At 41.1% G+C, this 144,179-nt stretch overlaps 5 protein-coding genes across 8 annotated transcripts in view; 1 reads left to right on the plus strand and 4 right to left on the minus strand.

Moving 5' to 3' along the window:
* Positions 1 to 6,438: 6,438 nt before the first annotated feature.
* LOC140225676 (uncharacterized) lies at positions 6,439 to 13,680 on the minus strand. The gene is made up of 3 exons (XM_072305310.1): positions 13,664 to 13,680; positions 10,104 to 10,235; positions 6,439 to 7,933 (listed from the first exon to the last, which is right to left on the minus strand). The coding sequence occupies exons 1-3, from the start codon at positions 13,678 to 13,680 to the stop codon at positions 6,439 to 6,441; spliced, it is 1,644 nt and encodes a 547-aa protein (XP_072161411.1).
* A 1,001-nt stretch (positions 13,681 to 14,681) lies between these two features.
* On the plus strand, positions 14,682 to 91,005 carry LOC109029876 (UDP-glycosyltransferase UGT4). 3 transcript variants are annotated; one of them, XM_072305429.1, is made up of 8 exons: positions 14,683 to 14,845; positions 16,034 to 16,239; positions 24,752 to 24,942; positions 30,973 to 31,450; positions 65,882 to 66,134; positions 66,862 to 67,084; positions 89,253 to 89,409; positions 90,355 to 91,005. In XM_072305429.1, the coding sequence occupies exons 2-7, from the start codon at positions 16,063 to 16,065 to the stop codon at positions 89,254 to 89,256; spliced, it is 1,326 nt and encodes a 441-aa protein (XP_072161530.1). In that variant the 5' UTR covers positions 14,683 to 14,845; positions 16,034 to 16,062; the 3' UTR covers positions 89,257 to 89,409; positions 90,355 to 91,005. The 3 variants fall into 3 exon arrangements, with proteins under 3 accessions (XP_072161529.1, XP_072161530.1, XP_072161528.1); XM_072305428.1 differs by lacking the exon at positions 89,253 to 89,409 and having other exon boundaries at positions 14,682 to 14,845; XM_072305427.1 differs by lacking the exons at positions 89,253 to 89,409; positions 90,355 to 91,005 and adding an exon at positions 69,228 to 69,548.
* Positions 91,006 to 97,156: 6,151 nt separating this feature from the next.
* Positions 97,157 to 114,131, minus strand: LOC109029893 (putative serine protease F56F10.1). Of its 2 annotated transcripts, none has more exons than XM_072305053.1 (6): positions 113,275 to 113,454; positions 109,934 to 110,155; positions 108,745 to 108,926; positions 106,753 to 106,985; positions 102,626 to 102,761; positions 97,157 to 98,038 (listed from the first exon to the last, which is right to left on the minus strand). In XM_072305053.1, exons 1-6 carry the CDS (start codon positions 113,437 to 113,439, stop codon positions 97,915 to 97,917), a joined length of 1,062 nt encoding a protein of 353 aa, XP_072161154.1. In that variant the 5' UTR covers positions 113,440 to 113,454; the 3' UTR covers positions 97,157 to 97,914. The 2 variants fall into 2 exon arrangements, with proteins under 2 accessions (XP_072161154.1, XP_072161155.1); XM_072305054.1 differs by lacking the exon at positions 113,275 to 113,454 and adding an exon at positions 113,955 to 114,131 and having other exon boundaries at positions 97,159 to 98,038.
* Positions 114,132 to 114,543: 412 nt separating this feature from the next.
* LOC140225637 (uncharacterized) lies at positions 114,544 to 119,312 on the minus strand. Its single transcript, XM_072305199.1, has 2 exons — positions 118,378 to 119,312; positions 114,544 to 117,136 (listed from the first exon to the last, which is right to left on the minus strand). Exons 1-2 carry the CDS (start codon positions 118,624 to 118,626, stop codon positions 116,900 to 116,902), a joined length of 486 nt encoding a protein of 161 aa, XP_072161300.1. The 5' UTR covers positions 118,627 to 119,312; the 3' UTR covers positions 114,544 to 116,899.
* Positions 119,313 to 138,998: 19,686 nt separating this feature from the next.
* LOC140225677 (putative serine protease F56F10.1) overlaps positions 138,999 to 144,179 on the minus strand; it is a 51,697-nt gene continuing 46,516 nt past the window's right edge. The window contains exons 9-11 of the mRNA XM_072305313.1: positions 141,021 to 141,135; positions 139,846 to 139,981; positions 138,999 to 139,011 (exon numbers count right to left, since the gene is read on the minus strand). Coding sequence (XP_072161414.1) covers positions 138,999 to 139,011; positions 139,846 to 139,981; positions 141,021 to 141,135 — 264 coding nt within the window. The remainder of the gene's footprint in view (positions 139,012 to 139,845; positions 139,982 to 141,020; positions 141,136 to 144,179) is intronic.

The following is a 144,179-nucleotide window of genomic DNA, read 5'->3' on the forward strand; positions in this document are numbered from 1 at the left end:
ATATATTTTGAAGTTAATGATTCCCTCATCAGTAAATTTTTATCATCATCTCCTTTCTTCTCACGATTTTGTCGTTTTTTCATATTTCTTCTTTTCATTTCATACTTTTTTCTTGAATTTTTGCCTCTCTTCCTAGTCACTGCCTTGCCTGAAAATGAAGTATTGGCCGTATTCTTGTTTAAATCTTCCTCGTAGGAGGACCAGTCTACAGCAGGCTGCAAGGGAATGCCGGAAGCATATTCCCAAACCCCGCGTGGATTGTGAAAAATCTAGCCTGTCCTCAAAATCGTTAGCCGCTGCCTTCTGAGCCCTGCCGCGGTCGGCATGGGCCTCTTCAGCAAGTGGCCTTGGGCACTGCGGCCATCCTCTCTCCTTTCTCCTTTCTCCCGTCTCGCGTCTCGCCGCCCCGTCTGATTGTCTCTTCAACCCTTCGGAATGAATGGGGGTGACCTCGCGGTCCACTCTTTTTGTTTTCCGGAAAATATCTTCTTCCTCCTCAAAACAAGCCCTTCGCAGAGTTGTCACATGTTGAGTGCATTTTGAAATGCACCATTGACAGTATTTTTAGGTTTCTGCCTTCATTCATTATGTTCAGTCTCTCAAACAACGTAGTTGAATGATGAACTTTTTTTGGGGAACATTTATTTTTCATAAAAATTTCTATTCCTATTTAATGGGGTTTTAATAGCTCTCCTATTGATTCGGGTGAGACACCAAGTGCATATTCATCCTCGCAAATGCAGAGACTTTTTTTTATAACTTTTCTTCACCACCAGGTTTACTGTTTATCCTTTCAAGCAAGGTGATAGGTTCTGCGCAGAACTATATAAGTAAAAGAAAGGAAATAATTGAAAAAAGAAAAAAAAAAATTACTTGAATTTTTCGTCAAGAATACTGCTCTTGAATCAAGAATAAGGTCACTGGAATAAGGCCGAATCCTGCTCGATATGAGCGGCAGCGGCTTTTTTCTCAAAGTAGGTACGCATTTTGCAGCTTAAGCCAAGAGAAATCTCCTCCTAGCGGCAAATTCAAGAATATTAATTCTTACGTAATCATTTTTTTCCAGTACAAAAGCTCCGCAAATTCCACTAATCAAAGAGGCTTGTGAGATGCATATGCATTGCGCTGCTCTAAAAATGTTCCGAGAGTTATTTTCCATCAAAAATGTTTTTTACAAAGAACATAACGGTAGGCATAGCCAATAGACAAGTTTATTGATCATGCGATCAACGAAGGTGACGTCATGACTTTGCATTGCGAAATTTTCGGCATTAAAAAATATTTCCACTGCACGTAATTTAGGCATTTTTCGGTGAAAGGGCGTACGAGACGTCCATTTCTGCTAAGATTGTGCAACGTAGTTCTCTATCCGACTGTTTTGCTGTTTATTTTTCGTTGAATCTGCTCAGAGTTTTTCCTGGCGATTTAAAGGACATAAATCGACTGTGAATGAATTTCATTTGCCGCGAACGGTAAGAAAACTGCGCAATCGCAACAGCATGGCAAGCTCCATTCGCCCTTTTACCGAAAAAGTCCTCAAATTCTGCTGTTTCAAAAGATTCAACTGAATAAATAAATATTACATCGATTAATTCGTGGCCAAAACTGTTGAGAAGAAATCAGAGGAAGGGCATGAAGGTTGGACGGAGATGAGAGACTACCTGAGCCGAGCCGGTGCGGAGGAGTCTCGGACCCGCACAAGGGGCTTCGGTTGGGGTCTAAACGGGATTTCACAATCCACGCGGGGTTTGGGAATATGCGTCCCGGAAGGTGGAGCCTTCCCCGATGCAAGCCCAAAGGTGCAAGCCCGCCACCATTTGTTGGATGGCTTCCACCCGGACTGATGGATCGGGGGGCAGCTCCACAACTACCGCTTTCTCCCTACAAAGGTCCGTACCGACCATAGTGAGTTTTTGTATAGGATGTTGAAAATTTTTCCATTTAGTTTATGAATGGCTCGGTTGACATTGTCGCTGTCTTGCGTGTTGAACCGCTTTGCACGGAAAAAACGAGCTTAGGGTTGGGAACTACATGTTAGTGCTGGACACTAACGAGGGTTAGGTCAAATGGAGCCACCAAGTCAGAGTAGTGCTGGGCACTAAACAGCTCGAGGCTGGGTCACTAAGGAAGAAGTAGTGTCAAGCCCTAAAGTGACTTTGGAGCGAGCGTAAAATATGAAACGCCTCCACCTGCACTGAGAAAAAACTATGGCTTATAAACCTATTAGAGGTAAATATGGAACACCACTAATAGTAGTACCTCTACATATAATAATAGCACATATACCTTAGTTATGGTACCTGTACCTCAATTAGGTACAGAGACCTTAGTATGGTTCACAGACCGAGAATCATTAGTTTATTTACGACTATTATAGGTGTTCCATATTTACCTCTAATAGGTTTATAAACCATAGTTTTTTCTCAGTGTGGGATCGAACTCGGATTGCGCCGGTGGAAGACCAGCGCGTTACCACCAGGCTATGGTGACTCCGCCGACTCATGGGTGAATTTACACCTGTTAAGCGCAACTACGTCTCGCGGCATCTGATTAGCACTACTCATGTTCAGTGCCCACCTGTACTGCCTTCCGGTTTTGAGCTGTACAGCGCTTAGACGCCAGCCCTCAACTACTCCCCACTAAACGGCCAGTAGTGCTCAACACTAGTCTTGTTTTTTCCGTGTGGAATTTCTACAGAAATGATTTTTCTATTTGAATTTTTTAATTCTGCTGAAGTCTAATTAGAGCCCCACGTCCAGGAACGACGGCCCGCGAACGAACCGCCGCCCCAGAGCGGGAGGCGCCCGGATCGCCTAACTAGCAGGACGGGGTCTCGTTCGTTATCGGAATTAACACGGAAAAAACAAGACTAGTGTTGAGCACTACTGGCCGTTTAGTGGGGAGTAGTTGAGGGCTGGCGTCTAAGCGCTGTACAGCTCAACACCGGAAGGCAGTTCAGGTGGGCACTGAACATGAGTAGTGCTAATCAGATGCCGCGAGACGTAGTTGCGCTTAACAGGTGTAAATTCACCCATGAGATGTCGGAGTCACGATAGCCTGGTGGTAACGCGCTGGTCTTCCACCGGCGCAACCCGAGTTCGATCCTAGGCGGAGGCGTTTCATATTTTACGCTCGCTCCAAAGTCACTTTAGGGCTTGACACTACTTCTTCCTTAGTGACCCAGCCTCGAGCTGTTTAGTGCCCAGCACTCCTCTGACTTGCTGGCTCCATTTGATCTAACCCTCGTTAGTGCCCAGCACTAACATGTAGGTCCCAACCCTAAGCTCGTTTTTTCCGTGAACCAGACAAATCACTCCACCAACTAAGAACGGCCATGCACCACCACCCACCGAATCGAGAAAGAACTCTCAATCTGTCAATCCTTCCGGTGTCCGGGCCTGGTGAGGTTTCCCGTGTTGAGTCAAATTAAGCCGCAGGCTCCACTCCTGGTGGTGCCCTTCCGTCAATTCCTTTAAGTTCCAGTTTTGCAACCATACTTCCCCCGGGACTCTTGGTTTTCTGCTTCATTTGAGAGGCTTCAGGTGTTGTTCGATCCTGCAATGAGAATTAAGATGGCGTTTCCGTTGATATTTCCCAGATCCATCACCTGCTCATGCACAGCGTTGGGTTTGAATATTGCGTCAACTTAATATCCCAAGGCTAAAAATTTGTCTATTAAATATCTTCCGTGGCTGTCTGCCCCAGTAGCGATTTGTGGCATTCTATAAGGGAAAAAGGAGAGACACAAAAATTCAGATCGAGAATTTTCCTTCATTTCTGGGGTGGCATGTTACTTGGGATATGGTTAGTTTTGCTTTTGATTGGTTTCTCATTGGAGGGACAGGTTTTAATCTAGATACGTGAATAATTTCTTTGGACATAGCTAAAGCCCGAACTGGATCCAAATCGATCCAGTCTACCGGATCTGAATCCCAGGAGTCCCAGTTATGGATCATGAGATGGAAGATATGATCTCGTAACCTGAGACCCCTGTTATGCAGGATCCGGTACACCTCTAGCCGGCTTTGGAGACGCTCTTGTTGATTAGCGATCTTTTCTCTAAGGAAACCGTTTAATCCTAAGGGGTGTATTATTATTCCTTCACAAACGGTTATTACGTAACGCACTCTACAGTTAATTTTCTAAGAACGCATGATTTCTTTGGCAGTTCTACCGACGTGGAAACATGAAGAGGAATTTTAGTTCTATTTAATTATGATATGTATTACTATAAAAAGAAAATTATTTGTCAAGTGAACCGATTATTTAATAACAGTAAACATTTGTTCCACCTGAACGCCCCCTTTCGAAAGTTATACGAATTATAATCGGCGCGGAAGTTCTGCGATAGGGTGGGAATCCTTTTTGCATCGACGTCTGCGGTCCTTGTAAACGGACCAGCAGACACCTTGCTCACAACCCCTCACAGAAACTTACTATCAAACCGCATTGTGTGTAACCTTACTTCCATCACTAAATTCCTGGTACTATCCTGTCCCGTAGGTTTATGGTACCAAATGCAATGTGGAATTAAAATATGTGTAATTTCAAAAAACAACTGTATGCGTGATAATGAACCGCCGTACAGCCAGTGCATGAACAAGTCTTGGCTCCACTTTATTTTAATCCTTGTCAAAGCACCGGAGGAGGCTAGCTACGCCCTTATGCTAGCCAAGCGACGACTTGTTTGTTGAAGGTGTTTTCCCACATGCACGCACACGCACGGGTGTTCCTTTCGCTATTAGTACCCGGTCGAACAGAATGCATCATGACGCTCTGTCAAGTCGCGTGCTACGTGTTTCCGTTCAAGAGTCTCTTAGTTTCACTCCTATCAACCGTTTATCTCAAGTGCGATCTTCCCTTTTCACGTTTGAAACTGTCATGGCAGCAGAATATGCCTCCGGAACCACTGCGTATTCCAAGAAGCAGTCCACTAATTAAATGGAAGAAAACCTTTTTTCAACTAATGTAATTAATATCAGTTTCATCCATGCTTTTCCAGGCTCATCCTAATGAGTAGTTACGCCCTGATGTCAGCCAAGTGACGATTTAATTAAAAGTAGTTTCAATCAAGACCCACTTCGTATCCGGGAGTTTCTCGGCACGAGAAAAACGAATCTTCCATCGGATTTTTGTGATTCTGAATAATTTTAAAATGGCGCCCGGAGAAATGGAGAAAACTCGGTATTACGGACGCTTCCGGTTAGGTTCGCATGAACTTGGCCGCTATTTTGATAGTATACAACATTTCTAACATGTTATGCGAGAAAGTCATTTTTGTTTCAACCAGAAACCTTACTGGACCCCGGGTTCCAGGTTTCGCCTCAATCCGTCAACAAAAACGGAGTTGTCGAATCACCATTTTGTTGAACTTTGACCGGCCGCTATTTTGTCAAAAATTAAGAATTCGACCTGTGGTTTGCGCCAAGAAATCTTCTTGTGCCAAAAAGTTTTTTTTCTTCATCTTCTTTCGATCGATGTGTCATAAAGGGGGGGGGGCAGAAGTAGCTAATGTTGATCCACGAAAATCCCTGAAGTTTCGTCTCAACATATTTGTCAGGTAAAATATCAGTCCGCATCAGAAGGCATTATACTTGTGCCAACCAATTTCCGAAGTTCCCTTCGCCTATACTGGTCGCAGCGGAAGGAATGGCCCATCTACGAATCTACCAAGACAATTTTCTTCCTTCTTCGTTCCGTAGAGCATGCTTAATTGTTGGGTCGCGTCGCAATGTACGTGGTTGTCACTAACAAACCTATTATTAACCGTTAGAATCGCTATGCTCTGAGCGGGCAGCCAATTTTTGAATCTGGGACACCCTGTATGTCCGTAAAATTACAATGGACCACTATACAAGGTACGAATTTAAGCAATCTGATACGTGTTTCTTATCCAGAATTTCACGTAGAACACGATTAGCGCAATGGATATTACTGAAATTAACTCCTAACGAAGATATCAACGTTTTTATTTCACATTGGGCACGAGGAATTTGAACTGCCCGTTCCCAAGAAACTCAAAGCTCTACGTGAGTCAAGTCGCGCACTAAACGGTTTCAGCAAGCTTCTCAATCGAGCAATGTTCATTTCCCTTCATGTGTTGTTCAAACTAGAAGCAATGTGCTATAGCTGAGCCAAAGCGTCAAAACTGAGGTTGCCAGATTTTTAAATCCAATGATGACTGTAATGATAACGTTTAGCGCGTGATGTGTATCACGTGGATCATTGAGTTTTCATGAGCGGGTAGTTTGAATTTACGCATCAAGAATCATTGAATATCTTCGTAAGAAGTTGATTTCAGTAATTTTCGTTGTGCGCATCATGTTCTACGTAAAATTTGGGTTAAGAAACATGAATCAGAATGCTGAAATTCGTACCTTGTCTAGTGGTCCATTGTCATAAACACGAAAGTTGTTTGTCGCATGTTAATGTATGAAATCACAGAACTTGGTGCCTAAAAAAGTTTCGTCTCTTTGAAACGAGTTCGGTTGTTCCGTTATCGGCACATTTTTCGGCACATTCGTTGCCGTGATAGGGCGACGCGTTCACCTTGTAGATGAGGTTCCTATCTACGCATGTAAATACGGCTGCTGTCAAATCGGCGTCGTTACCGATAGGCGACACTTCCACGCACGTGTAGACGGGCCGGTTTTCTCTTTTATTTCTGGGCGGCATCGATGCATCGTTGGAAGTATTGGCTTCTGGTGGATTTATAAACCTCGACGAACGACCGGTCGACGTCGTGGGATCGAACGAGTGCATCGGTGCGCTATCGATAACTCGGTGCCGATCGTCTATCAGATGTTCCATTTCCCGGCCGCTGAAAGGTTCGAGACGCATTCCAATACTTGGCGCCAGCGGGGCACCGGCATCCCCGCAAGCGCCCTTTACTCGTTCCCACATCAAGCCTTCTACGTGTGACGATGATTGAACAGTAGGGGCGCACACTCCTACGTTACCCCGCCCCCCTCGAGGATCAACAATCGTGGGTGCTGCGGGCTGTTCATTCACCGTCGGGCGTGGAGGACGGAAACAAGGGATTCTCCACTGATCAATGGCGCACTCAGAAATGGAGACGTCGCTCGGTGTTCGAGAAGTTGGATGGCACAACGCTTTGATACATCTGATAGGCGATGGGTTCCCGGATACGAAGCGCATTATCCGATGCGGCTCTTGAACTTTCGAGCACAATGGCAACCGGAAGTTTTGTCGGGATTTATAAACCGAAATGTCCAGAATACATTTTCCATTAGGGAACAATGCCTTCGAAATTGTACCCGAGGTGTCGCTTCCTCTCCGAGACTCGAGTTGGGTGTAAAATCCAGTAACGCACTTCCTTATTGCAGGCATGTTTAAGAAGTACACCTTCTTTAAGGATATAATGTGGAACGAAATTTTACACCCCCCCTCAACTATCGTCGATTCCACGGGAGCATTATGGGATTCTAAATACTCAAAATCAGCCACCTCGTGTACAAGAGAGGGACATAATTCCTTAATGTAGTCGTTCCAACATTGCATCAATAACGTCACAGAAGCAAAAGCCATATCCTTAAAGGTCACTTCCGTAGCCGACCATTCTACGTCAAAGTACAATTTTACCGATTTGACAGCCGTCGTAATACACTCGTAATAGGCGTAGAAACGATTTCTCGGGATATCAGATATGATATCCGCGAAAAATCTATCCTTACGCTCAATTACGCGGAAAACGCGCTTCCTAGTACTAATCTCCACAGAAATGAGCATGCATGCCCATCGGCGACCCAGGGGGGTTAATCGCAACACCTCCGCTTCAACGATAGCCCACTTCTCGTAGGAATGGTTAAAAATGGAACGGGACAACGTGGCTGTGCCTCTAACGTCACGGATAAGGAGGGGAGTTCTTAGATTTGAGGCTGGTGGGGCAACGAACACACACCTTGAAGTTTCCCTGAAAGGAAAAAAAAAAACCAAAAATAAATACCAAATAAGGGTTGGGGTAAAAAGGTTACCACCTTCACTGAAAAAAAGGTTTGTGGTCACAAACCAGAATTCTGGTTGTATTTCGGAACCAGATTTTCTGGTTGATTTAACCAGAATTACAGTTGACTCAAACAGACGGTTAGTAGAATCAACCAGAAGTCTGGTTGTGACAACTGTAATTCTGGTTGCATCAACCAGATAATCTGGTTCCGAAATACAACCAGAATTCTGGTTTGTGAGAACAGAACTTTTTTTCAGTGTTTTTCCGCCAGCCTATACAAATATTCACCCGAGAAAGTTCCTCAAATGTCAGAAGAAAAAGGATGCTGTAATATTTGAACTTAGTCGGGCGTCTCTCTTATGGTAATATCGTATCTGCTGACGGAAAAAGACGTAGCCCCCCTTAATTTTTTCACGTCGACAGATATTTGTAGCCGGCGCAAGAGAACCAGTGTCGTAATTAAGATGAGGCAACTCTGAACTGTTCTCCCTGCTAAAGCTCCAAACTTCTGTAGACGGTGAAGGGACAGCTCTGTAACGGACGCATCTATAATACCCGCTAGAACCTTGGCCAATAACACAAAACTTCGCATATAAGGGTGAGGCGACCTCTGTATTTCCCTAACGAGCCCTTTCACAATTTCCTCGTCCGAGAATGGAAACGGGTCACGTTGCGAGAAATTCTCCTTGCAGGCGACGCAATTGTGACACCGAGTTCTCACGAAGTCACGAACCAGCACATCGCTGGGACGCCAAGTGAAGTAGGCATATATTAAATAATGAAGGCATCCGAAATTTTGATTCCAAAAACCAAAATTTAGAGATACTTCATTATTGGATATAATCGATTTCATGTCGTAGTATTTCAGCGATGTGCAGATTTGAAAATAATCGTGAATGCCACTCGTTATCAAGATTGCATCACCCCCCAGGATCCGCCCCCCCCTTCCGCATCTACCAACTTCCTGCACATACTCCATAAAGGAAGCTGCCGCTCTATACCCAAGATGAATTACAAAAGAAAGCCGGGGATTATTAATGCCGAGGCTCAAAGCAGACGTGCTTATCATGAGGGGGGGGTTCCCCTCATTCCACGCACAAACTCGTTGTTTTTTTTGTGCGGGTGATAAACGGGAATGGAAAAACGAGCAAGGAATCCCCCTTCGTGATAATTCCGCCGCTAGCTTTTCGACCCCCTCCCTGTTGTTTACAAAAATAATCCCAACTCTCCCGTGCAATTCTTTGGATAGGAAATTTTTTTTGATGTACCGAGCGAGGCTCCCGGGCATGTGCTGGATGCACGTAAGAGACGTAGGGGCGAGGGTTACTGGGTGGAAGGCTGTTTGATACGTAGAGATAGAAATTGCAGTTCTCAACACTGTGAAATCGAGGATTTTGTATATCCGAACGTTAAGCATCAATTGGACAGGGCCTAGCATGTAGGAAGGAAACGTCGCGGTACAGAGCACATAAGTCATATTTGGAATCCCCTCGAGATTCCCTGCGAAGCGCAAGTAGGATTTTCGAAAATCCAACCCCCACGTTACGGCCGTATGAATCTCGTCGAAAACGAGAAGAGTATCACTACTAGCTAATAATAATGCTTGTAAAAAGTGCGATACTCTGCTATTGTAAAAAAATTTTTCTGGGGTTCCCACGAGAATAACAGGAAGGGTGTGTCTTTTCAGGACGGTTAGAGCAGTGTCCAGAGATGGCATCTCGTCAACATCATCCCTGGCGTTGATAACGAAAAAACTCGCCTCTAAGAACAACCTTACCTGCTCCTCTATAAGAGACACCAGGGGGGATATCAAAATAACTAAACTACGTTTACATAATGGGGGAATTAGGAATGTTAAAGTTTTCCCCCATCCTGTGGGAGCTAGGAGTAGGAGATTTTCCTGCCGCGTACACATTAAAAAATCGACTACTTGGCGCTGGTCGTTGCGTAGGCGTTTCTTTATGAGACATTCCGCTTCTTCCACTGTCCTATTCATTTCAGGAACAAACAAACAAGAAACATATTGTAAATAAGTAGTCGTAGATCGCTATGAACCCCGTAAGTTCATTATTCTATTTAACACACAAATCAAAGTTCTGCGGTATTAGTATTTTTTGAGTTCAGTGTCTCTACTTACATTTGGGACGATGCCGATTCGTTGACATTAAGAAATATTTCATCATCAGATGAATGGGAAACAATACGCGAATAAGAATCAGAGGCCTGTTGTGGTGGGGTGGGAACTCCGGATCCGGATGGTGGGTTGCTCCTAAAAAAAAAAAAAAACATTTCTTAATAATGCTATCAGGGTGCACTTCTAATCTAAAGGGTGTTCTCCTTATGGAACTAGTAAATAAACGCCTGCATCTATTACTTAAAAAAGGTGACATTTTCGTAATTTTTAGAAAGAGCGGTTTCGCTATTTACAATGGTCAGAAAAGACATCTGCATTCAGCTCCTCGTTGATACAAAAAACCCCCAGTCCCAACCGGTTTTGCTTACGTGGGAAAGTATGTACTCGAAAAGACGTCTCAAATAGTCGTCTGTGTTACAAAAGATAAGTTTACACAATAAAAATTATATTTTTACAATGACCATGTTCTCAAAAAGGAACAGAAAAAACCATAAAGGGGGGGGGGGTTTTCAGATTAGAGTTTTTGACACACTGAAAAAAAATTCTCGGCATATTTACCAAGGTCCATTGGTAAGTTTACCATCTCACTATTTTCATCAATTATTGGTAATGTTACGAAGATAGACTGGTAAACTTACCTAAAAACTGGCATTTTTACTGGTTTTTTTCAGGTAAGAATACCACTTTTATTGGTAATCAATTCCCGGTAACTTTACAATTTTATCTCGGTAATTCTACCACAGTCGATACAAATCTTGGCGTTTTTACAAAAGTCCATCGGTAAATTTGCCTTATGACCAATTATTTTTACCGAGCTTTCTCGGTAAAATTACCAATACCATAAATGGTAATTTTACCAAGAAGAAACAGGGATCAAATAGAGCCCTGAATTCTTGGTAATTTTACCCTTTCCTTGGTAAATACACCGAGATTTTTTTTCAGTGCAATTCATTTTCGACCGAAGACACGAATATCACAGCCTCCCCATTATCCCAGGGAGTATAATGTTTGAAGTTAGGAATTTTGCCTTGCAGAAAATAATATTACTAAGAGATGACATTTTGGAATTATTGACGACAATAAATTTTTCATTTCATATTACAGAACCAACTCTCTCTCTCTTATAATTGGGAGCCGTGTGACATTCGTGCCTTCGATTAAATGAACTTATTTTTCAGGGGAGTCGGAATGTGGCGGAATCTCTACCATCACCGACACAGTAACTTGATGAGGAGCCGAAGTTGAAATTGGAGGGGGGGTAGCAGTCCCCACGAGGAGTGGACCCCTCGGCAGATCAGTAGGACGAGGAGGGGGCTGTTGATTACGAGGTCTTAGGCGCATAGCACGCGTTGTTACTGTAGGAGGGGGTGGGACTCTCACTATGTCGTCGCCACGGCGACCTCTTCGCCTTGTGCGCGGGGGGGGGATGATAGGGGCCGCGACACCGACAACAGAAATGACTGGGCCCGCGACTGGAGGAAGAGAGGTGCCCGAGGGCTCGACAGGGGGGGCCATTCTAGATCGTAATCGGGTCGTGACGGGAGACAGGTTGGATAAAATATTTCGCCCCCTTCGGCGACGAGAAGGCGGGGCTACTGGAGACGTAACGTTTTCCCTCGAAAATACCTCTTCCATACCTAGAATCGCAGCAGCCCTCGTCTCCCCGTCAACGTCGGGGTCGACAGCGTCCTCCGCATCGCTACCCGGGTCGGAAAAGACTGGCTCCCCTGTCGAATCCTCGTCGTCTTCCGGGAGCTGTGAGATAGCTGGTGCAGAATCGGAAGGGTTCTCGGCAACAGAGACATTATCCCCTTCCTCGCGAAGCGAGGAAGAGGACGATCCAGACCCTGCATTTCCCTCGTCACGAGAAGCAGCGTTGAGTTCGGGGTCTTGTTCTAGGGGGGGTGAGGTGGTGGGTGGCTCGCTAGAGGGAGGGAGCCTTGTCCTCACCCTGGTCACGATAGGAGAACGAGGGGGTGACACGTTCCTCCCTCGCAAGCGACGAGGAGATGGAGGTGTTGGATAAGCAGAGGCTGCAGCTGACAGAACCTCTCCTAGAACTGAGAGTACAACGGCCCTCGTCTCCTCGTCAATTGCGAGGGGGATTCCTCCTCCGCAATTAATATTATAGGGACGAAAAGAAAATAAAAGCCATGAAAGAGCTGGAAACGCCCACAACAGTAAAAGACGTGTGTTCAGTCTTGGCGATGGCGGGATTTTACCGAAATCACATACCAAAACTGGCGGAAATAAGCAGTCCACTCATCAACATAACCAGAAAAACGTGAAATTCGAATTCGATCGGGAGTGCAAACTCGCGTTTGAAAAAATCATAACATTGTTGGCGTCAGCACCTTTATTAGCACATTATGATCCAGAAAATACAACCTTGGAATTACATTCTGACGCATCAAATCTGGCGATCTCAAGTGTCCTGAATCAAAGGTACAAAAACGGCGACTTAAGACCTCTAGGATACATGTCGAGAGTCTTAAGCTCCCCAGAAAAATCTTGGAGCGTGCCCGAACGAGAACTTTTGGCCATCACTTATGGATTAGACAAATTTCGGCCTTTCTTATGGAATACGAAGTTTAAAATCATCACTGACAGTCAAGGGCTAGTATGTGTCAACAAGATGGAAGTGCCATCCATGAAAATATCGAAACTAGCACTGAAACTATCCGAATTTCAGTTTGACGTGATCCACAAGAAAGGAAAATACAACGTCGTTCCAGATTACTTATGCAGATACACAGTCAACAACGTACACAGCACAAACAAAAGCGCAGATGTCTCAAAACCGGAAGAAATTAACCCAACAATTAACTTCTCTGAGGAACAGAAAAAGGACAAACAGTTGGTTTAACCCTGATTATTTTCAGCAGAACACGACTAGTTTCCGAAATTTTATTCAGGGAGGTGCGTACTACTTGTTTACTGATACTTAATGATACTTAAAATGTTTTGGAATAAAGTTAGACATACGTAATGATACCTAAAATGTTTGGAATCAAGTTAGACACACTGATAAATTGTATTCAAGGAGGTACGTACTACTTGTTAACTGATATTTAATGATACCAAAAATGTTTAGGAATCAAGTTAGACACACTGATAAATTGTATTCAAGGAGGTACGTACTACTTGTTAACTGATATTTAATGATACCAAAAATGTTTAGGAATTAAGTTAGACATACTTAATGATACCTAAAATGTTTTGGATTAAAGTTAGACACACTGATACTGCGTCCGTAGGGGTGGACCAGGTTTAATGGACTCAACTCGATCGCTTAGATTTTCCCAATAATCTCCAATATTCTCTCTGTCCCCTAAGAACTTTTTTTCCTATTTGGAAAATGCATTCGCGCTCTCCATGCCTGTCTGAATTATGGCACGTAACTTCGAAGAGCAGTGTTCTACTGAGTCGCCCCACTGCTATCCATGCTATTTTCGCCAAAAGTGGCAGCCAACTTTCGGCTTCACTTCCAACGTGTAAAACGAACAACATTTTGGTTGAAAGCAACTGAAAATCCTATCTTTCGGAGCTTTAAGTAAGCTCACTTTGTGTCGAAGTCCATCTTGCAGGGTGGCTATCGACCGGGAAAAGTCAGGGAATGCAAATCGACCAGGGAAAGTCGGGGAATGCAAATCGACCGGGAAAGTCGGGGAATGCAACTCGACCGGGAAGAGTCGGGGAATACTACTCGACCGGGAAGAAACAGGGAGTTTAACTCGACCGGGAAAAATCAGGGAATGCAACTCGGCCGGGAAAAGTCAGGGAATGATACTCGACCGGGAAAATTCAGGGAATGCAACTCGATCGGGAAAAGTCGGGGAGTTAAACTGGACCGGGAAAAGTCAGGGAATGCAAGTCGACCTGGGAAAATCTGGGTAAAGTCAAGGGATTTTTCCTGGAGCTGTGTTCCATGTACAAAGAGGCTCCGCGACAGGACAGCCGATCGCGTTGTTCCGCCGAACGTGCCAACCGGGTGGCGCTCTCAAGCGGTATTTCCGATGACTATAGGTCATGAAATTTCATTAGAAGTCGAGGATAAGTCAAGGAACGCCAAAAAAAATGATAAAGTTTGCGAGCCACCCTGATCTTGCCTATCGGTGTAAACTAAATTCTCCGTGGATGCCGCGAACTTTACAATTTTCTCCTCAAACGCGAAGTTAAGAATGGCAGAGTTTGGAGATCAGGGTTGCCACAGGGAAAACCGGGAAATGTCAGGGAAAATTTGTTAAATCACCTTTACTTGCTTTCTGGAATGGGTTTGAGGTTTCGAATACACATTTTGCCTGAAAACTATTTTCAATCATGCCCTCGTCACATCTTCAATTTTCAAGGAATTCCACCAAAATGTGTTAGGGAAATGTCAGGGATTTTCATTTTCTAATTTCTGTGGCAACCCTGGGAGATGTCATCATCAGTTATTTGTATTCATCGAGTGAGGGCAATCAGAGCTTTTGAAGTTTGAAGTGTTCCCAGTGTTTTTTAATAGATGGCGGAACCTCGCGCTGAGATAATCTCAAGTGGACACTTCAAACGTTAGAAACATGATGATACTGATCGTGAAGATATTTTGGAAGCTGAAACTGAATGAATTTAGTATTCATCGATCACCGAGCCCGTAAACATGTTAGGTTTAACCAGTTATTATTAAAACGACTTGTTAACGAAAATTGTGGAGAACCGCTTTGCAAAATTCTGGCTGTTCCTCCGGACTCTTATTTGCGTGAAAGGTTAGACTTCAGTTTTACTTCCTATATACCTTACCTGCCTATCCTTTTAAGGGAGAGCAAAGTTAGGCCTCATCCCTCTTGCAAAACATGAAGGATCTTTTCACCTTGGGTTATTGCATTTACACTTCTTTGTATCTAGAAACGGATGCGTTATGCGGTGTTTGCTATTTAAATCCGTAATCATGCAATAATGGGATGTCTCAATCCTTCTGTGGTTATTTTAATATTATTTGTTGTTACTCGTCTGGAATAAACTGAAACTTCCGTTTACATACGCACGTTCTTGCTTTTAATTAACTGGGTAAATGCACAATTTGGATCTCAATTTAATCATCTGTACCGATCACCGTGAAACAAACTTGATGAAGCAACGTATTACAGCGAAAAGTACTTTAACGATGTACGTTAGTTGAAAATTCGCCTAAATTTGCACAATAAGCCGCACTATATGTAAAAAGTTGAATTGCGCAAGTGAAGTCTGCAATTGCTGATGTGGTTTTCTGCTTTACGCGGTCGAATTTTGGCCTGGCGCTTTTAATAGAATTGAATCGGGTATATACACATGCTGGCAAGCATGTATCGATTTTCTGATAGATATGAAAAGTATAAATCTTCCTTAGAACTTTTCAAGAGCGCTGGCATACCCAGGTCTCTGACGGTTAGTCGAAAAAATTCCGGAGTCATCCCTCCCCAGGCTCGCTCTGTAGCATTAATAGAGCTGCACACATGCCGAAAAACATGGATTACATTTTGCAAGAAGGAACCAAGAGCATGCCAGTGTCGCTAATGTTGTGCAACTTCCTTTATCATACAAATATAAACTGAGCATCTAAACAAGTTCTATCTTTACTCTGAATAAACAATAAATTCAAGACGAAAATTATCTTCATAGATCTGATCATTTACATTATCTTAGTAACTTTATCGCAAAGAATGTAAGTTGCTTAATCTTAGCAACATTGGAGTTATCTTAGTTCCTTTTTGCATAATGCAATCCATGTGTCGGTTCTCTGGGAGTGTCTTGATATCAAGGGGAAAAAATCCTGGTCCCACAGGACCTTCAAATATCGATGACATACTCATGTCTCCTATGAATGTCATTCCCTCAAGATCAACACCTCTTTCTCTTTCTCCATTCGTATGAATTTTATGTGATAAATCACTAGCTGTTTTTCGTGTAATTTTCAGACTCACGATCACTATTGCAACCCTATAAGATGGCGAACCTTTTAGTGATTCTAATACCCTGTTTCCTCACGATGGTTTCCGCCCACAAGATATTGATTTTTCAGCCGACTCCATCCATTAGTCATCAGCAACCAGCGATGGGTTTAACAGAAGCTCTAGTGACGAAAGGCCACGACGTTTATGTCCTTAGCCCAAATGCTGTCCCGGTAAAAATGCCTCTGATTACTCTGAATGTGTTGAAATTATATTCTCGTTGCCAACGTGCGTTAAATGTCTTTGAAAAATTCGTCGTCTTGGACATGAAGGAGCGTAACTCAATTCTTATGTCGTCGAATTTTCTCAAACAATTAATTTATTCGACGAATTTCACCGGAGTAATTTTTATCAAAAGTTTTTCTGATTTTTTCGTGTGATCTTATCGGTGACATAATGCCAATGACTCTTCTAGTTAATATACAATAAACCATTAGACAAGGTACGAATTTAAGCATTCCACTACATGTTTATTAACCAGAATTTCACGTAAAACACGGTTCGCGCAACGAAAATTACTGAAATAAACTTCTAACGAAGATATTAACGTTTTAATTTCACATCGGTCACGAGGAATCTGAACTGCCCGCTCACAAGAAACCCAAAGCTCTAGGTCTTTGAGTCCAATCGCGCACTACAACGGTTTCAGCAAGCTTCTCAATCGAGCAGTGTTTATTTCCCACCATGTGTGGTTCAAACCATGAGCAATTTGTTATAGCTGAGCCAAAGCGTCAAGATTGAGGTTTTCAGATTTTTATATTGCAGAGACTGTCATGATAAACGTTTAGCGCGCGATGTGAATCACGTAAAGTATTGAGTCTTCATGAGCGGGTGGTTTGAATTCACGCATCAAGAATCATTAAATATCTTCGTAAGGAGTTGATTTCGGTAATTTTCGCCGTGCGTATTGTGTTCTACGTGAAATTTTGGTTAAGAAACATGTATCAGAATTCTGAAATTTGTATCTTGTCTAGTAGTTTATTCTTATATGTCGTTAGATTTTCTCAAACCATTAATTTATTCGACTAATTTCACCGGTGTAATTTTTATCAAAAGTTTTTCTGATTTTCTTGTGTAATCTGAAGAAATATCGGTGAAATTTGTATTCAGGAATGCCAAAGACTCTTCTGGTTAATATACAATTAGCGAGGGGAGACTTGGCAACATTGAAATTAAATACGTTCTTTCGCGAGCTAAACGTCGAATAGTTCGCGCGAATCAACAGCCGTAGGATAGCGAGAAGCGAAGATTTTGACTGCTTCCAGGAGGTGTCGCGTATGTGATATACACCCCCTGGAAAAATTGGCAGTAGAATCTGTGTTCCAAAATACCATAGACCTACGGCCGGCTGTAAGACTTCCGATAGCTTCTATAGCCGGCTCACAATTTCTCAGAGAGTACTTTAACATTCTCAAACACATGGAACTTTAAGGCACACTGGAACTAAGTGCTATACAATTGCTGCCCTTATAAGGCATACTTGATACAATTACAATTGTTTGTTGAGTGACTCCCTACAGTTAACAAAGGATTTGAGAATATAAGGCATGAAGCGGACGGACAAACAAGGTCAGTCGCTTTTCTAGGAATTGACATTAAAATATTCACACGAAATGGGAACATAACAATATACAAATTGAGAATGACAAGAATACAAAGGAATGCATAGAATATCGTGACAAGAATGTCTAGTTTCTGAGGAATGAGGTTTTGGCCGTACGCTTGGTTCTGGTGACAGGCTTTGGACCGGTTGCTTTGCGCTTGTGGGCAACCTTGCTTGTTGCGCCTCCAGAAGAGCCGCTTGGTGGTTGGTCGTCGTCCATGTCATCTCCATCACTCGATTCCTCGTCGTCAGCGAGGGGCTCCTTTCGGTCCCCCCCTAGAGAAAATCCTTTTTTATCTTTTCGATTGTTTCGGCTGTTGCCACGGTGCTCTCGTTGAACACCTTCTTCAAGGTTTCTCCGGCTCCAGCAGCTGCAGAGGCCTTAAATTGGATTAATGTGTTGTTCCACTGTGGGTCGTAGTCAGGGTAAGACTCGACTTTGGCGGGTGTCAAATGTGGCGACTGTGCGAGAGTGCTTTTGGGCATCATAGCCAATATGAACGTTCCAATCCGCCCTAACATATCCTCAGCAACCGAGCCTATCCATATCCTCTGCTGTCCCGTCCGTCCGTCCTATGTTCTCCTGTCCATATTGCGTTGACATACAAATTAAAAAGAAGATGAGAGAAGAAGATGAAGAGAAACGCAAAAGAAGAAAATAATAAACAAACACAGAAGAAGAAGACATATTCAAATTTAAATTCCTGTATCTCTAAACCGTCTACAATAACGAGCAGAGCAGAGAGCACTTTAACATTCTCGAACACATGGAAGCTTCCACTCACACTGCAACAATTTCATTTGCCCAGGAATGATTATTCAAGAAGAATAAAAAATCATCACCTGTGATCGCTTACACAAATCAAATGATCAGAGTATAATTTAATTGAATGCTGCACCCTTTTGAGCGACTCTTTTACTCTAGAGCATAAACATTTGAAGTCTAATGTGAAAATCAATCATTAACTTCAAACAATCTCTTGGTGAACTTGAGACAACTTGAGACTGAGGTTGAGACAACAACTTGGCTAAAAATTCCATTCTGTGATCTATTTGATCTCCGTGGGCTAAATATTCCTTGCAGTGATCTATTTGATCTCCGTGCGGGCTAATAGTTCCATACAGAGATAGTTTTGATCTCTGTGGGACTAAATCAGTTCTGAAACAATAATGGACTGTTCAACTGCAGGGGACGCCCGTAAGACAATGACATTTCAACTGCAGGGGACGCCCGTAAGACAATGACATTTCAACTGCAGGGGACGCCCGTAAGACAATGACATTTCAACTGCAGGGGACGCCCGTAAGACAGTGACATTTCAACTGCAATGGACGCCTGTAAGACAGAGGCATTGTATGCATGTAGCAGCAGTATTTATTAGTCTTCCACGGTCCTTCAGCTCTAAATTTAATCTTTAAATGTCTCTACTTTTCTCACAACGAATTTCTCAAGTCTTTCATCTCTATCCAAGAGGATTATTAAAAGTATAAATACATCATACATTTTGGATGATTTCCTTCCGCACCAAAAAGAAAATCCCAAATTTTTGGAAGGTTGATTTCCAATTAGAGCGCTATTAAATCGGTTTTTATGTATGCCTTGATAATTTACTGAGGAATTATAAATTTCGCATTATTTTCACCATGTGTTAATATAGTTCATAATAAGTAATCCGCAACGATGATAAATTAGGATTAGTTAAATCCACATATGTTAAATTTTCTTCATTCTCCATTATGCTCGATCTTAAAACTCATGCTCACAATTAGTCTCTGATCATAATCTCATTAACATCCTCTGCTCGCTTATGTCATACTTTTTCTTCTCATTCAGATTTATACTCTTTTTTCGCATTTAAGTTATTTCCTCTTACTCAAAATGCTTTTTTCTTTTTCTCACTCAGGTTGTAAATTGGAGTCAAGCTTTCTTTGTGAGACGACTGTCTTTCGACGTTGTTGCTTATACCTGCTTCGTTAGGTCTTCATTGCTTAAATAGGCTTAATATTCGCTTAGATAGGCTTAGATGTGATTTTGTAGCAAATGTTGCAACTTACTTGGCAACAATGCCAACCTAAATTAACGTTATACACTCGTTGAACATAGTTCAATAATACTTAACTCGTACGATGATTTGACTATAAAGCATATACAACTGAAATAATTTTAATAGTAGTTTTTCATACCATTTTCGGAAAGGTTAAGGTATAATATCATCAATTTTCAGGAGTTTCTGAACGAGTTCATACTATGTCATAATTCCCTTCGGTGGTCTTTCGGTTGAGCTTCTTTCGGTCCTTTTAAATGCACGTTTAAGATGATAAAATTTCGCGATTGTCGAAAAATGGCTTGGCTTGAAAAGCCTCTGGAGTTTTTAATTTGGTTTTTTGATTGTTGTTAGAAGCATAATTCTTTATATATTTGTCAGGTTCTTGTCTCTTCTCTTCCATTAGTATCTTTAGACTTTTATCATTGTTTCGTAGAATCTTGTTTCAAATTCACTCAACTCAATTGGATTTATGTGTGGTTCGAACATTTAAAGTTCAAAATTTGCTTGGGAAAATTGGGTAAATTTCTGCTTTGCTTCCTCCTAACGAATGTTCAAGTTCGTCATGTATCGTTTCTTGTGCTACGAAGTTCTCAAGGCCTGACAGCCGAATTACTGCCTGATATTGCCAAATTGAATCGTAGAAATCGGTCGATTACTGCACGATATTTAATAACTTAAGTATGTGGAGATCAATCGATCTTTGCTCATACTTGGTATCGACACGGAGATCGAGCGATCCCTGCATGTCACTACCACGAGATGATAATTATCTTTTCATTCCGGCCGCATATTCCACTTTTGTGAACATTTTTAATTTTCGTTGACGTCTTCCAAATTGCACAGATGAAGATCACGTCGGGGTCCCCATGTTTTTCTTAGTTTTTAATAAGATAAATATACAGGGTTATTCAAAAGTTACGCACCACTGGCCATAACTTTAGTTCTAATTATGCTATCGATTTGCGGTTTGTGGCGTCCTTCCTCATATCGAGAGGGAAACTTTTTGAGGTACTTTGTAGTTCTTCACCCCCCCAGGAGGAGGGGGGGCGGGGGGCAACTCAAAAATTTCAAATGGCAACCCCCATCATGTGATACATCGTTAGAAAGAGCATGAAAAAAGAAAATTTTTGGCGCAAACCGGAAGTCGATCTGACCCCCCTGTCAAAAGTTAGGGGGGTCCAAAGGTTATTTAGGGGGTCCGTACCTTCATTTTTTAGAGTAGCTTCGGCGGCTCTTGGACATACCGTTTCTCTTTTCAAAGAGTCCTCGAATACTCCAAGTCTGATACCGAAGTCTTTATACTGCCCCCGGGTCACCACAGCCCCCCCGTAGGGGGGGATGGGCCTGTTACAATGAAACATTGCATTAAAATGCGGGAAGTCACAGAAGAGCTTCAAACTTAGCATCAAAACCGAGTGGAACTTCTTGCCAATGTTAACGCAAACGCAGCCTGCGACTTTGAAGTGAGTTTTCAAAACTCTTAGCCCCCTGCCCCCCTCATTTTTGGTTGCAGAGCGGGTAAAAACCGGGAAATTCACTACAAATAATGCCCGAAACTATTGTCCAACTTAAGGAGGACCCTTGAAACGTTGCGATCAGTCGGAGAATTGAAATACAAGGACTGTCACCCCCTTAAAGTACGGAAACATCCAAAACACCCCCGCTGCCCCCCTCATTTTTCGTTGCGGAGCGGGTAAAAACCGGGAAAATCGCCAGAAATGATGCCCCGGTTCTTACCAGCTCTGCAACGAAAAAAGAGGGGGGCAGCGTGGGTTTTATGGATGTTTCCGTCCTTAAAGTGGGCGGCAGTTCCTGTGTTGCAGTTCTCCGACTGAGCGCAACGTTTCAAGGGTCCGCGTCAAGTTCTACAGTGGTTTCGGGCATCATTTCTGGCGATTTTCCCGGTTTTTACCCGCTCCGCAACGAAAAATGAGGGGGGCAGCGGGGGTGTTTTGGATGTTTCCGTACTTTAAGGGGGTGGCAGTCCTTGTATTTCAATGCTCCGACTGATCGCAACGTTTCAAGGGTCCTCCTTAAGTTGGACAATAGTTTCGGGCATTATTTGTAGTGAATTTCCCGGTTTTTACCCGCTCTGCAACCAAAAATGAGGGGGGCAGGGGGCTAAGAGTTTTGAAAACTCACTTTAAAGTCGCAGGCTGCGTTTGCGTTAACATTGGCAAGAAGTTCCACTCGGATTTGATGCTAAGTTTGAAGCTCTTCTGTGACTTTCCGCATTTTAATGCAATGTTTCATTGTAACAGGCCCATCCCCCCCTACGGGGGGGCTGTGGTGGCCCGGGGGCAATATGAAGACTTCGGTATCAGACTTGGAGTATTCGAGGACTCTTTGAAAAGAGAAACGGTATGTCCAAGAGCCGCCGAAGCTACGCTAAAAAATGAAGGTACGGGCCCCCTAAATAACCTTTGGACCCCCCTAACTTTTGACAGGGGGGTCAGATCGACTTCGGGTTTGCGCCAAAAATTTTCTTTTTTCATGCTCTTTCTAACGATGTATCACATGATGGGGGTTGCCATTTGAAATTTTTGAGTTGCCCCCCGCCCCCCTCCCCCTGGGGGGGTGAAGAACTGGAAAGTACCTCAAAAAGTTTCCCCCTCGATATGAGGAAGGACGCCACAAACCGCAAATCGATATCATAATTAGAACTAAAGTTATGGCCAGTGGTGCGTAACTTTTGAATAACCCTGTATAATTACGTAGTAATTATAGCCGATGGCGATTAAGCAACTCACAGCCAGGCGATAAAGTGTATGCTAATCGACTCTAATTACGGATGCCAGGACTTGGTGAGTTTTTGGACCACTGCTCTCTTTTAGGGCCGTAGTATCTTGATTTATTTTGCGAGGAAAGCTCCGTACTTTTGATGGGTGCCTGCCATTCCTAATACATTAGAGCGCCCTCAGTTTCGTATGATACTGTGCAATACCTCTGGTGTGAAAGAGTTGCTTCAAGCGCCGTGGCACGCTGCGGTACGGCAGGCGGGCAGCCAGCGCGGAACACGCATTGGCGCCTACAAACCTAACGGGGATACTTCACGCGTTGCGAAATGCGTGAAGTATCCTTGTTAGGTTTGTAGGCGTCAGTGCGTCGCCGCTCCGCTTTTTGTTAGGCTCTAATATTTAATCTGGCGGAGTCAGCGTTATTCAACTCATGATTTTGAAATGTTTGCACATCCTGTATGGATTATTCTCGTTTTAATTGATGAAAAAAAATATGTATTAAAGGAAAATAAAACGTGTGTTTTGTAAATATTAAGGTGGTTCCGTATGAAACTTAATGATTTCCAAAGCATACGAATTTCTACACAATTTCTTATAGCCTTTTATAATCGATGGCGAAAAAACAACAGCCAGGCGATAAAGTGTAAAGCCCGGCGATAGGAACTTTAGCCGGGCTGCATACTTTTTTATCGCTTCGTGTAGCCGGGCTCTATGATTTTCTCCGCATTCTACATCCAGCTATATAATTTTCTGTAGCCTTCTTTAGCCGGCTATGAGAATCCCTATGGTATTTTGAAACGCAGCTCTTATCGCCAATTTTTACCAGGGCCGCACGCTCAACGGATGCAGTGAACTTGATTCCATGATGCAGTTATTGACGGAACCGTACTTGAGTGTTTCCGGACACTTGAACAGGCAGTATCCTTGAACTAGTCATCTCTGAAAAATAGGATCAATATTTTATTCTAACTTAAGTGTAACTTAATGCATACGTATTAATTGTTACATCTCTAGTAAGCTTTTTCATGATTTCACTCACCTCGTTACATAGACATCCCAAAAAGCGCAGATAACAATTATTTCGTTAAAGGAACTGAAAAGTTTAAACAGGAGTCTTAAGACCACTCACCTGCATCTCCGTTTACTTCACTGAAAGGACGTTTTCGCTTGCCTCCTTCCATAATTGTGGCGATTTTTCTATACAACTGTATTACTCCCGTAATCGAAGGAAGACCTATTTCATAACATGCTTTAACTGAATTTCACATTCAGCTATGAATAATAGGATAAATATTTTATGCTAACTTAAGGGTTAACACGAAGGAGATACTAATTGGTTCTAGTCGTCGTAGTTACATCTTTGTTTACATACGTATTAATTTTTCCTTCTCTACTAAGTTTATTCATGATTTCACTCACCTCGTTACATAAACACCTCAAACCTCAATACGCGCAGTAACCTAACAAGTGAACGCAGAGCACATGCCCTTATCTCGGGGGCGATACGGAAGATTAAGACCAATTCACACAAGCAAATCATTGCGCATCTCTTATAGATCCATTCCCCGCTTGGTCATAACGAGGTGGAGAAATAGCGCTGGGTCCACACCATCTCGCGGGGAATCAAAGCCAAGAATTACCAAAAATCAAAATTAGAGTCAAAAATAATCAAATTTTTTGTATTTAGTTGATTTTTGGTAATTCTTTGCTTTGTTTCCCCGCGAAATGGTGTGGACCCAGCACTATTTCTCCACCTTGTTACATATAGTTCGGGCCACTTCTTAGAGTTTAATTTTTTCACTTGGTCATAACTCGGCGCCATCCAATGCTACGTCACATTCGGTCCCCCCATAGCCTCAACGCATCATGATAAAATTATAACTCGAGCCCTTAATGCATACCGTAACTGTGCAGAGAAACTTGACATGTTCCTTTTTTGCGGTTATTCAGGGATTGGAAAAAAATTACACGCACTTTGACTTTTCATGGCTGCTCGCAGGCGCTCAAGAAAACGCCATCAATCAAGGTGTTAACTTGCAACAAGATTTTACCAGCGTGTTCAAGTGGATTCATTTTGGGAAGTGTGGACCCAGCACTATTTCTCCCCCTCGTTACATACAGTTCGGGCTGCTTCTTAGTGTTTAATTTTTTCGCTTGTTATAACTCGGCGCCATCCATTGCTACGTCACATTCGGTACCCCCATAGCCTCAATCATCATAATAAATTTATAACTTGGGCCCTTAATGCGTGACTGTGCAGAGAAACTTCACATGTTCCTTTTTTGCGGTTATTCAGGGATTGGAAAAAAATTATACGCACTTTGACTTTTCATGGCTGCTCGCAGGCGCTCAAGAAAACGCCACGAATCAAGGTGTCAATTTGCAACAAGAATTTACCAGCGTGTTCAAGTGGATTCCGTTTTGGGAAGTGTATGCCGGAATGGTGCGGCACATGTTCGGCAGCGATACGATGAAACATTTTTTCAAGTGAGTGATACCTAACAATTCATTTCTGCTAATCAATCCAATATAATTACCTTATGATGATTTTTTCGTTTCGGTTTTGGTCTATGTTCATTTCTAACATTTTATCTCATCTTCTAAATCTTCACGGCGAGCTTGTAGTCCCATGTCTTGTCCCGGCTGCTCAATCCGACCGCGCATTCAGAGTTCACAGTGGCGATGGGTAACTATTTTATGGAACGTCCGTTTAGCAAAACGGAATCTACGGGCCGATGATTGAAATTGAGACATTATTTGTAGAGGCGCCGTATGAAGGAATTTTACGTTTCGGGAAAATGGATCGTGGCACCCCTGGTGAACAGTACCCTTTTCGATGTCGATGTCGAAGAAAATATTAGCACCCTTTTCGATGTCGATGTCGAAGAAAGTATGGTTGGATTTATGTATTGCTTTTCTGATGACATATAATTTTCCCGCTGTGAACTCAATTTTCGAAAGCGTATGTTTTTGAAACCAATGCTCCAATTTCAGAAACCTGAAGTTTTTTAACAAGAGCTAAAAGGCCGAATTGAAATTGAGACATTATTTGTAGAAGCGCCGTATAAAGGAATTCTAAGTTTCGGATAAAGGATCGTGGCACCCCTGGTCCCTGGTGAATAGCACCCTTTTCGATGTCGATGTCGAAGAAAATATGGTTGGATTTATGTACTGCTTTTCTGATGACACTTAATTTTCCCGTTGTGAACTCAATTTTCGAAAGCGTTTGTTTTTGGAACCAATGCTCCGATTTCAGAAACCTTAAGTTTTTAGGAAGAGCAAACTATTGCAAATCATCGTGGAACATTTCAGAGGGCTGGTGCGCAAGCGGCGGCCTCAAGGCGATGATGACTCACGGCGGATTTTTGAAGGCGCTGTGATTTTTCGGGCGGAGACATTTTTCCTCGGTGGAGCTGCTGTCCATTTTTTGCTCTTGACCTCAGATGCCGGGAGGTGGTCGTGTGGGTCAGCCGATCGTCGCCTAGGTTGTTTTGCCGGTTTCAGTGGAATCGGCTCGATCAGTTGTGCCAACCTAGTTGGTCTAGTTTGGGTTCTAGTAGTAAAGTTGTCTGGGAGCTCCTTGGCGGGGTCGAAGTCCAACAGAATTGGTTGGATTCCGATGGGATCACCACACAACCCTCCTGCTGGTCCATTACCTCTCTCGAAAGAGTTGAATAAGTTTTCCAGTAGATTTTTGGGAAAGTTTACGGGGTGATCAAAATACTTTTCGGGGGTAATGATCCCATCGGAGTAGGCGACGGGGGCGTGTGCTAAGGACACCGATATTGCCGCTACTTGTGAGGGAGTCAATTCTGACCAAAAACTGTCATCGAATGGTTATGTTCCATTAATCGATACCGAATCAGGATACTTCACCTCTTTTAGTTCCTTGTCAACTATGGTGCAGGGGAGAGCATCTAGAAACATGACAGGGAAGTGCTCTCCTGTCAGAGATCGGCTCCGTGTGTTTTTAACACAAGTTACAGCATGATAATTCAATTCTGTTAGATGATCACCGGCCTCGAGAGCTAGTTCCAATACGAAATCCGATGTTGGGGTAATATATTCATTATATGGGATTTCGATATACAAAGATTAAAGTTTCCCAGCGGAATCAAAGGTTACAGGTGATGGACATTATGATCCGCGACGTCCCGCTGTTATAGGGAAATTTTTTGCGCGCGTAAAATCTTTCAAATCATACGTCACTTCTTCAGTGATCGATTAATTATTCTCGTACCTACATTCTGTTTAAAATGAAATATCTGAAATCGTTGGAAGCAGGAAGAAAAAAATTCTAATGGCTTTTAGTCTACCTTATATTCGTTGAAAAAAAGGAAGAACAAACTTCATTTTCGTCAAGCTCCTCGCTTCCTCAGTCACTAGTGTTTTCCGCTGGTGCAGACCTCTCGAAGACGTCTTCCAACCGAGCTCGCGGTCCATCATCAATGATTTCAAATTAACTGGGGGCGTCTGTTGCTTCAGCTTAAGCCTATTAGAAGCTTTTAGAATCATTTTATCAAGCTTTAGAAGCTAGAATTAAGCATAATTCGTGTTAAACCCTACTTTCAAAGCAATTAAGTAATTTTTCCTGCAAGGACTCTTGCTCGTTTTCCTCCCATGCCAAGTATTCCACGGATTTTGCATGCACTGAAATAATCTCCTCTCTTCTGCCCGGTCTTTCGTTCAGGTCCGCGTTTAACCTGCACAGGTCGCGGATGAACGCCTCTTCATCTACGCTCTCGGATAAGCGTTGAAAATCTATGATTCCGAAGCTAAGCACGCTTCATTGAAATACCATTTAGAACAACAATCACATTTGCCCCATCCATTGTTTTCTTCTTTCGTCGCGTTCTTGAAGCACGCTACGCAAACACAATTGAGCCTCTTTGAATGATTCAACATTTTCATTGAGAGATACCGACGGTACTCTTCCAGATTTATCGTCATTCCGTTTCCTCTTGGTTTGAGGAAGCATTGCACAAAGTATATGACAGACACATCGCAATTACAGTTGTCATAAGTCTATTGAAATGATATATCTTACAACAATAATCGCATTGGACCCATCCATTGTTTTCTTCTTTCATCGCGTTCTTGAAGCAGGATACTCATACACAATTGAGCCCCTTTGAATGATTGTCATTGAGAGATAACGACGGTATTCGTCCAGATTTACCGTTATTGCAGTAGTGCATGATAAACTTATCGCAATTTTAGTTGTCTCAAGTTTATTGATATGATACCATTCACAAATATACTCGCATCGGACCCTTCCATTGTTTTCCTATTTTATCGCGTTCTTGTAGCATGATACGCATTCATAATTGAGCCCCTTTGAAAAATGCATCACTGTCATCGAGATTGACAGCACTCCACCAAGCAGTACCAGGCCTCCACGCAGCCAGGAGCAGTGGAACTGTGCCCAGGCTGCGCTGCCAGTGGTTCAACGTAGCCGGTAGCAGTTGACTACTCATCGGATTTATTCCTAGGTCTCATTTTCGGGTCTGCTTGGTCCAGGCTTTCCAAGATCGCTGTCATTGTCGTTTGCACTGGAAAATAAGTAGCTTGAAACAAATCAAAATCAGCTTAAAGCAAGCTGGAAAAAATCTTAAATTTGCCGCCAAGAAACGTATAGCTTGAAATAAGCATGACCGTGCTGCTCGAAATTAGCTACCCGGCGGAATCTTAATCATTTTTCGTTTAATCCTCGGATCCAATTCCAAAAATTGAAAGTTTTATTCATTTTTCATAAAATTCCGTATCGTAAGGATAGAACGTTACTGATTCTTCCACATGGATCATGTTGAAGTCGTCGTGCGTTGCCGCGGGTTTTGTTCTCGGTTTGAAGCACTATGTTAAAATGCGCGGCTTTTGGAGATCTCCTAGAACGACTTGAGAATGTAGGAATGTATTACTTAATACCCATGTCGAAAATGAAGGCGGAGTGGTAACAATCCAATGGAAACTTGATTCAAGAAGTTGGCTGCCAACTTAATTTAAGTCTAATTTTTTCAACTATTTCCAAGATTCGTGTCATGCTTGAAACCAGGAGTCTTGAATCGAGTATACATCATCTTTAATCAAGAAACAACTTCTGAGAATTAGCAGCCATGTTGGCTTGATGTAAGACTCAGCAAGTTTGACTCAAGATTTTTGTGCTGCTTAAATCAAGCTAGCAGGTGATCCAAGCTACGAGGGGCATTCGTAAAGTAAGTATATATCTTTATTTTCTCCGAAACTAATGAAGATAAATTAAATCGGTAAAAATTGTTTTTACCGCCGTACTCTCAGCTTTTCAAAAAGCCTTCGTTTTTTAAATTTGGTTTACCGGTTCGCGAGTGACGTCATTATTCCCGCGCCCATCTCTCGTCACTACGTGTCCAAAATATTTGAGCGCGGTGGTGGCGGTGCTCCTCAGACGAGTACATGTTTTCACCGTAAAGAAGGTTGTAACACAGTTAATTGGTTAAATATGTGAAAGTTTCAGGCTTTGAATTGTCTTACCTTACTTTTCAACATAATCTCCACCCAGTTGAACACATTTCTAATACCGTGTTAGCAGTTTGCGGATTCCATCTTCAAAAAATTGCGCATCCTGGAACCATTTTTTTACAGCTTCTTACAACTCTGCGTCGGTGGAGAACTTTTGGCCACCCAAGCTCTTCTTTAACGCAAGAAAAAGATGAAAATCGCTTTAAGGAAGGCCCGTGAGTACGGTGGATGAGGAAAAGGTCCCATTTGAATGAGGCGAACAAGTCTTGAGTCACATGAGCCACAATGAGGCCTAGCGTTGTCTTGAAGGACCAAAACTTGACGAGACAAAAGACCGGGTCGTTTTCGCTTGATCGCTGACTTAATTTTTTTCAAAACTTCACAATGTCTTGCGGCATCGATCGTTTTTCCTCTCTCCAAGAAATCGATCAGTAATATTCCTTGAGCGTCCCAAAGCACCGTAGCATGTACTCGTCTGAGGAGCTCCACCGCACTCGAATATTTTGGACACGCAGTGACGAGAGATGGGCGCGGGAAAAATGACGTCACTCGCGAACCGGTAAACCAAATTTAAAAAACGAAGGCTTTTTGAAAAGCTGAGAGTATGGCGGTAAAAACGATTTTTACCGATTTAATTTATCTTCATTAGTTTCGGAGAAAATAAATATATATACTTACTTTACGAATGCCCCTCGTATAAGGTAGCTGCAATTAAGAATCTCGAATCTTGAATTTAGCAATAAATTGCTTGTTTTAAGATAAAAATTCTTGAATCAAGCTGATTTTTTCTCAAGATTCCAAGACGGCTTGACCGTAGCAGACTTTTTTTTTCCAGTGTAGCAGGGTCTATATCAGCGTCCAAGCCCCCAGAGCAATATTGTGCAAAGAAAACATAATCTTTCTGCACAAACATTTTCTTGGCAGCAAGGTACTGCTTACCAATTTTGGCGATGATCGAGTTTCTCACTTGTTTGTTCCTGATGCGTTTTGTTGCAGTAACTGCAGCTGCCATAGCAACAGAGCACTAAGAGTTAGGTAAATACTGCCCTCCTGATTGGCAACTAGAATTGAGAAGCTTAATCATCTCTGAGACAGGAGTATTTGCCCCCTTTGCCATATCTGTTAAGTCATTCTTTGAAAATATTGCTCCAGTCAATGGAGTCAAGATATATACAGGGGGGTTCAAAGCAGTTAAAACTGGGGATATCTTATCTAGTATGTGTACGGCAATCAAACTCGCTTGTTTAATTGACAATACTACAGATCATTGGTAGCTTTCCCTAAGAACGAGGAATTTGGATTCTCGAATGTTCCTACAAAACACCTGTTAATTGCTACTTGTATGGGGGCATTAGCAGGTTGATCATTACCTCTTGGGACCTCGACAACAAAATTCATCTGCCAAACCTTATCAGCTTGGCTTGATTTCACTTTCCTACTATTAGGCCCAATGTCAAACAGGATTTTGCCACAGAAATAAATACACTTGTATTTAGCATCTATGTCAAACATTTCTGTATTGACATCCTGGCAAACAGCAAGCCTGACTCAAGCAATGCTTCCATATCCAAAGCCTGTCCAGCATGAGCATCTTTGAACTAAGTAAATAAGTATAGTAGTAAATAAGTAATATTAAAAAGAATATGTGTATATAAATTCAAATGAAATATCGACTTACCAAAAAATCAGCAATGGAATACGATTTATTTAATCTTTTTGGTTTTTTATATGGTCGAGGCACATAAACCATTGAAAAATCGATCTCAGCCTCCTCTTCAGAAGTGATAGCCGTATCATTCAACTGGTAATCGTCGAAAATCGGGGGTCCTCGGATCGCCGGATTGAAGAGTCTGGACTCATGTTTCAAGCGGATTTTGAATTGAATCAATGCAAAATCCGCTTGAAACAAGGGTTCAAAACTCTTTATATCCGGCGACAAGAAACTGCACTCTTAAGTCAATGCACCGCGGCATTGGTCCAAGAGGTTTTTTTTTACCAATGCGGTCTCATTGTGATTTTCAGACGGGTCCAAGATGACAAGCTATCGTTCGATGTCGTCATCGTGGAGTCCTTCCTCATCCCGTACGGCGTCGCCCTCGCCCGCCTCGTCGCCGTCAACAAACCCGTCATCTCCCTGGCCTCCATGACGGGCGGCGACTTCTACGACGAGGACGCCATCGGGAACATCAAGCACCTCTCCTTCTCCCCGTCGATGCTCAGCCCCTACACCGACCGGATGAGCGTGTGGCAGCGCTTGGAGAACTGGGTCGTGCACCACTACATCTCGCGGAGGCTCCGGGACATCGTCGAAAGCTCGGCCAGGGATTATTTCCGGGAGACGCGCGGGCCTGACGGGGAGGCCCTCGTGGAGGGTTGCTGGAGGAACATCAGTCTCGCCCTGATCTCGTCCAACGCCCTCTATTACTACCCCAGGCCCGTTTCGCCCAACGTTGTGGAAGTCGGACCCCTCCACATCAAGGCGCCCTCCAAGTTACCCAAGGTATGCGTAACGCTAGGCCTTGTCTCCACGGGCCTTTTCACGAGATTTGTCCTAGAGAAAAGTCCCACGTAGGCCCTGTCCACACGAGCCTGGTTCGAGGAGCACTGGTTAAAAACAACCTCTTGGACCAATGCCGCATTGCATTGACTTACGAGTGCAGTTTCTTGTCGCCGGATTTAAGAGTCTTGAACTCTTGTTTCAAGCGGATTTTTCATTGATTCAAGGGGATTCTGCATTGATTCAAGCGGATTTTGCACGGAGTCCAGACTCTTAAATCCGGCGACAAGAAACTGCACTCTTGAACCAAGAGGTTTTTTTTACCAGTGAAGTTACTCGACGAACTGTTCAGTTCCCGGAACTTGTTCCTTGGAAGGAGGGATGCTGTACACAGTGCGGCGGCGGGTCAATTCACCTACGACGTCTAACGACAATCGTGGATGAATTGATCCGTCAAACTCTCGCTCAAAAACCGAGAACTCCGCACCGGCACTTTTCAGCGCCGTTCGTAGCTTCGTGGATTTGAGCGAGGGCTGCCTAAAATGATTGATGGGGACGATGAAGGATGAAAGAAGAACGTGAAATTTAGCTTCACTAGAAACAAACGAGCATCAAATAAACTCTCTCAAATAAGCTCTCGTCCAAATCGTCGGGAGGTCGTTACCGGACTGCCTGACCACTGTCCGGTCGCGCGCTGGTTGCCCGAGAGCGTAACTAGCGGCCCCCTCCCGATCGCCGCTCGACACCGCGCATGTGCGCCGTTCGGTGCTTCTCCTCTCTAGCGGCAGCGGGGAGTATCACAACAGCTATCAGTTCGCCCAAACTGGAACTGGAACTTCAATAAAACTATAGGCACAATTATTGCAAGCCAATAGATTATTACGGCCGCCAAAGTAACAAAAATAAATGTCAGGACTTGTAAAGGACGTAAAAAACAAAAATGAACACCCAAACTGGAACTGGAACTTCAATAAAACTATAGGCACAATTATTGCAAGCCAGTAGATTATTACGGCCGCCAAAGTAACAAAAATAAATGTCAGGACTTGTAAAGGACGTTAAAAACAAAGACGAACAAATTCACACCGAATGTAAAGGACGTAAGAAACAAAAACAAACAAATTCACACCGAATGAAACATATATAGTAGCTCGGAGTACGGGGAAAGTTCCGGGTTTAGGAGGAATAAGTTTTCAGCCCAGCTAAAACTTGTTCCGGGAACAGGTTCCTCGAAATAAGTTCCGCGAACCGAGTTCGTGTGGACAAGGCTTACGAAGTTGGGAAAAATATTGAGTTAATCAATATTTTTCCCAGTACCAAGAATGGTCCTTTTACTCCTAGGACCCACTGAGAGGGAAAGAAGAAGTGTAAACGTATTGTGCGACATTTTGTTGAATACTCCATTGTTCAGGTTTGTTTAGTTGAAATAATGTGTCCAATTGTCAATTGAGTGCAATTATTATTTTAATCCCGGTTAAATACTCGACTTAATCTAATTTATCTTCCCGCGCAAACTAGTCGCAGGACCGTATGAGCCTGGTCCCGTGGAGACGGTAACTGGGAGAAATCCCAGAAGTTTAACTCCTGCGATTCGAACTTGGGACAAATCCCATGAAAACGCCCAGTGGAGACAAGGCCAAACACGGAAAAAGGAGTGTCAGGAGTGATGCCCAAATTAGTTGGATGATCTGGACCTTTCCAATTGATTTTGGTAGCTCCGCAACTCAAAGTGGAGTAGTACCGCAACATGGGTTAGTACACTGGAAAAAAAAATATTTCGGATCTAGAGTCCAGACTCTTAAAAACATTGACAAGGAAAAATACTCTTGATTTAATCAGATTTAAGCCAAATCAAAAGGAAATGCGCTCCAATTGAGTGGCTTTGTACCTGATTTAAGTAAAAATCCGATTGAATTAAGAGTATTTTTTCTTATCGATGTTTTTAAGAGTCTGGACTCAAGATCCAATGTGTTTTCTCTCCCAGTGTAACCTAATTTATCGGGATACTATACCACAATTAATGGAGGTGTTGCATGTGTGAGGGATTTGCGATTTGACCATTGACTCTTACGTAAAAGTTCGCGAGAGAAAAGATGATGCCACTGGTTTTCTCTAAAATCAACTCCCAAGCTCAAAAAAGCTCTCAAGTTGACGCCCTAATGGAGGGGATATCCCTCGCTATCCTCAGAGTCCACCTCTACATCAAGACAAACTCTCCATGCAAAGATAAAGAGCAAATACATTAACAGGGCTGCCACTTTATTTGGGGACTCTAAAACTGAAAACACAGCTACCCTGCTAATGTATTTGATCCCTATCTTCCCATGGAGAGTTTGTCTTGTCTTCATGTAGAGGTGGACTCTCAGGACATAGCCGACCAATCACGCTTCGCCTTTTAGCCTATGTCATCTACGATCGCCTGACAAACACTAAATTTCAATAATGGGCCCGCTGACAAAAACAAAATACTCTGCCAGATACATCTTTGATGTAATATCTATATTATGTGGTTGTTGTGGTTAACGCCACTTATAATCATAATCTTCAGAAAAAAACTTGCATAAGTGCGAAACTTCCCCATTCTGTGCCGATTGAGTAGTATCTCTGACTGAGAGGAAGACTTTGGGCACTCCATGCCCAAAGTCTTCCTTACCACTTCACGACTACAACCCTGTGGCTACATGTAATAACTCTATGATCGAAAGTACTTACTTCATTCAGCAGGACATGCTTGTAACGTCTCATCTTCCGTCTTCACTTCAATAACTTAACCCTTTGTTGCATGAGCTACTCGTTGATTTTGGAGGGAAAATCCACATTGTACAGTATGTTTTCGACACTAGAGTCGGTTAGAATCGATTTTTATGGGTTTTTTTAAAGTAAAGAGATCAGACTTAAAATGTTCCTCAAAACTCATTTCTTGCTTCGATTCAATTTATTACTTCAGCACAGAAATAAAGCTGAAAACCATTTGTTGCTTTCATGCAACGCTATACAATTAAGGGTTAAAGCACCTGAAGTACTTGAATCACTTCAATCACTCAATCACAGTTCACAATAGGTATCACAATCGTCAAACTTTAACCTGTTAACCTGTTCACCCTCGATTTCGTCGTTGATTCCCCCTAAATTTTCCTCGAACAGTTTCGCCCACCTGATCATAATTATTCAAGGTACGGCAACGTTCTACACAGGAAGAAAAATCAATAATGTCAGCATTTTTTATCCCTGAAATTAAATTTTAAACCCACATTATAATGAGTCAAGGGAAAAGAGTCAAGAAATTTGCCATTCTTAAAGTTCAAAAATTCTGAATTTTACATTCCTCGTATTTTCAACCGTGCGAAAAGAGCAGAACTGGCGCCGTTCAAAACAAAATTGCACAAGCCTGTCCTCACTATCAAAATACTGCATCAAAATATATCGAACTCAAGTGTTGTGATTGGCTTATTCGATGCCTTGGACCAATCACTTAACCGTGATATTTTGATAGAGTATTTTGATTTATAGTGTGCCACAGGCTACATACATAACCTGCTACCCATACCTGGTACCATTCTATTCTCAACTTCCAAACTTCACCGACAATTCCGTTGGGCGACTGAAATTGAAAGAAAGTTCCCCATTTTTTGTTTATTCCTGAATAAAATTGTATTCTTGTTTGTTTTCTCAGTTTTAAAACTTACTCGCGTTTATTTCTCCGTTGATATTCGATACTTGCAGGATACTTCTTAGAACTTTAGCCTTCCGTTTCATAAGTCGGATGTGTTCTCTTTGTGCCAACACGAAGACCATTTAATGAGTTCCAAGAGCCAAAGGCTTTTTCGATAAATCGAGCTATCACCTCTTTATGGTCAGCCTCTGTTGGCCAAGTAAGTAGCATTTATTTCTAAGGAATCTCATAACTTGTCAAATTTCTTGCGCAGGAACAGGTCTATCAGTCGAGTGTTGAACTCCTAAGAAGTACCATGTTTGCGTAAAGAAAGTGTAAACGTATGAGATAGCATCCGTCCAACAGTCACTTCCTGGCTGATTCACAAATCAAGAAATCTTGTTGTGCAGATCCAGGAGTTTTGAATAAATTTCATATCCTGTTATCTTCATACACCAAACCATTTTCTTAGTTGTATTATTGCTTGAAGAAACCATGTTGTACTCATAAATGTAGGATACGTCTTACAACTTTTGCCTCTGCTAATTTCTCTCGAATTTCTTGCGCTACACAGTTTCATCATCAGTTGAGTTCTGAACTCCTTGTAATTACCTAGTTTGCGTAAGGGAAGTTACCTAACATCTGTGAAATATCCACTTTTTGGCCAAATCACAAATTGAGAAATCTTCTCTTTGTGTACATCCAGGAGTTTTGAATACATTTCATAATCTGAAACTTCCGTGCACCAAGCCTTTTGCTTAGTTGACTTCTTGATTTCAAGAAGCACTATGTACTAATAAATGTAGAATATGTCTTACCACTTTTGCCTCCATTTCACAAATCCTGTTCTCTTTGTGATACTACGGAAGCTATTTTATTCTTTCCGAGACCTCCAGGCCTTGTCAATAAATCGAGCTACCATCTCTTTATTGTCAGGCTAGTGGCCTAATAAGTACATTTTATCTCTTAGGAAACTCGCATCACATCCAATTCCTTACGTTACCCAGTTGTACCAGCCGAGTTTTGAATTCCTGGTAATTATCATGTTTGCGTAAGCAATGTGGACGAGTAAAAATCTGACAAACATCCACTTCCTGGCTAGGATGCAAATGGAGAAATCTTCTCTTTGACCCCTGAAAGGTGTTCTGAAGAAATATGATACTCTGTTATAAATTTGCCTATAGGAATTTGATACAGGGATTTGGATTTTCTCAGGATAGTGTGGGATATCCTCTCCATTTTGGTTTCACTTAGAGAGCTTTTTTGAGCTTGGGAGATGATTTCAGAGAAAACCAGTGGCACCATCGTGTTTCTCGCGAACTTTCACGTTAGAATCAGTAGTCAAATCTCAAATTCCTCATACATGCAACATCTCCATTGGGAATGTCCATAACATCCAACTGTTCGGACTCGACTCCTACCTCCTCTCTTCCGTGTAACAATAAACATAGTCTGTAAAATGGTTAATTCGGGCTTAAATAACAGCAATGCATCAGTTGCGCTGGTCACAGAATCGTGTTTTGACGCATGATCGTTGCAGGTTCGCTTAATATAATAATATCGGTCCTAACAGCGACTTTCTACGTTCAATTATTAACCGAGATATTGATCGCCCCTTGAAAAATTCTGTTCATGACGTCATTCACCGTGGTAGTAATTATTAACCGAGATATTGATAGCCCTTTGAAAAATTCTGTTCATGACGTCATTCACCGTGGCAGTAACACCCTCGGTTTCCTACTCCTTGCTTACATCCAAGTTTCACGTTGAGTAACCGGTGCAAATGTGCGTCACACTGACGGATGAAATCAAGGTGGAAGAAACCAAGGGTATCTCTACCGCGGTGGATGACGTCAGAAACTCGACTGTTCATAGGGCGGTATCTCGGTTAATATTGAACGTAGAAAGTTGCTGTTCGGACGGATCTTTTTATTTTTAGCTGACCTACAAAACCCAAGCATCAAAACACGATTCTGTGACCAGCGAAACTGGCCAATTGTATTTACTAACGACGTGACATAGAAACTGTAGATCGGTGGTAGCCTACGGAAAAACGTGCCACGCATGGAGCGGTCATTCGATAGACGGGCGGGGAGTGGAAATGGCCAATTTCTATCTTCGTCACAACCTCAAACGGAATCTTACGGGAGTTTTTACATCAAAGCCGACTACACACACAGCAAATGGGGACCTGCAAGTGGCCTTTGCCTTTGCACTTGCAATTTAAATCAACGAGTAGCTCATGCAACAAAGGGTTAAGTTATTGAAGTGAAGACGGAAGATGAGACGTTACAAGCATGTCCTGCTGAATGAAGTAAGTACTTTCGATCATAGAGTTATTACATGTAGCCACAGGGTTGTAGTCGTGAAGTGGTAAGGAAGACTTTGGGCATGGAGTGCCCAAAGTCCTCCTCTCACATTTCGCGGCGGAACAAAAAAAATTCGTGAGTGTACAAAAACTGGCAGTGCAGGAAATACAGTGTATATTCCTACTATGAGATTATTTCAGGAAATGTTCTATCTTGCAGGACATGTAGAGTCGAGAAGAACTGAAGAAAATTTTTTGGCAGATGGATTGAACAATAATGATGCATCTTCGCAGAGTTGATACGACAAGAGGTTGCGCTTGTGGCACTTGGCAATTGATACTGTAAAGAACTATATATATCGTGGGAGTAGGTTGACATCATAAATACGTATATAATAGTCATATTTAAAATACATTATTTACATTTCCAAAATATCTGAAAGGACAGTTATCCTATCCACTAGTAAGTATTCTTCAATTACTTTAAAAATATTCAAAACAATGTTCACTGCTAATCAGAAACATATAATTTAAATATTTCCGATATCCCAATCGATGTAGGTCATCATATCGAACGCCTGTCCGTAATCCTCATCTCGCCATCCCGCTTACTTCACCCCTCCCCTTCCTCGACTTCACCTTCCGTTCCCTCCCCTTCCCGGTTCAGAATACACAAGTCTCTTTACTTACAAAACGCCCTCTCCTCCTTCGGGTGCCTGAAGAAGAGGGTCGCGGCTCCGAAGGTGAGCCTCCTGCTGTTGGGACGTTTATCCGAGCTGTGGATGTTCCCCACCTCGACCTCCACTCTCAGGTCTCCGGCCATCTCTCGCCCGTACGTGCAGATGAGATCGTCGTAGTCATCCGTCCTCACTCTTAAAACATCCGTCATCTGTTGACGAGGCTTTCCTTCTTCCTCTTCTTCGGACTCCTCCGGCTGGGTCACACCCTCCTCGTTCATCTTGGCCTTTTTGGGCGTCGACGCCGCCGCCGGCGGCTTTTCGGGCTCGGATAAACTGAAACAGGAAAATCCACCGTCAACTCCCTTAGTAAGCACCTTAATGAATGGTCCACAATAGTCTTGTATATGTTACTCGAATTTAATACGACCATTAACATTTTAACAATTCGTAACGATTTCCGACATCGGAAATACAAACTTATTACGTGACTCCCCTCATAGGAAATTAAAGAAATTAATCCGTTTTTTTCAACACCCGATTCAACATAATACCTATCGTACGGGTGCAGCCCGGAAACCGGCAGTGACCCCTTTCTGAAAATTCCACCCCTATCCGAGGAACCGAGCGGAGCGAGGGGCCGATACACTCCGCATCCGAGCGGAGCGAGCGAGAAAGAAAAAAAAAATCTCCAACTGAACGCCCGGCTCCTCCGAGGAACGGATATACCTGCAATCAAAACATTCAAAGACACAACACAAGAAATAATCTCTTACGTAATAATCTTATATTATCACGGAGATCGGTAGATCTCCCCGCCAAGCTAAAAATATAAATATAAGGTAAGGAGAACAACCAAATAAAACCTCCCAGAGTAAGACCGGAAAACGCCTTCAAACGACTCTGCAGCAACCACACACACGCGGGGCGATAACCCGATAACCGTCGGTCGACGGTATACATTACAGAAAATATTAGGAATTGCCGATTTTCGCTGCTTTTTAACTTTTATCACCCCGTAGCAAAAAAACTACTCAAAGGATCATGTTTAAATTTGGCATGATGATTCCTCACGATTCAAAGGCCATACCTTTTGGTGTCTGATGTTTCAAAACTTATTATTAACGGAGATATGACGTTTTAAAGATTATAAAACGCCACCGGACTTCCCTCGTTAATTGCCGTTTTTAGCTGCTTTTTAACTTTTATCACCCCGTAGCGAAAAAACTACTCAAAGGATCATGTTGAAATTTGGCATGATGATTCTTCAAGATTCAAAGGTCACAATTTTTGGTGTCTGATGTTTCAAAACTTATTATTAACGAAGATATGACGTTTTAAAGATTATAAAACGCTACCGGACTTCCTTCGTTTTCTAGAACTCCTGGCCTGGTTATAGCTGCCGATTCTCATTGTTAGCGCGCTTTTTTTATCAAATCAAAACAAAAACACTTGAATAAACTCATTCAGTGTCAATAAAAGAACAATTTGGGAATTTATTCGGAATATATTAAAGTTTAGCGGCTTCTTTCATAAGTTCCCGGGTGGTAAGTTATTTCTGACGCTAGAGTTTGCATGCCATTACGGCACGGCGCACTATGGTCCACAGACCCTATTTAACGGAACTTTAGTCAAATTTTGAGGGTGGAAAAAATTTAAGTTTGGCACTACAGTTTTATAGTACATACTCTCATGGATCGTCACCTAAGTTTTCATCGACTAATAATGATTTATAAGATTGTGACGGACCCTAACAACAGAGCGCGCGACAGGTCTTCATTAGCTGATTGTGAGCCGCATTCGGTGGTGCGTTACAAGGTGTTTATTTTACCGTGTTACGCCTCATCTATGTAAATTTTTGGGCAACATGGATCCACCTGATGGCAAGTGACTTCCTTTTCACCCCGTTTCATTAATTTTGAACCGAAATTTGTATGCTTTTGAACGCTCCAAACATACGCCAAAAAATGCTAGAAATAAGTGAAATTCGTAATTTTTAGGAAGCTCTAACTTTTTTTTAATTCTAGTTAATGCTTTGCGGATTGAGAAATCTTGTTCAATATATCCTTAAGTTTAAAATGATGCCAATTTAAATTGCGCCTTTTTGCGCCTAACGGTCGAAATCAATTTTTTCGGAGTGCACCTCCGTACATCAAAATGTGGAATATTCCATGCATTTTTGGCGTTTTTGCGACTGTCAAATTTTTTCTAGGTACAAAATAAAAGTATTCCGATATATTTTGATCTACTGAGTCCGAAAATGACCTTTGTTATTTCTTATCACCTCTCTTTTTTCCGAAAAAGCGACTTTTTCCCGGGAAAATTAGCAATTTTGACGTATTTTTGTCATAATTGCAATTCATGTTGATAAATTATACTGGACCCGTGATAAAGAAATTCTGTCATGTATATTAAGCTGCTAAATCCGAATATGACATAGGTTTTGGTTTATCACCCTCCACTTCTCCGATAATGCCGATTTTTCCGCGCCTTTTGGGTAAAACCTTTCCCGGACTCTAAGTGTGTTAAAAATACGGTTTAAAATTGATTTCGATGTTTGATATATCGATTCTTATGTATTTTGACTTGCTAAACCCGAATATGACCTTAGATTTTTCCTATCACCCCTCTTTATCCCGGAAAATTCAATTTTCCTCGGAGAACGAGCTTTTTTGGTATTTTTGCGACGATTTTCCGTATTCTGAGGAAAACGGGGGGTTGTAAGAGGCAAGTTGAGGTTGAACTCCGGTTGAATATTTCTTAAGACGTCAGAGAACACCTAAAGAGGAACTTGGAAAATCGCTACAACTCCATACAATAGGAAAATTGGCGCAAAAATACCGAAAAAGCTCGTTCTCCGAGGAAAATTGAATTTTCCGGGATAATGAGGGGTGATAGGAAAAATCTAATGTCATATTTGGGTTTAGCAAGTCAAAATACATAAGAATCGATATATCAAACATAGGAATCAATTTTAAACCGTATTTTTAACACATGAGTCCGGGAAAGGTTTTACTCAAAAGGCGCGGAAAAATCGGCATTATCGGAGAACTGGAGGGTGATAAACCAAAACCTTTGTCATATTCGGATTTAGCAGCTTAATATACTTGACAGAATCGATTTACCACGGGTCCAGTATAATTTATCAACATGAATTGCAATTATGACAAAAATACGTCAAAATTGCTCATTTTCCCGGGAAAAAGTCGCTTTTTCGGAAAAGTGAGAGGTGATAAGAAAAAACAAAGGTCATTTTCGGACTCAGTAGATCAAAATACATCGAAATAGTACTATTTAGTGCCTGGAAAAAATTTTAACTACATGTTGCAGAGGTCAACGGTCGCAAAAACACCAAAAATGTCCATTTTTTCCGGGTAAAATCGGCTTTTCCGGAAAATTTAAGGGCGATGGACCAAGACGGAGGTCATATTCGGATTTACCGCCTAAAAATACATGAGAATTATCTGATCTCGACCGAGAGACACTTTTGTTATTATTTTTATACATGTCAAAATAGGGTGGAAAAAATCTTCTGTCTTAAAATCGCCAGAAATCACATTTAAAGTTAAGTTTCTCGGTCAGGATGTTACTATTTTGTTAAACTAAGATGTAAAATGAAATCAGCGACCCAAAAAACATAAGATCCAACACCTTTTATAACGGTGCAGTGCATTTTCGAATAAAGTTCCGTTAAATCCAGTCTGTGGACCATAGTGCGGCGGCCATTCGTGGTTTTGTTATTGTTATCACAGGTGTTCAGTGTCAAGTGTCAATTATTGTCAAAAAACGTGTGAATTGTAATCGTTTTAAAGTTATTAATTCTTTTTCTCTGTAGTTCATATGTTGCTAAATGTGATTTAGTCCTAAATAATCATAGTTCAAGCACTTGAAGCTTCCACTGGACCCCAATCGTCCTTGAGGAAACAGCTGATACAGACTACAAACCTAGAGCCCCTTTACCTATACTGTTGCTATGCTTTGACTAAGCCTTTGTTTTCTCTTACTTATTTTCATCATCATCATGTACCTTTATACCATCATGAATTCTGAGTGGAAATTTTCGGAAGTGCGTGGTTTACCTATTCTTCGGAAAAAGTTGATGGTGTAGCCACATCCAAACATCCGCGTCTCAATCTCAACTAGGTACTAGCCATAAAACCCCATGGTTTATTATTTCATTCCTACTGTACTATCTACATGTGATTTATAGGAAAGGAATATCTCTTTCTCTCAGGTAACTTATCAAGCATTATAAACGATACCCTCACTTGATTGTGATTCGCCGAGTTGGCAGCTGGTCTCCACAAGCGCAAGTTGGTTAAAATGTTGGTTCGGCAAACCTCTTGTCGTATCAACTCTGCGAAGATGCATCATTATTGTTCAATCCATCTGCCAAAAAATTTTCTTCAGTTCTTCTCGACTCTACATGTCCTGCAAGATAAAACATTTCCTGAAACAATCTCATAGTAGGAATATACACTGTATTTCCTGCACTGCCAGTTTTTGTACACTCACGAATTTTTTTTGTTCCGCCGCGAAATGTGTTTTTAGTGAGTGCCATTTCTTTTTGGCATCAGCAACTGAAAGAAAACAGAAAGTTGGAAATTAGGCACTTTTCACCATCAGTTTAAGAGGAATTAACCGGAAAGGCGAGGAAATGGGTATGACTTGTTTCCAAATTCTACCTTATAATTGAACACTTAAGGTTGCGGAAAGGTCGTGCAAAATCAATAATAATATGACTAAAGGGTCGTCCAGTTAACGGTGGCGGTATGGCTTGAAGTAACCCGTACTTAGATTTTCCTGGTTTGTTTTCTGCACATTTCATACATTGAGCAATGTGAGTTTGCAAATATTTTTTCATGGTTGGCCAAAAATAATTTCTCCTTAACTTTTCTTAACAGCGGGCAACACCAAAGGTCTAGTTGTACGATAAAATTACCATAATTTTCCAATCTCATCCGATCAAGAATTATCATCCTGCATTTCTTCCCAACACAACGTGGCAGGAAAAAGTCCTTTGATTGAAAAATTATGATTGGCCGACAACAAATAATTACCGACTTGGCGATGGGGCTGTTGTTGCTCATCCTGATGAATTATGAGATTTTACCTGGCAGAGTAGAACCCGCTGTAACATTTCCATGACAAAAATTACAAACAGCCCCTACCCTTCTTCCGCAAGAATTAATTTCAAGAAAGATATAATAACACCCTCAGTATGAAGGAAGCCTATAGAATTTCAAACAGTAATGGTCCATAGTTTTCCTATGGAAAAGATCTGTAGATATCCAAGGGGTTTTTCGCACAACCAAACACTGGAAAAAAAAGTAGCTTGAAACAAACCAAAATCAGCTTGAAGCAAGCTGGAAAAAATCTTAAATTTGCCGCCAAGAAACGTATAGCTTGAAATAAGCATGGCCGTGCTGCTTGAAATTAGCTACCCGGCGGAATCTTAATTATTTTTCGTTTGATGCTTGGATCCAATACTAAATACTGAAAGTTTTATTCATTTTTCTTAAAATTCCGTAACGTAGGGATATAACGTTACTGATTCTTCGACATGGATCTTGTTGAAGTCGTCGTGCGTTGCCGCGGGTTTTGTTCTCGATTTGCAGCAATGTTAAAATGTGCGGCTTTTGGAGATATTCTGGAATGACTTGAGAATGTAGGAATGTATAACTTAATGCCCGTGTCGAAAATAAAGGCTGAGTGGACTCAATCCAATGGAAACTTAATTCAAGAAGTTGGCTGCTAACTTAATTCAAGTCTAATTTTTTCAGCCATTTCCAAGATTCGTGTCATGCTTGAAACTAGGAATCTTGAATCGAGTATACATTATCTTGAATCAAGAAACAACTTCTTAGAATGGGCCTGTTGCAAACTTTTGCTAGAGCAAAACTAAGAGTTGTTTCTTATAGATAATGCCTCAAAAATCACGATGAGCGCATCGGCAAACTCTGAAATGCACTCATAACTTCACAATCTGCGTAAGAAATTTGCGGTTTTTTGAGCTTCCCGCTTCAAAAACGATACTACGGCACAGGTGAACATTTTGTAAGAGGAGTCGTTCCATCGTCGGCAATAATCATCATAGCCGACGCCAATCCGCCAAAACACGTTTGATGGGACGAGATAACACCTGAACTGGATTAGACCAGATAACAATCGGTGTGTTAACGTTCATATTTTCCACGCCCGAATGGATTGACCTTGAACTCTCCTTGAATTACGCGCGGAACTGCGTGCGAGCGTCGGCCATGATGAATATCGCCGACGATGGAACGACTCCTCTAACAAAATGTTCACCTACGCCGTAGTATCGTTTTTGAAGCGGGAAGCTTAAAAAAACGCAAATTTCTTACGCAGATTGTGAAGTTATGAGTGCATTTCAGACTTTGCCGATGCGCTCATCGTGATTTTTGAGGCATTATCTACAAGAAACAACTCTTATTTTTGCTCTAGCAAAAGTTTGCAACAGGCCCATTAGCAGCCATGGTGGCTTGATGTAAGACTCAGCAGGTTTGACTCAAGATTTTTGTGCTGCTTAAATCAAGCAAGCAGGTGATCCAAGCTATAAGGTAGCTGCAATTAAGAATCTCGAATCTAGCAATAAATTGCTTGTTTTAAGATGAAAATTCTTGAATCAAGCTGATTTTTTCTGAAGATTCAGAGACGGCTTGACCGTAGCAGACTTTTTTTTCCCAGTGTGCACGTTGATCCGCCTCTACCTCCTCGGGTTCGTCCGGATCCTGCTCCGAGTCAGCCGGTTCGACGAACCCGGTATTTATTTATTTATTTATTTGATCTTTGGTACAGAAATGTAAGCTCCTGGTAGAGCTATTGTACAGGTCAATTACACAGTATAACAAACTTATAAACCATGTATATCCACATTACTTTATCAAATGTCTAGGTACTAAGAAATTCACTAATTTCATAATAGGCTTTCTGCAACATTAGCCTTTTTATTTGCCATAGAAAAGCGTGAACGTCATGGGATCGGAGGGAGTTCTTAATGTCTAAAGGGAGAGCATTGAAAAGTTGGATAGATGAGTACGTTATATTGGCCTCGGTCGAGACAAGGGAAGTAGGGATGTTGCAGATTGAATGATGGCGAGTATTATGTCTATGACCTGTAGGGTGGTTCTTATTTTTCGACTTTTCGAAAATCAAAGGTCCGACCCCCCTAAAAGTTGTCATTTGGTGTAAAAAGATCCTACAAAAAATTTCAGCCCGATCGGATCATCCTAAGTGGTGCCGCCGGGGCCGACAAGTCTCCAAGCGGGAACTTCAAATTCCGGACAATTGCGTTTTTTCGTCATTTCGCGAATTTTTTTCTCCCCTTTAAAATGTAGCTACGGCTTTGAAACTTTTTGAGGCAACACACTTATTAACGTACTTTATGAGAAAAATAAAACAATTTACCTCACCACTTCGAAATTTCACAAAAAATTCACAAAATATTTCCACTTCAAATTCACAAAAAATTCATCTTTTTCAACAGTCAAACCGGCAACAATGCAGGGTGTCCTCAAATCCCTATTTTTCCTCTACTACACTAAAACCGTACTGATTTCAATACAGCCACCATGCATTTATTAAATTTTCAGAGAAAATCAATTGACCCTAAAACTTTGCGTTATCGTGTAATTTCGCCTTAAAATCACTGAAAATGGCTCAACACTTGTAGCATGCATGTAAAACTAAAATAATCTGAGATCACACTAAAACCGTACTGATTCCAATACGGCCACCATGCATTTATTAAATTTTCAGAGAAAAAAATCAATTGACCCTAAAACTTTGCGTTATCGCTTGATTTCAATGCTGATATCATTATTACAACGTGGTATTTCCAATACTGTTATTGAACGGATTTTGTTTCCAACTGTTGTAAAGTAAAAATGTGACGAATCATCCAGAACTCTAAATATGGAAATTGTTTGCTAGGTTATGTTGATCTAAAATCATCACACGTTGATAAGAAATCCATGGGTTTTTCATGCAATCATTTTCCTCTGCGAAACTCACAAGTAGATCTTCGAAATTTTTTTTTGGGTGAAAAAGTCAGAATTTTAGAATGATTTCCAATTTTTGATTCTTTCCTCCGAAAAAAAATTCCAAGATATGAGACTGTTTCGTTGATCATACTCTAAATATTGCTCTAAATCACTTACGGAGGCGGAGATGAATTGGCGGAGGCGGTATCTTCTTCAACCTTCGGAGCTTGGTCCAAGATTCCATTGCTTCCATTGTTCTGGTCCATTTTTGGTAACAAACTACTAGACACAGCACTAATGAGTAAGCGAATGAGCACAGCGGTAATGAGTCTGAATAAAGTCTGTGCGGGGGTGCTTTCCCACGATCAGCAAGCTGGACACGGCCACCTTATCAACGGATGGTTTCGGGTGGCGAGCTCAACCAGCCAGGCTAGGAATGTCGCGTAGCAAAAACCAATCGGCCAGATGTACGCTAAATTTATGAACATTCGCTAAATTTATGAACATTTTCCCCATGATAATATTCTCAACAATAATTTAGTTCATTCAACTAATACCCTGTATGATATTTTACAACAATTGAAAAAACAATTTGGAAACTTAAATTGCCATAATTTGGAAACCTGTATTGAATTCGACAAAAAATATCAACCAGTTCATTCAACCAATACCCTGTATATTTTTGACGACAATTGAAAAAAAATTGGAAACTTAAATTGCTAAAATTTTGGAAACCTGTTCTAAATTCGACAAAAAATATCAACCTGCATTGTTGTCACATCTAAAATAGATTCACAATATATTCATCTTTTTCAACAGTCAAACCGACAACATTGCAGTGTCCTCAAATCCCCATTTTTCCCCTACTACTAGTCGTCAGAATCTATCCTGAACGACAACTTACATTCATGGAAAATAAACCTGGCCAGCGAAATCCGAAATTCGAACTATGAAAAATTGACCATAATTTCCGATTTTCCGAGGTGTAAAATACACAACTCAGCAAAAGAAAGAAAGAAAAATCGATTCGATATTTCTGGAGATAAATGTATCGATACGGACGATATATAAACGTTGAAATATCGATACAATATTTTGGTCTAAAATATCGATAGTCTGGTGGCGCGGAGCGTCTTCGAGGGGTTGGGCCGCGTAGTGGCCAGTCGCTAGACGATAGAATAATCGCACTTGCTAAACGCGTACTGTTTTTTATTCATAAAATTTGAAAGTCTCAATGAAAGCAAAGCTATGTCCAATGTTCATAACCATTTTTTAACTGTCGGAACTCACTAGACCACATTATATTCATGATGAATTTCTATGGCATTCTTTATCATCAAGTCACTGTTGAACATTTACTGTTAAGTAGCGTTTAGCAACCAAGTATAGCCAAAATTTCCAGAACTCATACCTCAGATATTCAAAGAGTGTTAACATGTGTCGCCAAATGGAATTTCTGATCATTTAGCCATGGTTTGGTAGCGTTTAGCAATCAACTGTGACCGTAATGTAAAGAACCCACACAGGTGCCTTTCGGCGGAATGTCGCCCTATGGCATTCTTTATCATCAAGTCACTGTTGAACATTTACTGTTGGAAACTTAAATTGCCATAATTTGGAAACCTGTATTGAATTCGACAAAAAATATCAACCAGTTCATTCAACCAATACCCTGTATATTTTTGACAACAATTGAAAAAAATTGGAAACTTAAATTGCTAAAATTTTGGAAACCTGTTCTAAATTCGACAAAAAATATCAACCTGCATTGTTGTCACATCTAAAATAGATTCACAAAATATTCATCTTTTTCAACAGTCAAACCGACAACATTGCAGTGTCCTCAAATCCCCATTTTTCCCCTACTGTTGTTAAGTGAAGATTCACCAACACTAGGGCATGACCTAATGAGTCTGAATGAAGTCTGTGCGGGGTGGTTTCCCACGATCCGCAACCTGGACACGGTCACCTTATCAGTGGATGGTTTCGGGTCGCGAGCTCAAGCAGCCAGGCTAGGAATGTCGCGTAGCAAAACCAATCAGCCAGATGTACGCTAAATTTATAAACATTTTCCGCATAAAAATATTCTCAACAATAATTTAGTTCATTCAACCAATACCCTGCATGATCTTCGACAACAATTGAAAAAATTCGGAAACTTAAATTGCCGTAATTTGGGAAACCTGTATTAAATTCGACAAAAAATATCATCCTGCATTGTTGTCACATCCAAAATAAATTCACAAAAAATTCATATTTTTCAACAGTCAAACCGGCAACAATGCAGGGTGTCCTCAAATCCCTATTTTTCCTCTACTCAACCATAGCAGTATTTGGCTTCTGTGGGGCACTCACCCCGCCTTGCATCATTCGCGAATAAGCGAATTCGCGATAGGCGAGTCCGCGGTACGCGAGGAATATCCATACAGGATTAATTGAGAAGCCCGCATCACACACTCTTCGCAGTGGATCTCTTGTTTGCAGGGTGCAGACCCGGACAAGAATTGGTCACTTAATGTGCAACCATAGGAATTGGAGCTATTTTCAATAGCTACACTAATCAATAAATATAACAATCTCCAATACGGGAGGAAAACAAAACTGGATCGCAATACCTTATATATTTTCAGCACAAAGACATCAGCAGGGAGAAGTAACTAGGAAACTAAAAACTGTACAATGTTGTAAAGTTTTTTCGCTGTGTTTCTGCCAGGTTATAGTCAGCCAAGCATTGATATTCCAATAAGTGCCCATCCTCTCTTGAGCCGAGTTGTCTTGGGTTGGTTAAAGAACACTGCAAATCTCCTGCATAAATTCTACCCGGTTGCGGCTTCCTTCTCTTATCGGCAGCTAATGAGTGTCACGGAGTCGAATGTAGATGAACTGGTCCAACTTGTTGGCAACCCGGAGCCAGAACTTTTATTTTTTCGTTTTTTTCACTGTTCCTTTATCAATTCCAGCGCTTATCAGCTATGTGACAACAATTTATTTACATTATGAAAATGCAGACGTAAAAATATAAATATTAGAGATAAAATTATTATTAAAGAATAAAAAGATTGCAGAAGAGAGAGCCGGAAGCGCAAATTAGCATATCAACAAATGGAACAAACAACAAATTGGAAATAACAAAATGAAATAAATAAAAATAAAATTTAAAAAACCATTAAAATAACAAATAAATAAAGTAACAAATAAAATAACGAATTGGAATAGACAATGGATTTGAAAACTAAAGTACTAGACAGGATAAATAAACTAGAAAGAAATTTAAGTAGAGTCTAAAGCATTAGACACTAGAGATTTAACTGTAAGAATATCTTCTACGTATCTTTTGACTCTAGTCCACACTGTCAAGTTCTTCATGGCCATTTGCTGGAAGTTTTCGACACATAGGTCCTCTCCCAAGTCGGCACAAAGTTCAAGTCTGAGTCTTAAGAATCGGTCGCATTCAATGAATGTATGCCGAGCGTCGTCAATAACCTCTTCGGTACAGAAAATGCAATTTGGGCTTTGGGCCGGCTTAAATCTGTAGAGATAGTATCGAAAGTTCCCATGTCCTGTTAATAAAGGAGCCAGATCTTACCATCGGAGGAAAGAAGCAACTGGTCAAGACCATCATGAGCTTACATCGTCGCTTATTAGTCCTCGAAAATGTCTCAAGGCTGTAAAAACACGTGAACCATTCGTCGTGGATCGTGTGCTTGCGGAAGTCCGCACGATTATCGCAACGCCACTCTTGAGAGTTGAAGAATATTGGGATTCAGGAACCTTAAAGGAACCGCAGGGGAGGAAATACTCACTTTTGGGATGGAACAATACTTTTCTCTTTATAGAGGATTACAAGAGACCACAAAGCGAAAAAAAAAAAAACTTTCTTCGGTGTAGTGCATTGGGTACCAATACACAGTTGCAATGACAGCCAATAATAGTATCTAGTTTTTTTTCGCTTTTCTGCTCTAAGTGCTGGGCAAATCCTTGTAATTTGCCATAGCATAGAGCTGGCTCCCAGTGCTCACTCAGCTTCGAGGAACCTTTTTCGAGGAAGAGCACGTTGGGCGGGCACCTCTGATTTCTTATGCAAATCATGCACCTTTTTCACCTGCGAGCTGCGTTAGGAATTCGAGTAAAGCCACCCAACGGACTATTCAAAATCAGCAGCTGAGTGACACGGCCAAAGGTTTGGGATTCGACAGGATCTCAAGTCGTAAAACATCTGACTCTGAACAAGGCACGCACAATCAGTTACTCACGGAAGACAAAGGTCCGCGAGAGCGCTTACCATCGCGCCTCGCGAGGACAGAGGATTTATTTTGACGAATGCAGTCCAATCGAGCTTTGTCTTCGCTTCCTGTGCAAGCCTCCGGATTGTTAGACTTTTGAGTTCCATTGTAGCAAGTGTTTACGAGCGCCGTTGCAATGGAATTCCAAACTTAACAATCAGGTGTCTTGGCCACCGGCGAGAGTCAGATTCCCAGGGTTTAGGCACCCCGCCGTGCCAAAATTTCGGGGAAAATGTGGGTGTAAACCGACGCCACTGACGTCAGATGCAGGGCTAAGGACCCGATTGGCAGTTCCCGAGGGACGGGCTAAAGCTCAAGCCAATCGGGAGGAGGAGGTCTGGAGCTGGAGGAGGTTTTCAAAAATTGTAAGAGGTTGGGGTCCAAGGAGCCCAAAAACCCCCAAGTTAGTCAAGATAGAGAAGACTCGGGCGATGGTCGCGGGGTGCGACCAAGAGATTGCGATATTTCTTTTTTTTGTGACGCGCTCATAGATTACCGCGTACAATTTTCCTTAGTGTGTTATCTGATTTTGCAGATTGATATTATTGTGTTTCATTCGTTGAGTATCAAGATTATTTCCCTTTGTGTGTCTTCTGTTTTTTTTTGTGCTCATTATATCTATTTGTTCGTCTCGTATTTCGACTTGTTGATTTATTTTCTTATGTGCTATATATATTTATCCCATCTCACTATATCAGGAACAACTGTAGGTTAAAACAATTTTAACTCCAAAACTCCTCCCTCTTCAAGGCTCCATCAGCTGATGCCGATCTGGGCTTGGACAAGAGTGTCAGAGAGGAGTCCCCACCTAACTGGGCTCTCATTTTCACCATTTTTATTCTTGCCAAGGAGAAGATGGTCATTATGCCACCTTTGAGTCGGAAATTTTTAATGGAGGGGAACTTCTCCGCAATAGCGTTTGATATTCAGAGGAACCCAAGCTTCAATTTGGAGCAACGACTTGTAGCCCGGAATTATCTTCCCCCCCCCCCCCCCCAAACCGAGCAGGAAAACCCTCACCTGTGTCGGAATTGATTTCGGTCGGAACACCAATTGAATCCAAGAAGCCAAAACAGCAACAACAACAACAACAACAACAGCAAACTTCGTCCTTGCAGGTGGTGTCCAAGTCACTTGAACTGTGTCATTTACGTTTTTTCGATTTCTATGTTTTACCAAATTGATATGTTTTTTTTCTCCTTTACCGCAAACAAACTGGATCGCAATACCTTATACATTTTTAGCACAAAGACAACAGCAGGGAGAAGTAACCAGGCAACTTAAAATTGTACAATGTAGTAAAGTTTTTACAGCAGTATTTGGCTTCTGTGAGGCACTCACCCCGCCTTGCATCATTCGCGAGTAAGCGAATTCGCGATAGGTGAGTCTATAGTGTCTCTAGTGAGTTTGTAGTCGCGATATTGAGAGCGTACTATATCTAATATTGTCTCTGTGGGACAAAATTGGAGAGCAAGTGTGGACATTAAGTCTAGAACGAGCGAAGTGCGTCATGAAGTTACCGCCGACGTCTTTGATCCTGTCGACTGATTGACTGTTATAGCCAAGTTTCAAGAGACAGATCTGAGTCTCACAAGCGCGGAAGTTAGCTGAGTAGGCATGCAGGTGATGATTAAGCCTTTCTTTAAATTGGATGTCTAATTCGGGGAAATTTCTAGGTGAGGAATCGGCGTGTGGCAGCGATGTATAAATATATTTAAATTCCAAATATAATAATCAATTAAAACGGAATAACCAATTTAATTCATATTGCCACAGCGGTCAGGGATGAAAATATCAATTATATATAACTACATGTACAAATTAATAATAAGCCTTCATTAAAACGCACAGTGGCACAATATTGAAGTAACAAATACATAAATATGCGAAGACGAGTGAGATGCATGTAGATTATCATAACGAAAACATTTTTACCAAAGACAAAGCTTTAAGATGAACTGCGTTTCTGATCAACAAGACTGCGCAGTTATCATGGGTTGATCACTACTTGGGCAGGATGTCGGTTTCGCTTCCAGTCCAGTGTTAGTTCCAGTCCTTCTATATCAGCGGTACAAGCTTTAGCCATTCTCCCTGTGACTATGTATGCTGTCAAGTGTTGATTTGCGCCGAGGATGTCTTCTAACGTGGTCGGCTCAAATTTCTTCGATCCATTGGATAGGAAATAAAATTTTTCCTTCTGGGTTTCGGGAACTTCATAAAAGCACAAAAGGCCTATTCGCTCGGGTATTCTGGGATCTATCATCTTCCCCCGTCTCCGGGGGAGGCATTTTCTTGCCAGCTGACGGTGAATGACTTTGCTCTACCTCAGTATGCATCAACAAAGACTTTTACAGCATGGATGAGACTACACAAGCCCTACCACAGTACAGCCCGCTAAAAAATGTTCACACTTTTAGGCTAAGTCCAAGAGGAGAATTTTCGAGGAACCAAGTAACATATGAAGTATTGATATCTGTGCATTTTGGCCCAATGGAGACGTTACATGTGCGAGGAGGATCCATTGGATAGGAAATAAAATTTTTCCTTCTGGGTTTCGGGAACTTCATAAAAGCATAAAAGGCCTATTCGCTCGGGTATTCTGGGATCTATCATCTTCCCCCGCCTCCGGGGGAGGCATTTGAAAATATATTTCTTATTAATCACAGTTGGAATACAGATGTGTAGGTGATTATGAGTCATTGGTGGTGGTGGTGGTGCTGTGAAGTCAGCGCACGCGAGGACCCCTTACCCAAGGTGATCTACGCGTGCGTTCCGACGCGGTCGACTCACGTGAAGACGGCCTCCGTCGACGTGGTCAAGACCCTACTGCTACAGGCACAGGCCCAATTTGGGCGCCGCCAAAATTAAACTACCACCTTCTTGCCAGCTGACGGTGAATGACTTTGCTCTACCTCAGTATGCATCAACAAAGACTTTGACAGCATGGATGAGACTACACAAGCCCCGCCACAGTACAGCCCACGCCATAGATAGAACCCATACTAGGTCCAAGGCGCCGCTACGCTAAGACGCCGCTGACGGTGTGGGTACAATAATTGAATCGAGGTATGCGAAAACGTCCGATGTCCATTTTTTTGGATTTTGAGTTTTTTGGCTTAACGTCATCTTCGAGGGTAGGCGCATCTATGTGTAGACGGATTTGACCTGTTTTTTGTTTTTTCGCCCCCATTTAGGGGGTCGAACCTCAAAAGTATGCGAAAACGTCCGATGTCCATTTACGAGGGTCATCCAATGAGGTTCCCTACCTCTTATCTTCCAAACGGAAAGAGATAAATCAAATCGGTAAAAAAGTTCTTATAAGGCATACTCTAAGCTTTAAAAGAAGCTCAAGTTTTTGAAAATTGGTCGAGGGGTTCGCGAGGAAACTTAATTTTACTGCGACAACTTCCTGTCGCCGCGCGCCCACCTTCGGAGTCTGGATGCGCGGAGAGTCGATTATTTCAGACTTGGGTTTTCGCCGCTAAGCATCATATCAAAAAGAAATTTGAAGGTTTTTATTGAGTAGACCTTACCTTACTTTTTGACGTAGTCTCTGCCTCTGTTTTGACATTTCTGGTGTCAATATTGCAGCTTTTTGATGCCTTCCGCGTAGAGGCTGGCTCTTGTCTTGGCACCGGAATCCGTCATTGACAGCGCTCTGTACTTCCGAATCATTCGGATTCCGCTTTCCACCGAGGAAGTTTTTCAGCTCAGTGAACAGACGAAAGTCACATGAGGCTGAATCGTAAGAGTACGGAAGATGGAGGGAAATTTTCTTATGCAAAGCAACTGATTCGGAAGTGTAGAGGGCTTGTCAATGACTGGTTTCGGTGCCAAGACAAGAGCCAGCTTCTACGCGGAAGGCATCAAGAAGCTGCAATATTGATACCAGAAATGTCAAAACAGAGGCAGGGGCCTCGTCAAAAAGTAAGGTAAGGTCTACTCAATAAAAACCTTCAAATTTCTTTTTGATATGATGCTTAGCGGCGAAAACCCAAGTCTGAAATAATCGACTCTCCGCGCATCCAGACTCCGAAGGTGGGCGCGCGGCGACAGGAAGTTGTCGCAGTAAAATTAAGTTTCCTCGCGAACCCCTCGACCAATTTTCAAAAACTTGAGCTTCTTTTAAAGCTTAGAGTATGCCTTATACGAACTTTTTTACCGATTTGATTTATCTCTTTCCGTTTGGAAGATAAGAGGTAGGGAACCTCATTGGATGACCCTCCTACTTTTTTCCACTCCATTATTTTTACTTCCAACCCCCGCCCCCCCTCGAAATCGACAAAATTGGGATCTGAAGTGTCTTAATTTTCCAAAAGTTTCCAAGGGAGATCCGTCGGACTCACCTAGTCCCTGGGGATTCCATACCCCCCCCCCCCCCAAACACAGACACACACACACCCTCACACAGATACTCCATCGCCTCTTACGTGTCGCGGCTGCGCGGGCCTTAAATTCATAACCGCCACTGCATGCATAAATACTTACACCTACCTAAATATGTGAGATCCACAAACTCTGTCTTAAAATCAACGGCTTTGGCGATGGTAACCGAAAAACGAGAGAAAATAACCGATTTTTGACAGTTGTTTCGATTATGGAGGGGTTTTCGGGGGGGTCCCCATGATTGGTCGAGGGGGCAAATTTGGATTCTCGTTAAGAACTCCCTATAGATGAGAAATTATATGAGAAAAAAATTTCTGCTCTCAAAACGTGCGCTAGTAGCAGAACAACGAGAGAAAATAACCAATTTCTGACTGTTTTTTTGATGTTGGGGGTTTTCGGGGGGGTTCCCATGATTTGTCGAGGGGGCAAATTTGGATTCTTGTTCAGGACCCTCTGAAGATGAATAATTTCACCCTACTTTATATAATTCTAATCGATTTCATGCATTCTAGGCAATCCTGAACACATATCTTGAGGGGCAATCTCAAAGTATGCGAAAACGTCCGATGTCCATTATTTTTCTTCTTCCGCCGTCACGTAACTTTCACTGAAGCCTCGAAGAAATGAGAAATATTTTTTTTTTTGTGTTACTGGAGGTCTGACAATATGTTTTACTCTAGTTTAAAGGTTTTTGGAGGGGTCAAAAATAATGGTTTTTGGGCAGATTTTTGCAATGTATGCGAAAACGTCCGATGTCCAAAGCCCTTTTTTTAAAATTACTCAGCACTGAATGGGAGTTGGAATGGGACACAGTTGTGTGCCTTTTTTACAACCCTTTACTAAGAAACACATGCCTTGATTTTCTTCAAAACGCCGATTCTAAAGGCCTCCACAGTTTTTTGCGGTTTACCGAAAGTTGATTTTTTGGACATCGGACGTTTTCGCATACCTCGATTCAATTACTCTCTTGTGCCGCGAGCAATAGATATTAGGAACAACGGTCAAGAAACGTATGACGTGGAATATAAATGACAAATGTGGTTTTTTCGTAATGTTATAAGGGTTGGATTCGTAACACAAATGGCCCCTCTATAAAAGAATGCGCCAGAGCCCTCTATCGGAAGATTAAGTAATTCATTTAATCGTATGAATAATTGTCAAGAATCAAAATATGTTCCATTAAATTTACCATAGTCAATATTTTGACAAATTCAACAATCAAATGATTCTATAATTCTTCCTTCCATCGATTACGTTAATTCAATGACTAATTACAAAAACTGTGTCGATGAACAAAAGTATCACCGAATTATTAAAGTGTCATTTTTAATTATCCATCAATTGGGCCATATTTTTCCCCTACATCGAAGGGAAAGGAACTCATTTCTGATAGTACAAAACAATCCAAAATTATAATTTCTACTCACATCAACGGAAGATTCTTAGCTGGATGAATTTACTCGAACGAAATATCTTGTTCCATCGTCAATATCTTGTTACATGTCTCCAGTATTCGCCTGTGCTAGGGGTCGCCGGATAAAGTCAAACACACTTGGGGGTAACGTGCTTTCGATGTGTCTACCACATGTTATTACTTTCATTTTCTCATTAAAAAGAAACACGCCCATCTCCTCTTTTCAATTGGGTTAAAACTAAAGATTGCGTGCTTCTGGGTTTTTTCCCCTCCTTTATAATTTTTGATTGTTCCTTCATCATTCAGGAAAGAGCACCTGCACAGTGACATAAGACATCAAAATATTAATAAGAAGGTTGTTTCTTCTGCAATTTGCTTTGCCGTTTCTGTCGGCACAACAGTGGCTCATTGAGATTAATGTCGCTTGGAAAAGGTTTTACAAATATTTGTCACGTTTTAAAAATATAAATGTTTTCAAAATGAAGTAATAATTTCGGAAAGAAAAAATGAAGAAGAAGGACCTATACATATGTAAGGTTATTGTTCATTCAATATTTTAAGGATATAAATAAAACCAAATATTCACCAATGACAATTTAAAAAGGTGATTCGCAAGGAGAAACTAATAATATTTCATTTAGAAAATGAGCAACCATAACAACACCTCCTTCTCTCTCAATTTCTCATTTCCATATTGTCATTATAATTTTACATACCAACGAAAATATAACGCTTGGACCAAGTCACTGTCGCTTATTTTACTCGTGGGCGTAAACTACTGGACAAAAGATCGTTGACCAATTGTCCTGAAACCTTGAGCGCATCAGGGAAGTCTGTAACACACCCTTAACGTCAGTATCTCCTTAAGATGCAAGCGTTTGTTTGGCGTCTCGCTTCAGAAAGGATACTAAGGGGCACAGGTGACCATTCCGTAAGTGGAGTCGTTCCATCCAACCCTTGCGCACCAGGATGCTACACACCATTCTAAATGGCTGACGCTTTCGCTCGCAAATCTTGAGGAAGCTCCTTGGTCTTATTTAACGCAAGGAATATGTTGATATTAACACGCTGGTTGATAATATCCCGTCTCGTCACGCGTGTTTTGGCGGTCTAGCGTCTCCCATGTTGACAGGGGCGGACTGGGTACTAAATCTGTGTTTGAGCGAAGCTAGCGGGGACGGGGGGTCCGGGGGGCCTCCCCCGAAAAATTCTAGTACAAAAGCCCCTCCTAGATCAAATTTTAGGCGGTCTTAGCTTAAAATTTGTGAACAATTTTAGTGTTCAAAAGTGATTTACTGTACTTTTTCCTGAAACTGAAGCACAAATTGAGCTCTTTTAGGAAATTAAAATTTTTCGTAAAATCGGCGGTCAGGTTCCCAAGAGTCTTGACGCATGGAAGGAGAGAAGCTATCAACCACACGAACATGATCACGCAATGATTCTCTGGAGCAAAAGCTCGACAACCATTGATTGACCGTATCAATTTTGCGATTGACATGCGCAGGAAAGAGAGGAATAGGAGGGATTCTGCCGACGACGATGAAGCGAAAGTGTCTTTCGGCATAAAGAAGGAGGGCCTTCAAGGCCTTTTTCTACGGACAATGGAAGATTTATCCTGAAAAGGGCCTTCGGATAAGGTGATTTACTGAACTTTTTTCTGAAACTGAAGCACAAATTAAGGAATACTATAACAAAGATGAGACAACAGCGGCATGAAACGTGAAACTTAAGAATATTTTGGGGTAACAAACAAAGAAACAACTTTCCTCCCCTCTCCCCCCCCCTCCCAAAAAAAAAAAAATAAAATAAAATGAAGGATAAAAAAATCACAATTTGGATGCTTTTAAATTTCATTTTCGCAGTTTTAGGTGGCTTATCTTTTATGATCTTCACAGATATACTCCATTGCTGCAGAAGATTTCTTGCCTGTTTAGTGTCAGCATCAAAATTACTTTTTATTACACTCAGTCAATATGAAATTAAAGTAACAAATTTTAATTCTGCGACTTTTTCTTCATTTGGATTGAGAATGGATATCAAAGCTGTGAATTCGCTCCACCAACGAGTGGCACCGATATGTTGAAGTTTATACAACTTTTGCTGAATTTCTCCAGCACACTTTCGCCAAATAGCCATCCTCTTATGCGAATTGTGAGGAAAAACGGATGTTTGTTGCACAAGTCCAAATAAATGATCAGAGCAAGCCGAAACTCACCGTTCATACATGTTTGCTTTTCGAATATCACGCCGAATACGTTAAAAAAAAAAAAGAATAATTTTTGTCTAATTGTAAGTCACTAGGTAACCACCTTGGTGCCCCCCTCCTCATATTTCTCTTCCTCAAATCTCCAGCTCCCTCGATTTGATTCAATCCATCCGTATAGCTTTTAGAAAGATTTTCTCAATCCCTCATAGTATTTTATATTCATCGGGGTCCTCAAAGTTCTCAGTCAGTTTCAGATGCTAAAAACTAGTCTTCGGAATGCGGGCCCCCGAACTCATATCACTGGGGCCCTTTGAAGAAACGAACGTTTCAAATGGGGCCCCTTGAAGAAACGAACCTTTCAAATGGGGCCCTTAGATTCAAGGCTCATGCGGCCCTTGGAGTCAAGGCTCATGTGTCTCGGCGTTTTTGTAACAGCCTGAACCCTGACTGTCCTTCAACTAAGTGCGGAGATCTACGCTTTTCATTAGGGCCCCTATCATTCAAAAGTCCGGGACCCTGGTGCTCTTCCTCGTGGAATAACACGTACGCATTTACTACCGAAGTAGACAACTACAGCTCAATCCCCAACTTTCGATACCACTTCACCGATTTCCGGAGAGGGGATGAATACGCGGCCATTTGATCCGATAAATCGACTTTACCTTTTCCGCTATTGTACTCGATTACCGCTGCTGGTTTTTTGACGTCTTCACCTTTCTTATTTTTGATTGTAACCATTTCATCAGTGTGTTTTGAACTCAACATGAGAACGTTTCTCGTATCCTTCCAATTCAAAACGGTGATGCCTTCTTTACTTTCTTTTGGTACGACGTCCCCACGCTTCATGTTTGTTTTTTTTTTTTTTTTTTTTGTGCGGTGCCGGACACGGGAGCTGTCAGCATCATTTTCCGGGTGCAGATTTCGAAACGACGGTGGTGGCGCGACTGCGGATTGCACAGGAGTTAGGGCGCTCGGATGACGTAAACAATAACTTTTGCCGTGGGAAAAAGTAAAGAAAGGTGGTTGTATATAATTCTTATCAGCTCTTGTGGTGTAAAGTGAAGCCATAATGTCTTTGATTGATAAGGGCCGATTGGGTAAGCACGTGTTAATAGTTACTTTTCATCGTCTTCAGCTGAATTTCTGAGGGGAAAAATAATAACTGTCGGTTTACAGGTACGATGCCAACCAAATCTTTCCGAAGATCCTGCATGGTTGGACCCCAAAGATTCAGTGATCACGGCATTCAGCAATGAACCTCTGTCACTTCACTTTTGGCATCTTACCGAATACCAATTTTAGTAAAGGATCTGGAGATAAGCTTTTATAAAGGATCATTGTCTAGTATGGTAAAAAGTAGTAAATTTTACAAGAAGCAAGTTCGAGGAGATCAAGATCTGATGATCCGGAGGAGAACGTCGATGGAACAGAAAATTGTTGAGACTGGCCTGATGTCGTTATAGTGTTTCCTCCTTTTTCGCTTGGCTTCTTCTGAGCTCTGCGATTTTTGCCCAATGTACCGACCACATGAGTTTTTCTGTCCATCAATTTTAGTGCGAGGTCCATGCTTGTGTACCAGTTATCGATGCAAAGGGTTACTGCCGCAGGAATGACCTCTCCACACTCTAACTTGCTGAATTTTCATTTCCGTGTCTTGCCTGACCACCACATAATCAATGATTGACTTTAACCCGCGAGTGGACTGGACCCAAGTATATTTATGAATATCTTTGTGTTGGTAGAACCCATTGAGCACCTTCATCTCCCTTTGCTCACATACGTCGATGATACGAACTCCGTTATCATTTATTGTCGCCTCTCCGAAAGGGCGGACGATCTTACTTTTAACTTGTCGTCCTACTCTCCTATTCAGATCTTCCGCTGCTGCTATCTAGGCGGATGAAATACCGCGAGCCGTCGTAAAGGAGGTCCCCGGATACACTGCTGCTCAAAGGTTGATGCAATATGTCGTAGACTGCCGGTGGCAACATCGATTCGACGTGCCGTCCGCACGTTACAATCTTCATTTTTTTATTGAAACAGAAGATGCCAAAATCGCCGTCATCGATTTGCACCATTATTTTGGGCGGATTTAATTGCGGGACAATCACAGTTGCCGTCCTCTTGGTTTTTTTCACAGGCCGGCTCCGTATAATCGTCACGGCTAGTCCATCATAATTCTCTTTTGTTATGGTTTCTGAAAAGAGGATGGATCTATTTTAAAAACAGAGATTTCAACTTTAAAATCTACCGATTGCTCAAACCTGTGACATCAGTCTCCCATACGGGCAAAAAAAAGAACGCGGTTCAACGCGCAGGATCCAAACACCGATATCTCTTGGGATAGTGCAATCTTCTCCTTCCTCGGTGTGGATAGGTTCGCGGATGCTGACTCTGTCAGCCACTTGGTCCGCTGGGATGTAAGCTCCCCGCAACTCGAAATTATGATCACGAGATGCAATCCAGCCTGCCGGGGCGGCTCCGCCGTTCAAGGCGTAACAAGTGCCCGGAGCCTTCTCCGCTCGCTCCCGCGTCAAGCCTGTTAAGGTATTAGGGATTATTAAGAATAACACTTCGTTTGATAGTACAGAGCATATATCGATGGAAATATAGCTAAATCTATGACATCGTGCTTACAAGTGAAGAAGGGGACTGCCTACAAGAGAAAATTAAAACTAGAGAGAGAGCTTCATCTTATCGCTGAGTCTCAGGCTCAGTTGACCAAGTCATAAGTAATACAATACATGAATCGATACAGGTTTGCAAAATCTGCGTTATATTTCATTAATTTTACCAAACCTCAACAAAGCCGAAGTAATGGGCCTTGTTGGCAGGAGGGGGCCCGAAGCTGAATGGTGAGTTCAACCTACAGCCTAGGTCTATCAACCTCTGTGTATTGACCACGGCTTCCGTACAATACTTCCGTGCAATACTTCCGAACCACTTAAATGTCCGATTCAACAATTCCGCAGTGGAACGGGACCATGACAACTCTGTTGCTTAGTCTTTTCATCGTACCGGCAAATGTGTTCATTACCTCAGATAAATGGGCGATTCGCCCTAAAGTCCAGGCGCCTGGTAGCTAAAAATGAGGCTACCTGGAATTTCGGGTACACAGCGATTTATTTGGCTTACTTTATGTTTTTTGGGTCGCTGAATCCGAATCTGAAGTTTCCTACCGCGTATCTGGTGAGCATTTTCCGCCATTTTGAAAAAAATGGCCTAAAAAGGCCTTTTGTGGCGGTTTTTTTTTATGTAGCGGCTACGCATGAGAAAAAATCCCGGATTTAGCTAATGTTTTGAATAGCTGACGAAATTTGGAAGAAAATGGTATATGAATATGCTAGGTTTGCTCAAAATTTTAGGAACCTCGGATCTCGGATCTTGGAACTTTGGAACGCTTTGTAACTTAGCTGACCGCGGCGAGCCGGATCGCGCGTTGACGGGTGCGTCGCGAGAACGTGAATGGGCGCGATGTTCACGATGCTGTATCTTCCTCAATTTTCAAGCAAACCTAGCATATGTATACACCATTTTCTTCCAAATTTTGTTTGCTAATCAAAACATTATCTAAATCCGGGATTTTTTCTCATGCGTAACCGCTACATAAAAAAAACCGCAAAAAAGGGCCTTTTTAGGCCATATTTTCAAAATGGTGGAAAATGCTCACCGGATACGCGGAAGGAAACTTCAGATTCGGATTCAGCGACCCAAAAACATAAAGTTAGCCCAAAAAAATCGCTGTGCAGCTTCACGGTGCACTATCTCCGACGGCCACCATCCTAGCAAGTTAGGAATAGGTTCACTCCCTGCTGGTATCCAAGGTGCAGGAAGCGGGTTCCAGCCTACTGTAACCTGGTTTGCCTGTGTATCCGCAGCAATCTGTTCCAAGCACCTACGAGTTACCAATGGTGCTGGGTAACACTCGTAACTATTGTGATGTGCAGCGTCACACGGTCCGAAGCTTCCGGACGGTACGGCGATAGGTGCCTGAGCCTGGACTCCAGCTCTAACAGTTACTTCCTCCGTCTGTGACGGTGGGAAAAGGCACAACCATCTCTGGGATGTTAAGGTGAATCCAGGGTTCGATTAGGGATACTTCAAGATTAGAGATAGCGCCACCAGTCACCACTGATAATTTCACTCTCCTTCGACGATCACTGAAATAATATTGTTCAAATTACAAAAAGCAGATCCACAAGATGAAGATTATTTTTTGCTTGATTTTTTTAGCCAAAAATATTGGCAATTAGAATTACAAGCGCAGAGAAAGTACGGCTGAAACTTTCAGCTCAGCGGCGGCGGCCGAGCCTGCAACCGAACCCCTCATGTTCTGTCTCTCTCTCTCCAATTACCGCAATGGGAATTACTTTCCGCCGTAGTTACGACTTTACTTTTGGGAATTTTTAGAAGATTTTTTTACTGAGTGTTCCTCAAGTATGTTGCTATATCTCTTGGATCCCCAATCTCGAATATGTATTACGGTTTTTATTATTTTGGCAAATAAATGCGGCTATTCTGAGCAGCGCGACGTGGTGGCGAAATCGCGAAGTTCCAAGCCTGGATTCACCTTAAGATATACCGGCTCTCCGCTCGGCGTGATTTGGGTGCCAAATGCTGTGAGGTATTCCATCACAACTTTAGGGACAAGGAGTTCCTCATCACTAAGAAGACGGTCTTGATCACGGATCCGGATCACCGTTTCCTTCTTCACTATGCGCTGAGCATACATGAGCAATCGAGCCCAGAACAGCTCGTAGATGGCGTGTTGAAACATACAAAACGGCATGGCTCTGGATAACGTGGTTTCCACGGTTAGTAGGTATTCCCACATCGCTCTGCTGACACGTGGGAGGTTAGCAAAGTCACCGTTCTCGCACAGCGTCCGTCTAACAGGATGACTTCCTCTCAGCGGTCCGGAGTAGATAGGAGTACCTCTCGGTTTTCCTTTAACTACTGCCTTACTGTAGGCACGGTCTGTACTGGTGACGGGTTTTCCGTAGTTGGGAAGCGGCGGTTTCCGTCCCCTAGATCCAGTCAGCTGTTGCTTGGCGGCAACAGTTTTCTGAGCGGTTTCCGTCTCATCAGCCCAACTGCCTTGAGCTTTGTTAGCGTTATACTCTGCTAACCGAGTCGCATTTCTGATCAGTCGCTTCTTGGACGGTTTTCCGTCGCGACCACTCTGAGAATGCTTTTCCTTGTCCGACATCTCAAAAGAACCTACAAGTTATCCAAAAAGGATTTTCCGGATTCCAGAAAGTAAGCCTAATCGGTTTTAATGATGTTTCCACCCATAAAAACGACGGACTATAAAAATGGTCGACACCTGTTACGAAATTTTCACCCGTGCTGTCGTATTATTTTTGAAGCGGCCGGGAGCTTGTGTAAGCGCATATTTTTACACAGAATGCAAATTCGGGAGTCTATTTCAGACTTTCCTGGCGCGCTTATCGACATTTCTGAACTATTTTTGAGCTATTCTTTAAAAGAAATAACTTCCCATTTTTACTAGTTGAAGTTTACGACAAGCCCGCCGTCACCAAAAAATTGTATTTTGATCTCTAGATTTATTTCATTCCGTTGACTCCATGGAGATAAGTTTGCCCACTAATACAAGCGTGATTACATTATCGGGAACAGTGGCGTGGCGTGGCGTGAAGGATCGATTATCGATACATCGACATTTGAAGCTGTGGTAAAGAATCGATTACTAAGGTGTTCGCTGCGAACGCCCTGATAATCGATCCTTTTCCATAGGTTGAAATGGCGAATCAATCGATATATTACAAAGCACGCCACGCCACTGACCGGGAATGGGGATTCGAGGTCTTGCAGAATGGAGAATTTGCAACCTGAGAACTTTCTCTGCGTAAAATGTTAAGTGAATTAGGCAATTGAAGTAACCTGAAAGTTTTGGAAAGAACGATTCAATTGAATTGGATACTCCCAGACGAGGAGCTCCGCTGAGACTTCAAGAAATATCTTCGTTTCGCAGGGCATATTTGTCGGTTGAAAGAGACTTTTCTGTCACTGAAAAGAGATTTCGGTTGAATCAATGAAAATTCTTGTCCGGGACTTATTAACAAGAATTTTTTTCTTGGTGTAATTAGGCCTCAACCACTCGCGCAACCCAGTAACTTCATGTTTCGTTTCAGGTGATTCGATGGACGCCATATTTTGTGTCAGAACGGCATGCGATATATTGCATCAACTGGTTCCATATTTTTTCAGCTACTCGTCATTCTTCTCCAATTTTGAGATCGCAATTCTGTTGTCAGGAGACTGAAGCAATCACTTCCCAATCTTAACAAAGAAATTCAACGTAACAAATGCGTGGTTTTTTTAGAGAGAAAATATCGCATTCGAGTGCAGTTTCGATATCAGTATCGAATGCGATGTTTTCTCTTTGAAAAAACTACGCCCTCATTACGTTGACTTTCTTTGATAAAATTGGTAAGTGAGTGCTTTAGTCTCCTGACAACAAAATTGCGATCTCAAACTTGGAGAAAAATGACGAGTAGCTGAACAAATGGAACCGATTGACGCGACTTATCGCATGCCGTTCTGACATAAAATATGGCGTCCATCGAATCACCTTAAGACTTATGTAGAATCCATATTTTGCAATTGCAATCCTCGAGGAATAACATTCCTTACATGGAATAACAATCCTAGCTCATTATAGTTACAACACACGCGGCTAGATTTATATATACGATTGCAGAGTACAGTCAAAATGGATACACATGAAATGGGCCTGTTGCATGCAAGAGATACAGCCGCGCGAATAGACTTTTTAGAGGTTAAATGACACCAAAATTACGATGATCACATTAAAAAAGTCTGAAATACACTCCTTACTGCGCAATTTGCGTTGGTAGGAACGCGCTTTTTCAAATTTCCCGCGTCTGGGGGCAGTTTTCTAATCACCGGAAACGAGCAAACGGCGGGCTCGGTGATTTCCGGAAGATGTCGAGTCGTTGTTGTTGTTGTTATTTTTTCCTTCAGTTTGTTTACAAACCCAACGTGATCTCTTATAGTGGTCCATATACGCTTTATGCAGTAACCAAATCGATCAACTGTTAAATATCCAACGCAATCCTTCTACATTTCATTTCACGATATCACGAGCTCCGATTTTTAGGTTATGTTGTCAGTTTTAGTTGACCGGAAATAGCCGCGAGTTGCCGTTAATTGTTTCCGTTAGAAAACTGCCCCCAGACGCGGGAAATTTGAAAAAGCGCGTTCCTGACAACGCAAATTGCGCAGTAAGGAGTGTATTTCAGACTTTTTTAATGTGAGCATCGTAATTTTCGTGTCATTTAACCACTAAAAAGTCTATTCGCACGGCTGTATCTCTTGCATGCAACAGGCCCATTATTAGGATCATTCCTGAACTGAAACGATGTTGAAATGTGTACTCTCTTTGAAACTTGTTTGGACCTACAATGAAATCTTGAAACATTCATACGACAATTTCAAAAGCGTTTTCGTGATGTGCATAGATTCTGCAGGATTGGCTAGACGGAGCGAGTCGAGGCGTTATCTACTTCAATCTGGGCAGCAACATGAAAAGTGCCCATTTACCTCGTGATGCCGTCTCCAATTTCCTGAGGTTCTTCAACGACCTGCCAGAGGGTTATCGAGTTCTCTGGAAGTGGGAAGCCGATGGTGAATTATTACTCGATAACAGCATGAATGGACAGCCGAAAAATAACATCCTCACTCAGAAATGGATACCCCAGCAGGGCGTCTTGGGTACGTAGTCAGAGGGATTTTGTGAAGAACACAAATTTTCTCTTACAGGTTTTACTCACACTTGTGCTGCTGCAAGGCGCATGGCACTGTACAGTTTACACTAATGAATCTCAGTCTAAAGGAATTGCAATATTCAGAAAATGTCTGTTCTCCTCTCTGCTTTTCTTTTCAAGATTATTGTAAATTTGGGCGAATATTCATACGAAATTCTAAGGGAATGTCCTAATTTCGGATGAGGGACGCTTCTTCAACTAAAAAATTTATGTTTGTAGAATTGAATCCGCATGGTTTAACTCATTGAAAGCAAATTTTGCCGACAAGAAACGACGCTATAAATTTCTTCCAAATTTTTCTTGTGTATTTGTTTTGTTAGGCAAAGTGTTTCTACGGATCTAGGTGTTATCTTGGAAATTTTAAAACCGCCTAGTGCGACTCACACACGCAAACAAAGGAAAAAGAAGAAGAAGAAAAATAGTTGAAAAATTGTACGTATTTCCATCAAACGGAACTATGTGCATTATGACGTGAGCCCTGTTATGGATGTATTCTTTTAGGTCTCAGAGCTCATGTCTTAGTGTATATAGCTCCGTTTGACACAAATACGTCCAATTAAAAATCACTTTTCAATGATTTCTTCGTCCAGTACCCTTTATATTCAGTTGCAGTCGAAGCAATTAACCAGTATGCACTAAATCAGAGCCTATCTTGGTGGAATTATTGTTTGCAGCTCACCCGAAGGTCAAATTGTTCATCACGCAGGGAGGATGTCAAAGTTTTCAAGAAACTGTTCATTACGGAGTGCCAACGGTAGGCGTGCCCTGGTTCGGGGACCAAGAAGTTAATGTAGCCAAGATGGTAGATGCAGGGATCGGAGCTCGCCTCCGACCCTCTGAACTGTCCTCTATCGATAAAATCAAGAAAGCTATCGATACAGTGCTGTTCGATCAAAGGTTAGTGCATATCCAGATATCGCTACACTGGAAAAAAAAAAGAATCTTACATGATCCCTTTTGGTCATTGGTCTGATGTTTAGACAGTGGAAAGCGTGAAAACGCTTCGAGTATATGTTGTTGCGTATCCCTGATACCGTCGCAACCGTTTACAGACATCATCTTTTCAGACATGATGAGCTGTTGGTACTCTTGTCTGGTTAATGAAGCTCCTGATGTTTTAGGAACAGTTGAAAGCTCAGACTTGAATACGTCTTTCGGCGCAGGCTTGTTGACTACCTCTGAAAGGGTGTGAGCCTCTCTGGAGTCAAGGGATTCGTTTTGTTTGCGGTCATCAACCTCTAGTATCTCCTTTGGTACGGAAAGTTTGCATACACAGGGTATGTCCGGGAGAAAGACTATGCCTCGTTTCACTAGAAAACAGAGAACGCAGATCTCACTCTCGTCGCACACGATGTTTCGGTGCATGTACCTTGGTGGTGATACGTTGGGCGAAGACGGCCCAGATAACACTGGAATGGCTGACGTTCCATTTGCGGGTTTCGTGGCTTGTTTGACTGCAGCGCGAGCTTTAGCCTTAGCCTTGACCCTGTATTTGGGATCGAAATTCTCAGGTTTCCCTAAGTAATTTGGACGGAGAGCGCGGATTCGCTCGGTTGAATATTCCATCTCTTTCTGATCCCCTCTTTGGCCCTTACCACCTGTTTCTGATGAATCAGACATAGTGTACGGTTTGGAAACGCCAAGAAAATTTTGTTTCACTTTCGAAGTCCGGTTAGTGACGTCCGACGCTTTACTTCTTAGCCGTGAACCAGGTAAGAAGCGCGTGATTTATTAGCCTCACAGGCACCAGCATGTACATTGAGCGAGGTTTTCTCCTTCTCAAAACTGGGGAAATTGCCTCTTAAATCAAGAATTTTGCTGGTTAATATAAGCTACTTTTTTGCTTAACCCAAGCATTATTTTTCTTGAATCAAGAAAAAGTCAGCTTAAAGCAAGATAAAGAAAATTCTTGGCGGCAAATTCAAGAATTAACATGCTGGATCTAAGCTACTTTTTTTCAGTGTACTACAGTCGGTCCCGCTTAATTGGGACACAGCCGTCCCGGACGGTTTTGTCCCGATAAAACGAAGTTTTCACAGAAACATCGAAAATAGTGAGAAAATGGTCAATTTTTTTTAAAATAACGAAAAACAAAACCTACCTTTGACTGTAAATTATAGCTGCCGAGTCAAAAAAGGAGTACATTACTGTCTGCTTTTGTTGTTGACGGATTTTTTGTTCACAAAGTCGGAACATGCAGCCAGTTCTTGAACCACACGGGAACAAAAATTGCTGATTCAACAATTCAATTGCTAAAAACAGCGAGTGCAATGTTTCAACGCAGATTTTACAACAAAAAAATGCTACTTTAACCACATTGTAAACTAATTTAACCACAGATGAGGTTAAAGTAGCATTTTTTTGTTGTAAAATCTGCGTTGAAACATTGCACTCACTGTTTTTAGCAATTGAATTGTTGAATCAGCAATTTTTTTCCCCGTGCATTGACCTAGGGGCGTCCTTATTTTCTTCCTGGATGAATTCAGGATGAAATTACGTTTCTCCAGGCGTGAATATATAATTCTGGCTGTCTACGGGTCGGGAAGTTCGGAAAAAGTAGTGATTTTTTAAGGGCGTTCCGGAAGTACCGAAAAAGTGCGGGAATACCGCATTAAGGTCCGGATTTTTTCTTCGTACGACGCGTTTTTGTTTTAATACAGCCTGGAAAGTATGCAATCCTCTGCGCGTTGAATCTTGGTGTAGTATTATTTGCCTGCCAGATCCCAATTATGCAGTCAGTTAATCTTCAGGCGACCGATGACATTTTGTGTCCGCGCAATTTTCGTTGCAATTGGAGCGAAAATTTTCAATGTTTGACGTCGTCGTTCGAATTTCTTCATATGAAGGTACTGGAACAGTACTGAACTTTTTTAATGAGGAGATAAAACCAGTGGGACCATCGTGTTTTTCGCGAACTGTTACATAAGAATCAATAGTGGAATCGCGAATTCCTCACACATGCAATATCTCCATTGCTAGACACCCTGTTCCGGTACTTCCCCTATCAAATCCGCCAATTGAGATTTTTTTTTCTCCTCAGGTATGCGGAGAATATGAAAAGACTTTCGCTGATTTCGCAAGATTTCACGAGTCGAGCGCCAGACGAAGCCGTTTTTTGGGTGGAGCACGTAGCGCAGCACGGAGGGGCCGCTCACCTGCGACCGCACACGGCCGATACCTCCTACTTCGAATACTTCTGTCTAGATATCATCTCGATTATCTTAGCCGCGAGTGCTGTGATTCTGTACTTCCTTTGGCGAGCACTTAAATTTACAATCTCTGCCGTGATGTCATCGCCTCACGACAAGCTGAAAAGCTCATAGTTTAATCTTTAAACCGCGGAATATATGTAAATTATTTATTTTTTGCTACAATTCATTGATTTACATCTCTGCCGTGATCTCATCGCCTCACGACAAGCTGAAAAGGTCATAGTTTAATCTTTAAGCCGCGGAATATATGTAAATTATTTACTTTTTGCTACAATTCATTGATTTACAATCTCTGTCGTGATCTCATCGCCTCATGACAAGCTGATAAGTTCATAGTTTAATCTTGAAGCTGCGGAATATTTATATGTAAATTATTTATTTTGTGCTACAATTCATTGATTTACAATCTCTGCCGTGATCTCATCGCCTCATGACAAGCTGAAAAGGTCATAGTTTAATCTTAAAGCCGCGGAATATACATGTAAATTATTTATTGTTTGCTACAATTCATTGATTTACAATCTCTGTCGTGATCTATCGCCTCATGACAAGCTGATAGTTCATAGTTAATCTTAAGCGCGGAATATTCATATGTAAATTATTTATTTTGTGCTACAATTCATTGATTTACAATCTCTGTCGTGATCTCATCGCCTCATGACAAGCTGAAAAGTTCAGTTAAATCTTAAAGCTGCGGAATATACATATGTAAATTATTTATTTTGTGCTACAATTCTTGATTTACAATCCCTGCCGTGATCTTATCGCCTCATGACAAGCTGAAAAGTTCATAGTTTAATCTTTAAGCCGCGGAATATACGTATGGAAATTCTTTTTTTACTTATAATTTTTCTCAATGCATTGATAACAAGTCCTGCCGTGAACGTTATCGGCTCATGACAGCTGAAAAGTTCCAGTTGAATCGTCAAGCCGAGAATAGTATGTCAATGCTGAGCCATTTAATAAAATTGAACAAGAAACTAAACCGTCTGTAACCTCTAGGTACAATAATAATAAGGAACAAATTAAAAAATCAGTTAAAAACTCATCAATTCTGGCGAGACTGTCCCGATTCGTATCATTTCAGTGTCAGCTGCAGCCCATGGCCGTTGCGCGGGCTGTTATCGCGAGTGCGTTCGAATCTCCACGGTGTCCTGCCGCACCGGCCGGGGAGAACAGTGATTCTCATATCCGCTGTTCTTACATATAACATGGTTCTCAGTTCATGTATCGCCGAAAAATTGTGCTGGAAGTCTCTGACTTTGCACAGGCATTCTTGAGGGCTCACTGCACGGTTCGTTTGAACCAAAGTTAAATGAAAAGTCGATGCACTCATGATTTCTCTTCAGAACTGATAATTTTCAGCTGCGGGAATTAAAATTCAATGGATAATGGCAAAAAATGAATAATTTACATAGGAGGACTATGTAACAAGAGCGGTCGTCGACATCCGCCATTTATGGGTAAAACGCTTGTCCGAATTCTGGAGCACTGGAAAAAAACACATTGGATCTAGAGTCCAGACTCTTAAAAACATTGACCAGAAAAAGTACTCTTGATTCAACCAGAATCTAGCTTAAATCAAGAATCAAGCCTCTTAATTTAAGCGGATTTCGTTTTGATTAAAGCGAAAATCCGATTGAATCAAGAGTATTTTTTCATATCGATGTTTTCAAGAGTCTGGACTCTAGATCCAATGTGTTTGCTTTTTTCCGTACTCGTAAAATGTCTCAAGCTGTAAAAAACAGGTGAACCACTCGTCGTGGATTCAGTGTGCTTGCGGAAGTCCGCACGATTATTGCAACGCCACTCTTGAGAGTGTCAGAGAGGAGTCCTCACCTAACCGGGTCACAAAACAATACAAAACACGGCAGTGCTATCTATCGGACGGCGATTGAAAGTAACCGCTCAAGTAAGGACTCAATATTATGCCCAATTAAATTGCTTGTTCATGAACAACTGCATATGTTGTTTATGAACATCTGCATATATTGTTTATGAACGTGACAAAAAAGTATGAGAGTCGGCAAGTCCGCACCGGACAGTCAAATCTACCCTCTCCCGACGGGCATAATGTTCATGAACATCTGCATACGCTGTTTATGAACATCCGCATATGTTGTTTATGAACGTGACAAAAACGGGTCCTTAAAGGAGGACATCGGGGCTGGAGGGTGCCAATATTCAATCGATCTGCACATTTGCATGTACGTAAAGGACGAGTCCAGAATCACCAAACAAGTTGACTCTTGGCCCTTCCTTCCCGCACGTCCACTCTCTTGAATAAAGTTGTTCACACTTGAAGATGGACCCAGGTGTACAGTCACTGAGCAACGTGGATTGCTGACACCCAACGACACAGCGCTTGTCGCTAGCAATATTTGACGGTTGCCACTCAGCCAATCGACGATCTCTGTCGTTTTTCTATTGTCTGATAGGCTACCGTGAAATATTGCAGGCTGAATATTGATTTCCATAAAGGATTTTCTCAAATTCTCCAGTTTCGCTATATTTTCAGCGAAAATTACAAATTGTTGGGTGGGGTATGATGCAACATTCAAGTACTCAAGTAGGGGCTTCGGGTCCTTCTCTACCGCCCCCAACGATTTATAATTCGCTGAAACTTCCTTGCTGTCGACAACTTTATAGGAAATCTCTTTGCGAATGGCCAGCTCAGATATAACCCGAATGCTACTTATCCCATACATGTCCTTGAAGAAGTCTATATCTGCCGCAGTTAGAGTAGCCGAGACGAAAATATGCTGCACCATTCCTAACTTCATTAAAACTTCCCTGACACGTAATAGGGAGGGTCGGAATTCTACACCCCACGATGGCACTGTGTGCGCCTCGTCGTGAACAATTCTTAAACATGCAGTGTTGCACCTTTCCAAGAATGCATGCAGAATTGTTTGGTTGAGGAAAGACTCATGTGTGGAGATGAAGAATAGGGACTCTCCATTACGCATCAGGGAGTCGTAATCCCTTACCGCCGCATACGTTACTCTCGATCTCCGAAGGTCAATGAGATTTATTCTTGCGTGTAGGCGCAAGAAAAATCTTCGAGAAGGGCTATTAGTGGTTCTAATATTATGACAATTGAAGGTGGTGCAATTAATGATGGCGCCAAGTAGCAAATAGTTTTCCCACTTCCAGTTGGCATCCTCAGTACAGTGCTGTGGCCCTCCAGAAGGCACTTAATTGCTTCAATCTGCGCATGTCTCAAGTTTTCTATTTCTCCGTTGATCCTTTGAGCAATTTCAAGGAATCTGCGTATAATACATACAAAATGAGAATGCATTATTCCACCTGCTAGGTACATCATAATGAGAGCGTTCATGAACAAGCATCCGCAAGTTCATGTACAACAATGCATTGCTCCCCCTACGAGGAACATCAGATTGTGATTGTTCATGAACAAGCATCAGGAAGTTCTTGATCAAGAGGAAAATTTCATTCCCTTAATTATTACTAATTAAACTTGGCAACGTTCAGAGAAAAACGAGCATATAATAATACGTACTATTGTTTAAATTAATTCTATTACAAGGCAGTACTCCGCGCTGGACTCCTTTAAACCAATTATGATTGCTTCCAATAATTCCACCAGTGTGTCAATTGTCAATTTATTGTAATCAGTTCTGTTGACCACCAAATTTTTTTCAATCGATATGGCAATGCTTCGCAGGGTCCGGCTTCTTTTGACGGTTCGTTTAACCCAGTTCTTCAACTTTTTGAGGGGCTTCTTTGGATTTCTATTAATAGAAAACGCAGAAACCTTCGTTGCATAGGACGCAATTGTTTCGCTAGTTCCTTTTGTTGGGGTTGTTAGGCTCTTCCCTTCGGTGCAGCAAAACGACATACGTTTCAGCGGAGCAACCGAAAGTATGTTTCCCACTACAGCGAAGGGAGGGCGCGCCCCAATCGACTGTAACTGCTCGGCGAGTTTATTTTCTAATCGGAAGCAAGTATATCCGAGCCTGTTTACGAGGCACATCGCCTCATCATCGTATACATACCACCTGAAAAGTAATGATATTAGTAAAAAACCTTTTGCCATAATTGTCAATAACATATATTGGATGATATTTGAATTGAAAGAAACTTACTTTGTGGACTCGGCCATTGGTTTTGTAGGTCCGGTAGTAGTTGGTTTGAATGTCACCGCATCCTCCACCTTAAGCCCCCCAGCCCCCCCAATCCCCCTCCCTCACCGATCCACTATAAATACACCCTTTATAAACTACGCTATTTTGGTAGTGACCAGAGGATCTTAAGTAACCCTGGTCAACATGGGTTCAAATGTGATTGAACTAGGGTAGTTTTTAGCGCTGAGTCCGAAAATGACCTCCGTTATGCTGGGTCAGGTCGATTTTCCCCGGAAAAATCAGGATTTTCCTTAAAAATCGAGCTTTTCCGGTGAAAAATCAATTTTCCGGAAAATCTGTGCATGATGGAGGAAAGATAAGGTCATTTTCGGATTCAGCAGCTAAAATTACATGGGAATCCATATATTGCATGCCCATTGAAGTTTCCGTTCTGTTCCAAATATCGAGGTTTTTCCGGACAAGTGCCCCTTTCCGCCCATGTAACGCATGTAATACCAGTCCGATTGATTTGCGTCGGAAAGGAGGGAAAATATTTTTTCTCAGGCGACAGGTGGAGTTGACTCCACTAAATTATTGCCACTGCAGCCGAAAATGACCCTCGTTTTCTTCCAAAATCTATCAATTTTTTTTAAAAATCGATTTTTCTGGAAAAAATGCACCTTTTTAACTCAAAAACGTTTAAAAACATCCCCTCTTTTCGGAATCTGGATTTTCCAAAGGTTCTGAAAGGAAACGAGGGTCATTTTCGGCTGCAGTGGCAATAATTTAGTGGAGTCAACTCCACCTGTCGCCTGAGAAAAAATATTTTCCCTCCTTTCCGACGCAAATCAATCGGACTGGTATTACATGCGTTACATGGGCGGAAAGGGGCACTTGTCCGGAAAAACCTCGATATTTGGAACAGAACGGAAACTTCAATGGGCATGCAATATATGGATTCCCATGTAATTTTAGCTGCTGAATCCGAAAATGACCTTATCTTTCCTCCATCATGCACAGATTTTCCGGAAAATTGATTTTTCACCGGAAAAGCTCGATTTTTAAGGAAAATCCTGATTTTTCCGGGGAAAGCTCCTGTAATGGATTTTCTGATTCTGGTATGGCTGAATCCGTCGGAACCCCTGTTGCATCAGGTTCATGGGATGGGCCTGCTTCCAATATGTCAGAAAGTGTAGGGGTACCTATGGTTGCTGCAACTCCTGATTCTACAGGCGTTGAATTGTATGGGAAATAAGAGGAACCAGATTGATCCTGAAATTTATTAAGGGGTTCGTAGGTTGATCATCCCTTCTGTACTACCCTCGGGATCAATACCAAGGACATAAATAAAAATTATTTGTTATTTACTAATGAAGTAATAATGTTAATATTAATATGGCTAAATTCCTACAGTGTTAATATTACAACATTATGCAAAATAACGGATGTGATCTAAGGAGAACGCTCTAAGGCATATAAAAAAAAAATAAAAAAAATTACCTTTTTCTCTCAAAGCCCTTTTTTTCGGCGGTGGCAGGAATACGGATGAATCTTCTCCTTCTTGCTGTTCTTCGCCGTCTGTCCTTTTCGCTGCTTCACCTTCCTCTTCGTGTTTTTGCGCCGGTCCTCTAATGACAGTAACATCAATATACCTGGGAAGTATGTATTTTTCGCCACGGTGCTGCGCTCCCTTGTTCCTTGTTCCTCCTGACTTCAACTTGTATTCCTTCGAGGCGTCTTCATTTGGTCACAAAAACGTCTGTGATTAATTACTTCAGTACGGCAGGGTATTAGGCAGAGCTCCCTCAACCCAAATTTCATTATCATCTTCTTTTCATCTAAAGGTCGAGGTGAATAAAAGATAAAGCGGTACAAAGGTGAGAGTGTGAGTGTTGATCAACATCCGTAGGAAACATACGGAAACATACGTTGAACGAAAGGTGCACCGGACACACAAACCCTGAGCGGAGGCTTATCGTCTAATGGCATGATTCGGTAGTCCAAACATATGCCAACAGCTTAAAACTCGACAATCTGTGGCTTTAATAAGCATCATAACAAAATAATCTTGAATATTCCTCTATTAAGAAATTCATTGTAATGTATATTTAGGGAAACATTATGGGATTTCCTATTATACCCCATTAGCAACGACGGCGTTGCTTATAAGCAAGGACGGTGTACTAGAATTTAAGACATGCAATTTCCAACACGGATAATTCCCCGCTTATCGTCGATGACTCTATTCATCGGCGACACATATGTATCGAAAATTCGATTTATTGGATTGCTGATATCGATTAATCTCCACAACCATATGCCATAACCGTAACACCATGCCATAATGGCATATGAATTATGCCGTAGGTACAAAAACCATCGTATACGATAAACGCATAAATAGTTATGCGATAAGGATATCGATAAAAGTGTGCAATTCGCACGGTACGGTCAGTATGCGCATATCGAAAGGACCACAGACAACGTACAATTCAAACTTAAGAATAAATTTTTTCGAAAACAATTTTTAAAAGTGTATCATTTTTTACGAAACTTAGAATTCTACCCTATACATTCTACATTTCCCATTACAATATTGATTTGAATACTTTCTACACACCCTCAACTTTAAAGGAGTATTGAGAATGTTTATTGGGGGTGGTGCTGCGTGATCGCGGGGCGCGAAGCCCCCTTCCCCAAGGAGGTCGACGCGCCCATACACCCTGGTGGCGCCCAGAGAGAGGCTACAGACATGGCAGATTCATTTTAAGGAACCATTATTGAGCCAATGGAAATTTCAGACCCTACTTTTCAGCTTGCTTAGTTGACGAATGAAAAATCCCTATTTCGCTGCTCAAACTGATGAAAAAAACAAGATCCACCGTCCAAGACCACCGCAGTCCCGATCCCCAACCTTCATAAGATTGCCTACAAGTCCTATGCAACACTATATCCATCGCCTGTTTGAGATGTCCGAGAATAGTGAGTGAATTGATACGTTAAAAGAAGAGGGCTGCCAAGGGTGCGTGATGATTCCCACGGCCCTCCGAAGTATTAAATGATGTGACAAATATGGTTTTCACCCGTACTTTCCTCCAAGGAATACAAGGATACATATTACTTTCTAAAAATTCGGAATACACCAGCGCCATCTGGTGGTGGTAATGTGGATAATGAACATTTTGGAATATATTCAACAATGGAACTAATCAAAATTATTGAATACTTTCAAGAATGAAACTGACAACATCAGCAGTACAATTTTAATTCCAGCCCGTAGGAATCCTCTATGGAGAACTAAGGAAGGGATGATGACCCCCCCACCCCCTCCCATCCCTAAATTAATTTTTTACACCCCTGGTGGGAGCTGTCCCTGGGCTTTAAGAGAACATTATTGTGTTTTCTACTATATCATATTAGCATCGATGGCGTTGCTTATAAGCAACGACGGTACATCAGAATTCGATACACGAAATGTCCAACACGGATGATTCCCCGCTTATCGCTGATGATGCTGTTTATTGACAGGATGTATGTATCGGAAATTCGATATATCCGATTGTTAATATCGATTAATCTCGTTGTCGATATGTGATACGCTCGTGATTTCTATAGGCGCTACCGCCATCAACCTATTTCTCGCTTCGTATCCCCGCTCAGGGCTTGCCTGTGTCCCTCGCCACACGTGTCGTACGTTTCCTTTTGGAGCTTTTTATATTTTTCTTACGCAATGCTGAATGTGCTAGTGTTTACCTGCCGAAGAGTAGTGCGAGCGATACAGACAGATCGTCGAGAAAGTCAGCCCATTCCTCGCTTCTTGAAACATTCCCCATTGAGGTGTGGTGAACGACGCCTCTGGCTACGATTACCACTGCCCTTCTAACGGCCCTGTCCGACTTTTCGCTCATTTTTGCGATCGATAATTGACACTTTCACAAAGACACAACCAACACGCGACGCGGTTTACGCAAGCTACTAACCGAGTCAGCGACTGTCTTTGCTATTCTCGTGTTATCAGTCGTTCCGTTGTTTTCCTCGTGTCTTGTGTGTCCGTCTCGTTCTTAATCTCGCGGAGTGTCCTTTCCACCGTGTATACGTCGTTCTCGGGATATCTGCATATCGTAGGACACGGACAACTCGCGCGGCCCCCCTCCCCCTCTTATCCGATGTCCTCGTTCTAACATTGACCGCAACGTTCATAACGTTGCCCGCATAAACGTCATACATAAATTGCGTGCTTATGATTTCTAAGGACCGTAGAAATTAAGCTACGATCCTAAGCATTTCGGCCTACTCGCTCAGGATTTCCTAACCACTGTAGAATCGTGCCAACGGATTTCCTAAGCATCGTGGAGATTAAGCCAACGGCCCTAAGTATTTTCGGCCGAATTAAGCAGCGGAAACGAAAGATTAAGCACACACAGCATCGCAGCAGTTGCCCGCTTAGGATTGTCTAAACCCTGCGAAAATTAAGCAAATGGCCCTAGCAGTTTGACCTGTGTGCTTGAGGTTCTTTAAGCATCGTAGAATTAAGCCAGTTGTCCTAAGCATTTTCCACATAGATTAAGCAGTGGGAACAATAGATTAAGCACATTTTCGGACATATAATATGGCCAATTAAAGGGTTGGGGTAAAGGTAAGATAAGGCGGTACAAGGGTGAGAGTGTGTGTGGGGGGGGGGGAGTTTGACCTGCGTGCTTAGGATTTTCTAAGCACCGTAGAAATTAACCTAACCGTCCTAATCACCCAGGAAGGGGGTGTGGGGGGGGGGGTTCCCCTCGGGGGGGGGGGGGGGTTGTACCAGTGATTCTTTGCAAAAACGCAATATTTCCTCCATTTTCTGGAACAAATGAATGTACATACAGAATTTTAATTTCAACGACTTTGCTCCTGAAAAATGTAGTTGTAGGGAACGAACTGAAGTTTATACGTGAAGAAATAGCCTCATATTGCACGACTACTAGTACATGAACCAGGAAGTTGCTTGTTCATGAACATCTGCGTAAGGGAGCTGGCAAGTCTCCCCCGTTCCGCCAAATCTACCCTCCCCTGACGCTCATAATGTTCATGAACAACTGCATATGTTGTTTATGAACATCTGCATAGCTTCTTCATGAACGTGACAAAAACGGGTCCTTAAAGAAGACATCGGGGCAGGAATCTTAAGTTTACCTCTGCAACCTTCATTCAAATCCGTAGTCAGTATTCGAAGGGGGACGACGATAACGAGTACTTTTCATAAGCTGTACTTAATATTGATATTGCAATTTGAAATTATAAGTGAAAAAAAACTCACCTCCTTGAGGGTTTTTGTCGGCAGGCTCTGTAGTTTCACATAGATTCTTCCGCCAATTGAGCAAATTTCGCCTTCCCGCATATCTTGCAGCTCTTTTTTAATCTTGTAGAAGTGGTCCTTGGGCATACAGCCTTCCAAATCCTTGTCTAGCGTCAAGATTTTCAACTGGCTGTTAAAGAACATGATCGGAGTGTACTTTTCCTTTATAAAGAGCTTCAGATGCGCGGGGCTGGTTTGGGGAATAATGACGTTCTTTAAATTAGAACCCCATTCTCATCAGCTATGTGACAACAATTTATTTACATTATGAAAATGCAGAGGTAAAAATATAAATATTAGAGATAAAATCAACTTTAAAGAATAAAACGATTGCAGAAGAGAGAGCCGGAAGCGCAATTTAGCATATCGTCAGCTCCCACTCCTGATTCCAAACAAATTGGAATAGACAATGGATTTGAAAACTAAAGTACTGGGCAGGATAAATAAACTAGAAAGAAATTTAAAAAGGGTCTAAAGCATTAGACACTAGAGATTTAACTGTAAGAATATATTTTATAAATCTTTTGACTCAAGTACACACTGTCAAGTTCTTCGTGGCCATTTGCTGAACATTTTCGACACATAGGTCCTCTCCCAAGTCGGCACAAAGTTCAAGTCTGAGTCTTAAAAATCGGTCATCGATCCAATCATCAAATTCGAAGGGAAAAAAACTCATTTCTGACCATCGGCGGGAGGAAAAACTTATACAAATCAGACAAATAATTTAATGAGAGCTAATTTTGTTAAATCGGTATGGAAAATCAGATTTTGAAATACCTAGAATAAGCTGTCTTTTCTGCTAAGCAGAGCACCGGAAAACCCACAAAAGGAGTAACGCATGAGAGGTATCCACATTCAGAGTTGTCAAATTTTTAAAAAAAACGGTAAGGTAACGATACGATAACAGAGCGGAAATATTACAAGTTGCGGAAACTCCCAAGTCGGCACAAAGTTCAAGTCTGAGTCTTAAAAATCGGTCGCACTCAAAGAATGTGTGCCGAGCGTCGTCAATAACCTCCTTGGTACAGAAAATTCAATTTGGGCTTCGGGCCAGCTTAAATCTGTAGAGATAGTATCTAAAGTTCCCATGTCCTGTCAATAAAGGAACCAGAACTTACCACCGGAGGAAAGAAGCGACTGGTCAAGACCATCATGAGCTTACATCGTCGCCGATCAGTCCTCGTAAAACGTCTCAAGGCTGTAAAAACAGGCGAACCACTCGTCGTGGCTCGTGTGCTTGCGGAAGTCCGCACGATTATTGCAACGCCACTCTTGAGAGTGTCGGAGAGGAGTCCTCACCTAACCGGGCTCATTTTCACCATTTTTATTCTTGCCAAGGAGAAGATGGTCATTATGCCACCTTTGAGTCGGAAATTTTTAATGGAGGGGAACTTCTCCGCAATAGCGTTTGATATTCAGAGCAACCCTAGCTTCAATTTGGAGCAACGACTTGTAGCCCGGAATTATCTTCCCCCCGCAAACCGAGCAGGAAAACCCTCACCTGTGTCGGAATTGATCTCGGTCGGAACACCAATTGTTTTTGTGTACCCCTTGTCGGATGATACATAGCCGCCCGGAGGAGAAAACCCTGTACCGATTTGGGGCGCGACTTGAGCAGGATAATAGTTTGCCGGGGCGAACATATGTTGCCAGTTTCTGCAAGACGTGGGGGGGTAAAACTGATCTCGGTCGGAACACCAATTGAATCCGAGAAGCCAAAACAGCAACAACAACAACAGCAAACTTCGTCCTTGCATGACATGGGTTCAGATCTCAGAAGACAGGACGAGGAGTTCCTCAAAGGGTCCCCTGACCCCTTGAAAGGCCTTGTCAGAGCTAAAGTGTAGTGTAGATAGCAATTGATCGGCGACAGCATGTACAGTGTCATTTACCTTTTATAGATTTCTATGTTTTACCAAATTGATTTGTTTTTCTTCTCCTCTACCGTAAACTAACTGGATCGCAATACCTCATACATTCTTAGCACAAAGACAACAGCAGGGAGAAGTAACTATGCAGCTAAAAGCTGTACAATGTTGTAAAGTTTTTACAGCAGTATTTGGCTTCTGTGAGGCACTCACCCCGCCTTGCATCATTTGCGAGTAAGCGAATTCGCGATAGGTGAGTCCGCGATACGCGAGGAATCAGCGTGTGGCAGCGATGTATAAATATATTTAAATTCCAAATATAATAATTAATTAGCTATATTATGATCGAAGTAACTCTCGTCGTAAGCCCCGAAACTGAACCCTGGGGTCACTGCGTACACGTTGATATCGTATTTCTGAAAGGCGTCGTAGGCGAGCAGTACATCCCGAAGCAGCGGGTCCCGAAAGGTGTCGTATTTGAGTGCTTCCCGAAGCAGCGGGTACCAATTTCCAGGGAACCGGAAGGTCTGCGTGTTCATCGAGTCGATCACCAAGTCCAGCCATAAACTCCACTTGAAAATCTCGTAGGCCTGTTCTGTCAATGTGTCTGCGTCGTCGTTGACGTAGTATTTGAGGACCGAAGAGTTTCGGTTCCGGACGCTGAATAAGTTCCGCTTACTCTCGGTCGGGTAGCTGAACACGCGCTTTTCGAAGGGGTCGTACCAGTGGCAAGTGTCCTCGCAGCATATCGCGATTTTCTGCCCTTTGAAGAAGCGCCAGAAAAACTGGAACGTTGCGTTTAGATATTGATCGACGGGGGTCTTCGTGTCGATGTTTGTCAAGTTTCGGTCGGAAGATCGTCGTATGAACTTTATTGAAGTGCGGATTTCCTGAAACCAACCCTTGACGGTGCTCGTAAGCATTATTAGGATGTAGTTTTTGTGATTAAAAATTTTACTTGTGAACAACCTGCGGGTGTAAGCAAGAATGTTATCTGGGAGGATAGATGCGTCGCGCAGCTCCTCTGACGTAATGAGCATGCTATAATCGCAAGGGTCATTCGATCTCACTTCAAATTTAAAGTCACCCGTGTCGAGTTCTCAAAACAGTAATTCGGGAATTCTCGCGTGTTATTTAAAGTGTAACTGAAATTTTGACCAATCTGCAGTTCGGTCTTATTGACAAACCTATTATCTGGGAATGCTGAGTTGAGTATGAAAGATATAATTTTGCCGAGGCCGTCGGCGAAGAACATGATGGTTTTTGATTGATAATTGCTGAAAAACGTCTCTAGATCACTCTGATGGTCGATCAGAACTGTTGATATAGCCGCATCGTGCAACCTCCTGAAAAGTCTCGTGAGTGACGGGGTGATTTCGAAGTTCACAACGTGGATTGTCGACGTGCCTGAAATCGTAGAAATTTCTTGGCACATCTTGAATGCCAAATTCACCAATCCCTCCTCTGCGTGGTCTTCGTATTTAGGGGTCTCGGAAAAACTGGAAGATAGGTTTAGGACTAAAACGAGCATGCAACACTCCAAAGTTGTACGCGACATCATTATTGTCTGGTGTTTAAAAATGAAACCCGGTTAGACGCAATACAATGTACGCTCTCAAATTTCCGAATGTTCGGATATCATTTTTTGCTCCGTTCTGCATTTTTTGTAGTTCTAGAAAAATTGAATCGAAACGCACCTAAACCCCTGATTTCCCGACTTCATCTATGTTAGGTGAGGAACTTCCTTTAAAGAAGCAGATTTGTCAATGCCAATTACATCTTAAAAATCGGACTTTTTAAACAAAAGTTTCCCAACATTATCCACGCGTTTCAAATGCTTCATTATTTTAACGGTATGCATTTTTGCGAAGTTTTCAGAGACAGCAACAATTAAAAATCACATGGAGATCTTAACGAATTCCACGAGACGAATATAATTATCGAGAGGGGACTGAAATAAATTCAGAGTTCCATCTCACGCGGGTTTAAAACGTTTTAATCATCGGCACTGTACACGAGAATTAACTCATGAAAAGTTACTCTGTCCTGAAATGGTATAAACGCAGGTAAACTCAAAGGTACTCAATCAACTTACCTCAATGATAAATAAAATGCATTTTTTTAGACCGTGGAAAGTACATTCAAGGTTTCGCGTCAACTTTTGAATGTGTCAATTCTCGGGTTATCAGAAGTTTCCGTGACGACTGAAACATCACTTGTGTCCAGAACTTTGCATGTATCGAGCTTTTCAGAATATGTTAAGAAATCTATTAAACCTGTCAGAAGTCCTGCAGGGAACGAACTCGGTACTTGGAGTGGGGTGTTTTTAGGTACCACGTGAAATTCAGGTCAGTTTTATACGGGCAAAATATACTGTCGTTACTACCCAATTAGATTCCTCTCTTGAATCAGGAGAACTCAACGATATTTCTTATTTATGTCCATTCTAAATCCGAGGCGAGATTGCGGACCATTCCGTCAACAATTTTTTTAAATCAGATTTGGTGCTTCCTGTTTTCAAAACACTTCAGATTGTTTTCACTTTTGGTGAGCAATACTACTTTCGACACCGACATGAATAAAATCATGATTTACAATCATTGGCTCTGTCGATATCTTAATCCAATTTTAACATCGGGCAATTTTTTTCGGGCTTCAGTCTCGAAGCCATCCGAAAATTCTCTTAAAGGAGAATGAAATGTGACACATGGAAAATTAATAACGTCGAATGCTACGTGCTCGTCTCTACAAACTTGCTAGGTGATAATCGGACGTGTTACTGCCAAACGGAACTATGTGCATCATGACGTGAGCCCTGTTATGCATATATTTTAAAGGGTCTCAGGGCTCATGTATGAATGCACACAGTTCTGATAAATTCTGATGAGTCGTTTTTCTGACCGCAAAACCTCTACAACAATCCATGCCCATGGAATTCACGTTTCCCATGATGAATTACTCGCTCACGGAGCATCATGTTAATCATACTGACAAACAACTCGCACTAGTCTCCCTGTCAAAATGCACTGACTCAAAAGGGAGTGACCGTTTCATAGGAAATTTAGGACAGATTCAGTGAATGACAGAGATCTTTAACAAATAGAATTTGTACTATTTAAGTTGAGACTTGTTTGCTTTACCTATTAAGTTTGCATGCACATTACATGCGGTGTCGTCATCGCCCTCGTTCGATCGTTGATCATCAACGGATAGTTGCAGTAAGGCCACCTGCCAACGGAAAGTAAACAAGAGTCCGCTAACATGGTACAAGGTCTGGCTTGGCTTCCTGAATCATCTCGTGTGGATCTCAAGAATTCTGCACTGGGAAGAAAAAAAAAAAACATTGGATCTAGAGTCCAGACTCTTGAAAACATTGACAAGAAAAAGGACTCTGATTCAATCAGATTGAAGCTTAAATCAAAAGGAAATCCGCTCAAATTAAGAGGCTTGGTTCTTGATTTAAGCTTGAGTCTGATTGAATCAAGAGTATTTTTTCTTGTCGATGTTTTTGAGAGTCTGGACTCTAGATCCAATGTGTTTTTTTTTTCAGTCTGTGAGTGTGCATTAGTTTCCACTGAACCCTCACGCTCATCTTATCAATTATGTGTCAAAAATTGAACTGACCTGTAGTGTTAGCACGATCTTTCGACATATCTTCCCTGATCTGCCGCCATATGATACTTTTATACGGGTGGCTGAGATACTTCTGGTGCTTGGGATTGTAGAGGCATTCATGCGGCCCGCCTGACTAGTTTGATTAAAACTAGGGCCTGCTTGTCTGTCCAAGCACCGCACACTTCGTCTTTTTTCATAGTTTTTGCAGCTCCTTTTTGTAGTTGTTTCGTTTTAGGTTGAGTCTCCTACTGAACAGGCTTTTGATTTTTCACAGAAGAAGACGGCGTCTAAGGCCCTCCCCCGCTGTACGGCAGTTTTAACTACGAACTACACTTTACGACAAACAATGTTGATTGAGAAGGTTTCATCGTCCTGTTTCTTGTCTTGTATTTCCGGCGGCTGCGCGGTCGCAAAGGGATGTTTGCAACGTATTTAACGTAAGGCCTTGGTAGTCATATCCATACGTAAGGTATTTTAAAGTTGGCCGTGTGCGGATCAAGACACCTCTTTTCAGATTTCCTTCACCTTCAATTCACCTCTTCTGTATTACTCCAACTTATAACTACGAATTTTATCTTCTGTATTTTTGTGATTCTCTGGTATCTGACGCTTTCCCCATTGTGTTGAGTCGTAACTTTGACACAATTATTTTAATTCTCTGACAACGCGTGAAATATCAAAAAATTGAATGCAACTTTTACGCAGCTAGAGTTTAGATCGGACCGATATGACGTTATGATTCTTTCACACGTGCCGTTTTTTTTTTCCTTTCTCTCAGCGGCTGAACGAACTTCTTGAAGCTTCACCGTTTTCACGCTGATCGGTGTAGGATCTCGTTTGCCTCGCACCTTTCACTGGAAAGAGAAACACATTGGATTTAGAGTACAGACTCTTGAAAACATTGACAGGAAAAAATACTCTCGATTCAACCAGATTTTTGCTTAAATGAAAAGGAAATCCGCTCAAATTAAGAGGCTTGGTTCTTGATTTAAGCAAAAATCTGACTGAATCAAGAGTACTTTTTCTTGTCGATGTTTTAAGAGTCTAGACTCTAGATCCAATGTGTTTTTTTTTTCCAGTGCTTGAATCGTCGTATTAGAATGAGTTGGGCCGCGGTTAGCACAAATGAACCAAGCTACATCAGCCATTGCCAAATGGATTACAGGATTTTCATCCAGGTTATTAATCTGCCACGATGATTGTAACCCTTTTTTCTTGCCCATCCGGCTTCGTTTTCGCTTCTCCCGCCTTTGAAACGGCCAACACGTATGAACTTAAGTCAAACCGGAACTCAAATCAAAAACTAACGCCTCAACGGATACTCGGTTTGAATGATGCGACTTATCGAGCACCGGTGTGTTGCAGCGTATCACACTCAATTGAAGGCGCTCACAGAAACATCGCGTGTTCGGGTCGTAACCTCATTTTCGGAACAGTACAACGCTGTTCAGATACAATAGAAAAAATTACTTAATCGTCGACACAAACAGGATATAACGCACACAACTATGAAAATTTGTTCTTATGAGTGAGTTGCCATAACTTAATTCGGATATGAATCGATCATTCAGGTCTTTTATTACACCATTTGGACGTATTTCTATCAAACAGAACTATGTGAGGGTGGAAAAAATGGGGTGTGCTCGTTAGTGCTTGGGCCATAAGGAGGAATGGGAACGGTGATGTAGCCGCCCCTCCAGTAGCCACCCGTCGTCTTTAACGCATGAGTCCTGTGCACAACGCTCTTGACAAATGCCCACGGCTCATATATTGTTCACGTAGTTCCGTTTGACACAATGTAAAATCCCGCTATTCTAATTCAGCAAACGGAACTGTGTGCCGACTGAATGCAGGACTCATGATCCGTGGGCATGTGTCAAGAGCGTTGTGCTCAGGGCTCATGAGTTAAAGACGATCAATGGCTACCGGAGCGACGGTAACGTAACGAAGACGATCAATGGCTACCGGAGCGACGGTAACGTAACGTTGGTGAACGCATCAGCAGCTTTTGATCGAGAAGGCAGTTTCAGCCTATGCAGAATGTCTGTGGATTAAACAACAAGAAAGCAAGAGTTTGTTCCGTAGATCAAAGTAATACTTCATCTAAAATTTTTCTCAAAAGCTCCTTCAGTCGTAGTTACTGCACCTTCTCAAAAAATTGAAGGAAAGTAAAAGTAACTTTTTATCGAAATTTTGGCGGCAGATGTGGAACAAAACTCATGGAAAATGGGTATCACCAATAAAGATTACCATTAAATCATCCATGGCCTCGAAACATTTAGATAAACAGGTAACGGATGTTTTCGGAGGGATTCAGGGAGTTTTTAACTTTTAAATGTAAAAAAAAAAAATCGTGTTTTGGCCGATGAATGTGCTAACTCAGGGCACCTTTGCATTGGGCGGAAGAAATGTCGAAAACTGGACTTTGACTATTTAACCTTCCAAAACTTGGTTTTTGAAATTTGCCTGTAAATGGCCGAGAAACGATGTTCCTCCTTAAAGATTGAAGACCACGTAAATTCCTTGCTCGACTTGGGATGTCTATGCTCTTTATGCTTTTTATGAATTCAGCCCCAAAATTCAAGTAATAACCAATATATATGGGTTTAGATTTGTAGCTGCCGCTAAAATTAAGAAAAAAAAATGATTTCTCATATAATATCGAGGAGCTACAGTTTTGCCTGGAGGCACCTTAGGAAAAAAAAACTCCATCAAAAAACAAAGAAGTTTGTTTTATTTCACGTACAAAACACGCTCCGGCGGTATGGGCGTTTTACCTACAAGCGGCCAAATAAAAAGCAAGCTGTTGGCCCAAAGAATGTCTTAACAAATTGTGAAAATCCTAATAGAACTGTATATTGGCAGTCACGACACATTCAAACCACAGGGCTAGATGGCGAAAGATTTGCCACTAGATACCACGGGAGTGAAGAAATCAAAGTTTTTATCCAACCCCTTTCTCGACCGCCTTACCTAAATGACGGTAAAATGACGGAGATTAACAAACTGCACTTGGGAGGTAAAAAATAGCGGTCATCAACAAACACAAGAATCAAGAATCTCTGATGACACGATGCCTCATTGCAATGAGAGGGAAACAAATTTAAAAACCGAATTTTCAATAATTTTATGAGAGACAATTCACAAAAATGATGCGTTTTTGCAAATGAGGCGAAATCTTTAATACTGGCCGTAGCTATCTTGGACTCTGCCACAATCATTTTGATTTTCATTAGCTGGAATTTGTAGTAAAATCTGATATTTGTCCACGATCGCTTGGACATTAGTGGATGCGTCTCCATAAATTCATCGATCATAGGGTCTCTGCTCAGGAAATTTTCTTGTAGTCTATACTTGAGAACTTCGGAAATATCAATGAAGCATTCCACATATTTCATGCTTATGCTGTTTGTGTACAGAAGAACAGCTGTTACAAAAATACATGCTTATACTCGCCGTACACGTTTCAAAGAATACCCATTACCAGTGTTATCATCGCCATTCAGTCTCTTAATCGTCTGAAGGCTGCGAATTCAGGCGTGCCGTAAGTCGTAGATTGAGTCCTAGCCGACGTCAGCCCTCTTATTGAGACGCGACTCCTGCAAGTGTCAGACAGGCTTCATAACGTTTCTTAACTCATGTTTGGGGTCCTCAACTTGTTTTCCCTTTTTTCCCGCTTCGGCTTCGGGCGCGGTTGCTTCTGGTGGGCTGATCTTTCGGTGTGCCCACCGTCTTTCCCTTTTGAAGGGAGTACTTTTCCCCTTCGGGGGACTTTCCCTCAGATAGTCGCGGGCCTTCCTTTTCTTCGTTTTGGTAGACCTCGGAGTCACGTCCTCAAGCTAGGAGGAATCGTCTTGCGAGTTACTTTGATCATCTTTTGCCAATAACGGCTGCTCCCGAGCGCAGCACTTCCTGAGGGAGTGGAGTACTGACTACTCGGGGTTCCCATCTGCTGAGGGGGGATCGCGGACTTCCCCGCGGGGCGCCCTTCCCCTCTGTTTGGTGCAACGTTAACGGTCGGGGAGCGCACCGATGACTCCCCGCCTTCCCTGTCCACTATCCGTTCATTTTCTTGTCTTATTGATTCCATGTATTTATAGGATATACCGTTGAATTCTGTCGGGCTCAAGGCAAGCGATCATCATAGCAATTGTTCTGCCGTGAGAATCTTGGAGGATTCGAATGTGCCTTGAGTGTCACCACTTTCACTTTCATTTTCTGCAAGAAGAAAATTTATGAATGGTATGTTTGAACGCGGATCCAGCCATCGTGGGTTGACGCCCTCGGCTTCAGAACGTGAATCATTTGAAATTATATATACACGGAAGATTAGACACAAATATATGTATTTTCACCACTTTCACTTGAATTTTCTGCAAGCAGAAAATTTCTCAATGGTATGCTTGAATGCGGATCCAGGCATCGTGGGGTGACGCCCTCGGCTTGAGAACCTGAATCATTGAAATCACATTTACACGGAAAATTAGACACTATTATGTTGAACGACTCTTTTATACACAGGACGGAAAGAACCCAGATTTTTTTATTCTGAAGAAGCTCATTCGTGGAATCAAAATCCCACTTTCCCCGCCCCATTTCTTGGATTGATCCGAATGTTTCGTATATCATTTTTTGGTAGAGCTCCGACTTTTCTGTGACTAGGAAATTATTTGTGCTATCATCGGAATTTTATATTTCAAACTTTAAAACTATCACTAGAAAAAAAGCACATTGGATCTAGATTCTAGACTATAAAACATCGACAAGAAAAAGTACTCTTGATTCAATCAGAATCTACCTTTAATCAAGAACCAAGCCTCTTAAATTAAGCGGATTTCGTTTCGATTCAAGCAAAAATCCGATTGAATAAAGAGAATTTTTTCTTGTCAATGTTTACAAGAGTCTGAATTACAGATCCAATGTATGTTTTTTCTTTTTTTTTTCCAGGTGACTCGGTGATAAAATGATTGCATCGACACCCCTTTCTTCTTCTTTGAGCGATCAGAATGTTTAGTACGTACAACTTGCCTCAAAATTTCATGGCCGGGAACACCTTTTTGGCATCGACACCCCTTTCTTCTTCTTTGAGCGATCAGAATGTTTAGTACGTACAACTTGCCTCAAATTTTCATGGCCGGGAACACCTTTTTCCTATCGTTGCAACTTTACGCGTCCGATGCCGCGCTTGTTTTCCTAACCTTTCGTTGAAGTCTCCAGAAGTAACCTATTGGGTGACCTCTTGATCAGAGGTGTTCGTGGGAGAAATGAATCTCTGGACGCTTCTTCACGTCTCAATTTGACGATACGTGTAAGTTGTTCAGCCGAACTTATCTTGTGGACGAGGCTGAATGGGAGATTCCGGCGAATAAAACGTATTGCATTCAGAACTCGAAGTGACACGGACACGCGCGGAGGAAAGCTTGACCTTCAAGCCTCTGATCTGAAAGACGGAGACTTGGTTGTTGAAGAGGTAGAAATTACTGTTCACAGTGTAAGCCTGACTGGTGTTTACAGAGAGGGTACCTACACCTATTTTTTTTTTTTTTTTTTTTTTTTTTTTTTTTTTTTTTTTTTGTTTTCAAAGTTTTATTAGGATATTTACAGAGTGATTTATACACAATGGAGATATAAATTTAGTAAGTAATCCTAATTACTGTTTCCAGTCTAGTGACTAATATACAGATAAAATCAACAGAATTAATTCGAGATGTCAATCGACATGAAGTTAACTAATTGAGCTACTTATCAGTAGATAAAAATTAATTGATTGAAACAATGCCACTACGGATGTTGAACATTTGTGAACATTTGGAGCTATTTGATATGAGCAAAATACTTCAAACCAAAAACCAAGAGGAAAAAAAGATTTGAAGCATGGTCTACTTTATACTAAGGATCTTAGACCTTCTACTTAATTGGTATTAATCCATTAATTCATAGTGAATTAATGGAGTTACAGCTTTAATTAATGCGAATTTCCGATGAAAATTTCACTACATGGAGTTTAGTTTTTAAGCATTAACTTTATTTCTACAATCTCGTTTTTCAGAGAGGAGACCTACACCTATACATATCGCGGATTCAATTGGATGCTCAGAAGATGTCTCTCGTCGAGAAGGAGAAATGGGTGATCCGCATACAATTTAGGTCTTACGTAATACCGACTATATTATTGGCTAGCATATATTTGCCTCAAGGATTCTCTCATATTTGCAAGGATGCCATAACAATTATGGCATCCTTGCGTTATAATCAAATCCTCCGGGTCGACATCAAAGAACACGTGATTTGAATTGTGGAACCCCCCCCCCCCCCTTTTATCACATACATCTGGAGGTGCTGACAATTCGGAACGTTTTATTGTTCTTTGTGGACGCTGAAAGAAAATTTTTCTCGCCGGCAAAAACGCCTAATAACGAGCAAATAGCATTCCACCATTACGGTAGTTACATGAACTGAAAAATATGAAAGAAAATTATGCACAAGTGTTTAGGAAAACTTCTATCGAATGTCCATGTGTCTGAAACATTTATTTACTTGTTTCACTTACACGTGTGTGAAAGAAAAGCATCGCGAAACTTTTATCCAGACAACAGATTTCCCGGATGCGTTATAAAGTTGTCGCCTGAACATATAAAATGACTATTCTGAATATGTTATTCTCCGCAACTTTTGTCAATAGATACTTGATACTCTCTACTTAATTTGAGCTGTAGCACTTCATTATCTCACTACCCTAACTTATCGCACTTGTAGCGCTGTGCAACATTCAACTGCCACTGATAGCTATTCTGCCACAGCTTCTTCCTTTCGCCTAATTTTCTTAAATTGACATTGTTGAGACAATGAGGTGAAAAAATGCCCACCAGCTGTTTGTTGATACCTCTGTTAGCCGGAGTTTGTTTTTTGAGCAGTGACACATTAAGGTTCATTAAGGTGTCATCCAGCCCCTTAAAGGCTCCATTGTACAAGTTTAATTGAAATTTTCTCCAAGAAACATAAGTGCCTGAGAGTAGATATTGGAAATCCTATCAATATGAAGTTTAACAAAGTTTTTCCGAAAGTTTTAGTTAAACAGTACCCACATCAAAAACAAAATTAAATTCCGGTAAATAATGCTAGTACAAACATTTAACTAAAAATGTCAGTATATATCAAAACAGACCTAGCTGACCTGACTACAGAGTTTAAAAGATACCTGAACTGACCGAATTATATTGAAAAGTTGAGGCTGCAACAAGTAAATCCTTTTTTTTTTTTTTTCTCTCAAGCAGAGTGCATAGTGATTTTTCTCCTTTTTTAATTGCGGAGGTTGTATCGCATCCCGTAAAGGCGTGGAGAAATAAAATGTGATCTTTCAAAACATACCGATCATACAAGCTTCTCGATAAAAAATATTTTGTCGGAACCTTGCCTCTGCCGGGTTTCATCATGAAAATCGCCGATTTTTCAGGTGTCAGCGCAGTTAACAGCACAAGTAAGTCCACGTCCTCCCCAACGATGATACAATTTTTCCCCGCATTGGAAAAATCTAGCGCCTCCTCAATGATCAACAGGTCTGCGTCGCCTTCAGCGGTGCACAATGTGTTTTCCCTGGCAGAGAAAAGGCTTCCACGAGGAACTTGACGCATTGTTTCCTATTTTTTTCATTTGCAAGAAATTTTTCCTGAGATATAGTGACGTTTATTATACCTAAGTGAGAAGAGATGCCCGGAGCACGTTGTTTGGAAAATCGCCGATTTCTCTCGGCAGTTTTCTACTCGATTTCTACTCGATCCTGTAAATGTGGCTAGTATCACGGAGCATCTACGGCGCCGTCCCAAGCGCCAGGTTCTTTTATCACTCTAACTAAGTGATTAGCCACCGCTATCTGTGTATTAACCGCAGTAATTAGCAGAACGAATGTGAGACGGATGCCCTTATAGGGAACACATCTTATACCGAAACTGCAAGGATTATGTTTCGTACGCTTGACGTCTAGTAACTCGCGAGTGAACATACGCTCACCCAACAGAGAACCAATAGACATTTCATTTTTTATAGGAACTATCTTCCTAACGCCATTAACCATAACCTCGGATTTCTCTGCGCTAACGCCAGAACTAGTCGATCGCCAAGCGGTAGAACACACGGATTTTCACTCCTGTGGTTTTACGATGTATCCCGTGTTAACCGCCTGATGGTGAAGGGCTTTAACTATACCTTTTATTTCATCAGCTAATCCATGTAGATCCACAGAAGGAGTTTCTGGGATTTTTGGAGAGCTAGTTTGTCGTAATGATCTACCGTACCCCGCTATCTCTATGATAGAATGGAGAAAACTGAGACCACGTGTAAAATCGTCTTTTGTATCGGTGAGAAGCGACGAGGACAGCAACTTGGCGATTAGATGATCCAGTTTAGGAAGATTCCATCGTTTTAGCACTTCCCTCCCGTCACCTCTCAATTTTCTATAAGTCTCGCAATCCTTGAAGACTTTAAAGTAATCCGTTTCAACATTTCACGTAAAAGACGGGTAGATACGATACATTTATTATTCACATGCCCAGGATGTTTGTACAAGGATAACTCGTCAACAAACATTCCAGCGAATCGTATTGCCAACCCTATATATATTCTAATTTTACTGACGAATACTTTCGATGAGTGCTCGACATTAATAGCCAACTCATCCAAAACATCGTTTAAATCTATTTGAGTCAATGAAATGCTTATGACATTGCGATTATACAAACCCAGTCGCGTCTCAGCTATATTAAGAAGACATTCTATTATATCATGAATGTTATAAAAACCATTAACGTATGTGAGCTCAGATGAGTCAGCACTTCTCACCCATATGATCTGGTCTTCCTTGTTCTTTGAATCAATATACTTCTTATTATTTGTAATCGCTTTAATGTAGCCAGCTATGAGTTGCAGTTCCGTTGCACAAGGATCCATAATACCGCAAAACAGCGCGTACCACGCTGTTATAGTGGCATGGATCCATGCGATAGAGTTTCGTCTTTCGCTCGCTTGAGTAGAAAATCATGCTCAATTGACGAGCGATCAACCGCTATACAGTCAAGAAAACTAGAATACAGCGGAGTCCCGATCCTGTTGAAATGATCTGCTCTGGCTGTAGCGTTCTTGACAGAATCCTAACGTGGTACAATAGAGTAATGTTGGATTAGATTTGGCCATGCAGTAAAACTTTTCCTTCTAGGGAATGCTCGCAAAAGCGGAATTGCTGTTGCTACAACGTCAGTTGGCTTCTCGAACGCATAAGCTTTGGTATTATCAAAATTGTTCTCCGTTTCAGTCAGTAAGGAAATCATAGCATTAAAATCGCTTCTTGAATCTATGCTTGAGCAGATTGTGTAAGCATAAACCTCGTGAATTTAAAATTGTGCCGTAAAAAATTATGATGCACTATTTTATACACTTAATTCATCATAATCAACATCTTGGCAGAGGCACTTAATGGCTGTAGCGTTCTTGAAAAAATCATTATGTAGTTTAATAGAGTAATTTTGGATTAGATTTGGCCACGCAGTAAAACTTTTCCTTCTAGGGAATGCTCGCAAAAGCGGAATTGCTGTTGCTACAACGTCAGTTGGCTTCTCGAACGCATAAGCTTTCGTAGTATCAAAAATGTTCTCCGCTTCAGTCAATAACGAAATCATAGCATTAAAATCGCTTCTTGAATCTATGAGCAGATCGTGTAAACATAAACCTCGTAAATTTAACATTGTGCCGTAAAAAATTAGGATGCACTATTTTATACACTTAATTCATCATCATCAACATCTTGGCAGAGGCACTCGATGACGTCATTCTTCAAGGTACTAACTTGTTAGAATTCCAACCCGTTTCTTTTTAGAATTATATTCTTTTTAGAACCTAAACCAAAAGAAAATGAATTTTAAATGTGTATATTTTGTAATTGAGTGTGCGTGGAAAATCGCTTGTTGATGTAAACCTTAGGAATTAGAACGCTCTCTGAGGAGGAGGCCCTTAAGGTTTTGGAGGCTTCAAATATTTTAAATTGTTTTAAACTTGAAAATATCGTAAGTCTAATGAACGTTAAGAAAACTAATAAAGATAGGCACAACGGTGCAACGTATATACATATTGATTACTAGCTAATTAAGTTCTACGGCCAACGTAACTAATTAAGGAGGTATTGATTCCTGATAGGATTGAGGTTTAGAAGTTCGGTCATGATAAGGTGGCACTGATTGTATTGGTGCAATGTGTTAACAAACATGTCATCATTCACAAACCTAATAAACACATCAACCATCTTAGGTTCATTTGTGAAAGCAAGAATGAGCCGTTGGTTGTTAGCTGTGTGCGGGAACCAGTGGCGTGGCGTGCTTTGCGATGTATGGATTGATACGCCACTCAAACCTTTGAAAAAAGATCGATTATCTGGGTGTTCGCAGCGAACACCTGAGATATCGATTATCCACGCCACGCCACACAGTGGGACGAAAAGGTGTCAAAACGGGACATTCGCACATTAGACGATAATTTTTCGCTGATCTTCTCAAAACTTGACATTTTCGGTCTTTTTGGGAAAAGGAATCCAATATTATGCTCAGTATTTGGTTCATAGTGACAATCCCGCCAAAAAATGGTGTTGCCAAGTCTCTGTTTTAATCTATTTGATAAACAGATTAGCATGATTATGGTAGAGATTTAACGCGCGTGTCGTTTGCTTTTTTTCATTGAAAAAGAAAATGAATTCACTTATCCTGAAATTGAGAAATGCTTTTATTAAGAATAAACACCCCCCCCCCTCCCACCATCTTCTTACCCAAGTATCGCAAAAATCGCAGCGATATTTGACTATACGGGAATGAGTTCATCAATGGGCAGACATTAAAGTGAATCCGAAAATCATAAACGAATAAGTTGCTCCCAAATATTATCATTCTTTGACAAAGATGCTGTTTTTCCCCCTTTTTTTAAGGACTTTTCTTCTTCCGTTTTTGAACGCCATGTTCTCAAATCCTGATTATACGAAATGTGTAACAGGCACTCAAAAGTTCTAATCTTGAGATGCCAAGGCAAAATTCCGTACTTTAGAAACTCCGAGTTTCTTAGGGGTCTTTTCTGCACTTCTGAGATATCGTTCATAAGAATGAGGATTTATTGCCACTTACAATATTGCAAATTTTCCCACCAAACATGGTGGAATACAAATCATGGGACACTGTCAAACTGTCTACTTTGGTTTAAATTAAATTTTCAATTTCAGCCTCGATTCTAAGCACCGTTTCCATCACGACATCATCCGATTTTTTGCAAATTCAAAATAAAAAATCGGTCTACAAAAAAAGACGATAGCAATCAGTATCCTAGATATCAGATGAGCATTGCAGCAAGCTGATAAGCAACGCAGCGGCGCGGCGCGGCGGCCAGCAACGCAGCCCGTTGCACTCAACCTCAACCGTCAACTGGCCTGTGAAAGCGCTCGATTTTAAGCAAACCGCGCTCATGTTTTCCCTTGTAACTTCCAAAGTCGGATGAAAACTAATATGATTCTGAAAGCTAAGGATACGTAGAATATCGATTTGCAAACCGTTTCTTGGACAAGTCTGGACATTTTTTTAAAACTCTAATTGAAGTTTGAATTTTAGTTTTTTGACTTGTCGATTTTGAATTCACTCTCTGACCCCCAGGAAGTAAAAAGTAATCATCACCAAAGACGTAAACGAATAGTCTATGTTTGTATTTAATTGTTATAACAAAAAATGGCATTTAAAATCATCTCGGAAGCTAGAGGAGCAACATTTGTATACGTGCGCTTTTACCTCTTTTTTTCATCTTTCCGAAACACGCGTTTCTCTACGCCTGTCATTTGAATATTCCTCAATTAAATTGTTAAAATCTTGGTTATTCTGGAAGTTTAGACCCTCGAGGTAACTTCTACACCTTTGGTTCTTGCTTTTAATGATTTTCATTTTTACCGTGAATGTCCCGTTTCTGTAATGGGCTCGTCCCAATGTGCGCCACTGGCGGGAACGTGAGAATCATCAGGGATATCCAATCGGCTTGCCTTGGGTACGGAAGCGTCATGTTTTGTGAACTGGTGAGGGAGCAAAAGAGGTTAAAGTTTGCTCAGATGACCTCATCCAAAGTCCACCATGCTGGTCCGTCACGTGCTGGTCTGTCCGGTGCGGTAACATCGAATCTCATGCCGAGCGTCATTGAGGCGTATGAACCGATTGAGGAAAGGGTTTCGGCGATTGGATTGGGCAGAATCCGGTCTCTGGAAATTCGAATAAAATTCGCTGGCCGTACGCCGTTTTGCTCTTCCATTACGTCTTGAATCCTCTTCAAGAGGAAGGTCCGACACATCTGGACGAACTCGTCCTCTGTGAGAGGAGCAGCAACACCAGGTGGCAGGAGGGATGTGAGGATGTCGTAAAGTCGCGTGGGGAGTGAAAAGTACAACGCAGGTTGAAATATTGATCGCTTATTTATCATCCACATGAGAGTGCTTTACTATACGACCAAGGAACTCGAACCATTTTTGAGGCAGTTGACTGAAATGTCATAGTGAGCCTAATGTATAGCAAAAATTGGGCTCTGAACCTGCAGTCATCCTCGCGTAAGGATTTAGAGTTACCAAATCCTTGCGCAAGACTAACTAGAGACTCACAAGCATAGCGGTTAAAAGATGGGGGTCGCATCCTTACGACTAGGCTGCATTAAATGCGCTCGAAAGACACCCTACTGTATTATTTGCTACACTATATCGACTACTGTAGCCATGACATGAAGATCCGGCCGATGAAAGGAGAAGGAGAAAAATAAACAAGTTCGACGCTGTGTAACACATATTTTTCAATTATTAAGTATAAGAAGCACATGATTACTGCAAAGAGATCGATCAAAATTGTTATTCGTCTGAAATTAAGTTGACACTCTTGAAAGAATTTCAATCACTCTTAGTCAAGAGTTAGGTCGATTCTCTTAAAGAAATTTTTACGGCTTAGACAACTGCCTAACGTAACACATAAGATTATTCTCTCTAAGAGTTGGATCAGCATATTGATCAGTCTCTGTTTATTAATTTTTCTCTTCGTCAGACTATTACGGAATACCACAGTGAAGTACTTGAATCAGATCACCATTTTTAATCGTGTCATCAGAAAGACAAAATCACGTTATGATAAGAGATGAAAAAAAATAACTTTTATTAATAATTTTTTCTTTCAGCTGGAAAAATATTTGTCAGATTCTTCTACTACTTCATCCTTGATCCGATATGGAGATTTTAGTGTCATCTTTATTTTAGATGAACTGTTATTGGACGTATCTATACCGAAAAGGAACTATGTTCCTCGCAAATTGTATGCACATAGTTCCTTTTAGCATAAACACGTCCAATTGTAGACGAACGATGATGTTTTACATCCATTAAAGAGGCTCTCCGTGCGTATGTGCCTTATTATTGATTTTAGCTTTAATACCTTGGGCTCTTATTACATGCACGGATTGAATGTAGATGAATTTTTTTTTTTTCTTTGAGTATTTTAAAATCAATCTTTGACGACGCTCAATCGCCACATGCAGGCCAATTGATTTCTAAAAGTAGAAAACTGATTGATTTTCATGCTCCTGTTTCTTCCCACTCGTCCATTTTTGTAAAATACGTGACATTTTCTCCTGTGCTTTTTTTATTTGTACCATAGAACTCGGCCCACTCGGAATTGTATCTGCACAATGGCCTACCCCTGTAAGAGAAGAATATCAGTAGTAATGGTCATCTTTCTTTGTACGTTTTTTAACAAAATGTAACGACAAAAATTTCGTGCGCAATCAGCGGCAGTCTTCGCCGCACACTGAAACTAAATTTGAGGTGGTCAACTCGGAGTTTTCTCGCAGTATTCGGAGAGAAAGAATACCACTCACGAGGACTGAACCTCGGTCTGTGTGGGGCACTAAAGTTTTTGGTTGAACTTACGAACCTTAGATCTTGTAGCAAAAAAACCTATTACTTGAATGCGATTCGGGTTTTTTCAAGCAAACCTTCGTTCCGTGTACCGAAAACCGTGGAAAAACAAGGGGGGAAAACGGGAAACAAGGCTAAAATACACAATTAATAAAAACCGAGACGATTCGATTCACAACTGAGTCATTTTCAGTCGGGAATACAAAAAAAAAATTCGTTTTTCATCATTTTTTTCGTTCTCTCGGATCCCGGCCACCACCATGGAGGGCTCAGGTTTTCATCGTTTTTTTTTTTTTTAATTGTTATTGTATTTATGACTAAAAATGACTCAGTTGTGAGTCGAATCGTCTCGGTTTTTATTAATTGTGTATTTTTAGCCTTGTTTCCCGTTATTCCCCCTTGTTCTTCCACTGTACAGAAAACTTAAGGGGTTTTTTCTCCGCTCGGGTACCATTGTCGAGGAGCGCTCTGTGATATATCGATTGATCTGCCATTTGAACCTACGGAAAAGGACCGATTAAACAGGGTGACCGCAACATACACCTCAATAACCGATTCTGTACCATATTTTCAAAAAGGGAAATATCGATAATCGACTATTTACGCCTCGCCTTTGGATGGTATCCGTCGCAAGGACTCGTCACCCTGTATGTTCATCAGTTCATCTCTTGTTACTACATCATACCTCTCAACCATACACTGGAAAAAAAACACAATGGATCTAGAGTCCAGACTCTTGAAAACATTGACAAGAAAAAGGACTCATGATTCAATCAGATTTATGCCTAAAAGGATATCCGCTCAAATTAAGAGGCTTGGTTCTTGATTTAAACTTAAATCTGATTGAATGAAGAGTATTTTTTCTTGTCGATGTTTTTAGAGTCTAGACTCTAGATCCAATGTGTTTTTTTTTTCAGTGTAGAAAGCGCTGTATTAGGTCAGGAACGGGTCTCCGTTGAATCGTCGAATATACCACCAGACACGATACTAAGTTGAGTATTCTGATAAATGATTCCTAAGTAAAATTCAACGATGAACACGATTCGAGCAACGAAAATTACTGAAATTCAGACCAAGATATTTGATGTTTCTTGGCGCGTGAATTCAAGCATCCCGCCGCCTCAGCATGCGGAATCCCTCCTCAGCATCTCTTCTCCGATTCCTGCGGGGGAAGCGGACTTCGTAGCCGCCGATGCCACACACAATAAAGCTGACACTCTTGAGTTCATTTATAAACAGTAGAATAACGATTACGGAAAATAATATCTTCCTCCTAAAATACAGTGTAATGGAAGTAATTTATTATACACCTGAAAACAAAACATATTGGATCTCGAGTCGAGACTCTTAATAACATTGACAAGAAAAAATACTCTTGATTCAATCGGATTTTTGCTTAAATCAAGAACCAAGCCTCTTAATTTAAGCGGATTTCCTTTTGATTTAAACAAAAATCTGATTGAATCAAGAGTATTTTTTCTTGTCAATGTTTTCAATAGTCTGGACTCTAGATCCAACGTGTTTTTTTTCCAGTGTTCGGTAACATTTAAAATGGATGGGACAGAAAATTGCTACAATTCACTTGAGAGCATATCTGCCGCACAGTCTGCAATTAGAAATATTTTCCGTATGCGACACATCATTATTTAAATGATTTCGTTGTATGTTAAGACACCTTTTATCATCGCTCGTATTTATGTAAATGATATCTGTGTTGGAGTTGTGTACTTCAATATCACTGATTTTGTTTTCTCCAGTAATAACATTCAACCTCTCTTCCAGTCGCGGTTCGAAGAAAGATGCGTCGGGCGATCCAGTGCTTTTTGGCCCTATGGTTGTTCCATTTTTATAGTGAAGTACACGACTATTATCATCCTTTGGAACGACCAGAATTGTTAGGATAACGCGCTCTCTGTTTCCAGCCGATCTTTCAACCGAGGATTTGAGCAGTAAACCACACTCGGCATACCTAGTAGAGGCATACCTTGCAGTCGCTTGTAGTACTATCCCAATATCCTAGCTTGAGAAGCAGACGAAGAAACAGCCACCAACCTTGCGACTTTATTATCTCAGTTAGGAGTTGATTTCAGTTATTTTCGACGGAAGAATCGTGTTCTACGTACAATTCTTGATTGAGAAACATGCATCAGAATGCTTGAACTCGTACCTTCTCTAGCGGTGCCGGACACGGGAGCTGTCAGCAAAAGATTTCGGGTGCAGATTGCAAAACGACCAAAAACGACGGTGGTGGCGCAACTGCGGATTGCACAGGAGTTAGGGCGCTCCGCGAGAATATATGAACAATACCTATACAGGGTGATCCAAAAGTCCCTTCCACCCCCTCTAACTTTTTACCTAATTGAGGTAAAGATTTGAAACTTGGGGGATATTCCCAGGTCAAAGGCTAGTCAAAGGGAGCTACTTTTTGGCCCCCCTAAAATTTTTACGGAGGCCCCCCTAAAATTTGTCAATTGAGTGCAATTAGTATTTTAATCCCGGTTAAATACTCGACTTTATCTAATTTATCTTCTCGCGCAAACTAGTCGCAGGACTGTATGAGCCCCGTCCCGTGGAGACGGTAACTGGGAAAAATCCCAGAAGTCTCATTCCTGCGATTCGAACTTGGGACAAATCCTATGAAAATGTCCCGTGGAGACAAGGCCGTACCTTTCTCCGCTTGTATTTTAATCCCCCTAAGTTGATAAAATGACAATTCTATATCTACCAGCAATCCCCCCCCCCCCCCCCCCCCCCCGATCACGTCATCGGGACACCCATCAAGGACGCCATAGACTCGTCCGTTGATGACGTCATGGAGGACTTGTCGATGACGTCGATGGAAACGAGTCTCGTTGATGACGTCATGGAGTCATCCTTGGATGACGTCTTGATAATGGCATTTTGAGGTCACATCCCAGGGTACCAGTTGATGGTGACGTTACAACACAAACCATAATTCATGTCTATACATTTATTAATAATTAGTTTTTGATGGGTCAATATTTTCTAAATTTCTAATTAAAATTTGTTACTGTACAGTCGCAATCTCTTGCTACGCTACAGCTGTAGCCATCGAAGTTACTACAAAATAAATACATTATTAAATTTCGGCACGGTTTAAAATTTTAAAAAAAAATTCCCCAGGTGGTTAATTATTTGAAACTTAAAGTGACGGAAAAAATTACCGTCACAGGGGCGTGGGGGATGACGGTTGGTGACTGGGAGGGAGCGTGTCAATAAAGCTTTCCGGATGGCGTAAAGGCTGAATATGCACGCTTGAAATTTGAGGGGGAATATTCATCGTGGCTTCAATGACTTGTTCCTTTTAAAGAACACAACATACATTTAATACTCAATGAAATAGATAATTATTTTCTTAACGCTGCAGACTATATTTGCTGAGTTTGATCTATTTTCTGCGTCTTCCCCCGAAAGAAGGTTAACGCTGCTAAGGATGACGGCCGTATACGGTGAGAGAGAAAGGGCTTGAAAAGTTGAAAAATTGGGATGAGTAATTTATGAACGGTCCCTCATAATAATATTATAGATCCGCAACGTCTAATTTTGTGATTTCATCGATCACCACATTTTTTAAGGAATAGTTACGCCACAATTAGACGCATTATTGTCCAACGGATTTATGTGCATTATGACGTGAGCCCTGGTATGCATGTATTCTTATGGGTCTCAGGGCTTATGTCTTAATGCACATAGTTCCGTTTGATAGAAATACGTCCAATTTAAGAAGCTGATCCAGCTTCTTCTGTTCTGGGCCGTGTCTACTTCGTCGTGCCTTGTACATGGCTTTTTCGACTTAGAACACATCGGATAACGTAACTTCGTCAAAGTTTTGCACATCTTCACTGCATGTCTGGTACGATCAGATCCCTCCCTACAATTTCGGCTGGTTGAACGCTGTCATTGTCTGCTGTATTTCGTTTAGAGCGTTTTCTTAATCCATGAACTTGGAGTTTTTTTATTGTCTGCTCAGAAGGAGAGAGTTACCCGCAACACCGATACCCTCTTATGAATCATTCAATTATCACTTGCGACATCTTTACTGTGCTACTTTAGTGCTGCCCCCTCTCCTCTAAATATAAATAATTCGGCGTATTTACGCAAATTCCTAATTCCCCCAACGCAAAACCATTTGTGCAAATGTCCTGAGCGGTACGAAGCATATTCCTTTAAAAGATTAAAAAGGAATCCACACACATACGTTCTTTCATAGAAATTAAATTGCCTCTTGAATTTGGCCATAGCTGATATGGCTTTACCCTGTCTAATAAACGCATTCCAGTTTTCCGTTGGCTCAACCGTTCCTAGTGGTTGAAATGCGTTTATTTCATCGATGAAGTTGATAACTCACTTGAAAAGTTCGGCATAGTGCGCCCGTTTCGTCTTGTTCTTCATGCCGGCGCTCATAATACTAAACGCATCTCGAATGGGATCCGCGCATTTCGGCTCCACGGTAGTCAGAGCTTTTGATACCTCCTGGAAGTAACCTGAAATAGACCAAATAGTGGGTTTTTGCGTTTGGCCCAGATATTCCAGACCAAATTTTCATCAAAAACCAAAGTCTGTCATCAGTGTCAAACTCGCTCCTAATGTAAACAAACGAACGGCGACATAGTCCGGACATAAACAAAGCGGACACCCAGAGCGGACTTCCTCGAGATGTTCCAGACTCAATTTCTGAGCGTTAGCGTTTCTTCACCTCGACAAAAGAACTTTCGTCCGCGTCTAACATTTATCCTTTTCGTAAAATCAAATATCAGTTACCCCGTTGATCTGTTCATGGTGATTTCAAGTGAAATTGCGGCGAGATACTCCAGACTCCTAATGTAAACAAAGCGGCCTGTACCTGGTCGAGATGTTCCGGACTCATTTCTTCATTTACGTTTCTTCATCTCGACCAAAGAAGTTTCTCGCGCATTCAAAGTAACATTTTCCGGTTCCATTGTTAGAGAAGAAACAAGTCATTTTGTTGTAAGTTAGGATAATATTTGTGTTGATTAAGTGGCTTGAGCATTGGACTACCTGGCTGCGCCTTGCATAGCTGCCTCTATATCAAGATGATTGGGAGAAAAGCTTACTGGTTGATGTGCGAATCTGAATCCTAAATCCCTAGGAACGGTAGTTGTGAAAACCAGACGCATGTACTATGCTAGGTACCTTGCTCCTCACTCACTTTCTCATGGATGTTCACTGGTCTCTCCAAGGTTCTGGTTTTGCGATGCGTCGAAGCCAATGCTTTAAGTTTAGCTATAACAACCAGGCTTCGGAGATACTAATTAACAATCCTAGCAGTCACCAAATTCTCCAGCAAACCCGCATAGTTGTCTATTAACAGCTGAAGAAGCAATGGAAACCGTATTTACCTATGACAACAAGATTTTTTCCGTTGGAACTCTGATAGTAAGTATGAGGGGGAACTATCACCTTTAAGGCACGTTTCTCCATGAATTTTCTTGTTTTTTGGCATCAAACTAAGTAGAACTCAAGGAAAATAAGGCAAGATTTTACAAGTCACCATGGTTCATCTGCTGAAAAAATAGAAGAAAGTCTAAAATTCCTAATGAACATCACCAAGATGGTTCTGCCACCAGCAGTTCATTTTTTAAGGCACGGATCAAATACTGTGGTTATCTATTATTCTCACGGTGCCCATCAAATTATAGGTAAGAAACCTAGTCCTGTAATAATAATGGCATGGAATGACGGGCTCTAATTGGTGACTTGACCATCCCCAATAAGTTATGGAAAGAATTTACTTCTCAAAAGATCCTTTGCGAATGAAGCCAAGTAAATATGCGGATAAAAGTCCCGTGTGATATGTGAAGTGTACTTATTCAAAGTAACTTCAAAGGGAAGGGATGAAATGTTCAAAAGGTAACGTCCAAATTTGCAAAGTTGTAGAGGCGCTAGGCACAAATTGGACAAGGTGCCGCTAAGTAATGATTAAATGAATTTTTTATTGTTATTAATTACGGAAAAGAGAATCAGGCCGAATGCCAAAATCCAAAATTCGAAAAGTGTAGGGTGGTGTAGGAGCCGAACCTTCTTCGAGATTACGGGCGGCGAGCGGCAACCTGATTGGCTACGAAGATTGCCGAGCATGGCCGAAGGCCTACTCGCCGCTTGGTAGGTGTTGACGGCGGTTTGACAAACAGCAGTTTTTGGTGAAATGTGGTCCGGAATATCTGGGCCAATCTGTTCACTCCAAATAGTGGTATGTGGAGCAGTTGTGAATATGTTAACCACCAGTGTGTTGTTGTCTCTTGTGTTGTGTCTTGTTTGAGAGGAGGGAATGGAAGTAAACATTTTGAGAATATGGACCACTAGACAAGGTACGAACTTGAACATTCTCATACTTGTTTTACAATCAAAATTTCACGTAGAATACGATTATTGCGTCAAAAATTACTGAAATCGACTAGGCATGGGCCACTAGACAAAGTTCGCATTTAATCATTCGAAATGTTTCCTCATCAGAATCTCACAGAGAACACAATTCTCGCATCAAAAGTTACTGAAATTAACTTTTCAGTACGTCATAAACGTTTTAATTGTACATTGGTCTCGGGAAATTTGAATTGCCTGGTCACAAGAAACACAATTCTCTACGTGAGACAAATCGCGCACCTTAACGGTTTTGGCAGGCTTCTCCATCAAGCATTGTTCACTTCCCACCCCGATGAAACTGATTTCCAGTAAAAATCAGATCTCATGCAAGAAAAACTGATGCATCTGACTATGAGTCTAAATCAGAACTTCATTAGGAACCCGGAGCGTCAACTGAGGTACATAAAAGCTCAGAGAATGGTTGCCTAGCTCTCCAGTGGGTGTTGTTGAGATCCATGTGGAGATGGATGAATAGAGGATGGAATCCCTATGGGTGTCTTTTTACTCTTCTAAGTGTTGACAATTTGTCATAGCTGAGCCAAAGCATCAGGATTGCGATTGCCATCTTTTCGTATCAGACTGCGATCTGCCGTGTTTAGACCATTGTGTTTTCATTAGCGGAAGGTTTGAATTCACGCGTCACAGAAACATTAGATATATTGGTTAAGAGTCATTTTCAGGGATTTTTCGTGTCACGGATCGTATTTTACATACAATTTTGGTTAAGACACATGTATCGGAATGCTTAACTTCGTACCTTGTCTAGTGGTCTATTGTCTAAATGGGCCTGTTGCACGCAAGAAATGCCACGCGGACTGAACTTATTCTCTGAGGGTAAATTCGCCGTAAAATCACGTTGATCATATCGATAACGTCTGAAAGCCACTCCTTAGCATGCAATCTGCGTAGTTCGACAGAGGACACGGGAGAATTTCATGCGCAGCGCGCATGGCGCACGACCTGCGTTTTATTATTACTCTTCATCCAGCGTTGAGAGTTCACTTATTATACTTCACGCGACCGGTGTATAATTTTTTAAGTCGAAAATTTAAAATATACGAGCACTGAAAAAAGAAACACATTGGATTTGGAGTCCAGACTCTTGAAAACATTGACAAGAAAAAATACTCTTGATTCAATCGGATTTTTGCTTGAATCAAAATGAAATGCGCTTTAATTAAGAAGCTTGGTTCTTGATTTAAGGTAGATTCAAATTGAATCAAGATTACTTTTTCTTGTCGATGTTTTTTAGAGTCTGGGCTCTAGATCCAATGTGTTTTTTTTTTTTTTCCAGTGCATGAGCCGCAGCGCGCATGGCACACGACCTGCTTTTTATTATTACACTTCATCTAGCGTTGAGAGTTCACTTATCACTTCTCACGACCACACTGAGAAAAAACTATGGTTTATAAACCTATTAGAGGTAAATATGGAACACCTATGATAGTCGTAAATAAACTAATGATTCTCGGTCTGTGAGCCATACTAAGGTCTCTGTACCTAATTAAGGTACCCCGTATCATAACTAAGGTATATGTGCTATTATTATATGTAGAGGTACTACTATTAGTGGTGTTCCATATTTACCTCTAATAGGTTTATAAGCCATAGTTTTTTCTCAGTGCAGTGCATAATTTTCGAAGTCGAAAATTAGGAAAAAAGTATACGAGTGCCTTTGCCAGGGAGCTCTCCCCACAAGAAATCGTTCAGCACCCGCCCGTCGGCGGCGCCGCGGCTTGCTATCAGACGCCTACAAACCTAAAGGGCTACTTCATGCACTACGCAATGCTTGAAGTATCCCTGTAGGTTTGTAGGGGGCTACTTCATGCAGTGCGCAATGCTTGAAGTATCCATTTAGGCTTGTAGGGGGCTACTTTATGCATGGCGCAATGCTTGAAGTATCCCTTTAGGTTTGTAGGCGTCGGTGTGCGTGTCGAGCTGGCAGCGGTAGCACATTTTGCGCACCTCCCATCGCCGTATCTCCCCCCCCCCCCACCCACCCGCCCGGCGGCAGGTATGGTAGTTACGCCACTGCCATTTATCTTTCCTCGCTGCAATTTTTGTCCCGAGCTTTCGAGAGATTTTTCTCACCTGAAAAGTCTGCGTTAGCTACAAGTGGAGCGCTCGAAGCTACCGCTGCGTAGACCAAGTGGGGATATCTGTATCTCATCCAAGCTGCTAAGGATCCCGCGTAGCTCCATCCAAAAACGATCCATTTTGGATTCTCGAATCCGTGTTGAATGTTCATCTGCGTTATGAAATTCGCAACATCAGCCAGCGCTTGCTCACTGCTCAAGTATTTTAGTGAGTCCATCTCTAAGTTGCTGTCGAAAATCAAAATTACCACCAATCAATGCACTGGAAAATGTCTCTACGGTCTCATTGGAATGTGTCAGTCGCAAAACATAGCCACAGTAAAAAGAAAGTGACATTCTGGGGGAAAAAAAACACATTGGATCTCGAGTCCAGACTCTTAAAAACATCGACAAGAAAAAACACTCTTGATTCAATCGGATTTTTGCTTAAATCAAGAACCAAGCCTCTTAATTTGAGCGGAGTTCCTTTTGATTTAAACAAAAATCTGATTGAATCTAGAGTATTTTTTCTTGTCAATATTTTCAAGAGTCTGGACTCTAGATCCAATGTGTTTCTTTTTCCAGTGCATCTTATATGTGTTATGTCCCAAAATTAACAATACGCGCATCTGAAAGGTATACATTTCCCTATTCTATTTTTCGTAAGTTCCACAAGAAACTTACTTGTTTATTTTCTGTCGGATCAATAAGAATGCTTTGCTTGCAATTCTTAAATTTCTTGGAAATATACAGGTTATTCCAAAGTTACTTACCACTGGCCATAATTGTCGTTCCAATTATTATATCGGTTTGCGGTTCAAGACGTTTTTCCTTATATCGAGGGGAAACTTTTATTGGTACTTTCCAGTTTTTGATCCCCTCGAGGGGGCGGGGGGCACCTCATATATTTCAAATGGCAACCCTTCTCATGGCCTTTGGTGCTTTAGTTTTGAATAACCCTGTATAATTTTCCTCTTCCCTCAAGAGGCAAGTAGACGAATCAGTAAGAAACAAATTCGCCTTGAAATGTTATTGACATAATAATACTGAGAAAAAGTACTAAAAAATGACCCGATACTGTATGTAACAAGATAGAGAAATGGTGCTGGGTCCACATCATTCTGCGGAGAAATCAGAACCAAAAAATTACAAGCTGAACATCTTCCCCCTTCAGTTTCCTCTTCGTACTAATTAGAGTTAAAACTTTTTTGACTCTTATTGTATTTTTTGGAATTTCTTGCTTTGATTTCCCCGCGAAATGGTGTGAACGTACTAAGATCGTTATACAAACTACGACGGAATATGGCCTGAGAGAAAAAATGCGAATAAGGACCTAATTTCGTAGACAATTAAATTTGCAACATTTTTTTACTCTCGACATTTTTGGTAAGAACCGAAGTTTTCGAGTTACGTGATATTTTATAAATTTTTTGCCAACTGTCTCATTTCCCCGCGAAATGGTGGGACACAGCACCATTTCTTCACCTTGTTACGTACTAACATCGTTGTACAAATTAAGACGTAATATGGCCTGAGAGTAAAAGTGCGAAGGGCCTAATTTCGTAGACAATTTAATTTGCAACATTTTTTACGCCATACATTTTTGGTAGGTACCGTAGTTTTCGAGTTACGTGCAATTTTATAAATTTTTTGCCAACTGTCTCAATTTTTGGCAAAAAAGTGGTGTTGATGAAATTACCTTTCTCCCGATCACTTTTTATCCGGTTATCAGTAGACGATAGCTATTTCGATGTTAATCATCATCATCAGGTCACTTCGACTTCGACTTCGGTAAACACTAACATCATCAACCTAATGCAGCCCGATAAAAATAAGTTCAACTTTAAATTAAAAAAGTGGTGCTTGGGGCGCGCTGCACGTGTTAGTATTATTCGAATGGGCCCAAATTGTGCAAGGGTCATTGGATCATTTTAGCGGGTGGGATTAATTTCACCACCTAACTTAGGACCATTCTAATGTAAAGCGCTGCAGTAGAAGAGCAACTCACCCTTTTGGTATGGTTTTACCGTAGAATCTGTGCTCAAGCATAAATGTTGCAGCTCTCCATTTCCTAGCTTCATCTCCCATAAAGCTGTATCCAATGAAGTGTTCAATCATAGCCATATCTCCAGAGATCAAGAGAAACGCAAGACTGTTATTACCATAATACGCTTTGTTCATCGCGTATCTCTGTAACAATTTTTAAGAATCAAACCGTCTCAAAACATGCTGGACTTCAGCTGTAAATCGCTAAAATAATGCAACATCAAGGGTGACTGTTTTCTGATCTGCACATGAAGTGGTAAGCTTCTTACGCTTCAAAATCATCTGATGATCTACTGTTTGCTCAATGGCTGTCACACCAAAGTATTTTTTAAACCTCAGCCAACTCCGACCGTCAAATTGGAGATCTAAGGAAAGTTGGATATCCTTGGACGGCATTAGTTTTAAATTAATGTAATTGAATGGGATTTAAACAAGGCTAAACAAGCCTACACAATTTTACAACACTAAATAGCAGAACGTCTCTAGCTGATTTCCAGCTTTTGAGTGGTTACGTTATAACGTTTATAGTCGGGTTCCCAATTATTTCTTATTAATTATTTTTTTCTTTTTTGCAGCTGAAAATGAGCCGGTAACGACTCGAAATGTTCTGCCTTGTTAGTGTTTCTAAATCTTCAGCCTCGTTTACTCATATTTTAGCCTCTCTTTAGGTATTTTTGAACTATTTTTTCGTGTGCTTCATCGTTTTAAATTAATTATAAATTGAATATTTATGAAGGCTGCTCAAGAACTATTATGCTGCAAACGCATCTGTGATAACGTTCGGAGTCAGGTTGCCAGTCAATTTATCAATTATTTTTTCTTTTTTGCAGCTGTAAATGTAACAGTAATGGCAACGACGCGTTTATCAATTATTTTTTCTTTTTTGCAGCTGTAAATGTAACAGTAATGGCAACGACGCGAAACGTTGTGCCTTCGTATTAGTTCAGAACCCTCAGCCTTGATTTAGCCTCTCTCGACTGTATTCGTATTTTTTTTGAACTATTTCGTGTTCTTTATCGTTTTCAATTAATTACAATCTGAATAATTATTAAGGCGGCTCAAGAAAAATTACTTTTCAAACTCATCTGAAATCCCTCCGTGGTGGATCAAAAACAAATGAAATTTCACTCTCAACCTCTAATTACACTCACCTGAGAAAATACCTCCGTATTAGAGGGTGTGAAGTGATCGAGCTTTTGCTCAAACCACAAGTCTGCCTCCAGTCCCTCAGTAGGCCCGTGCTCTTTAACGTAAGATTCCAATTGCATCGTAAGTCCGCCCAGCGGGTGGAAATAATCAGGCCGCGGCGAATCGTCTATCGCTCTCACGTTTACCACGAGGAAGACGCATGGTATTGCGAGAAATAGTAACATCTGAAATGAGAAATGTACATCATGAATATCATTTAAACATCCGTGAGCCATTCGTCAATAATTTATCGGAAGGATGATTTTACCAGCATTTCGCATTTAAACTTAGAAGGAAGGAAAGGTAGTGGGGCATTAGCATTCCCAAGTAAGATATTAACAACGTGGAAAGTTGTTCGCCACCTTATTGGTGTTGAACATTAAAACTCTTGATGCACCTACCTACTTTATTTTGTTTTCGCAGAAACGGATTTTTACGAAATTTCGCTACCGAGGAATTGGATTTGCGGACTCTGAACATTTTACGCTAAAGTTCTGCATTTAAATCCTATTCACCACGTACCTTATTAGATGTAATAGATTTTGAAATAGTTGAATATTATGGTAAGGAAGTTGTTTTTTTCAGCAATACACAATTTGAATATCAAAACATAATAGGCATTAGTGGCAAACTTGGAGCAATCGTATCTTTAATTGCGACGTTGCAGCCGCCAGCAACGGCTCCTTTTTTGAAGGAAAACTTTCATGTTTCGAAAGTCGTGATTTTTCTTCAATCGAATCGTGTATTTTCTGCGTTTTGTCAATGATTAAATCATGCCCAATCTACGATATTTTTCTTCTGTTTACTCAATGTACGACTTAGGGACATGTGACAGCAGCAAACTGAAACCGGACCGCACTAAATAGCTTTGACACATTCACACAACAAGGTTCGCTGATAGCTGTGCTTTCTTGAAAGTGCTGGTAACAGACTCGTTCTGAATCTGCTTCTGATTCCTGCTGATCTCAGGATTCACGCAGTACCGAAACTTTCGAATATCAAGTCCTGCTATCAACGTATTATCACTTTCTTGCACAAATAAAATTTGTTATTAGTAATATTCTTACAGGTATACTGTAAGATGTGCAGTTTTTTAAAGAGATCTGAGCCATCACTTTTTTTAGGTATGAATTGTATCCATACGACCGAGAAACTCAGTTTAGGAGATTTTCAATTGTGAAAATTATCGAACTGAAGTATCAAATTATTGGGGAAAATTGAGGAAATTGAGGTATTTCAATTGGGTTTCTCAGTCAAATAGGAAACCATCTCCTAGATACAATATAACTTCAAGTCCATTTCACCCTAAGCATCCGTGAGCCTGAATTTAGCAATAGCTTCATCTTTCTTGCAGAGATTACTTTTGTACCATAACCAGAGGGATCTTGTCGGTAACAGCTAGCGTCAAGGGAGGTGGGCAATCTAGACCATTGAGCGGAGTTGGGTAGTCCACAACCTTTAAAGGGAGGGCAAGGGGGATATTATCTCCTGGGTAGGCACGTAATTTCCGCCAGTGCCTGCTTAGGTCAAAGTGTAGGGCTGCTAAGGCATGTAGATGTGAACCACGTCGGCTTAAGGTACCTAGAGTAGGATTTATTGAACTAATGTTCTCACTAGGTAGCATACTCATCGCTTGTTGGACTGGCTCGATGAGCATATTGACTATAGATCTGGCCAAGTAGCCTATTGCGTGCCCATCAGTCGACAGCACCCGCAGGTTCTCTCCTCTGCACTGGCCAATCATCTGCTTAGTTGGGGCGAAATTGAAACCCATTCTATTCATGGAATAGAAGAGGAAGACCGACCAGGTGGTGGATAAGTTAGACAGCCAAATGTCATCTCCCTGGTGGACGGAATACAAAGATGTGGGTATTAAAGCATAGGATTCAGCCACTAGTTGCTGGGCCACTTTGACATAATACCAGTTCAAGGCGGTGTTGGTGAGGTCAGTGGTTTGAGTACCAGAGAACAACCCTTGGTGCACTCGTACTAGTATTCGCTTGGAGGAGTCTTGAGGGTCAGGGATTTCTACTCACATATTATACTTGGAACGAGCCAGCCATAGGTGAGCTTGCAACCAGTCTACTGGGGCATGGTGTTCTGGCCCTAGGGATTTGCTGACTTCATGCAGTATGGCCTGTGATCTAGGAGAGTGTTGGATGTTTAAGTTAGCGAAATCTAGCATAGTGAGATGATGGTTGGTGTTTGATAGTGAAGCTCGCTTGATCACCTTGACCATGGCTTCCACTCCGGACACGCCCTTTTCTAAGTCAGGCACTAATTTCAGGCGCTCTTCGAACTTATCTGTGGCATAGGCGGAGATGATGTAGTGCAAAGGCTTTGTCCCACAAATGGCCCTGGCCTTGCCACTTTCAAATCTAAATTCATCAATTTAGATACCCGAATTTTGATTGAGTTTGTGGCCGAAGGCCATAATTTCTAACATTATATTATTGGACGTGTAAAATAATAGTAGAAAAGAGAGAATTTAAGAAGAAATACTCAATGGTAGCTGGAAAGCCTCGGATCGTGGAAGAAAGTTTACAGCGTGGGAAAGAACATCCACGGAGCGAACACACGGGGGAAAAAACACATTGGATCTAGAGTCCAGACTCTTAAAAACATCGACAAGAAATAAATACTCTTGATTCAATCAGATTTTAGCTTAAATCAAGATCCAAGCCTCTTAATTCGAGCGGATTTCCTTTTGATTTAAGCTTAAATCTGATTGAATCAAGAGTCCTTTTTCTTGTCAATGTTTTCAGGAGTCTGGACTCCAGATCCAATGTGTTTTTTTCCAGTGAACAGTATACCGAAAGACACAGTCGATAGAATGAGTGGTGGAAGCATGGACATTTAAAAGAAAGAAGAAAGTTTACCGCGCACGTAAGAACACCTGCGGGGCGAACAGCGCACCTATAGACACCCTCAAACTGAGGGGTAGAAGCGTGATTTGTGAGAGGGACACGGGTCAGGGGGTTGAAAGCGTCTTGGGCCTTGGAAACGCAGGCGCGCTGACTGATCAGGAAAAACTTGCACAGGAAAGCGCCTGTGAGTGTCAAACTGAATTAATTTCGAAAAGAGTAATCACGAGGTATGAATTGAATTTTGAAAAAGACAAAATAATCAATGAAAATATTCTCCTTCACGTTAAATATTAGACAAACGGTATTTCTATCAACGGAAAAACTTGCACAGGAAAGCGCCTGTGAGTGTCAAACTGAATTAATTTCGAAAAGAGTAATTACGAGGTATGAATTGAATTTTGAAAAAGACAAATCGGACAATCGGAAATTTATCTTACTTTCACTAATAATTTCTTGTCCGGTTTTCCTTGGACGACGTATATGCGCTGTGAATCGTGAAATATGGCCCCCTCCTCCATATCTTGGACAGCTTTTTCGATTAGGTTAATGTACGTGTCCGGGAACATCTGGATTGCTTGTCTTTGCAGGGCTGTGAGCTTCATGTTCTTGGTAATGAAGATGATCTGCGTTTCATTTTCGTTCACGTTCACTGTAAGATGCTTGGACCTTATTTGCGGCACTATTACGGTGCGTACCCTATCGCTAATTGAATGAAGACAAATATTTGACAATATTTGATTAGCAATTTTATTGGGTTGGGTTATTTTATATTCTCTAATAGAGTGAATCGTGACTGTTGTAATAAAGATTATCATTGGTGGAATTAATTTTTCTGTGATAGACAGATAAATTACATTTTTATTTAACTCTATAAACCATGATATCCTCGACAAAATATTCAAAAAAAATATTCTCCTTCACGTTAAATATTAGACGAACGGTATTTCTATCAATATTTTACACATTCTTTGAGAACACTAAATTCGTCGGTGTTCTTTTCCTAATTTTTCGCTCATATTTTGACTCTTTTCCTTGTTGATTTTCTCAGCACACCAGGAAAAACGTGAAACTTTGGCGGTAACGAATCGATCAGGTATAAATTTTGATTTAGACGTACCTTGAGACACAGCTGAGATTTCGGCTCGTAAATGCTGATACTATTAGGGTATTATGAGACAGCGTGTACACTGTTATGCGATCCCTCGTGGAATGAAGTACCTCCCATTGTCCGTTTCTGTTTACGTTATTTCACTCGAGTCGTGGGTGAAGTGTCTTTAAGCGTCGCCACTTCAAAGTTTCTGTGAAACTCCTCTCAAATCGTTTGAAGGAAAAAAACCAGGAAACATTTTTGTCCGGTTTCGACTATAAAACACGCGTTGCTGAAATGATGATTACTTCTCGTGTAAAGGGGTTTTTTCTCTTGTTTTTTACCAGGGAGGATTATCCTGTGGTATATACATGGTGTATGCATTTCTTAGATATACAGGATTTTTAAAAAGTCACGCTCCACTGGCCATAACTTTCAGTTCTAAATATGATATCGAGTTGCGATTTAAGACGTATTTCCTCATATTGAGGGGGAAATGTTTAAAGTACTTTCGAGTTTTTTATCCCCTCGGGGGAGGGGCCAACTCGAAAATCTCAAAAGGCCATCCCCCCCCCCCCTCATGGCCAGTGGTGCGTGAATTTTGAATAACCCTGTATAAATAACGCTGAAATAGGAAGACTGCATATTGTGATTTAAAGTTACTAATATTTTGTACCTGTAAAATAAACCGAAATAATCGTAAAACTGTAAACCGGAGAAACCAGAACCAGAGATTTTAAAACTGTTTTGGACCCACTTTTACTATCATTCCAGGGAATAGTTGCTACTATGTGTCTGCATTGTATCCCGAAGTCATACACTGAGTCCTTTCCAAACCTTTGATTAATTTTGATGCATTATGCATGTTGTATTCTCCACCATTGAATAGTGTTGTGTGAAGCTCCATGAAAGACACTTCTTAAAAATGGTTTCAGGTTGAGGAAAACAGACATTTTAGACACAACATTGCACCCTAGAGAGGCCAACAACATTTTAGACACAACATTGCACCCTAGAGAAGCCAACAGCATTGTGAGAAACCACATCCGTCCCCCATCACTACATGACTAGAGTTCAGCAGACTATGTCAAGTTACACTATTTAACCAAATTATAACAGAGTGAACAGGTTGAATAATATATATATAAATTAATCATTAGCAATAGAGAAAGAGAGGTAGAATAATATATACTTAAAGTAATGTTTATAAAATGTTGCCAAATGTTTGGGCAGAGGCCAAAAATAAAAAATAATAAATGTGAAAAGGAAATACTAAGTAATTTTGAAGAGTGGACTGCACGCGTTTTTAATTTTTGAAAGACTCCCAGGCCGCGCGGGACCGGCTACAGAGCGAATCTTGGTTTTTCAAGGAAAAGAGAAAGCGAGAATTTTGAATATTATAGAACGACAAAAAAGAAACTCACGAGGAAAAATTTAAAACTCATTCAGAAGTGAATGCACAGAGAAATTATTACTTACTTTTGAAAGAGAGATAGACCTAAAATACAAAACTGCCGTAAAAACTGATGAAAACTCCTAGCTTGAAGAGCCTTACAATTTAATCTACATTTAATACGAAATGCTTGAAGAGCTTCAATACTAAAACGCGGAGCTAAAAACGCTACTGGGATTCCAGTAGGAAAACACTACGTGTGATTTTACGGGGAAAAATAAAACATAATCTTCCCCCGCAAATTTAAGTATCGTGGCGTAATTTGACTTCAAAGTCCTTGGAAAGGACCGTTCAAAAATTAATCACTCGAAATCACTTTAAAAGCAATTTCGAATACACGTGATTGTCCATCCGAAGAAAATTGTGGCAACGGCTCCTTGGATGAAGGGTGGGTCTTCTCCCAACGACAACAGCATGAATAGGGCGTCGCGAATCCAGAATAGGGCGTTGACTCTGCCGTAGGAATCTTAACGTGGGGTGGAAACTTCTAGTCCACGACGTGAGTCTAAATATCTTCGGTCACTTTTACTTTTTTATCGAGAGAATATAGAATTCTGTCGCTAATAAGTTAATGAATTGAATGAAAGGAAATCGTTGAATTAAATCATTCGGTTCAATCCAATTTTCTGAAAATGTGACTGATCATTTTTTTGGATCCTGCAAATCGTCTGGATGGAAATGACGCAAGTCAGGTTTCGGCTCACTGGATGTTTTGCATTTTTCATTCCAGCAATCTTAAAAAACCATGCGCGAGTACAAGTCAAAGTGTACGTTTTACGATCGTAGTTTTTGATGAAACAGATGAAATAGTAATTATTACACATCTATACGAAATGCAGTAGCGCCATCTTCGTCGAAGATGACCGTCAGCTCGATTCAACGCTTCCGGCGTTATCAGGATAAAGACCGACTGTCCATTCTGCAGAACGTGGTCGACGTTTGTTAGAGAGTGGACATCCATTCGTGTGTTGCGGCCGTCTATAATGTGGACAGCGATTTCATAGCGTGTCGGAACTTGAATACCTAGGGAACCATCCTGACGAAGATGCTCCGTGCCGAATAAAGGAGTTACGAAATAGCGCCCCATCTACAATTTTTGTAGCGACTTAGCCACAATTTCTAACGATTCTCATTTACAATCTTTTGCAAGGTCCTCAGTTACAACTATGGCCAATTACTAATAACAACTTTTATACTGAAGTTCTTATCATCATTCTAGCCACCAATTACCTTCTGCATACACCATCAGCCACAACTCCGTTCTTTTATCGAGTTGTGTAAGTGAAGGAAAGAAAGAGATTCAAAGTCTCTCTCCATAAAACTTTATGTAGAGTGGAAACTTCTAGTCCACGACATGAGTACAAAATATTTTTTGCCACTTGTAGTTTTTTATAAGGAGAATATAGGATCCTGTCGCTATTAAGTTAATGAATTGAATGCAAGGAAATCATTGAATTAAATCATTCAGTTCAATTCAATTTTCTGAGAGTGTGACTGATAATTTTCTCGGATTAACTCAGTTTTATCGGTAGTTTGCTATTATGCTTCGGTTAAAGTGACAGAATATAAACCTCCTCACCAGGGCTACCCCCAATTCCTCCTCCGTTCCTGCGCCGATGAAATCTTTCCCCCCGCAAAGATGGTACACCAGTTCCTCTTCTGGCTTTAATTTCCTTGGCGGCTTCCCGGCATTGCCTGTTGGCAAGTTAGTCAGGCTGGCCGCCAGTTTCTTAATTCGAAGCTTCATATCGCTCCACGTCTGGAAAAAGTTACGGAGAGAAAAATTGGTTTTATTGAACACATCATGGTAAACGAACAAGAATGGTACAAGGGTCATCAGAGATTAAGATCACTTAGTTCGGAGGAAAATTTTTGGATTGCTTGTCTAATCTTGTGGGAAAAGGAGATAACTTAGTGTTCAAGTGCCTTACAAGTACCAAAGAAATTGCCAACAGATAACAAATTTTTGGCAAAAAAAATGTTCCATGGTACCAATCTATCGAATAAAGTATAAATCACTTTCACCCTCTGAACTTGAACCCACATAACAAAATACGATGCTGAATTAAGTTAATTAAATTTGGAATTGTCGGGGATGAACTGAAATTTAAGTACCTACGTCCAATTCAAAAGAAGAAATGAAAATTAGAAAAATCATTCATGGTAGACTAGGGTGTTACAATTTCATAATTTCATACATACATACGATTTGCTCCCACAGCGCCCTTCGGCGCTCTTAACGCTCAACCACTACAGAACTCGGTCCTCCCACAGGTCATCAGGGAGTTGGCACTCCCTCATCTCATCCGTAACCTCCTGTCGCCAACCTTTCACAGAGCGTCCTTCGTTTCCTCCCAGGAGGAAGCATCTTTTGTGGCAGCCTCTTATCCGTCATCCTATTGACATGACCGCACTAGACAAGTTGGGTCATGGCGTCGAACACGATGTCGTTCTTGACTTCCATGATCTGATGCACTCTTTCATAAAAAATAAAATGTTGGTGGAAACGTTGAAACACCATGAGGGACAAAAGTTTTTAAACTAGATTTTTTTCAACTAGGAAACAATTTTTTTCCAATCTTTGCTGCTAAGCAGTTAAAAAAGATGACCGCATAGTAAAATTACCAGTTTCTTGAATGACGGCCTTTTGATGGCTGGGAACTTATTCATGTAAGTATATACTGCTTGAGCATCATCATGATTATCTTCGAGTTCCCCAAGTCTTAAACGAGTTGTGTTGGTCCATCTTTCCGATGCAGCAAAAAAAATGACCGTACAGTAATATTACCAGTTTTTTTAATGAAAGCCTTTTAAGTGCAGGGAACTTATTCATGTAATTGACCACTTGAACAGCATCATGATTATCTTCCATCACTTCCATCCACGACTTCCATTATCTAAAAAATTCAAAATTCCAACTTGCAGACTAGAAGAAACAAAATTGTTGGGAGTTTTAATCTGCATTTGGTGTAAATAAATTGTTCATTACATTATACTTACTTGCTTCCATCCAGCAGCGTCCTTAGAGGCTGCACAAATGACATTCAGCTCATTGGTCAGCCTCTGCCATCGTTTTACCCCCGCATCCGCATGATTGATCATCTGCACGTTGAGCGTCGGTGTCTGATTGATCATCTTCACAGCAGTCCGATTCTTCATCTGCGCCGTGTGATTGTCTGCTTTCTTCTGTGTCCGATTGATCGGCTGCAGGACTGTATTCATCACCGTGAAACCCTGAATCGATTCCATGCTTGGCAAAATATGAATGATCCACCACGTAAGTGATCAGGTGCGTCCTCTGGGCCTCACTCATTCTTTGCTACTTTTGATTCTGAGCATCGCTCATCCTCTGTTTCTTTGGATTCATCCTGAAACAGTAACACAGCACAAATATTTACAGCATAATGTTGTCTAACGACATGTTGGCGTTTCGCGATCCCCCGCCGCACCGCGCGTCGGATTTCATTTGACATGAATACAGGCTCCAGGGATATTGGATGTGTGGATATAGAGAACATGCCCGAAAAATTGGTTCTATATGCAAATGATATTATGTGCCCATCACAGATACCATTGTAAAAACAAAAAATTCCTCAAATATGATATAGTATGCAGAAAGGTATGGAAATGGCAAAAGATATTAAAAAATCGATAAGGAGAATAGAAGGTCGAGCAGAAACCAGAACATATCTACAAGAGTACAAATGTCTTTACTCCCAGCTTCTTCGTACATTTTTAACCCCTTCGGGTAATCAAGTTTGGCCAGTCTTATACCCGTTCAATATGGTTAACTTGCATTGTCTTAAACCGAAATACCTGACGAGTGATAAGACCCGGCGCTAAACTCCTCGCCGGTTAAAGGATAAGTATGTCCCGAAGCTGAGAGAGCCAGACACAGATAATGATCCAACGCACCCAACAATGCAGTGTATACCCCGCGGGGGGGGGCTCGCGTTTCTGGGAAAAAAACATAAAGAAGCCAGACCAAAATTAAAGACATGAATTGACTATGTTACAAAAATAAAATTGTAGCATTTATAAAATTCATTTTATAAACCTATTTTTGTAAAATATCGTATTTTCACTTACATAAATATTGACTCGACTGTGTACAGAGAGCGAAATCTCTCCAAGTTCAGTAAGGCGAAAGACTCCACGCTTCTCTTGAGTGTTCTGTAATACACTTAGCTGAAAACAACGTTAATCTCGATGAAATATACAAATCTCCTTCATTGCGAAATTGAGATGGAATCAAATTGTTGATGTATCAGCGGCCTCCAGGGGCGTTAAACCTAACATGGTTTTTCAAAATCACCATTCCACATGAGACTCATCATCTGAAGTTGGTCTCTCAAACTAAGAGAGAATGAGATGTTGTTAGAATAAGTAACGAGCGTAATTTCGTATCTGGCGCCGTTGCAACTGCAGTTGATGACTGGTGATCGTTGTCCGTTCGTTGTTGTTGATAAGAAATAAAAGATGTGATACGTAAGTACAAGTTCAATTTTAATTATAATATTATCTAAAACCCAATCCGTCCAACAGTTGTCGACGTCGAAAATACATTCTATTCAAACTTTGAACTCCACACTGTTCACTTTTCACTCTGAATATTTCTGATCATTTGGCGTTCGCGAGTTAAGCATCGAAGTGGCTGATGATGGGTGCCCACCGTAGTGAGCCATGATGTATTTAATCTTCGACAACCTCGGTGAAATCTTTTTAATGTCCAATTGTAGAAAATTAGCAATACCTTGCATCTTTAAAACCTATTCTAAATCAATGTACCAATTCTTCGACCAATTTTTTTAATATTGTTGCCTTTTGATTCGACTATTTGAGTTCGAGCTCAAAATTAATTTCAGTATGTTTTTCAATATGAAAGGAAACCCTTCTGGAGTCTTTTCCTTGACGTAGTAGCAAGTACCACGGACTAAAAGTGGATGACAAATGTGTGGAACCAATCATCCATTATTTGCGGAGCGGATTATGGACCACGGTTTGCAAGAAGGAACCGCGATCTCTAGAGCTTTTCTGAAACTGCAGCCTTAAACACTAGTTCTTAATTGTTGAATGTAATTCAAATATTGTCCTAATGGCAGGAAAACGTCGATAAAATGTTTTTCACCAGTGAATAGTGAAGAGTGAAATATTGACGGGTCATTAATTTAGCTGCCCACTTTAATTGAGCGATAGTTTAATAGCTTCAAAGACACGAAAATACCATCCAATTTATAACTCTTTTGAAGCGACGCTCCCTGCCGCCCGCGACGACACTGATTACTATCGGGAGGGTTGGCGACACAATTGTCTCCCCTAGAGAGGGCTGCTCCGCCTCCAGGAACGTCAATTCTTCTTCACTCAGGATGTCCTCAACTGTCCTGCCGGTGCCATGGAGGTTATTCTCATTTACGCCAATCTCATTTCAAACCCTTTCATGGAACCCCCACAGCCGGGACCCAGCCCACCCCGGCTGATTTGTAACTTACCGGCGCTAACTTAAAGTTTGTGAGCGAAGTGATTTGGATTTAAAGCAGCGGGCTGATTGTTGAAATTGATAGACAAAGTTATAGACGAAGAAGATGAAAAGGATATGGAGGGAACCTATTGGTGGAAGCGGGTGCTTACTATGGACAAAGGAGGTAGGGAATAGACTAACTAACGGCAACCCACGAGAGACCCTTTAGTTAGTCCATGCATTATTTTCTCCCTTAGTCTGTAAGAACCACCCATTTCAACCAATAGGATCTCTTCATACTCCCTGTCTTCTTTATCTATCGCTTCGTCCATCAATTTCGACCATCAGCCCGCTGTATGTCAACTTCTCACTTCGTTTTAAATTTCCTGTTTTTCCCGGCCTAATCATCGAAAAAACCGCTTATATTGCAGCATTATGACGTATCTCAAGAGGCTTCGCCGTGTTTGTCAGTCTCTGATTCATAGGATTTGTATCGATCCGAAATTAGAGCCAAATGTAAGTTCCGCCAAAAATCACCGGTCCGGCTTCTCTGTTCGCTACTACTGCTTGCGCACAACCTACTTATAACTTCTCGGAAACCAGAGTTTTTCCTATTGTCTTAACTGCTCGATACATAAGTGCTGCCACTTTGAGAATCACGATTTTTCGAGAGCTTTGATAATCCTCCGCCTCCACGCTTCGACTTAGACCCTCGTTTAAGTCGACTATACAGGGTGATCCAAGGTTAAAGCGCCAGACTGCAGTAGCATTAAGTTTTTTCGACAAAGAATTGCTCTTTTTTTTTTTCTTTTCTTTTTTTTTTTTCAAGATGATTTATTTTAGCTTCCAATTCAGATATATAAACAATGAATTTAAATTATCGATAATGTATAGAAAAAGTAACAACATGATAGTTACTTATTATAATAAATCATAAGTCTCTTGAATCAAATTTATAACCTTGTTTTCACCTGACCTCGACTTCTCTGCCCCGAGTCTGTTCATGGTCATTAAAATATCGTCACAGAATTTGTAATCCCTCCGAATTGAATTGAATTATTTTTATTATGCCTTTTTTACGATTCAACAGAATGATTTAGGGACTCTAAAAATAAGTTTTGCACCAAAAAAAGAAAGAAAGAAAGAAAGAATAAAAAACATCGTAGTGAAACCACCTACTAAGGTTAGATCTGGTGTTGGATGGGATCTTGTTAATTGATAAAGCAGGGGTTACCAACTGGACTGCATTTTGCAACTTGGAACTCTAAATTCTGGCTCTTTCGGAAAAACACTTACGTGCATTGCGAAACTAATCGCACATACGTTGTTTTTAAACCGGGCTCAAATTTATAGTTCCAAATTGCAAAATGTAGTCCAACTCACTCTCAAATGGCTCTAGCTCACGTCACACGGGTACATCATTGGGTTTCTCTCCGCTCCACGTCACCGCGGGTGACGAACAAGAAACATCGGTGGGTCAACAGAATACTCAACGGTAAATACAAGTTGACGTCATTTGCTTTCAACCCTACTCAGCGGAGAGCGTTATATGATGAGAAATAATAAACGCCAGTGACTCGCGTGAACATCCTTCCCGCCTTGAAGGAACGGAGTGACTTCCAAGAGAAAACATGACTTAAGGTGATTCGATGGACGCCATATTTTGTGTCAGAACGGCATGCGATATATCGCATCAATTGGTTCCATTTTTCAGCTACTCGTCATTTTTCTCCAATTTTAAGATCGCAATTCTGTTGTCAGGAGACTTAAGCACTCACTTACCAGTTTTAACAAAGAAATTCAACGTAATAAAGGCGTGGTTTTTTTAGAGAGAAAACGTCGCATTCGTTACTGATATCGAAACTGCACTCGAATGCGATATTTTCTCTCGAAAAAAACCACGCCTTTATTACGTTGAATTTCTTTGTTAAGATTGGTAAGTGAGTGCTTTAGTCTCCTGACAACAGAATTGCGATCTCAAAATTGGAGAAAAATGACGAGTAGCTGAACAAATGGAACCAATTGATGCAATATATCGCATGCCGTTCTGACACAAAATATGGCGTCCATCGAATCGTCTTAACGTCTCTCGGGTCGGGACACAAGGGGACTGCGCGTACAACACGGGCTCACCGGCACCAGGACTGTGTTGTCGCACGAAAGCGACGGCTGATCTGTACCAGGATTTGCAGAAGAGGGACGGATCGGTGGGGAACTTTCAGGGTCCTTTACGTGAAGCGTTTCTTCTCCACTACTTCATCCACATCCATTTCCGTTCAGGCTTATGGCTCATGTCCTTGCACATATTCTCACATTTCTCATTTATAATCACCCTATGTTCGGTGCTTAATAAATGCACAAGTTCCGAGGCGTCACCCATGCTGATACGTTTCGCACAAATGAGCTCGAACACTCGGAGTCGCGTTAGGTTAATCGATGTCATATTGAAAGAATAACACAACGTAAACAACGACACTAGACTTTATATTTAAAAAATTTAAAAAGTACCAGACTAGGTCACGTTTAAAATGAAATAAAATTAAATTTAAAACTCACTAGTCAGCGAACTAGACTATATGCTGCATCCAGTAACTTCGTTTACACGTAACTAGCTAATTTTACCCTTTGACCACTTTGTAAATGTCGACTTTTCCCGCTAGGGGAAAAGCCGCCTCTTGGGACCGGAGTCCCGAAGGGATGATGGGTGGGACATCAAAAAGAAAGAACAACGGAGTTAGGAGGAACCCTTCTAGCTTGTCCAACCTCCACGCGAGACCGCACAAATCATAACACACTAAAAAACTAAGGAGAGAACGAAGATTCAGCCCCGAAGGGCTGATTTCAAAAAACAACTTGCATCTCACGACGCGGTCACGAAAAGTCCAGGAACGGGAATGGCTGAAGGCCTGACTTGTCTCCTCCTCTTGAATGAAGAATGAAAGAAATAATGTGAAAGAAGCTTTTTAAACTAAAATAGTGAAAATTAATATTTAAGTGAAAAATCTTAAATAGAATCAAAAGACAAGAAGACCCTTTAGAACTTTACAAATTGATTTAATATCATTTAGTTAATTTGTTAAATTGGGGAGATTTTTAAATAAATAAATCTTTAGATATAAAAAAATGATTTAAATCAGATTAAATTATCCAAATGTGAAATAAAACAAGTTACCTAAGGGATAACAGCGCAAAATTTTTGAGAAGTTCTCATTTACAAAATAAATTGCGACCTCGATGTTGGATTAAGAACAACTTATAAAGAAAAATTTATAAGAGTTGGTCTGTTCGCCCAAATAAATCTTACATGATCTGAGTTCAGACCGGCGTGAGCCAGGTCAGTTTATATCTTTGATTAGATTAATTCTGCGCTACAGTACGAAAGGATCTAGAGAAGTAAAGTTTTTATATAAAACTATATTAGCATATTCAATGCTTTAAGTTCGTTAATGCTTCATTATTTCCTTCGACGTCGAAGTAGATTGTATTCGATTTGTGTGATCCTTGACGGATCACACAAAGCCGACCAGAGAAGACCCTGTACCTACCGGCTTGGCGACTGGAACATGTCGTTATTTTCCCTGGTTGGGAATAGATGTTCAATCTACGAATTATGTGTTCTGGGAGAACAGTCGAAGGTTTTAGATTTCTAATGTCATTCGCAGGTGGCAGAACTGAAGGCGCTGTTATATGTGATCCATAATCTGCCATTCCTTTCATCGGATGTCTTTCTTGTTCGCACGGGAGCACTTGTTGCGCGCTGTTGGCGGAGGAAACCGAAAACAGAAAGTTTCAAGATTCTGGCGGGAGGGCTATTGACTCTTAACAACTTACCTGCGTGATAGATCCTAGAGCGATGTCAATGTCAAGGCTATCATGTTCAGAACTAAATTCGGCTATCCTACCATAATCATTCCTTTGATGGATCGCCTATTGGGTATTGGCCCTTGAAAAGGATCAACTTGTTCCAGTAGTGGCGAGTAGAATCTCCCTTCGGAATCAGGTGCTTAACTAGACTGTGTAAGCGCAGATGGAAATACCTCATGGCAATGGACCGTATGAGGTAGTATCCGTGGTTTGGCCAGGGGATTTGGATATTGCTAACATTTTTGTTTTGTTTTTTCCAATAGTATAATTTTTTGGCGAGATATTTTACTTATCGCTGACGGTTTTTTTCGAGATTGGCCCTTGAACAGGATCAACTTGTTCCTGTAGTGGCGAGTAGAATCTCCCTTCGGAATCATGTGCTTAACAAGACTGTGTAAGCGCAGATTGAAATACTTCATGGTAGTATCGGTGGTTTGGCAAGGGGATTTGGATATTGGTCAATGACCAGGATCAACGTGTTCCAGTAGTGGCGAGTAGAATCTCCCTTCGGAATCATGTGCTTAACTAGACTGTGTAAGCGCAGATTGAAATACCTCATGGTAGTGGACCGTATGAGGTAGTATCGGTGGTTTGCCGAAGGGCCTTGCTCTCGCACATGCTCAGCCAGGATTTCAATAGGTGTTTGACTACCGGGCCCCCTGCGTAAGTAACCATTAGTTCATAGGTCAGTTTCAAGCTACTGTAGGCTCTTAAGATAAGGCTGGAGCCATAGGCATGGACAACAACACTTCGCACGATTATTTTTTTTTTTAAAATTGTTCACCTATTTATACAGTAATTAAAATGTTATAATACCATTAAAACTAGTCTTAAGGGCAGGACTTAATTCTAGTACTATTGAGATAGTGTCCCCAAGATAGGAGTAAAAGGAGGAGTAATATATAGTGGGGTCGCACGATTTGCTCACGTCGTCCTGTAATCGCGAACACATATTTGGCAGGCACAAAGAGTTAGTACCTCGGTTTTTGGCATCGAGGAGTAATCGACGTTGTTCAATAGGGTCGTGGGTCAAGGCAGCGATACAATCTTTGCATTTAAGCCCTGCTGCTGATTTTATCTATTTATTTATTCATTGCATTTTGATACACGGGAGCCGTGAGGCTATAGTATAGGTCAATTCAGGTACAAAAAAGTTTTTTTTAATCAACTAAAAAGTATTAAATTTCTAAGATAACAATCCGAAAGCACAGAATATTGTCTACAAATTTCGAGAGAGGGCTAGAATAGAGGGCTACCTCAGTAGTACCTCCACACAATAACCTACAGGTACATGGACAAATGGCAGCCAATCAAAGATTTCTCCTCCGGATGGAGTTTAAATTTTAATTTTAAAATACCTCGAAGAACCAATTCGCACAAGGCATTCAGAACCAATTTTATGCTGTAATTCCGGAACAATGCCTTCTCGGGCAAAACACTTAAACGCCTGTTTTTTCTCTCAACATCTGTTTCTACATATGTGAAAAATTTTGCTACTGGATTTTTTTGAAATATTGACTGCTTTTGAAAATTTGAAATACAAAACACATTTTGAAATAACTTAAATAATTATATGTTGACCGGTGAATCGGTGATTTTGTTTGCTGCATGGACTCCTTCAACTTGCTGAAGTTGGCGCAGTTCGCCAAAAATTTTCGGCTGATCTGTCAGCATCAAACACAGAATCATTAGGATCATCTTCTGTCTCACAGAGATCGGAAGCTGCAATAGTTTCTTTCGTTGCCGTTGAATTTATCATTTTGTCCGGATGTTTGAACGCACTGGAGCAATACAAGATGGAAATGTTCTCCTGAGGTATGCAGTTACCATTATCTTCTTTATAGAGCTTGAAATGGCACAGAATTCTTTTATATGCAGCTTTAAAGTGGCGGCTTGGTGGGTTGTTGCTCCACCCACCCATTGCTCTGATAAGCCCAAGAAATAATTCCACATGATCCCGGTGTTGGGACAACCCTGTTCGGGAGGCCCCAGGGTTTAGAGGCTTGCCCCCGACCTGGAGGCAATTTAAAAAAAAAAAAACAGCAATTAGTACAAAAAAGGGGGAAATGTTTTTTAAAAAAAATTGAAATACCTAAATTTGAATATTTTGAACACAATTTTGAACTATTTTGATACAATTTTGAATTATTGACTGCTTTTGAAAATTCGAAATACGAAACGCATTTTGAAATAACTCAAATAACTTACATAATTTTATGTTGACCGGTGATTTTGTTTGCTGCATGGACTCCTTCAACGTGCTGAAGTTGGTGCAGTTCGCCAAAAATGGTCGACTGATCTGTCAGCATCAAACACAGAATCATCAGGATCATCTTCGGTCTCACAGAGATCGGAAGCTGCAATAGTTTCTTTCGTTGCCGTTGAATTTATCATTTGGTCCGAATGTTTGAACGCACTGGAGCAATACAAGACGGAAATGTTCTCCAGAGGTATGCAGTTACCATTATCCTCTTCGTGGAGCTTGAAATGGCACAGAATTCTTTTAGGTGTGTTCGTGTTGGAGAAGGTGCGTTGGAGAAGATTTCGTTTTCTTCCTTCGAAGGGGTGTTAATTCCGGGCTCGGTGGTGAATCAAGACTCCCATCATCATGTGGGGATTCGGATTCGTGTTTTCTTTTCGCTTTCTTCACGAAGGCTTCCACATTCAGGGCGGACACACTGGGGGGAGTTTATAGTCTTCCAAGTTGAAGTCGGTTTTTCTTTTGCATCCGAGGAGGATTCTCAATTCACCTGCAATAGATTTTAGATTCATGCCTGTCTTTTAATTATGCTCAACTTGTTTTAATTTTAAGTAATCCGTTTGACTGAAACATCCAAGTAAAACTACTGTGCATTTTTTTTTTTTTTTTTTTTTTTTTTTTTTTAAAAAAAGCCTCTTTTTGTTTATACTCTTGTTATCTCATTCTCATCTCCAATCCAACGTTTACTTCCAATCCAATCCAATTTACTTTAATTGATATTTTAAATTTTCTCATTACAATCGTTACAATCCAATTTACTTTAATTGATATTTTAAATTTTCTCGTGATAAGTGTGTTTTTTACCTACTGTGGTTTCTTTCTGGATTTGAAATGGCTGCTGAACTTAGCGACTACGAAAAACTGAGATTGAAGAATATTGCAGAGAGACATACATCTTTTGATGATTACATGAAATAAAATGGTCTGCAGTCTTTTGACCTATCAAAGACTGGGAAAGAAGTAGCCAATATTGTGAGATCTGAACAGCGACAAAAGGAAAACGTATCTGAATCAACTCAAACAAAGAAATTCTAAGTACGAGCCAGAAAAACTTCTACTCCTCCAAGTTCTGTCCATGCGCGTCGTTCAAAACGATCCACAGTCAGGAAAGTGAAGTATTCAGAGTTAATAAATGAGAATGATGAAAACTTGAGCAGCAGTGTAGAGGCTGATCCAGATTACAGTTTCGAAGAGCCTGATGAGGATTTTTATACTGAGTTGGAATTCAAACCTAAAAAGAGACGGATAGTGAGAAGAAGAGAATCTGATAACTGTCGAATCATTCTTTCACTTGAAGAAATCACTGATGAAATGCTGTCAAAAATTGCCCACAGCTCTAAAAAGAAATACTCTTCTGACCAAGGAAGCACCTGTCATCAGACTGTGTAGAATAATCCGAATTAATTCGCGACGGTGGATATGTGATATGTAAGTTATAGTATACAATCTGGCAACAATGTTTTACGTTATGACGCCACCGATGTGCAGTGAGGCGTACCTTTGCCGTTTGTAGTGGGCATGTAAGATAAGACATGACATTTTTTTATACAAAAAGTACATAAAAAGCATCAAACCACCCGGCAATTCGGGATACCTAATTATTCTGCCGGATCAGACATGAAATTAAATTCATTTGATGACAAAAGAAGAAGGAAGAAATGATTAAAAAACAGAAAAACAATATCTATCTATAAGTAACATAAGTACATTGACATGAATTAGAACTAGAAAAACACGTTATTAATTACAACTAGAAAAAAACGCAATTTTAAAGTAACAGCAATTAAGTACAAAAAATGGGAGAAAAGTTAAAACAAGAAAAAGAAAATTTGAAATACATGAATTTGAATATTTTGAATACAATTTTGAATTTTTTAAATACAATTTAGAAAATTTTTGAAATAACTCGAATAACTGTGATGATTTTGTGTTGACCGGTGATTTTGTTTGCTGCATGGACTCCTTCAACTCGCTGAAGTTGGTGCAGTTTCTCCACATACCTCCTTTAAATTCTGCCACCAGAAGAGTTGAATAATCCTTTCTCCTTCCTGAGTTTTTTTCTCGTCAACCAATTACCTCTTACGAAAACCTTGATTGCTCTACGGCTGAATCTTTATACGTAATTGGAAGCAATTAATGGCATTGTTATTTTTATTATTATATTATCCCTTATTCTTTCAAATTTCCTGTTCTGCTCATGACATGTGAAAATTTGAAGTTGTGTTGGTAGTGTGGTTCGGTTCTCCGCTGGGGGGCACGCTCAAGCGACAAAAAAGGGATTATCCCGATATCGGAATTCCACTTTGATCAAAATAATATCAAAATAGTAAATAATAATAATAACATGTAATAATAATAATAATATATAATAATAATAATGTATAATAATAATAATAATAATAATAATAATAATAATAATAATAATAATAATAATAATAATAATAATAATAATAATAATAATAATAATAATAATAATAATAATAATAATAATAATAATATCTATCATCTAGGCGACGCAAATGGCGGCCGCAGTCTTGGCTCATTTGTTGTGATTGACAATTTGTGTTTTTCAAAGTAAATAATCGATTTTTATGTGTTTCTTTACAAGTTGAGCTCTTTACGCTTCTTGAGTGAATAGCGTTGAGCTTCAGCAACAATGAGTTATCAGATGCCCAATCGGCAAATGTACCAGGGCAATGACCCTGGAAAAGAAGAACAAACGCTCATGTGGGCTCAGAATTCCTACATGGCAGACTCAGGTATTCATTCTGGTGCGACTACCCAGGCTCCATCTGTCAAAGATGAAATCGATAGCGACCAGTTGATGTTCGATTTGGATCATGGATTCACTCAAGGCTTCACGCAAGACCAAGCGCAGAGTGGTTAGAGGAAGTTAAGTCCAAAGTTAACATCAAGGATGAAATGACAGAGCAAACGATAAGCGAAGCAGATGTTGAGGGAGCCCTTAAAAAGATGCTGAACTGGAAAGCCCCTGGCCCCGACAAGCTCCAAAATTTCTGGTTGAAATCCTTCAAATCAGCGCACCAGCAACTTGCTCGGTGTTTTGGAAAAATCCTTCAATGCCCGGAAGAGCTGCCAGCATTCCTAACAACTGGAATCACATTTTTAATACCCAAAACGAAGCGGTACTCAGATGACCCTGCAAAGTATCGGCCAATCACCTGCCTTCCCACAGTTTATAAGCTGTTAGCGTCTATAATTTCAGAGAAGATCTACAAACATCTTGAGCAGAATAAGTTACTAGACGAAGAGCAGAAAGGATGTCGTAAAGGCTCAAGAGGGTGCAAAGAACAACTAACAATTGATGCAGTAATTACTAAGACCGTTATCGACACAAAGGCACCTCTTTTCACAGCCTATATTGATTACCAAAAGGCATTTGATAGCATTCCCCACTCCTGGTTGCTAGAGGTCCTTGAAATTTACGGTATCAATCCGAAACTTATACAGTTCTTAGCACAGACTATGAGAAGCTGGAAAACCGAGCTCTGTCTAAACACACCCGGCCAACAGCTAAAAATAGGGACGATTGACATCAGGCGCGGCATCTTCCAGGAGGGGGACTCTCTGAGTCCCCTGTGGTTCTGCCTAGCCTTGAGTCCACTGACAAAGTTGCTTGGCAGTCTGAGGGTGGGGTGCAATTACGGAGATTGCAATATATCACACTTGTGGTACATGGATGATTTGAAATTGTTCTCCAGTCAGAAAGAGAACCTTCACTCGATGTTAAATATAGTAGGAGAATTCAGTAGCGACATCCAGATGAAGTTCGGGCTCGATAAGTGTAAAATAAGCAGCATAGTCAAAGGTGTTTGGTCAGCTCACGAAGGTTATGAACCTGCGGGACAAGAAGGGAAAATAGAAGGTATGCTTGAGAATGATCAGTATAAGTACCTGGGGTACTTGCAAGCGAGAGGAATCCAGCATAAAGATGCAAAACAACAAGTTTCTGATGATTATAAGCGAAGACTCAGGTCAATACTAAAATCTGAATTGTCCGCACGTAATACAGCGCTCGCGATCAATACGTATGCTACCTCACTGTTGACCTACACATTTGGCATTCTCAATTGGTCCAAAACTGAGCTCAACGCCCTGGACATTGCAACGAGGAGGGAATTCCGGAAGTATCGTGCCCATCACCCTAGAAGTTATGTTGAAAGGTTCCACTTGCCGCGAGCGGAAGAGGGCAGGGGGATCCCAAGTGCGATGCGCAGACATCATCAGCAAGTTCAAAATCTAAGGAAGTACTTTCTTGACAAAGCCAAAGAAAGCAAGTTGCATCAGGCCATCGCGCGTGCGGATAAAAACATCACGCCTCTGAATTTGAATGATCATACCTTCAACCCAGTAGAAACGCTCCCAACCACAGAACAAACAATCGGGCAGTGGAAGGCTAAGCCTCTTCATGGACGGTACATTAAAAGACTCCATGAAGACGCAGACATAGATGCTAAAGCTTCGCAATCATGGTTGCACTCAGGAGGTTTATTCGTTGAAACAGAAGGGTTCATAGCTGCCATCCACGATCAAGTAGTTCCGACAAAATCATATCAAAAGCGGATAATGAAAGTAAGGGTCGACAACGTCATGTGTCGTATTTGCGGAGCGAAAGAGGAAACCCTCGACCATTTATTAGCTGGATGTTCCAACTTGGCACCAAAGCAATACCTTGAGCGGCATAATTCTGTGGCAAAGATAATTTATCAAGAGCTGGCTAAAGAACACCTCAACGAAACGGACATGAAACCTTACTATGAGTTCGAACCTCCCCAGGTGAAAGAAAATGATATATGCCGCCTCTATTGGAACAGGAAGATTCGCACCCACAGAACCATTCCTAATAACATCCCAGACATAGTGCTCACAATGAAGGATGCCAAAATTGCTTTTATAATCGATGTAGCTGTGCCGTCGGCAGTGAATATCCAGAGCGCTTATGCTGAGAAGATAAGCAAGTACATGCCTTTGGCAGACGAAATCAAGTGCCTCTGGAAATTGGACAAAGTAATAATTGTGCCAATTATTATTGGAGCAACGGGGGAGATTCCTGTGAAGCTGTTTGATAGTCTTAGGAAGATCAACCTTAGAGAGAAGCTGTATCAACACTTGCAGAAAGCAGCTTTGCTAGGGAGCTGCAGGATTGTGAGGCGAGTTCTGGGTGATGGATAGTTACCACCAACCGATAGATTAACCTGCATTTTAAACTTCAACTTTTAATTTCTACCCCAATTTTAAGTTTTTACTCCAATTTTAAAGTTTTAGTCCCAATTTTAAATTTTGTACTTCAATTTCAAAGTTTTAATCCCAATTTAAAGTTTTAATCCCAATTTTAAATTTTTACTTCAATTTTAAATTCAAGGACTCTCCTTTGCATTGAATTGCCGGGGGAGGACTAAATATCTGCCGGCCTCGAGCTGTGAATTGAGATACGAGAACATAATAATAATAATAATAATATAATAGTATATCAAAATAAGGCAACCGTGTGACGTGACGTGGACTTAAAATATGTGGTTGAAGCACTTAGTGGGCGAGTCAAACAAACAATTGCTCCTTTGACAGGTCCAAGTGGGTAAGTCATGTGATAACACCGGACTTAGAAATGTTAATGTCGATACTTACGGTGGAGACGGAACTACATTTTCTACGTCATGTACGTCTAGAGATCAAGGTCGCAGTCTCCAGACCTCCCTAAGTGACATCTACTTGGTACACTTGACGTGACGAGTAGAGGAAATTAATCAGACGTATTCAAAACAGACAGAGCCGAAAGATGGCCGAATTCGCTGCTATGACATTTACATTCCAGCTCAACCAATTGCCAAATCGTTTCGCCTTCGAAGCTTGCGACGACGCACGATGTATCGGGTCAATAGAAGAGGTCTGACAAAATTTGGAAACCTTAAACGCTTTTAACTCCATTATTACAAAACTTTGAGGTTCTGAAAGTGGTTCCATTGGTTTTCTCGTGAAATTTTCTGCTTTAAGCTCCTCTTGAAATGCAAAATGTGACGAAATAAACATCAAAATTAGCAGTTTCAATAAAAAATATCACGTCCGACCTCTCGAATTGACTTTAGCCACTGTGTGACGGCCCGATCTCAAAATCCGAGATAAATGATGCGTACCTGAAAAAATGGAACCAATCGATACGATATATGGCACACTGGAAAAAGAAAACACAATGGACATAGAGTCCAGACTCTTGAAAACGCTGACAAGAAAAAATACTCTTGATTCAATCGGATTTTTGCTTGAATCAAAACGAAATCCGCTTAAATTAAGAGGCTTGGTTCTTGATTTAAGCTAAATTCTGATTGAATCAAGAGCACTTTTTCTTGTCGATGTCGTTTAGAGTCTGGACTCCAGATCCAATGTTTTTTTTTTTTCCATTGCACGTCGTTTTGACACGAAATATTGCGTTCATCGGATCACTGTAGGAGTCAATTTGCCTTCCGCGAATTTTGTTTTACGTGAAATTTTCGTCAAGCCAGCTCTTCTACCTAGAGCTGTGTAAGGAGTGAATGTCAGTATTTTCATCGCGCGAATCGTGTTCTACGTGAGATTTTGGTTAAGAAACATGCATCAGAATGCTGAACTTCCTACCTTGCTTAGTGGTCTATGATTCGCGGATCTAGAATCGAAGGTCTTCCTCACTTCGGACGAAAGTAAAGTTTTGACCTGCCACAACGGGACAGATAAATAGTGGTCAGAACGTGAACGGAACCTGTCCTGTTATCTTACTGTGTGTCGGACTCAAAGGGCTTCTTGGGATTCCTACACTTTCTCAAAATATTCATATCCTTTGAAGAAGATCAAAACGTGCTTATCGTCTTTTGATCGTTGATACGGGGTGAAACAAACATAGAGTACCTCGAGTCGCGATGTGAATGGGAGAGCTGGGACCATGTCCTGGACGATGAGTTCCGAGCCCGCACAGGGAAAAAAAACACATTGGATCTAGAATCCAGACTCTTAAAAACATCGACAAGAAAAAATACTCTTGATTCAATCGGATTTTTGATTGAATCAAGAGTATTTAATCTTTTCAATGTTTTCAAGAGTCTGGACTCCAGATTCAATGTGTTTTTTTTTTTTCCAGTGCGGTGTGCGGGTCACTTTTTCGATACATGTTCGATCCAAAATGGTGGTGTGGAATACGTAGTAATGCCTATCTTCTTTGTTTACATCGAATGGTCGGGTCCCCGTTTATCGCAAACAATCGATTATGTATCGGAAAAGTGACCCGACGCCGCACATGAGTTTTCGAAGTCGGGACCTGGGAAATGCTTTCAAGTATGGGTCCCAGCTCTCCCAATCACGTTACGACTCCATGTTCTCTATGGAAACAGAGTTGACCCAGTCACAAAAAACCGGGAAATGTCAAGAAATTGAAAAAAGTCAGGGAAAGTGACGAAAATGTTGGCGGAAAATTGTTAGGTCACCTTCAAGGTGTCTACAAGTCCGGAAATCGTACTGATTTTTCAAGGGCGGTCCGGAAGTACTGGAAAATCGCGGAAATTCTGCAAGAAGGTCCCGATTTTTTTTAAATATTTTGTCATTTTTGTCGCTATTTCAAATTTTTTAAAGGTTTTTAATTTCGGCAAATGGAGGTACTCAAAAAGTACGTAATTTTTCTGTTGGAGGAGGTACTGCATTTCTTGAGAATGTACATACTGAAAAAGTACTGTAAAAGTACTTATCATTGATCAGCCTGTTTTAGAAGACACCCCGACCATTATATTTGCTATTTAGAATGGGTTTGAAATGTTCCCCCAATGTTGTCAAATGTTGCCTGAAAACTATTTCTATCCATGTCTTTTTACCATCTATCAGATCTTCAATTGTCGTCGGATTTCACCAAAATGTGCCAGGGAAATCATGGAAATGTCAGGGATTTTCATTTTCTTAATTCTGCAGTAACTTCGGTGAAAGCAAATTTGTGCGTTTTTTGTAGTCATGGTAAGAAGATATAAAATGAGGGAGCTGCAATTAATTAAATTAAATTAATCAAATATATCAAAAATCAACTCTTTTGCGACGAAATTATTTTGGTATTGGTAGACGCGTTTCGAGCTTTGGCTCATTTTCGGTGCGAATTCTCTGAAAAAAAAATAAAATAATTAAATAAAGGTGAGAAGACCCACCAAAAGGAAGAGAAAGAGAAGAATAATCAAGTTTGATACTCAGAACATCTTCTTTGTAATTAAATTAGAATGTGAAACAAGACAATGGCATTACGAACATTGAATAAAATCAGTCGAATCATTGTTATTCTGGAAATATGGCGACGCATCGACAGAAGGTTTTACGGCGAGGGGTAGTTAACTGATTAACATTTACAAAAAAGGTTTTTCTTTCAAAGATTAGCACGGACTTTCTATGAGCAGTTTCGGTTCAGGAAGTGTCGTCGGTTTCTCACAAAATTCCGTCAGATGCGCTCGAACAAACTTACTTTCTATCACTCTGACCTGTAAAAGATTGTGCTGCCTTATTACAAAAAGTAAACAAGCACTAAAATTATCCCTTTTTTTTATTCGGCTGAAAAATAGGCATCTAATTAGTCCTTGATTGTCAGCGTGGAGACTTCCCATCTCTTCCATGTTTTAGTTAGTTACTTCAGCTTCAGCATCATGAGCTCGTTTTATTTTTCGGACAAAATGTGATACACCTCCCCCCCCCCCCTTTGTGAGTATTTCATACTCATTCCTTAACGATGTTCGATTTTCGCCCTGAAATTGGATGTTTCTTTGAAGTAAAAAATTGACTTCTCCTCTGGCCGCTGTTCCTTTCCAGTTGTCCACTTTTGTAGAACGCGCGACATTTTGTCGTGCGCTTTTTTTACTTGCGTCAAAGAATATACGGAAGTTGGAAAAATATCAGAACGGTGGCCCACTCCTGGAAAAGATAAAATATTATTAGTCTACTCTCGTCAGAGAACACATGGAAGTTGCATCCCTAACGATGTTCGATTTTTGCCCTGAAATGGACCGCTAGACAAGGTATACATGTTTCTCAACCAAAATTTCACGTAAAACACGATTCACGCAACGGAAATTACTGAAACCAACTCCTAACGGAGATATTAAAATTTTTATATTACATTAGTTACGAGGAATTTGAACTGCCAGCTCACAAGAACCTCAAAGCTCTACGTGAGTCAAATCGCGCACTACAACGGTTTCAGCAAGCTTCTCAATCGAGCAATGTTTATTTCCCACCATATTTTATTCAAACTATAAGTGATTTGCTATAGCTGAGCCAAAACGTCAAGATTGAGGTTGCCACATTTGTATATCGCTTAGATTGTCATGATAAAAACGTGTAGCGGTCGATGTGAATCACGTAGAGAATTGAGTTTTCATGAGCGGGTGGTTTCAATTCACACACCAAGAATCATTAAATATCTTCAGAAGGAGTTGATTTCGGTAATTTTCATCGTGCGCATCGTGTTTTACGTGAAAGTTTGGTGAAGAAACGTGTATCAGAATGCTGAAATTCGTACCTTGTCTAGTGGTCCATTGGAAGTTTCTTAGAAGTGGAAAATTGACCGCTCCTTGGGCCGCTGTTCCTTTCCAGTTGTCCACTTTTGTAGAACACGTGACATTTTATCGTGTGCCTTTTTTTACTTGCGTCAGATCATACACGGAAGTTGGAAAAATATCCGAACGGTGGCCTACTGCTGGAAAAGATAAAATATTATTAGTTTTTCTCTCGTCAGAGAACACACGGAAGTTGGAGATCCGCATAGTGACCGACTCAGGTGTACCGCAACTTACTCAATACGTGAACGCTGGTTGATACAATGCGGGTAATCGGGGAGTCCAGAAAACGTAAAATAAATCAGTACCAAACCAACAAAAATGGCTGTCAATATTACAAAACGTGGATGTCAATTTTGAAACGCGTATCGAGAAGCGAGTGACGCTTTCTCATAAGTCATAACGGTCAATAATTGGACCACATTTTGCAATTAGGAACTTAGATTCCGGCCCGGTTTAAAAACAACGTATGTGCCATTAGTTTCCCTAATGTACATAAGTGTTTTTTCAGATGAGCCAGAATTTATAGGTCCAAATTGCAAGATGCAGTCTAATTGTAAGATTCTCTCTCTCTCTGGAGGATGGCGTGGCGTGGCGTGGCGTTAAGCAGCTGATTCAGGCCGACGCGCCAGCTGTTACAAAACGCATTTTCACGCCTTCAAACCTGCAAGAATACTTCCCGCACTGCGCGTAGACCACGGTTCGCAGTGCACAGCGGGCCAAACTTCCCATCAAGCATTCGAAGAGTCTTGGCGCTTGGAGCGAGCGCCTGTATTCAATAATTATCGCTTAAACTTGCTTGGTTTACAGTGTCTTGCATTTTAAACCTTAAGAATCCAGTATTAACTCCTTATTCCTGGTAATTTCTAAATCTTGTGACCCTGTGATAACTTTTCAAGTGTTACATTTCTAGATCGGGATTATTAAATAAATTTACTTCGGCATAGGGAAACCGTTATATTGATCACCTTAATTTGGCAGTTATGCTCTCAAAATTATTAACAAAGCAAGAATTATTATATTATTCAATCATTAAGTCCTGTGATAGGAGACAACTTATACCAACGTGTACGTTACAGCGGTACGCTGCCGCAGTGGTCATGATGGTCAGAGGAGGGATTGTCTTTTTGATCTTCGTCCATGGTTAATGGATTATTATATTGTTCAATTCGAGCAACCCCTCCATTTGCATTATCATTCGTAACGGTTTTGCTTTTTACAATGGTGCTAGCCGCTATATATTCATTATTTTGTTTCCAGAGGGAAAGGCTTTCATTTAAAAATGAGCGTGAACTACCTCGATTGAAAACATTTTTGTGAATTTTTATGTTTGCATGATTACTTGGATTTTCATCCGGAATTTCAAGGAACTTTTCATCTTGAAGAGATAATTTTCACGGTGTCTTTACTAACTTCTCTCTCTTTCATAGCTCCAACGATTTTCTCTCTCGGGCATCTGTTGAGCGTTCACCCTATTAGTAGTGGACGCTCTTTCCCGTCGTTTTCCATCGGTTGTGTTACTAATTTATCATTGGTAATGGCCCGCACTGCTCCATGGGTGTCGGCGCCATTTTTCGTGGCGGGAAGCAATACCTATTTTCTCAATTTTTTTTTTAGTTACATTTCTACCTTTTTTCTCTCATTTTGTCCACTTTATGTAATGCCAGGAGGCTTGTCTTCGAGAAATTAATATTCTTACGTCTTAAAACTCTGCAACGTACTTTTATTTAATGACTGTTTCAAGGATCATTCAAATGTTTTGTCGTCGTAGTTCTAAAAAAATCTCTGGGTTCTAAGTACCCCTTCACTAATGACCCCTACATTTTACTCTTTGATGACAAGACATTTCTTGTATTCATGTATGTTTTCTAGGTTACGCTCCACGTCTAGTTCAACAGCGTCTCGCAGGGCTCTCTTCCGTCCGCGCAAAAGAACTTTTGACACTTACCAGCGGGCTTTCATTGAAATGTGTAATTTAGACGTGAAAGTTCCCATACCTTTAATGTAGATTGCGACACTTCCTTTTGGGGGTTCTTTGATACTAACTGACCTCCAGGGATCCCATTCTCCGAATACGTACATCACCCTGCTAACATCCGGAATTCCTCCGTAGTTCATGTTCGTTTCATTGGCGGCTGACTCCATGAAAGATACGTTAAATCTGAAATTGTGAAACCTCATGAATGTGAAACCGTTTAAAAAGGGACGCAAATTATTACACTGCGGTGCACAATAGTCCAGGTTTTTCACCGCCGAAAATTGGAGAGGCTTAGAAATCATCGATTTCGTTCATGGCGTTTCTGGCGGATGACTCCATGATTGTACATGATCTAGATTTTGAACCTCAAAAATGTGGAACTTTTAAAAAGACGTACACATTGATCTGTGGTCCAATGTTCATGTTTCTTCCGCCGAAATCGGAGGAGTTTCATTGCGGTACTCCTAACGATACGTTGAATCTGAAATTTTGAACTCACGATCTGAACCTATCAAAGAGAGCAATTATACACCGTGATCTAAATGTCAGGCTTTTCACCGCGAAATGGAGAGGCTCTGAATCATTGATTTCGGTTCATTGGCGTTTCTTTGGGGATGACTCGACGAGATACATGAATCTGGAATGGAGACCTTTAAACAGATGCAATCAACCTTTGGTCATACTGTCCATTTTTTTCTAACCGCGAAGTCCGAGAGGCTTGGAATCCAATGATGTTTGTTTCATGGTCTTTCCCCGTGCGGCTGACTCCATGAATTGAACATTGAATCTGGAATTTTGAAACCTCAAAAAATGTGGAATCCTTTAAAAAAGGACGTGAACTATTATACTGTGGTCCAAATGGTCCATGTTTCTTCTCGCCAAAAACCGAAAGGCTTAGGTATCAGTGATTTCCGGACCGTCTTGGTTGTAATGTTATTGACCAGAAAGCCGCATGTTACCCTTAAAATCGAGTTTAGTAATTCTTAACTTGTATTGCGAAAAACCTCACCCAGCCCAGCCCCTCTGTTTTCTGTAAATGTTTTCCTCCATGGTGGTTACCATCGTTATTCGGAATACGTTCACGTACGTACGTACGCAAGTCACGTATTCCTACCGACATCTTCCTTCGTGGTCTCATTAATTACTTATGGTAGCCATATCCTCCCGGTCACGTGTTTTAGAAGACACCTGACGGTTGGGGGGGGGGGGGGAGATTTTGTTACAGAGGTATCTCTGTAGGTTTCGCAGGTGGTACATGTGCATTAATTCTGGTGAGTTCAACTTGGAGTAGAAATCATCAGATAACTCATCTGGAAATAATTTGTATCTAAAGGAACGATACCTGGAGTCGAATGCGTCCTTGCAGATGTTTGCGAAGAAATCGATGGGGATTCGACCACCAAACATGTCGCTTTTTCCACTGGATGTATGGTGATACCAACCAGTCTCTGTGCATGACTGGTAATAAACCTGTCGGACTGAAATGCAAATAAATATCGCGAATAAGCAGGAGCACATGAATTGTTCCAAGAAATTAACAAGTTAAAGTTTAAATAAGTGTAACTAAATGATTTAATATTAGTGTTAAATAATCTCATCGAGGGAAAATTGGAAAGATCATTGAGAAAGTTTCCGAATTTTGTGACGTTGCAGACACAACCGATTGCGGTCAACCGGATGGACAGGAAAATACAGATGATTTTTTTATTTATTTTCTTCTTAAAATCTAACAGTGACTAGGAAACGGTTGTTGATGTAACTGCTGTATGATCAATTTCCTCAAGTAAAGTTTTCCTTTACCACGAAGTATGTCGTATAACATAGCAATAGTGAACAGAATGAAAGTAGGAGCCTAAGGAACGGGTCAGTCGCGCCTACCATGGATTCGTGTTTTGATGTTTGCCTCATTTGGAGCAGCCTAAAATAATTAGCTCTCTCCAAACAGCAACTTTTTTAGTTCAATTCTAACCGAGGTATCGCACGTTTGAAAGTTCTGTTTATGGCGTCATCCACTGCGGGAGTGACACCTTTGGTTTCTTCTACCTTGCTTTCATCCGAGTTTTACGTTGAGTAACTCTGTGAAAAAGTGCGTCTTCCTGACATACGATCAGCGTGGAAGAAACCGAGGGTGTCTATAGCGAGGGATGACTTCATGAAACTAATTTTTCACAGCGTGACATCTCGGCTAATATTGAGTGTAGAGAGATGCATTTAGTGCAGATCTGATTAATTTTAGCTGATATACAATAAATCATCACGGTTTTGTGAACAGCGCAGCTGACCTATTGATTTTTAATCATATCCGAGAATCAATGCTTCTTGGAGAGGCGTTTCTGGACGAACGTATCACCGAAAACCTGCCACTCAGTACTGGAACGCTCTCTTCAATGACGAACGAATTCTGATCAATCTCTTACAAAGATTTGTGGCCTTTCGTAGGAGCTATGTGTCTCCTCGAATCGCGGAATAACCTATCTGTGATAATTAATGATTGACGCTTGATAATCTGATACTTACAGCTTCTCCATTTGTTATATGTCGTGTTCTTCACCTCCTCGAGGTAAGTTTCGTATCTATGGTCGTAGCACTTACGCATAATAAAATTCGAATGCCAATTCGCAATTCGCTGGACCTACAGAAAAGACAGCATATAATCAATGCAGAGTGTGCAAACATTTCAAAAGCATGATTTAAAGAACGCTGACTATGCGAATATAAATATCGAAGCCTGACAGAGCGGAGCGGCGTGCTGCCAGCGCGAGAGGCTCACTGGCGCCTACAAACCTAAGTGGATACTTCACGCATTACACAATGCTTGAAGTATCCACTTAGGTTTGTAGGCGCCAATGCGCGTTTAGCGCTGGCCGCTCGCCCGCCGTGCGGCGGCGCCTGGAGCAACTATTTCACAACAGAGAGCCCATTTATGCACGCGATTCGTGTCGCCGTGTCGCCGCGACGTTATTTGGAATCGCGCGATCCATAATTTTTGTCGCCGCGACACCGTTTTTCTGGAGCGCAAAAGGTCCAAAACACGTGCTCACTTTCATTTTGTTCCCACGTGTTTTTTGTCTGGAGCCGGAAAAAGGATGAATCCCGTGTTTTTGTACATTTATTTTCGGTATTTAAAATATAGTGACAGAAGAAAAAGACAGTTTTAATTGCTTGTTTTTATAATCTTCTCCGGCATTGTTCCAGATTGACTTCCTCCGCCGAACTTCATCAATGAACAACTCGGTATTAAATTCAGCAATTTCATAGTCATAATGATGAAAAAATAATGAAAAACGCAGCTGGACTACACAACTTACCACTGGTAAAATATGCGAAACACTGACAGATATTTGACGAGAAGCTCAATTCCAAGCGGCGGTCGCCGCCGCAGGTCGAAACTTGTCGCGCGCATAAATGCGCTCATATCACTCCGTGCAGTTACAAAAACATACATTATATCATAACATCATGAGTGGCGGTAGCCACCACCGGGCAAGTAACCTATCCTCCAACAATTGGCAACACAGCACAGCCCGGTCGAGGCAACGACACCATAGTTACACGAACTTGGCTTATTTGGGTTTTTAGTTGCGGTTCAGTAAACTTTTCAAAGCAACGGAGCGACGGATTTCAGAAATTTTGGTGTCTAAAGATGCGTCTCGGTCCCGTCTAACGAACTGTTGAGTTTCAAGGAGGTTGATGATTTATTAAAAGAAATAATTACGCATATGTGCCTAAAATAGCGAAAAGTATCCACTTTGACCATTTTCACTTTCAGACAAAGCTATGGAGAATACGAGACATCAGAGCCCTATATAATGTTATATCAAAAGAATTGTCATGTTCCCGTGTAGTGCGCGTTTAAGTTTCATTTATAACCAAGGCATCCTAAGAAAAATATTGCGTCTAAACTGCTTTTCGGGTGCAATGGGCGACCCGACCTGCTGACGTTTATCATTGAATTTCTCGCTTACACTATTCTGGAATGAAATTATGGTTATTTCGAGGGAACATCCTGAAGTTATGAGGATTCTAAAAATTATATATGAGTAGGGGTTTACTTTTACCGTTTAGGCTGTAGCTTTGATTATGTCCCAAAAATCGTAAAACCCGAATTTACTAACACATACACACGGTAGAGTGACAGTGTTAGTGCTCTCTGCAGTCAGCAACTCACGAGCGGAACAACAAAACAAACCACGAATGGTAGGTTAGTCCCTATTTCATGGACATCAAGAACGATCGAGATAATATGAAATTATCTGGTTTCAATGATTTCAATCCATTTACGACTTCAACGATGTTTGTGACAATCATTATCATCGTGTTTCACAACCTGGAGCAGAAGTCTATCGCCTCATTGTGAAGTGAATTATGAATACCCCTTCTTAGAACTCAAAACCTCAACATTCTTTTCTCTCATTGTTCTCCCTTCATTTCTGTTTCAAATCAAGTGCTTTAAAGTCGCTTTACTAAAATTATGTGATCCTGAATCCATTCACGATTGTGAAGCTCACATATTTCTGGCATTACAGCCTTTTGACTCCTCAAATTCTACCATGGATATGAGTCCATTTCGTTCGAGGCTGCTCCGAGCGATACCAAGTGTTTATACATTCAAGATAAGTGAGATATGTCGTTTGGCTCTTCTATTAGCAGTTTTAAAGTAAATTAGGTATTACAGTACCTTCATCCAGTCTTGTTTCCTTGTTTCATGTTTGTTAGGACTCGTGAACACTCAAGGGCATACATACTTACGCTCAGGTATCTTTACCATCGTTTTTCTCTCACATCAGGATGTACCTTTAAGCATGCTAATTTACCAAAGAAACTCCCCCAGTGATAAATAATTTTCAGCTTTATTACGAAGTGAAAACCTCCATGCGGTGTTGCAAACATTCTCAGATAAATCTCAGTTTAGAAACGTAGAACAGAAGTTCACTTTTGTCCGCTACGATCCGTGCTCTTACAGCTTTGTTCACATCTTACTTTGATCTCTGATTCATCGATTAATGACACTTCCCAGTGTCATTTATCATCAATCAGTTCAAAGCTATCTCAACGATGAATCATCAAAAGTCACGTCAAGGAAGAAATTTTCTGCTGAAAGCTACGGCTGAATTGACATTGCAACTCAACTTACGAAAGCATGAACCAGGACATAAGAATCTGTCTCAAAGTGAAAATTGTTTTCAACTCAACAGGCAGTCTAGCAGGTAAGAAATCTACAGTAAGTTAATTAAGGATTACCAGATTACATCCACCCTGGTTTTCTAACATTTCCAGAAGGTAGGCATATTTTTATTGATAATGATTAATGACAAAACGAATATCTCAATGCCATGGCTAAACTGGGAAACTACTTACCGCAATCCTTAAAGTTTCCACAAAGACTCTCAGAGTCCTTTCATTTCTCTGTTGATAAATAATTCAACATAATTTCTGGAAACTGTGTGCAACTTCGGAGTGCAGAAAATTCTTTTCTGGTATTTTAAACGTAGAGGCCACTAACTTTTCCCTGATTTTGGAATGTCCTCTTTTGATTTGACATCAACATTAGGTGTCTTTCATAAAAATGCTCACAAAAATTTTAAGTTTTTACTTCACTTAAGTTTAAGTCTTTAGTCTCTTTAAACTGGAAAATTCCAAATTTTTTACTGAGAGAAGGAATTTCAATGCTCCGCA

Source organism: Bemisia tabaci, chromosome 10 (genome assembly GCF_918797505.1).
Source record: "Bemisia tabaci chromosome 10, PGI_BMITA_v3".
Classification (NCBI taxonomy): Eukaryota; Metazoa; Arthropoda; class Insecta; order Hemiptera; family Aleyrodidae; genus Bemisia; species Bemisia tabaci.

Coding starts and splice junctions, on each gene's coding strand:
- LOC109029876 (XM_072305427.1), top strand. CDS start 16,063: ATGGCGAACCTTTTAGTGATTCTAATACCCTGTTTCCTCACGATGGTT. Junction 31,451..65,881: donor CGCCCTCCAAGTTACCCAAG/GTATGCGTAACG, acceptor TGATGTGCATAG/ATTCTGCAGGATTGGCTAGA. Junction 66,135..66,861: donor ACCCCAGCAGGGCGTCTTGG/GTACGTAGTCAG, acceptor TATTGTTTGCAG/CTCACCCGAAGGTCAAATTG.
- LOC140225676 (XM_072305310.1), bottom strand. Junction 7,934..10,103: donor GAATCGGCATCGTCCCAAAT/GTAAGTAGAGAC, acceptor TTTTCCTTTCAG/GGAAACTTCAAGGTGTGTGT.
- LOC109029893 (XM_072305053.1), bottom strand. CDS start 113,439: ATGAAGCTCACAGCCCTGCAAAGACAAGCAATCCAGATGTTCCCGGAC. Junction 106,986..108,744: donor GGTAAAACCATACCAAAAGG/GTGAGTTGCTCT, acceptor GATTTTCGACAG/CAACTTAGAGATGGACTCAC. Junction 98,039..102,625: donor CACTATGCCGAACTTTTCAA/GTGAGTTATCAA, acceptor CTTCTCTTACAG/GGGTAGGCCATTGTGCAGAT.
- LOC140225637 (XM_072305199.1), bottom strand. CDS start 118,626: ATGGAATCGATTCAGGGTTTCACGGTGATGAATACAGTCCTGCAGCCG. Junction 117,137..118,377: donor ACGCTGCTGGATGGAAGCAA/GTAAGTATAATG, acceptor AACTTTTTCCAG/ACGTGGAGCGATATGAAGCT.